Source organism: Dendronephthya gigantea, unplaced genomic scaffold (assembly GCF_004324835.1).
Source record: "Dendronephthya gigantea isolate DGI-Jeju-01 unplaced genomic scaffold, DenGig_1.0 000068F, whole genome shotgun sequence".
Lineage (NCBI taxonomy): Eukaryota > Metazoa > Cnidaria > Anthozoa > Malacalcyonacea > Nephtheidae > Dendronephthya > Dendronephthya gigantea.
This window is the reverse complement of record NW_021163078.1, coordinates 630,780-746,503: the sequence shown is the minus strand read 5'-3', so window position 1 is coordinate 746,503 and position 115,724 is coordinate 630,780. Positions and strand designations below refer to the sequence as shown.

The 115,724-nt window shown below is 37.1% G+C and overlaps 13 protein-coding genes and 2 long non-coding RNA genes across 24 annotated transcripts; 8 read left to right on the top strand and 7 right to left on the bottom strand.

The window, feature by feature from the left end:
* The first annotated feature begins 29,680 nt into the window (after nt 1-29,680).
* On the top strand, nt 29,681-33,396 carry LOC114531146. Its single transcript, XM_028552798.1, has 2 exons — nt 29,681-29,841; nt 31,454-33,396. The coding sequence occupies exon 2, from the start codon at nt 31,455-31,457 to the stop codon at nt 33,093-33,095; it is 1,641 nt and encodes a 546-aa protein (XP_028408599.1). The 5' UTR covers nt 29,681-29,841; nt 31,454; the 3' UTR covers nt 33,096-33,396.
* Nucleotides 33,397-34,324: 928 nt separating this feature from the next.
* LOC114531160 lies at nt 34,325-47,084 on the top strand. Its single transcript, XR_003687826.1, has 3 exons — nt 34,325-34,743; nt 46,435-46,543; nt 46,950-47,084. It is a non-coding gene; the product is annotated as an uncharacterized LOC114531160 (long non-coding RNA).
* On the top strand, nt 35,848-37,316 carry LOC114531158. Its single transcript, XM_028552816.1, has 3 exons — nt 35,848-36,302; nt 36,383-36,631; nt 36,789-37,316. Exons 1-3 carry the CDS (start codon nt 36,094-36,096, stop codon nt 36,949-36,951), a joined length of 621 nt encoding a protein of 206 aa, XP_028408617.1. The 5' UTR covers nt 35,848-36,093; the 3' UTR covers nt 36,952-37,316.
* LOC114531147 lies at nt 39,908-43,888 on the bottom strand. Of its 4 annotated transcripts, XM_028552800.1 has the most exons (3): nt 42,766-43,888; nt 40,778-41,096; nt 39,908-40,611 (listed from the first exon to the last, which is right to left on the bottom strand). In XM_028552800.1, exons 1-3 carry the CDS (start codon nt 43,872-43,874, stop codon nt 40,549-40,551), a joined length of 1,491 nt encoding a protein of 496 aa, XP_028408601.1. In that variant the 5' UTR covers nt 43,875-43,888; the 3' UTR covers nt 39,908-40,548. The 4 variants fall into 4 exon arrangements, 3 of the variants coding, with proteins under 3 accessions (XP_028408601.1, XP_028408600.1, XP_028408602.1); XM_028552799.1 differs by having other exon boundaries at nt 39,908-41,096; XM_028552801.1 differs by lacking the exon at nt 39,908-40,611 and having other exon boundaries at nt 41,008-41,785.
* Nucleotides 46,538-51,244, bottom strand: LOC114531155. The gene is made up of 2 exons (XM_028552814.1): nt 49,887-51,244; nt 46,538-47,207 (listed from the first exon to the last, which is right to left on the bottom strand). The coding sequence occupies exons 1-2, from the start codon at nt 50,239-50,241 to the stop codon at nt 46,852-46,854; spliced, it is 711 nt and encodes a 236-aa protein (XP_028408615.1). The 5' UTR covers nt 50,242-51,244; the 3' UTR covers nt 46,538-46,851.
* LOC114531159 lies at nt 47,114-63,581 on the top strand. Its single transcript, XR_003687825.1, has 3 exons — nt 47,114-47,344; nt 48,021-48,243; nt 63,494-63,581. It is a non-coding gene; the product is annotated as an uncharacterized LOC114531159 (long non-coding RNA).
* On the bottom strand, nt 55,426-56,711 carry LOC114531157. Its single transcript, XM_028552815.1, has 2 exons — nt 56,299-56,711; nt 55,426-55,925 (listed from the first exon to the last, which is right to left on the bottom strand). The coding sequence occupies exons 1-2, from the start codon at nt 56,642-56,644 to the stop codon at nt 55,561-55,563; spliced, it is 711 nt and encodes a 236-aa protein (XP_028408616.1). The 5' UTR covers nt 56,645-56,711; the 3' UTR covers nt 55,426-55,560.
* LOC114531151 (keratin-associated protein 9-1-like) lies at nt 60,533-62,171 on the bottom strand. Its single transcript, XM_028552805.1, has one exon. It carries the CDS (start codon nt 62,067-62,069, stop codon nt 60,753-60,755), a length of 1,317 nt encoding a protein of 438 aa, XP_028408606.1. The 5' UTR covers nt 62,070-62,171; the 3' UTR covers nt 60,533-60,752.
* A 39-nt stretch (nt 63,582-63,620) lies between the features above and the next one.
* On the top strand, nt 63,621-69,940 carry LOC114531154 (sushi, von Willebrand factor type A, EGF and pentraxin domain-containing protein 1-like). Of its 5 annotated transcripts, none has more exons than XM_028552809.1 (10): nt 63,621-63,771; nt 64,064-64,164; nt 64,401-64,486; nt 65,925-66,002; nt 66,560-66,739; nt 66,910-67,092; nt 67,624-67,908; nt 68,559-68,807; nt 69,216-69,425; nt 69,828-69,940. In XM_028552809.1, exons 4-9 carry the CDS (start codon nt 65,945-65,947, stop codon nt 69,398-69,400), a joined length of 1,140 nt encoding a protein of 379 aa, XP_028408610.1. In that variant the 5' UTR covers nt 63,621-63,771; nt 64,064-64,164; nt 64,401-64,486; nt 65,925-65,944; the 3' UTR covers nt 69,401-69,425; nt 69,828-69,940. The 5 variants fall into 5 exon arrangements, with proteins under 5 accessions (XP_028408610.1, XP_028408611.1, XP_028408612.1 ...); XM_028552810.1 differs by having other exon boundaries at nt 64,064-64,173; XM_028552811.1 differs by lacking the exon at nt 64,401-64,486.
* Nucleotides 69,941-70,041: 101 nt separating this feature from the next.
* Nucleotides 70,042-82,398, top strand: LOC114531149 (sushi, von Willebrand factor type A, EGF and pentraxin domain-containing protein 1-like). 2 transcript variants are annotated; one of them, XR_003687824.1, is made up of 12 exons: nt 70,042-71,384; nt 72,066-72,245; nt 72,572-72,751; nt 73,390-73,572; nt 74,180-74,467; nt 75,230-75,478; nt 76,078-76,301; nt 76,786-76,849; nt 80,207-80,320; nt 80,718-80,897; nt 81,398-81,580; nt 82,182-82,398. XR_003687824.1 is itself a non-coding variant. In XM_028552803.1 (8 exons), the coding sequence occupies exons 1-7, from the start codon at nt 71,327-71,329 to the stop codon at nt 76,275-76,277; spliced, it is 1,338 nt and encodes a 445-aa protein (XP_028408604.1). In that variant the 5' UTR covers nt 70,042-71,326; the 3' UTR covers nt 76,278-76,301; nt 76,786-76,891. The 2 variants fall into 2 exon arrangements, 1 of the variants encoding a protein (XP_028408604.1); XM_028552803.1 differs by lacking the exons at nt 80,207-80,320; nt 80,718-80,897; nt 81,398-81,580; nt 82,182-82,398 and having other exon boundaries at nt 76,786-76,891.
* Nucleotides 80,720-84,586, top strand: LOC114531059 (sushi, von Willebrand factor type A, EGF and pentraxin domain-containing protein 1-like). The gene is made up of 5 exons (XM_028552702.1): nt 80,720-80,897; nt 82,298-82,471; nt 82,917-83,156; nt 83,836-84,046; nt 84,510-84,586. The coding sequence occupies exons 1-4, from the start codon at nt 80,720-80,722 to the stop codon at nt 84,021-84,023; spliced, it is 780 nt and encodes a 259-aa protein (XP_028408503.1). The 3' UTR covers nt 84,024-84,046; nt 84,510-84,586.
* Nucleotides 84,587-84,897: 311 nt separating this feature from the next.
* LOC114531152 (solute carrier family 17 member 9-like) lies at nt 84,898-91,123 on the top strand. The gene is made up of 8 exons (XM_028552807.1): nt 84,898-85,250; nt 86,351-86,670; nt 86,878-87,105; nt 87,700-87,796; nt 88,064-88,151; nt 88,586-88,620; nt 88,779-88,980; nt 90,017-91,123. Exons 1-8 carry the CDS (start codon nt 85,065-85,067, stop codon nt 90,154-90,156), a joined length of 1,296 nt encoding a protein of 431 aa, XP_028408608.1. The 5' UTR covers nt 84,898-85,064; the 3' UTR covers nt 90,157-91,123.
* A 21-nt stretch (nt 91,124-91,144) lies between these two features.
* On the bottom strand, nt 91,145-94,440 carry LOC114531153. Its single transcript, XM_028552808.1, has 3 exons — nt 93,935-94,440; nt 93,094-93,373; nt 91,145-92,980 (listed from the first exon to the last, which is right to left on the bottom strand). The coding sequence occupies exons 1-3, from the start codon at nt 94,391-94,393 to the stop codon at nt 92,505-92,507; spliced, it is 1,215 nt and encodes a 404-aa protein (XP_028408609.1). The 5' UTR covers nt 94,394-94,440; the 3' UTR covers nt 91,145-92,504.
* Nucleotides 94,441-100,180: 5,740 nt separating this feature from the next.
* Nucleotides 100,181-115,370, bottom strand: LOC114531040 (aquaporin-3-like). Of its 2 annotated transcripts, none has more exons than XM_028552682.1 (8): nt 111,614-112,941; nt 108,712-108,805; nt 107,748-107,874; nt 102,439-102,576; nt 102,164-102,282; nt 101,637-101,857; nt 101,312-101,480; nt 100,181-100,554 (listed from the first exon to the last, which is right to left on the bottom strand). In XM_028552682.1, exons 1-8 carry the CDS (start codon nt 111,679-111,681, stop codon nt 100,549-100,551), a joined length of 942 nt encoding a protein of 313 aa, XP_028408483.1. In that variant the 5' UTR covers nt 111,682-112,941; the 3' UTR covers nt 100,181-100,548. The 2 variants fall into 2 exon arrangements, with proteins under 2 accessions (XP_028408483.1, XP_028408484.1); XM_028552683.1 differs by lacking the exon at nt 111,614-112,941 and adding an exon at nt 115,104-115,370 and having other exon boundaries at nt 100,183-100,554.
* Nucleotides 102,585-107,569, bottom strand: LOC114531039. Its single transcript, XM_028552681.1, has 3 exons — nt 105,134-107,569; nt 103,915-104,194; nt 102,585-103,394 (listed from the first exon to the last, which is right to left on the bottom strand). The coding sequence occupies exons 1-3, from the start codon at nt 105,581-105,583 to the stop codon at nt 103,036-103,038; spliced, it is 1,089 nt and encodes a 362-aa protein (XP_028408482.1). The 5' UTR covers nt 105,584-107,569; the 3' UTR covers nt 102,585-103,035.
* Nucleotides 115,371-115,724: the final 354 nt, after the last annotated feature.

The window sequence follows — 115,724 nt, the reverse complement described above, 5'->3', positions numbered from 1 at the left end:
CACGACACTTACGATTAAGGCTGTGTGCTCACTGTAACGTTTTCACGTTCGTTTTCCTACCAAAACGGTTTCAAACACCGTCAATTTACAATAGGAATTGAAGCTAATTTAACATATACTAAGTATATTTTTCCTTCGATCATGTGGTCAGAGCGTCTAAACAATATACTAGGAAACAGGCAAAAACGATTTTGAAAACGACGCTCGTGTGCACATAGCCTAATGAATGTAAACCAGGCATTATTTGCTGCTCTGAATTTAGTGTAATGATTGTTATTTATATTAAAAGTTTGAAACTGGGTTAATCACCTATTGGCCTAAGTGGGCAAATCACCTTTTAAATTACATTAAAGTACTTTTTAAGTGTGTGCAGCATGTGAAGAAATTGAATATTTTCGTAGAGCTGCATTCCTCTGAAGAATCGAGCGGGGGTTAGCTGTATAAAAGTGTATATGTTTACTGCAGACGAGAGATTAATTTTAGATGAATTAGTAGAAAGAGCAATTGCATGAGTGCCACTAGTACGAAAACACACAACAAAATTCAAGCTGCCATTGTGGAGTATTTTGATAATTTTTGCACTGCTGGTTCGATCGTTACGCATGGGTTAGGGCTGTTTCCACTTTCGCGTTTTTAATACGCACGTAAGTCTAAATCCTTATACATGTTACCTTTGAAAAAAACTAAGTGAATAAATCGAAGGAACTGAGTTTTCTGCATATTTAAGTAGGCATTAAGGCCGATCTACACGATGCGATTAGTCGTATACGATTCTTATCCTGACGTATGAAAAAGATTGGTAACGTCACTCTGTCTGTTCATCAGTTTATAACGAAATTTAAAATGTGACATCTTTACACGCATTTATTCGAATACATACGCCAGCATACGAATCGTATACGACTAATCGCATCGTGTAGATCGGCCTTTAGTTGACCTAGATGTTAAATAAATAAAGATTTAAAAGCATTTAAAATTTTCCGAACGTGTACGTGCGTATAATAAACGAGATCTATAGATATTTACTTTAATAAACTGAACCTACTAGAATAAATGTAGTACAACTTCATTCCAACTACGGGGTATTTTCCAAGACATCCGCCAAAAATAGGCAACAACAAATCAACAATTTGTGTAGCATCAACTGTTATTCCTCATTTCCTATAGGTTTTGGTAATATTTACGTAGCTACGTCAGTGGAAAGCAGTCTTTACTGTAAGGGCCTGGGTTATACGTTACTAACTACGCCTCTGGGATTTTAAAATTCGTTTTTGTCATTAGTCGTTGAGCAGACAATTGCTCGTATATTCGGCAGGTTCAAGCACAATGATTCTTAAAACCTAGGATTAAAAGTTGATGCTACACAAATTGTTGTTGCTTATTTTGGGCGGATGTCTTCGAAAACACCCTGTAATTGGAATGAAGGGTTGTACTATATTTATTCTGGTAGGTTTCAGTTTATTAAAGCAAATGAGAGTAAATATCCATAGATCTCGTTTAAGTTGTTCTGTTTATTGATATTTCATCATTAGACATTAATCGCAAACAATTATAACAGGCGTGTTGTACATGTTTGACGGGATTCGTAAAAGGGAAGAGTTTCTTTAAGGAAAACAACGCTTTCCTTCAAGATGGATTCATCGACAAATACAATAAGTATAGAACAAGAAGAAAAACAGGTAAAGTACCTTTAAATTACGTCCCTCAGAACTCACAACGGTTTAACAGCTGATATACACTTCACTACCGTGCATGATATTGCTTTTTATTATATACACAAGCGCCAGATATGAGGTATGCTGCAATTTCATTGGTTGGCTACTAGACAGATATTAGCTCATATCTGTCTAGTAGAGAAAATAAACAAAATGGTGGAAAGATTTGGGGAGTAGAGTGAAAGAGAAATCCAAGCCTAGTTGATGATAGCACACCAAAATGCACCGAAAGGGCGACAAAGTTTGTGTATATTACGCCCCTCGTCAGCTATCAGCTCATATACGACTCGAGTTCGCAGAATAACTGTTAATAATAAGTACCACCAGTTGTTTGTTGACTGCCCGTTCGGAGGGTCCATGCAAAGCTAAACAAACAACAGCGACTTTCGCGCCGCCGAGTTGCAGAGGCCTGCAATCATTTGTAATTTACAATTTGTGTAACCTGCACTCAGGCGGTCCCTAAAATTACGATTTGCGAGAATGTCTGAGAGAGTGAACTATGGATTTCGTATATTTTTGTTCAACGTAAATATTGCTTAAACGGCGCTTCAAAACTTAGGTTTGCTGATTGCTACAATATACTCTATAATATACTCTATACTCTATACTCTATAGCCTATACTATACGGTTGACCTAAATTAGTTCGGAGGGGGCGGCAACGGCGACAAAAAATGCAAACATACATCCGGGGAAGCAAAACGAGAGAAAAATGATGACGAATTGGAAAATAAAATAACTATAAGCAGTGTGAAAAGTATTATAAATGTATATATTGGGAAGGCGGTTCTTTCATTTAGAAATCTGCCATGATGCTTCTCCTGAACCTCCAATATTCTCCTGTTTTAATGCCGTTGGAAAATGCACAACCTCCGTTCCTTTATTGGGAATCTTATGGGAAGATCTCTGTCCTAAAACTTGCAATATATGCGGTTAAACTGCGTGTTGCGCTGGTATTTGTTTCAATTGTCATAACAATCAAGGTTTACTGAATAAATGTCGATAACTGTTGATAACCATGAAGCAGAAATGAATCACATTGCCTGTTAATCTACAGTGTGTCCAAAAAAAGTGACACTTTATAATTAGAAGTTATCCTATTGTTTTAATTTGTATATCTGAGCCTTACGCTAAATCAACAGATACATAAACATCAGCTTCTTGAATTTTAAATAACTCCTATTACAATAAAAGTCCACTTACAATGAAATCATGACTCAAATGACAAAACAGAGTCTTTGTAGTATAACACAGTATAATTTTATTAAATTCGGTTTCTCTTGTGCGTAATCATGTGATAATTTCTATAGTGTCACTTTTTTGGGGACACACTGTATATCAAAACACTCTTCCTTTAATTCTGCTTTAAAATGCCGACCAAGTTATCGTTTAGCTTTAATAAGGAAAACGATTACAGAGTCTATACAGACCGCTTTCGATGATCTAGACTTTTCAAGGAAAAATATCGTCAGCTGTTGCCATGCAACCATGATGTTCGCGTATGCGAGCGTTGCGAATACCGAATGCGATTCTCCACCATATGTTTTGCTCAAATACGATATTAAGATAGCATCACCGGGCACAACTCTTTTGAAATAATTTGATTATTACAATTCGTAACGAATGATTGTAACCTTAATAATATACCTAATAATAACCTTAATAATAATAACCTAATAACCTTAATAATAACTTTACACAAGTTCAAGCAAACATAAATAAAAGATAAGACAAATACTGTTACGTTGCGGTAATAGAGTACCAAATCGCTTGCTTATTTTCTTGAAAAACTCTTAACTTCCGGTTCATGGACAAGGAACGTATTCAAATCTGATTGGTCAATGAAATGCCCCAAAAGATTGCTCAATAATAAAGGGGATAAGTTGATCATGATTGGTTGGTAAAAATACCGTTACAGGAAGTAAGGTAAAGGTTGTTTTTCAAGGGGTTTTTTGATATATTTGATGAACTATGTACGTAACCAACTGATAAACTTGAGCAAATGAATTTGCTCGAAATTTTTCGGAATGTTTCTAATTTCGCGACTGGAAGTTCTCTAAATTTGCATTACATACTAGGGTACTTCTGAATACTTTCTGGCTAGTCGTGTTCAAAATAGGCTGTTTCCAAAAATCTGGAGGATTAGCATTTGAAAATGTTTTAACTCCGAACCAACTTCCTACACCTATGCATTGAAAGATGAAATTATGTCACTAGAACCTAATGCTCATGCAAATTGGATTAGGCCAAAAACCTTAGTATACCCATAAAATGCACATCACCCAATCCAGACTCGTGTATCCCAACCCCTCTCGTTTTAGCGTATATAAAAAATATTAAGGCAGGTTGTTTATCTGCTTTATTTAAAACTGCATTTATATGAAGCATCTACGATAATACAACATGTGGCAATTTTTGTTAAATTCTAAGCTAAAGTCTACAGTTCTCAAGCAACTAATGGATAAAGTAAGGTCAACATGCAGTTTGTCCGATCAACAATTATGATAGTGTGTAGGAACAAAATTCGATTTTTATCCCACTTCCAAATGATTTTTTACCGTCGGGAAATACACGAACACGTTCGTCTACGTTCCGACTGTCTTCAGTGTCCCACTGCAAGTATCCAGAATGAGGTCCAAGATAACGGCGTTGAGCTTTGGGACATTTTCCTTTGTATCGCATTAGAATAATTTCAGAGACTTTTGGTAGACCAGACAGCCGGTTTGATGTCCAAAACCCTTGCACACTACGACAGCAAAAGTATATCTTGGTGTTTCGACCGTAATCCCCATCTGGAAGGACCCCACTGCGACTGTTCTTATTCCGCGTATCTTCGTCATCCCAGAAAATATATCCTTCATTTATATAAACGGTGACAAAATAATTGTACGATAAAGTTGAGAGATCTACAGGGCGGTTGAACCAAATTTATTTAGTTTAACAGTGGATAAACCAAATGTGAACGATTGCATCTAAATCTGATATGCTTGCATTTATGCCAAGCCTACCTTTAGGCTAAACAGGCCTCATATTATACAACAGACCCCTATAGCCAAGTGGCTCCCAAACACGGAACGGACAGCTTACCAGAGGCAAAATTTTTAGGACATACGCGACCATATCTAAAAATACAATATGATCCGGAAGGCCACTGTTTTCCGGTGCGAGGAGAATTCTCTTGGGTTTTGCAACAAAATCCCCAGCCAAGATTTCTGCATAAGGCATAGTTGTAGGGAACCCATCCATGGCGTTTTACACTACAATATTTATTGCCTTCGCGATCTTCCATGTCGTGTTTTCTGTAGCCTTTTGACCATCCTGAGGGACATTGCTTGTTTGAAGGCATTGGTAGGCAATACTTGCCATCTGGCTAAGATGCTTGACTGAGAGCAAGCGCAAAGAAGAACGGTATCAATGCGATTACGGTGGTCATTTTGAATTAACGCAACGAACTATTTGAACTGTTGTGCTCTGGCCGAAGGTTGGAAGACGTTTGGAGCAGCTCTTTCATTCTCTCGATTATAAGTTTTGATGAGTTATTCTCAGTCTACACTGTACATCATCCGTTTCAGCAGTCTGATTCAGAGAACTACGGAACTCTGTTATTCTTCAAATTTCACAAAATATTAAAATTAATGAATACACAGACGTAAATGAATAGCCAAGCAGACTGACTTCACGTTGGTTGCTGTCTTACGTTAATAGCACCCTGTACAATGTTAATGTTTATGTCGTCATATTTAGAATTTTGCATTAATGGTTATAGTGATAATTTTAATCAATTTGTATAAAAGTTCCAATATAACCAGGGAGCAGCGTGGCAGCGTCTTCAAACAACTTAGCATCAAATGTGGTATAACAACTGGCAAAACACTTCTTGACGTTCGACTTGAGGGCCTTCGTCATGAGAGTTAGTATGACTAACTCTCTTGAGTTAGTATGACTAACTTTCTAACATACTAACTCTCCTGACAAAGGCCCTCAGATTGTTATACCACATTTGATGCTAAGCAATTTGTATAAAATATAATAAAATGGAATGCCCGCTGTAAGACTGTGCAGTGAAAATTGCGACCAACGTTTATAAAAATGAAAATAGAACTGAATCATAACATGTCGATCAAACTTTGAATGTTATGTTAGCTTCAACCATGTGTACATTTAAACGAAATGGTTTATTCAAAGGAATTATTGACGTGTTTGAGAGAGTCAATTTCTTTGTTGTATTGAATAAGGAGTTCTGACATTTTTTGTATTGTTGTATTGTGTGCTTCGTGTGAAGTATGGTCTTTCTTCAGCGCGCACTTATGATCTAGTAGCAAAACTAAATAAAGATCTTGAAAATATAGTCAAATGGCTTTCACAGAAGTAAATTGCAACTTCATACCGATAAAACAAAATTGATGTTTATTGGATCAACCTACAATTTAAACAGTAAAATTGGCAACGACCAGGTCACCAAGTTATGATAAATAATAAACCGGTTAAACGAAATTCTCATTTCGATGTTTAGGAGTGGAACTTGATTAAAAGTTAAAATGGGAAAACCATATAGATTTATTGATATATAAAAAGGTTGGTTCCGGTATCGGCATTATGAAAAAAGTTAGACCATTTGTGACTTATGAAACTCTACAATTCTCTCGTGTTCCCATACTTTGATTATTGTTCACCACTATGGGACAACTCTGGAAGTTTATTAAAAGAGAAATTGCAAAAATTGCAAAATAGGGCTGCATGCATGCAAGGGTTATGACAGGCGCCAGTTACGCGATATCGATCAGGTCGTCAGATTTGATGTCGTGGGAAAATCTGAATGACAGATTCAAAACAAATAAGGCAGTCTTGGTTAAATAAAATACTAAACGGCCACTCGGCTCCAAACTTGATGGATAAATATTTTAGAAGGGAAGCAGAACTATAAATACTCATAATCGTATAGAAATGCCCATACTGATCTCTCATTTCCTACGCGCCTAATACTGCATATAGTACTTAAAAAAAAGTTTTCGGTATAGTAGGGTTATGCTTGCAGGGAATAACAATGGAAGCAAAGCTGTCAGAGTCCATATGTATGTTTAAAAATTTGATGTAAATATATATAGCAACTGAGTCAGACATTGATCTATACTTGTTATTTTTGCTTTTTGAATGTGTGTACATGCATAATTAAGATTTTATATTGTATTATTTCTTGTAACTTGCATGACGCCCCTAATGAAAAGCATCTTCTGATGATGAGGGATGCGTTTTTAAATAAAGTTTTGCTACTAGTACTACTACTATTACCCTGTACCCCAGAGCAACAAGCTTTGGACGGGCGCTTTTATGAGATAGATTTTCCGGATAAAGTTCTCAAACGGTAAAAGATCCATACTATATATTATAGTCACTTATTCATGTATCTGTAGATCAGTGACAGTGTGGACGAATCATTGTTTGCGTAAAATATTAGAGACGCGAGATTTTGAAAATGCTACTATTTTTATGTTTAAAAGACCTACGGTATTCTGTCCAGAAATAACCTAACACTGCGGTTGCGGTTAGAATGAGGTCGACAGATAGAAACCGCAGACGACCACAAGGGATTACATCTCAAGAAAGGCTGTCAGACTGAATTCGACCAAGATTCAACATCAGTCCTAGATTAACCGCCGTTTTTGTAAGGTTATTTTCTGGACTACTGTACATGCGGATAAGGAAAAAACCGCCTCGATAGCGACGAGTTACGAACATAATTAATATATATATATATATATATATATATATATATATTATATAATATATATATATATATATATATATAGTGATTTGTAGCAGATTTAAACGACTAGAGTGCTCAATAGGGCCAGCCTAGAGCGTTAATAGAATAAAAGTAAACCAAGACAGTAAAAATTTCAAAACATATAGATTACTGTACAGTGTCGTACGTGAAGCTATGCTTACACGCACTCTTCAGATCTCTGAATATATATATATATATATATATATATATATATATATATATATATATATATATATATATATATAAATATATACTAAACTAGAGAAATATTCATGCAGTGATGACTCATGCATGGCGAGCGAGGAACACAACAGAAATACATAGCAATGTAAAACCAGTTTTCACTACACTAAATTTATTGGCACGGCACGGCTAAAATGGGTACCCGTACTCAATTTTATTAGCGTTCAGGTTACCAAAACAGGTTACCGTTTTTTAGGCTCCTTTGGCGGATTTTTAAGGAAAAACGGAGCTTTTTGGAACTTGTTTTACTACTGTCGGAGACTGACAGGATAGATAAGTACATTATTATAAGCAAAGTTACAATTATTACCATTTAAGGCCATATTATTCAAGGATCGTGCATGACGTAAGTAATTAGAGATATAATTGCAATCATTTATTAGATAGGGTGTAACGAGAACGAGGTAGAGCGAGAGTGATCGAGTGATCGTGAGTGAGACAACGTTGAGAACTGTGATTTTGTATAATTTCTTTTATGATTAAATATTATTAACTGTGACTTGTCGAGAACTACTGTTTCGGAGGCGACATTCTCGATAACTACCTTAGACATCCAGAAATAATATTTTACGGAAAAAACCCTTAAAACTTTGCCCCCATTACGCGTTCTAATCTCTATGCCCCTGCGCGCTCGCTTTTTTTCAACTGACCTCTATACAATACCTGAATGCAACGTTATATATTTCCCATTAAAGCGCCTACAGTCTCTATGCAAATTTAAAGCTAACTGTGTGTCAGCTGATTATTGCAGACAGAAGATATAATCGTATCTTTTTCGTTGTTGTTAACGTTTCTCACTACAATCAAACAACTCTTGTTATTAGATTATGACGTAAATGGCGTCACTATGACGTAATCGTTTACTAAAATTGTCCGCAAGAGTATTTATTAAGGTAACTAGCGAGTTAGCATTTATTTTTGTAAGTAAGTAAACTTTATTAACAAGGGTCATACGCATATTCCGGAAGATCACTGTTTAACTTCGTCATTATCGGTTAAATTTATAACACATATTTCACAACGCATGCCGCGTGAAAAACATTGTGTAACTAATGCGGCAATCCGATATTGCGAAACAAACACAGGAAACAAAGAGGCAGGTTCCGAAGGAAACGTCTATTTACATGAGGTTCTTATATCAGGACAAAGGTGTAAGGGGAAAGGAGCTTCTTAGCGCATTTCCGAAGTACAGTAAAGCGACCATATATCGTCATGCCAAATTACCGTTTGACGAAAACGATTCTTTCGACAAACGCAAGCTGAACAAAGGACGTCCAAGTAAATTATCTGTTCGCGACGAACGTGTAACCTTGTAAGGCATTTGCGCATATGTAGAGAAGTCACGGGTTCGTTTGGTGCATCCACTCTTCGAACAGCAGCTGGAATTAGTCGTGAAGTATCACTGTGGACCATCCGAAGAGCACTTCGAAAGCACGGCTACTTATACTTACAATCGCGCAAAAAAGGACTTATGACAAGGAAAGATTTGACGCAAAGATATCGCTTCGCGCGTAAGGTTAGAAGGCTGCTACCGGAAAACATCTGGGAAAATGGAATCAGCTTCTATTTTGATGGAACCTCGTTTGTGCACAAAACAAACCCCCTTGAGCAGGCACGAGCTACAAAATGAATGGCTTGGAGAAAGCGTGGAGAAGGGCTTGCTCTAAATTGCACAAGCAAAGGAAAGAAGGCCGGAGTAGAGGGGAAAACAGCTCACTTCTTTGTTTCCGTTGCTTATGGGAAGGGTGTTATTTCTTGCGACCAATATTTTCATCGTTTGACTGGAGGGACATTTGCTGAATATGTTCGCCCTCATTTCCCACGGATATTTGAAAATAGTGCAAATCCAACCGCCAAACGTTTTGTGCAGGATAGTGACCCATCGCAAAACAGCGCAGTCGCAAGGCGAGCTTTAAACCAAGTGGGAGCTTTAAAGTTTTCTACATATCCACCCCGAAGTCCGGACTTAAACCCCATTGGAAATTTGTTCCACTTGGTTTCCAAGAAACTAGAGAAAGATGCTCTTGACACGAAGATAACACGTGAAAGCTTTGCCCAGTTTTCAGACAGGGTAAAGAAGACAATGCTAAATTTTCCTACAGACATTATACTGACAACATCATAAGTCAATGAACAAACATCTTACAATGACGGTCAAGAAACGGGGAGAAAGATTGAAGTACTGAATGAATTCAGCATCAGTTTTTCTTGAAAAGTTTGTCGTAACAAAATATCAATTTTTCTGTTCTTACAAACACCATATACTATATTTAGCACATATTAGTTATAAAAAGAGTACTACAAATAAATATGCACGTCTCAGGTGATTGATGCAGATAATCCTGCATAAAATACACAACAATAGTAACTCCGAATAAAGTAAGCATTTTGATTCAACGTTTCGACTTTATTTTAGTCTCATCAGGAATGATAATTTACATGTGCATGCCTTGTATATACTATATGTAATTTGATATTGTTCAAGAGAAAACCGATGGTTCTTTGGATGCCTTTGTGCCATGATTAAGCTCCGGTTTTTGTCGACGGATAGCGAGTGCTTCTTTGAACAGTAGATTTGACCAATGCTTAGCCCTATCTATGATGTGACAGTTGTTCAATAGGAAGAGTGTCACATTAAATTTTTCAGTGCTGGGTTCGTCTATGTTAAGTTGTAATAGATTTGTCAGGTGGTTAAATTGTTCACAAGTGTTTGTATTTATAGTGATGTGTTTATAAATTTCTGATTGATTGTCTGTCGTTGCATGTTCGTTGAGTCTTGTATAGAGGCATCTGTCTGTCTTTCCTATGTATGCTTTGGAGCACCCTTGGCATGAAAATTTGTAAACAACCGAACTTTGAAACTATTATTTAATCTACTTTTATTTAATCGAATGAGAGCGATCGGTCGATATAATTACGAACCTTAAAATATATTTGCGAATATCTGGCGTTTACAATTACTTTTAACAGAGACTCCGCGTTTTCCACCGAGCCCCCCGGCACGGTGGAAAATGCGGAGTCTAGTGCAGACTCCGTAATAAGACTCCGTACTCCCACTCCGTACTTTCCACCATCCCATACGTAACATCGCATCTTTGAGCCAAGTACAAGACTTCTCACGCGATAAAGGTTGTCCGTCTGAAAGGGCGAATAAAGGTCCTGGACTATTGCCCCAAATATGAAGATAATTCATCAGGGCTTGCACAGCGCAGATTTTCGCCCAGGACGCACCAATACGCACAACGCGACCCTTACGAAACTGCTCCGTTTTGGACACTTTAAATTAATATTGATTAATACCACCGTATGGTTAATTAATGCGCTTATAAACTTGGATGTCGACATGTCGTTCAAGGACAAATTGAGATTAGTATCAAACCACGGAAAGCCAAAAAAGCCTGTCAAACAAGCAGCCCAAGCGTCGAAGAGTGATGGGACGACGTAGCGACTGAAAGGCAGCGCTCCAGTTGATGTTGGTCCCCGTGGCAGCTGGGGTAGAAGACTCTAGGAAAGACGCATCAGCCATGTGATCACGCGTGGTTTCCTCGCTATTAACTTTGGTTATTGAATAACCTTATTTATCGCGTTCTCTTTTTCAACTGATGTTTTCGATACCAATGCCTCCCCTACTCTAGTGTTATAATATTTATAATTTCTATGTGCAGGAATGTACACCGCGCTCTCGCGTTTTTCAGTCAGCTGACCTCTATACAATAACTGAATGCAACATTATTTTTTTCACTATTAAAGTACCTGGGTACGAGGCTGCATTATTGTTCTACAGTAGTACGCCACTGGACTTATGTTAAAGGCCGGCACACACCGGACGCGATCTGCCAACGCAACGCGATTTTTACGCATTTTTCAAAAGCCGCTAATTTTGACAATGCTATGATATGAAAAATAGACCCTTTGCATGTTAGACTACTTTTTGATCTGTGCAAAATAATCCAATCAAATCACCACAGCTGAAAAGAGCGTATCAAAATTAGTAAAAATGCAAAGTTTGGTTGTGAAATGTCGTAAAATACGGAAAATATAACCTTGCAAAGTTTGCAAATTTGTATACTTTAGTTTAACGCACGCAAAAAGTTACCATTTGAATGGATTATTTTGCACCGACCAAAATTAAGTAGTTTAACATGCAAAGGGTCTATTCGCGTCGCGTTAGCGAATAGCCTCCAGTGTGTGTGGGCCTTAAAAGCTATACTTCTTACGTAATCTCCGATTTCTTTCTTTAGCGTGCTGTAAATTAAGTGATTTTATCTACATAATAATACTCAATTTATAGAGGGAACTCAAGATTTGCATAGAAAAAGACGGTTGGATCCTATGAAATTCAGTAATCATGGTAGGCCAAAAATAAGCGTGCGCTATGAATGTTTACCATCCTATAAGCGCAATAACTAAGCTTCCATTCAACTTGGAAGGCAAAACGCGGTCAATTAACTAGTCTAACTACCTGTCTTGTACTCAGATATGATGAAAACAATCACGACTGTTGAAATATTTGCTCTCCAAAAATTTCAGTAGCGTATCTAGAACGGGGGGGGGTTGATTATTCATATATCCAGTGCAATAGCTTACAAAAGAATTCCGTCGGGTAGAACTGAATACATGAATATTCACCCCCTGGGTCTATAGAAAAGATCTGCGCGAAAGTTGGAACTTGGGGCTGGAATTGCAGGTATGATACGTATAATTCTCTGGTGCAACACGTAGTTTGATTACTGTTCCCTCTTTGGAATACTTCATAACATTAAACGGCCAGCCTTATACTAACAGCATCAGGGGCGGATCTAGGATTTTTCGTACCTTAGTCAAAAAGTTTCAGTCAAGAAATTCGGGGGGGGGGACGTCGCATTTGTCAGGGGGGGTACAGATGTAATGTGACTGTTTCGCCAAATATCAGGGCTCATCAGCATGCCTAGGAAACACATGACACTACAAAAATATTGTTTGACATTCTTCCTCATTCATTTTGATATTCTGACATGGAAGGAATTTTCACATAAGAGCACATGCAGATTTTTTTGTTGCACCAGCAGCGGCCCAGCACCCGCCTTTGCGCTGGTGTAGACATTAGTGAATGTAGTAGCAAATGATGCTTTAAATATTGGAAGTAACCATACTTGATTAAATTTACATAAGTAAAGTGCAAACACAAATATGCTAATTCGATTGAATATTTTGGTGTTTCTCACATGTATAACAAAACAAGATATTAAGATCATCCAAACCTTCCCTTGGAGTTAAGTGTGGTTGAATCATGCAATTAAATAACAATTTACTTCTTTGTTCCCCACAATCAGGATCATAGGCGATAGTATTCCTATTTAAAACTGAAGCAAATAAGACCCATTATACAGAGAAAGGATGACCATTTCTTCTCACTGCAATTAAGTATAGCTTCCTGTCTAACCAAGTCATATTTCATACAACCAGTATCTAAACATCCCTTAGAAACAAACATTGATATAAGGTTATTGATACTTTGGGGGTCAAAATTCTCAAAAGCTCCAGTAGGCTATTGTTACTCACTTCTACAAAGCACACATAGCTATACAAGCAGTTTCCAGTAGTGTCAGATCTAAGAGAGACTAAGACATGAATGAAACTTGGTTTTATTACTGTCTTAGTAAATTTTAGTCAGTCACTTAGGTAAAGATGAATAAATATTAACCTAGTAATTGATAAACCTGATAGCAAAAACATCATGTTCCACTTTCATGAACCATTAAGTGTGAATAATTGGCAATGTAATTATAGAATTGTTATATAATAAACTAGTGTTCATCGTTTAAAATGTAATCATGCAGGAAATATGGCCCCTTTTATGCTTTACTGAAATGCGTTTTGAATAATTATTTTTGAAATTAAAACACAGTTCAGTGCTCTAAGCTTTGCCTTAATACATCGGGTTGTACATATCACAGAAGGTGTTACAAAGTTCACATAATACATTATTACACTGCTCGATTCTTTTTGATGCGTATGCATACGCCGCAGTTATATGCAAATTAAAGCGAAATCCTATGTAAATTTCAACGTGCAACGTGTAAATTTCAACTTTATAGCTTGTGCAGCTTGACAGTTCTAACACAAATTACACAATAACCAATAAACAAATGCACGAAATCTTTGTAAAATGTTGTTATGTTTACCTTAGGGCCGTACAAAACTTCTTTGTTGTCTTCCGAACAGACATCGGGATGTACGATTCCGCAGCAAAATTTCTCGCGATCGAGGCAGAAGCTGGTGTTGCTCAGTTCGTTTAAAAATTGCTCAGTTGAACGCTTTGCTGTGGCGTCTATTCGCTTCTTCAGATCAGCCTCGATAGTTTTAAGATATAGCCGATCGTCTTTCTCCAAAGCACATCTCACGGCGTTGTAAATTAATAAATAGTTTTGATAATAAATTTTTTCTTTCGAGTTTAATAATCGTTCGAGTTTTCGTTGCTGTCAAAACTACGATGACGTCAATCAGAAAGGCCAAGGAACCTTGCTGTTTGCACGCTCTCAGGTCAAGGTCAGATCACACTGATCGATCAGAAAAATACAACCAATGAGAATTCAGATAGATTTTGAATTAGCCTATTGAAAAGCCCGATTCGAGCCCCTGATCACTTCACCGATCAAAACCCCCCACAGATCGCGCAAAAAGAGGGGCAGCCAATCAGATGACTGGGATTTGATGACGAAGCGAGCAAAATTCATGCATAAGACCGCTTTTCTGCCCGCTCGTGCTTGAAGGCCTGGTAACGGAACTCTTTTAACAACTGGACTGCCAATCACCACCCAGTGAGTGACATCAGCCCAATACACTGCACGTGTTTAGCAACTGGACTGCTATTTTATTGAAACACTTTTCTTAGCAATTTTTATAATTAGGTTTGTAAAAACTCCTGCAATCTTAATAATTCCCAGGGGCCTACAATCTTTTGTTATTGAATAGAAGTGAACATGTATGGCTTTTGGTTGCAGTTTTTTTGATACACCCTGTATACAAGCTGACAAATTCAACCATAAAATGGCAGACACACTTTTGTTAAAATTTTAATTTCACTAGCTATTACTGGATTGCCTAATGGCTAATATGATACAACATCACTATTAAACTTGTAGTAGATTCTGCCGACTGAAGTAGTAACAGAACAAGCAGACTTAACAAGCAACATCCAATTTATATATACCATCCGTTATTATATACTGTGACTAGTATTATCAGTAATTCATATTGCATAATATTAATTTAAATTAAAGGTTATTATCATTACAATTAAAGGTTATTATCATTACAGCTAAAAGTTAATATCAATCAGATATATCTTAATAAACAATAATCAATATGTTATAACGTATACTAAGAATGGTGACTTTCAATTATTAAAGCATTTAGGAAGGAACAAGAGTTGGCTTTTATGTCTTAATTACCACACCCACAAATAAAAGTTTTACAATACCCTATTTCTGAAATCATTTTTTCTTAGAAGCACTTGCCTGGCTTATATAGATCCGGAATTATAAATTCATGGAGGCTTAACCACTTTGTGCTTTTTCATATCTAAAGCTACATGTTTAAAGCAAAAATAGAATGTCTATGATTTTTTACCATACCCTTAACACACTGGGCGCAAGGTAAAAAGTTGGTCCCTTTCAATTTTGCCAAACTCCTCTATGCTTTTAATAAATAAAAACCTTGAAATATCTTTCATGATAGCATGATTGGTGGGAAATTCAAAAGGAAATCAGTCATACCTATACCAGTCACTGAAGTCACAACTTGCACCACAACTTATCCATTAAGTCACCCACATGCTATGTGGGCACCTCACTATTCAAAAATATAATACCTACTATGTGTGAAAGACTTCCGATTTCTTCCGCCAATTCTTCATTTCTGATACAAATTTGCATCACATTCTCCCATTTGTTCTTACTCTTGCTATCTCTTCCATCTCTGCTTACTGGACCAAAAATACAATAGGAATTCTTCATTTCCTGATAAAGTTTCTGATCAAGTCCATGCCTTCGTGGTTCACCGGCTTGGAAATAATCCCTCACAGATTTCAAGTCTTTGCGCCTCTCAGGACAAGATAAATCAAGACATTTCTTTCGACAACTATCACCGAGGTTGAACATTATTACAGCTGCAAAATTGCTTTTCATCGCGTGTTCCTCTAGAGCGTACTTAAAATCATCTGCAAGATAAAATCCAAATCCGTTGGAAAAATCACATTGTTTCCCGTTTCCCAGCCTGATGCCACATTTAAGGATATTTTCGACACTCTTATGATCAGTGCCATGGAAAAAAAGCTGTTCGTTTGGGTTACTTTCCTTCAATTTGGCCTCTGCGACTCTGGTAGCTTCTTCCTTCTCAGTAGTGTTGATTACGAAAACTTGAGGTTCATCTGGACCATCCTGACTTTTACAATTCATTTCTACATTCCACGAAAACCATTTATTCAAACACCGTTCCTCGAATGGAAATTTGCGAACTTGATCATTTAAAAAAATATCGTATTTGAACAAGTTTTCGATGTAAATTTGAGCCCAAGCTAAAAGAGACCGGTGTTCAGGAAAAGATTTTTCAGCAATCCATTTAGCTATAACACAAGATCGATTTTCAATAAAGCCCATTTGCTGCAAACCACGCTGCACTGCTCTATATATCATGCAGGTTTACGTCACGAGACTCGAATTCTCCCAAGAAATATTTCAAATAGTACATGTCACTTTTGTGCTGTCTCATTCCCTCACTCAAACTTTGAAGTCTCTTGGCAAAATCATCATTCAAGCCAAGTACAGAGCACAGAACATCTTCCTCGGTTACCATGCTTGGAGGAATCACACTTTCGAACAGGTTTGACTTTAACTGCTTTATAACGTCATGAATCTTTTTGGTTGTGCGTTTGATGTCTTTAATCAAAGTAGATGATAGTTTGTTGTCAAAACCAGAATAATGCAATAGCACACGGTCAAGGAAATTGTTCAAATTTTGAAGATTATCTTTTAATTCTCGAATCTTCTTCACTTCTTCATTAGTATCTGCATCATTTCCGTTTTTCGAGTCAAGAATGTGCTGAACTTGCTTTAATAAAATATTACTGCGAAACCAACCTTGATGAAGAATTCCGAGAGCATCGAATACACAATGAAGATCTCTGCGGGCCTTCCTGATGGCAACCCCACTTCAATTCTTCGATACCTCTATCAGTTTGAATGGTGACAGAGAATTGCATAGCGCAATGATTGATTTCGGGGAATAACTCTAAAGGCTTCCATAAAGCACGCACAACCTTTCTCAAGTCATCATCGACCTTTTGCTTTCTATAGACGTCCAATGCAGTCGATTCATCAAACTGAAGGGGTTTATAATTTGAAGGTTCTTGACGAAAGAGATACTGGGAAGGCCTCTACTTATCGGATATGGTTTTTGACAGTAACTGGGTGGCATTCTAAAAATGAAAAAATCATATTCATTTGCAAGCATATAGTTATTAAATAAGTGAATAAGGGTTGGCCTATTAATCATACTTTGCTCGAGCACACAGCAAAATACAGACACTTCGTTTCAAGCTTAGTAGTTGAATATTGAGGTGAGATGTTTTAATGTTTGATATTTATCTATCATTGCATTACATTCTAAAACTTTGACTCTTGGTGGTTATAATATTAACGCAATGATCTCTTTATGGTAGTTCAATCACACAAAACATTTGCAAAACACTATGGTAGTTCAATCACAAGAAAACATTTGCAAAACACTATGGTAGTTCAATCACACAAAACATTGTAACTTAGCTACTCTGTCTCTCTGTAATGACATGTTTATACAAAAATGTCTGAATTTTCAACATTCCCAAAATGCACATTTCTCACCCACATAACTTAGTTTACAAAGGAAATTTTCAAATATAATTTTCAAATATAATTTGGTCATGGCAAATGCAGTTGGAAAATAATCTAATGAAAATGTTTTTAAAATTGAACACAAAAGAAAAAACAAAAACATCACTGCTATAGTGAGATAGACCTTAAAAATTTATATTCATAGCTTGCCAAACTTTTATTATTGCAGCAACTTTAATTGTTCTAGCTAGCTGCAAGGCAAAAAATTATTTAAAGCTAAATAAAAGCAATTCCACTGCCTATAAATTACTGGGCTTAGAATTAAAGGTTTTGAAAGGACAACCCTTGAATTCTCTGTACACATGCCTTGCCCTTGTCTTTTCTCACAAAACTTAAATTCAAAAAGTTCAATTGACAATTTGAAATTATAAAAACGATGTGTGCGATGTGTTGCATACTGGTACTCAATCTACGGCAGTGTTATGAAATAAAACACCGTGATGTTAAAAATAACACAAGTATATTGCGAAAGTCTAAGGCTTTGTCATCTCTTTCTTCAGTGTACAATAAGAGCAGAGGGCTATATATATAATATTGATAGCAGACCTATAAAAGGCCATATCCCTTCAGTAATTCTCACCTAGAACAAGTGCGTATTTAGTGAAATACGTGCGACAAGGGAACCATAATTAATAAATTATTCAAGCAAGGCTTTCTTTCGATCGGTCCTTGGTTTCCAAGTATAAAAGAAACTATAAACGAGCCACAATTTAGGAGTAATTACAAGATGAAATCGTAACTATTATCGTTGTCTGTTGATATATATTTTATTATTTTGGTAAATGCAGCTCGTGACGACGAACCAATATTTCGACAAGGAACTAATTGTCTTCGCCATTGAACATAGTCGCTTGAATAAAAGCGAATTTCTCGCCTAGCTACCAAAATCATGGACTAAACAAAGCTAACTTACACATATTTCTTGGCCAATTCTTGTCCATGTATATGTAAATTAACAATATTTCAGCCTTGTAACATAACTTTGGCAACAAATTATGACTAAAAGTTGGCAATTTATTAACAAAATTTGCTACTTTCGTTTCTCAGTACAAATTATACAACGCCTTTATTCATCTTATGTTGAAATGACTTGCTTTAATAGCCTTAGTTAATCTAAAAAAATCGGTAGAACTATCATGTATTAAAAACTAAACTTACATGTTGTCCCTCTTCTTTAGGTGAATGACAGACAAATCCTGTATATTCTTCGCAGGCAGAAATCGATCGTAAAAAGTAAACTAAAGCGACGTGGCGACAGTGGCAAACTAGCGAGCTTAAGATGCGATCATAGGTAGCCCAACACTCGTGTTCCGCGCGCGTAGACGCTACTCAGTGATTAGCATATATATGCTAATCACTGAGTAGTGATTAGCATATATATGCTAATCACTGAGTAGCGTGTACGCGCGCGGAACACGAGTGTTGGGCTACCTATGATCTACGAGGTTGTGATCTGCTATGATGCGACAACGCGCGCTGACGACGTGGCCGACCGGAAGTAAATTTTCCAATATTTGCTGACTGCGCATAAATATCCCGCAAAACAAGCGCGTCGTCACCTTGTTGACGACGTACTTTTACAGATTTCACGGCGTCGTAAATTTTTATCTGGATTCTGTATTTTTTGTTGATATGGCTGAACTTATACCTTCAACAAGCAAGAAGTAAGTAAATAATTATTCACTTATATGTATTCTGAAAAACTACTCGTTAATTTAAAAAACGGAAGTGGAGAGCTAGTAAGGTGAACCGGAAGTTTGTGATCTGTATCTGATCAGTATTCAATAAACATTGTTTATATTTGTTTTGCTCTTATATCGATAAACTTGCGGGCTGCGGCAGTTTTTTACTTCCTTATTTATAAATTTTCTTGTCGTTAAAGCACAGACGGAACTTAGCCCGGAAAATGAGATATTATTATAAAAGGCCTTTATCTCTTTATGTTTTCTTTTTATGTGTATTGCTAAAAAGCGTTTTAAATACATCTACATAGTCAGCATTTTCTGATCACATTTTGTCCTTGTATATTGTATAGGGTTGCGAAACCTCCGATTATGTCATGGACATCGGATAGAGATTTAATCTTCTGCCGAGAAATACTCGTGTGAAACCTTTTCAGCCCAAGAGAATCATCCACTGAAAGAGGCAAAGTTTGGGAGTCGATTGCTGATAAATTATGTGTCATATCAACTTTTCGTGTCGACCAGAGCTCTGTGAGGGACCACTACAAGAAGCTTGTGGGAAAGTATAAGAGAAAAGTTAGAGAAGAGTTAAATGCCAGCGGTATCAGTCCGGAACAGAGTGAGCTTGATGTGATGCTGGAAGAAATAGTGGAAAGAGAAGATCTTGCAGAGCCGGATGAAAAGGAAAATTATGATAACTTCGAAAGGAGGAAAGCAGTAGATAGGATGGCAGCAGATGATGTAAGGAGGCAGGCAATGGAGACCCTATCAGAAACCCAGAAAAGAAAAGCAGGAGAGGGAGAAGAAATTATGAAAAAGAAAAGACGTTTGCGGGAGTCGGGCATACGTGGTTTAGGAGTCCGGAAGTACGGAAAGCAAGGAAGAAAAGAAGCGTCTGAAAACAATAGATACCTTTGCCTCAAAATCGTTGAAGCAAAAGTGAGAACCATCGAACACTTGCTTTTTAAAATTATATAAAACTTACCAAAGGCTCGCGACTTTCCATATAATTTTTCATAAACAAGACGCCTGTTCTGGCGTTAACTCCGGCGCACGTGCCAGTCTTCAATATAGAGCTTCTGAACATAAACAATACAGTTCATATTCGCATTTAGATGCCTTGCGAACCTAAATGTTCGATCGCGAAATTCAGAAGCACATCGTACTTTAAAAAGTATAGAAGTTAAATCGTTCAAGAATATATAATACATATATAATTATACAAACGATGAAACGATCACAAGCACTGACAAGGTTAGTTTGTAAACAGTTAAATTTGTTGATTTGGTCTTTTTCATAAACCTACAAAGTGGAGCTTTGCGCGTTGCTATCTACCGTTTAATATCTACATTGCTATTGAAATTGAATAATGTTTGGTTGGAAATGAAAACTTTTTGGATCCAAATTTGAATTTCCAAATTTTCATATGAATTGCATACTGCAATGATATAAAATATGCAAGAACAACTTCATTAAATACACAATATATTTAAAAGGCTATCTTTAAAACCAGGAACGGGGAATCAAGGAAGGAAACGGGGAAGGGAACGGGGAATAATAAAACCAGGAATGGGAAAAACCGGAATCTTTAAAACCAGGAATGGGAAAAGCCGGAATCTTTAAAACCAGGAATGGGAAAAGCCGGAATCTTTAAAACAAGGAATGAGAAAAGCCGGAATCTTTAAAACAAGGAATGGGAAAAGCCGGAATCTTTAAAACAAGGAATGAGAAAAGCCGGAATCTTTAAAACCAGGAATGAGAAAAGCCGGAATCTTTAAAACCAGGAATGGGAAAAGCCGGAATCTTTAAAACAAGGAATGAGAAAAGCCGGAATCTTTAAAACAAGGAATGGGAAAAGCCGGAATCTTTAAAACAAGGAATGAGAATTTCCGCGCGTAATACAAAATATGCTAATTTGACATGGCTATATTTTCGTTAGTTAAAAAGCGGTCAGGGGAACTACGTTTTTGTGTAGATTATCGGAAATTAAACGAAGTAACACTCAACGACTCGCATCCAATTCCAAACATTGCGGACATACTAGATTCTTTGGGCGACGCAACATATTTTTCAACATTAGATCTACGCAGCGGGTACTGGCAAATTAACGTTGACCCCCGTGATCGGCCAAAAACGGCTTTCGTGACAAGCTCGGGTCTGTTTGAGTTTAACCGCATGAGTTTTGGCTTAAAAACGGCTCCGGCAACTTTTCAGCGTGCTATGGAAATAGTCTTAGCAGGTCTCACGTTCGAAATATGTTTATGTTATCTTGATGATGTTATTTGCTTTGGGCGCAACCTTGGCGAACACAATGGCAGATTGAGAGCAGTCCTTGACAGGTTTCGGCAGCACAACTTGCGCGTTAAGTTGGAAAAATGTCGGTTTGCGGAAACTAGGGTTGCATTCTTAGGTCATGTCATTTCTAAAGACGGCATCAGCCCTGACCCACAGAAAGTCGAGGCAGTACAGAACATCAGTGCGCCAACATGTATAACAGAGTTGCGTAGTTTTTTAGGACTCGCCAGTTACTATCGCCGCTTTATTGCGAATTTTGCAACAGTCGCCGCGCCTCTAACTAAACTTACAACAAAAGAAGCCGCCAGAACACCTTTTGATTGGTCGAACGAGTGCGAAATATCTTTTAAGGAAATTAAACGTCAGCTCTGTTCCGCACCCTTATTAGCTTACCCAAAATTCGATCGCGAGTTTACTCTTTACACGGACGCATCAGATGTTGGTTTAGGTATTGTACTTGCCCAGCACGATGACAATGGTATAGAAAGAGTCATCGCATACGGCTCTCGCAGTCTGACGCAACGGGAACGCAATTATGCGACCACTGAAAAAGAAGCGTTGGCAATTCATTACGGCACCCAACACTTTCGTCTATACCTCTTAGGGCGCAAATTCAGAATAATTACTGATCATAATGCACTTCGTTGGCTAAATTCCATCGAGCCGAAAGGGCGTTTAGCCAGATGGCTAATGGATTTGCAAGAGTTCGAATTTGTGGTTCAACATCGACCGGGTAAATCGCATTTGAATGCAGATGTCTTATCACGCCTAGTAGCTAAGAAATGCGAGGAAACATGTCAAACTTCCGCTATCCACACGATTCCTTCAATGCTAACTGAATGGAAAGCGACGGCAAAGCGTCTCATAACAGCGCCTGTTATCTATGTGCTTGGGCTCCTTTTCATGCTTTGGGCTAGTTGTGCACGCGCTATCGATTTTATCACATTGCCGCAAAAATGCACTACAAACAAATTACTCAACCCACACGCGCGCGCTTTCCAACCGCAAACACAAGCAACTGAGAATACACCTGTCTTTAGGCATGAAAAAATTAACTCAATTACTGTAAGCCCAACTATAAACCTACATGAAGCACAACGGCAGGACAGCAATATCTCGAAAGTTTTGGAATTTAAGATGCACAAGAAACCACGCCCAGATTTCAAGGAGTGGAGCATTGACCCAGTTCTGAAAAATTTTTGGCATAATTACGATCGCTTATTTATACATAATGGTTTACTAGTACGATCTCGCCACAACCAGTACACATATCCTGATCACGCCATTGTGATTCCACAATCCATAGTGCCTAAGATACTCGACGGTATGCATGATAGTCCGTCGTGCGGTCATCTCGGCTCAGCACGAACCGAACAGCGTATTCGCGAAAGATTTTATTGGGCAAATCTGCGTGCCTCTGTGCAAGCCCATATCCAACATTGCGTATCTTGCCAGCGCCGCAAATCACCTTCGAATCCAGATAAAGCGCCTATGAAAACGATCAGTGTTAGTGAGCCTTTTACATTTTGGGCATTAGATTACATGGGCCCCATATCGGAGACCGCGAGGGGGAATAAATATATACTCGTTATCATGGACCATTTTACCAAATGGTGCGAGGCGTTCCCTACGAAAGATCAAAAGGCCTCAACCGTGGCCGACTGTTTAATATCCAAAGTATTCTCGCGTTTTGGACCGCCGCTCGTGCTGCACTCAGACCAAGGGTCAAACTTTGAAAGTATCTTAATGCACGAAATTTGTAACATTATGGGGATAACGAAAACACGAACCACAGCATACCACCCTTCCGGGGATGGCCAAGTGGAGCGACAGAATCGCACGCTACAAGATATGCTTGCGCATTATGTGTCTAACAATGCTGACGATTGGGATGTTTGGCTAGATCCCGTTCTCTTTGCCTATAATACAAGCAAACATGAATCTACTGGGCTCTCCCCGTACGAACTCGTATTCGGAAAAACACCTCGCATGCCTCTGGAATTAGAATTCGGTGTAACGACTGGGAATCCAAGCACTCAACCAGAGTACGCACAGAAAGTCCGCAATAACCTTAAGAATGTTAGGCAGCTAGCTAGAGAGCACTTAGATAAGGTAAGGTCAACCAGGTGTTCAAATCACGACAATAAGAACTGGAAGCCGCATGCAGTAGGTCAGACCGTTTGGGTGAAACGCCCAAAGAAAGGTAAGTTCGGTAGGAAGTGGATAGGGCCGTATAAGGTAGTGAAGAGAATGGGGACGACCTATCGAGTTAGCTCGAATGATGGAAAAGTTATGGTAGTTCACCACGACAACCTTAAGACAGGCTATATACCACTGGATAGCGGCCGAATCGTTGCTCCTGGTCGTGAGTCGGGTGATTTCGCAGTGGTTCACGCATTGCCCGAGCACCCCGTGTTACAACCACCTCCCCGTAGGCCTAGAGGTGACCCCCAACGTTATCAACTTCGGCAAAACATACGTCCTCCCGAACGTTATGCTTACGATTAGCTAAATCGTCGACTATGTAAAAATATGTTGTTTTCGGGGACGAAAACTTAAGTGAGGGGAAAATGTAACAGTGCACCTATTGTGATGAGATAATGTGACAGTGCACTATTGTAATTAGATAAAGTAACAGTGCACTATTGTAATTAGAAATATGAGAGTCTTGAGCACATGTATATAGGGAGCACGAGGATGAAATAAAAGACACTTAGAAACTGGATCGAACGTGTGTGTGTCTCAGACAGCTCGGCCCGTTACAATTCTTTTGTGTGGGAAGGAATATGTAATACATATATAATTATACAAACGATGAAACGAACACAAGGACTGACAAGGTTAGTTTGTAAACAGTTAAATTTGTTGATTTGGTCTCATTCATAAACCTATAAAGTGGAGCTTTGCGCGTAGCTATCTACCGTTTAATATCTAAATTGCTATTGAAATTGAATAATGTTTGGTTGGAAATGAAAACTTTTTGGATCCAAATTTGAATTTCCAAATTTTCATATGAATTGCACACTGCATGATGTAAAATATGCAAGAACAACTTCATTAAATACACAATATATTTTATCTTTTCTATATTCAGTTCATTGTATTTAAAGCTACTTAATATATCAGTATAAATCTATGCGAACAACAATTTTGCTCCATTTAATACATACATATTAAGCTTATTTTGCAATATATATTTGTCATAGTTCATGGTAACAGCTTATCATTATTGAATCAGATTACCCCTGAACAATGCACTACACTTTTGTTGTCCTAAATATAATATAATTTTGCTTGTAAGTAAAATTGTATAGAAAAGGAAAATATTTTAGTGCATTTTGTACCTTAATTAACTCAGATTATAATTAAACAGTTACCATTCTCACCAAAGGTTTTAATGACTGGAGGCTGATTAAAAATATACAATAATAATCTGTAAGTAACTAACAGTTGAAATCAATTAAAATCTTGGCTCTTTGAGAACAACTTCGTGTTGGGATGGAATTTTGGAATATACCCTAGGTCTTGTTTGGAAAAGTAATTTCCAACCAGCATTTACTTTTACAAATAATTTATTCAAATAAAAATGCTTTAGAAATTGTGTAGGGAAAACCTAGCTGTGGTTTTCTAGGCTAGCATGATTCAATATGAAAAGCTTTTACTATGAACTATGACTATATAGTGCAAAATGTTGTATTAAGTGCAGCAAAATTGTTGTTTGCATAATCATATATGTATTATATATTCCTTCAATCCTTCCTCCACAAAATAATTCAGTTTTTGTTCCATATACCAGATAAAAGAATTGAGATTGTGTTGGTAAATTTTGGAATATTACCAATACATTGTATTTGCTGTTACTTAATATAAATCTACTCTATGTAAACAACAATAGGGTATATTCCAAAATTCCATCCCAACACGAAGTTGTTCTCAAAGAGCCAAGATTTTAATTGATTTCAACTGTTAGTTACTTACAGACTATTATTGTATATTTTTAATCAGCCTCCAGTCATTAAAACCTTTGGTGAGAATGGTAACTGTTTAATTATAATCTGAGTTAATTAAGGTACAAAATGCACTAAAATATTTTCCTTTTCTATACAATTTTACTTACAAGCAAAATTATATTATATTTAGGACAACAAAAGTGTAGTGCATTGTTCAGGGGTAATCTGATTCAATAATGATAAGCTGTTACCATGAACTATGACAAATATATATTGCAAAATAAGCTTAATATGTATGTATTAAATGGAGCAAAATTGTTGTTCGCATAGATTTATACTGATATATTAAGTAGCTTTAAATACAATGAACTGAATATAGAAAAGATAAAATATATTGTGTATTTTATTATTTATAATGAAGTTGTTCTTGCATATTTTACATCATGCAGTACGTGTGCAATTCATATGAAAATTTGGAAATTCAAATTTGGATCCAAAAAGTTTTCATTTCCAACCAAACATTATTCAATTTCAATAGCAATGTAGATATTAAACGGTAGATAGCAACGCCCAAAGCTCCACTTTATAGGTTTATGAATGAGACCAAATCAACAAATTTAACTGTTTACAAACTAACCTTGTCAGTCCTTGTGTTCGTTTCATCGTTTGTATAATTATATATGTATTACATATTCCTTCCTCCACAAAATAATTCAGTTTATGTTCCATATAACAGATAAAAGAATTGAGCGTACTTGAATTAGTGGAAATGCTAAGTTTGGCTGCGAAATTTGGTAAAATACGGAAAATATAGCCATGTCAAATTAGCATATTTTGTATTACGCGCGGAAATTCTCATTCCTTGTTTTAAAGATTCCGGCTTTTCCCATTCCTTGTTTTAAAGATTCCGGCTTTTCTCATTCCTTGTTTTAAAGATTCCGGCTTTTCCCATTCCTGGTTTTAAAGATTCCGGCTTTTCTCATTCCTGGTTTTAAAGATTCCGGCTTTTCTCATTCCTTGTTTTAAAGATTCCGGCTTTTCCCATTCCTTGTTTTAAAGATTCCGGCTTTTCTCATTCCTTGTTTTAAAGATTCCGGCTTTTCCCATTCCTGGTTTTAAAGATTCCGGCTTTTCCCATTCCTGGTTTTAAAGATTCCGGCTTTTCCCATTCCTGGTTTTATTATTCCCCGTTCCCTTCCCCGTTCCCTTCCTTGATTCCCCGTTCCTGGTTTTAAAGATAGCCTTTTAAATATATTGTGTATTTAATGAAGTTGTTCTTGCATATTTTATATCATTGCAGTATGCAATTCATATGAAAATTTGGAAATTCAAATTTGGATCCAAAAAGTTTTCATTTCCAACCAAACATTATTCAATTTCAATAGCAATGTAGATATTAAACGGTAGATAGCAACGCGCAAAGCTCCACTTTGTAGGTTTATGAAAAAGACCAAATCAACAAATTTAACTGTTTACAAACTAACCTTGTCAGTGCTTGTGATCGTTTCATCGTTTGTATAATTATATATGTATTATATATTCCTTCCCCCACAAAAGAATGCAGTTTATGTTCCATATAACAGATAAAAGAATTAAGCGTACTTGAATTAGTGGAAATGCTAAGTTTGGCTGCGAAATTTGGTAAAATACGGAAAATATAGCCATGTCAAATTAGCATATTTTGTATTACGCGCGAAATTGTAACTAATTTAGTTACAAACTTTCCCATTTCTTGTTTTACAGATTCCGGCTTTTCCCATTCCTGGTTTTACAGATTCCGGCTTTTCTCATTTGTTGTTTTACAGATTCCGGCTTTTCTCATTCCTGGTTTTACAGATTCCGGCTTTTCCCATTCCTGGTTTTACAGATTCCGGCTTTTCTCATTCCTGGTTTTACAGATTCCGGCTTTTCTCAATCCTTGTTTTACAGATTCCGGCTTTTCTCATTCCTGGTTTTACAGATTCCGGCTTTTCCCATTCCTGGTTTTACAGATTCCGGCTTTTCCCATTCTTGGTTTTACCGTTCCCCGTTCCTTTCCTCATTCCTTTCCCCGATTCCCCGTTCCTTGTTTTACAGATAGCCAAATTCGCCTCGGTTTTGTTTTGTTTTTGTTTTTTTTTTTATTTTTTATTTTTTATTATTTTTCGTCGTCGCAAGTGTGTAATGGCGCGAAACATTCCAGTATTTAAAATGTGTATGTGATTGGATTTATCTATGTCCCAGTCTTGTCTCCCAAGAGTTGTGGTGCACAGCTTTGGCTAATTTTCCGATGCGCGATTCGATTTCGCTCGCATGATACGGCAATTCCTCCAAGAGGAACAAATAAACCGTTCTTTTCATGCTTTTCGATTATATTTAATACGTGTAGATTCTGGTCCTATTTTAGTAATATTGCTGCTATTTCGCCGTTTAACAAGATGATGTGGTCGTGTATGGGCGCTTTGACTCGTCGTAGTTTGCACAGGATTGAAGATTTAATATAACTATATAAGCGCGAATTCCAAAGGCAAAGTGTAAGACAAAGCGAATGTATCATACCGTTTATTTACATTCTTGAACGATTTAACTTCTATACTTTTTAAAGTACGATGTGCTTCTGAATTTCGCGATCGAACATTTAGGTTCGCAAGGCATCTAAATGCGAATATGAACTGTATTGTTTATGTTCAGAAGCTCTATATTGAAGACTGGCACGTGCGCCGGAGTTAACGCCAGAACAGGCGTCTTGTTTATGAAAAATTATATGGAAAGTCGCGAGCCTTTGGTAAGTTTTATATAATTTTAAAAAGCAAGTGTTCGATGGTTCTCACTTTTGCTTCAACGATTTTGAGGCAAAGGTATCTATTGTTTTCAGACGCTTCTTTTCTTCCTTGCTTTCCGTACTTCCGGACTCCTAAACCACGTATGCCCGACTCCCGCAAACGTCTTTTCTTTTTCATAATTTCTTCTCCCTCTCCTGCTTTTCTTTTCTGGGTTTCTGATAGGGTCTCCATTGCCTGCCTCCTTACATCATCTGCTGCCATCCTATCTACTGCTTTCCTCCTTTCGAAGTTATCATAATTTTCCTTTTCATCCGGCTCTGCAAGATCTTCTCTTTCCACTATTTCTTCCAGCATCACATCAAGCTCACTCTGTTCCGGACTGATACCGCTGGCATTTAACTCTTCTCTAACTTTTCTCTTATACTTTCCCACAAGCTTCTTGTAGTGGTCCCTCACAGAGCTCTGGTCGACACGAAAAGTTGATATGACACATAATTTATCAGCAATCGACTCCCAAACTTTGCCTCTTTCAGTGGATGATTCTCTTGGGCTGAAAAGGTTTCACACGAGTATTTCTCGGCAGAAGATTAAATCTCTATCCGATGTCCATGACATAATCGGAGGTTTCGCAACCCTATACAAATATACAAGGACAAAATGTGATCAGAAAATGCTGACTATGTAGATGTATTTAAAACGCTTTTTAGCAATACACATAAAAAGAAAACATAAAGAGATAAAGGCCTTTTATAATAATATCTCATTTTCCGGGCTAAGTTCCGTCTGTGCTTTAACGACAAGAAAATTTATAAATAAGGAAGTAAAAAACTGCCGCAGCCCGCAAGTTTATCGATATAAGAGCAAACCAAATATAAACAATGTTTATTGAATACTGATCAGATACAGATCACAAACTTCCGGTTCACCTTACTAGCTCTCCACTTCCGTTTTTTAAATTAACGAGTAGTTTTTCAGAATACATATAAGTGAATAATTATTTACTTACTTCTTGCTTGTTGAAGGTATAAGTTCAGCCATATCAACAAAAAATACAGAATCCAGATAAAAATTTACGACGCCGTGAAATCTGTAAAAGTACGTCGTCAACAAGGTGACGACGCGCTTGTTTTGCGGGATATTTATGCGCAGTCAGCAAATATTGGAAAATTTACTTCCGGTCGGCCACGTCGTCAGCGCGCGTTGTCGCATCATAGCAGATCACAACCTCGTAGATCATAGGTAGCCCAACACTCGTGTTCCGCGCGCGTACACGCTACTCAGTGATTAGCATATATATGCTAATCACTGAGTAGTGATGCTAATCACTGAGTAGCGTCTACGCGCGCGGAACACGAGTGTTGGGCTACCTATGATCGCATCTTAAGCTCGCTAGTTTGCCACTGTCGCCACGTCGCTTTAGTTTACTTTTTACGATCGATTTCTGCCTGCGAAGAATATACAGGATTTGTCTGTCATTCACCTAAAGAAGAGGGACAACATGTAAGTTTAGTTTTTAATACATGATAGTTCTACCGATTTTTTTAGATTAACTAAGGCTATTAAAGCAAGTCATTTCAACATAAGATGAATAAAGGCGTTGTATAATTTGTACTGAGAAACGAAAGTAGCAAATTTTGTTAATAAATTGCCAACTTTTAGTCATAATTTGTTGCCAAAGTTATGTTACAAGGCTGAAATATTGTTAATTTACATATACATGGACAAGAATTGGCCAAGAAATATGTGTAAGTTAGCTTTGTTTAGTCCATGATTTTGGTAGCTAGGCGAGAAATTCGCTTTTATTCAAGCGACTATGTTCAATGGCGAAGACAATTAGTTCCTTGTCGAAATATTGGTTCGTCGTCACGAGCTGCATTTACCAAAATAATAAAATATATATCAACAGACAACGATAATAGTTACGATTTCATCTTGTAATTACTCCTAAATTGTGGCTCGTTTATAGTTTCTTTTATACTTGGAAACCAAGGCCGATCGAAAGAAAGCCTTGCTTGAATAATTTATTAATTATGGTTCCCTTGTCGCACGTATTTCACTAAATACGCACTTGTTCTAGGTGAGAATTACTGAAGGGATATGGCCTTTTATAGGTCTGCTATCAATATTATATATATAGCCCTCTGCTCTTATTGTACACTGAAGAAAGAGATGACAAAGCCTTAGACTTTCGCAATATACTTGTGTTATTTTTAACATCACGGTGTTTTATTTCATAACACTGCCGTAGATTGAGTACCAGTATGCAACACATCGCACACATCGTTTTTATAATTTCAAATTGTCAATTGAACTTTTTGAATTTAAGTTTTGTGAGAAAAGACAAGGGCAAGGCATGTGTACAGAGAATTCAAGGGTTGTCCTTTCAAAACCTTTAATTCTAAGCCCAGTAATTTATAGGCAGTGGAATTGCTTTTATTTAGCTTTAAATAATTTTTTGCCTTGCAGCTAGACTAGAACAATTAAAGTTGCTGCAATAATAAAAGTTTGGCAAGCTATGAATATAAATTTTTAAGGTCTATCTCACTATAGCAGTGATGTTTTTGTTTTTTCTTTTGTGTTCAATTTTAAAAACATTTTCATTAGATTATTTTCCAACTGCATTTGCCATGACCAAATTATATTTGAAAATTATATTTGAAAATTTCCTTTGTAAACTAAGTTATGTGGGTGAGAAATGTGCATTTTGGGAATGTTGAAAATTCAGACATTTTTGTATAAACATGTCATTACAGAGAGACAGAGTAGCTAAGTTACAATGTTTTGTGTGATTGAACTACCATAGTGTTTTGCAAATGTTTTCTTGTGATTGAACTACCATAGTGTTTTGCAAATGTTTTGTGTGATTGAACTACCATAAAGAGATCATTGCGTTAATATTATAACCACCAAGAGTCAAAGTTTTAGAATGTAATGCAATGATAGATAAATATCAAACATTAAAACATCTCACCTCAATATTCAACTACTAAGCTTGAAACGAAGTGTCTGTATTTTGCTGTGTGCTCGAGCAAAGTATGATTAATAGGCCAACCCTTATTCACTTATTTAATAACTATATGCTTGCAAATGAATATGATTTTTTCATTTTTAGAATGCCACCCAGTTACTGTCAAAAACCATATCCGATAAGTAGAGGCCTTTCCCAGTATCTCTTTCGTCAAGAACCTTCAAATTATAAACCCCTTCAGTTTGATGAATCGACTGCATTGGACGTCTATAGAAAGCAAAAGGTCGATGATGACTTGAGAAAGGTTGTGCGTGCTTTATGGAAGCCTTTAGAGTTATTCCCCGAAATCAATCATTGCGCTATGCAATTCTCTGTCACCATTCAAACTGATAGAGGTATCGAAGAATTGAAGTGGGAGGTTGCCATCAGGAAGGCCCGCAGAGATCTTCATTGTGTATTCGATGCTCTCGGAATTCTTCATCAAGGTTGGTTTCGCAGTAATATTTTATTAAAGCAAGTTCAGCACATTCTTGACTCGAAAAACGGAAATGATGCAGATACTAATGAAGAAGTGAAGAAGATTCGAGAATTAAAAGATAATCTTCAAAATTTGAACAATTTCCTTGACCGTGTGCTATTGCATTATTCTGGTTTTGACAACAAACTATCATCTACTTTGATTAAAGACATCAAACGCACAACCAAAAAGATTCATGACGTTATAAAGCAGTTAAAGTCAAACCTGTTCGAAAGTGTGATTCCTCCAAGCATGGTAACCGAGGAAGATGTTCTGTGCTCTGTACTTGGCTTGAATGATGATTTTGCCAAGAGACTTCAAAGTTTGAGTGAGGGAATGAGACAGCACAAAAGTGACATGTACTATTTGAAATATTTCTTGGGAGAATTCGAGTCTCGTGACGTAAACCTGCATGATATAGAGGCAGTGCAGCGTGGTTTGCAGCAAATGGGCTTTATTGAAAATCGATCTTGTGTTATAGCTAAATGGATTGCTGAAAAATCTTTTCCTGAACACCGGTCTCTTTTAGCTTGGGCTCAAATTTACATCGAAAACTTGTTCAAATACGATATTTTTTTAAATGATCAAGTTCGCAAATTTCCATTCGAGGAACGGTGTTTGAATAAATGGTTTTCGTGGAATGTAGAAATGAATTGTAAAAGTCAGGATGGTCCAGATGAACCTCAAGTTTTCGTAATCAACACTACTGAGAAGGAAGAAGCTACCAGAGTCGCAGAGGCCAAATTGAAGGAAAGTAACCCAAACGAACAGCTTTTTTTCCATGGCACTGATCATAAGAGTGTCGAAAATATCCTTAAATGTGGCATCAGGCTGGGAAACGGGAAACAATGTGATTTTTCCAACGGATTTGGATTTTATCTTGCAGATGATTTTAAGTACGCTCTAGAGGAACACGCGATGAAAAGCAATTTTGCAGCTGTAATAATGTTCAACCTCGGTGATAGTTGTCGAAAGAAATGTCTTGATTTATCTTGTCCTGAGAGGCGCAAAGACTTGAAATCTGTGAGGGATTATTTCCAAGCCGGTGAACCACGAAGGCATGGACTTGATCAGAAACTTTATCAGGAAATGAAGAATTCCTATTGTATTTTTGGTCCAGTAAGCAGAGATGGAAGAGATAGCAAGAGTAAGAACAAATGGGAGAATGTGATGCAAATTTGTATCAGAAATAAAGAATTGGCGGAAGAAATCGGAAGTCTTTCACACATAGTAGGTATTATATTTTTGAATAGTGAGGTGCCCACATAGCATGTGGGTGACTTAATGGATAAGTTGTGGTGCAAGTTGTGACTTCAGTGACTGGTATAGGTATGACTGATTTCCTTTTGAATTTCCCACCAATCATGCTATCATGAAAGATATTTCAAGGTTTTTATTTATTAAAAGCATAGAGGAGTTTGGCAAAATTGAAAGGGACCAACTTTTTACCTTGCGCCCAGTGTGTTAAGGGTATGGTAAAAAATCATAGACATTCTATTTTTGCTTTAAACATGTAGCTTTAGATATGAAAAAGCACAAAGTGGTTAAGCCTCCATGAATTTATAATTCCGGATCTATAAGCCAGGCAAGTGCTTCTAAGAAAAAATGATTTCAGAAATAGGGTATTGTAAAACTTTTATTTGTGGGTGTGGTAATTAAGACATAAAAGCCAACTCTTGTTCCTTCCTAAATGCTTTAATAATTGAAAGTCACCATTCTTAGTATACGTTATAACATATTGATTATTGTTTATTAAGATATATCTGATTGATATTAACTTTTAGCTGTAATGATAACCTTTAATTGTAATGATAATAACCTTTAATTTAAATTAATATTATGCAATATGAATTACTGATAATACTAGTCACAGTATATAATAACGGATGGTATATATAAATTGGATGTTGCTTGTTAAGTCTGCTTGTTCTGTTACTACTTCAGTCGGCAGAATCTACTACAAGTTTAATAGTGATGTTGTATCATATTAGCCATTAGGCAATCCAGTAATAGCTAGTGAAATTAAAATTTTAACAAAAGTGTGTCTGCCATTTTATGGTTGAATTTGTCAGCTTGTATACAGGGTGTATCAAAAAAACTGCAACCAAAAGCCATACATGTTCACTTCTATTCAATAACAAAAGATTGTAGGCCCCTGGGAATTATTAAGATTGCAGGAGTTTTTACAAACCTAATTATAAAAATTGCTAAGAAAAGTGTTTCAATAAAATAGCAGTCCAGTTGCTAAACACGTGCAGTGTATTGGGCTGATGTCACTCACTGGGTGGTGATTGGCAGTCCAGTTGTTAAAAGAGTTCCGTTACCAGGCCTTCAAGCACGAGCGGGCAGAAAAGCGGTCTTATGCATGAATTTTGCTCGCTTCGTCATCAAATCCCAGTCATCTGATTGGCTGCCCCTCTTTTTGCGCGATCTGTGGGGGGTTTTGATCGGTGAAGTGATCAGGGGCTCGAATCGGGCTTTTCAATAGGCTAATTCAAAATCTATCTGAATTCTCATTGGTTGTATTTTTCTGATCGATCAGTGTGATCTGACCTTGACCTGAGAGCGTGCAAACAGCAAGGTTCCTTGGCCTTTCTGATTGACGTCATCGTAGTTTTGACAGCAACGAAAACTCGAACGATTATTAAACTCGAAAGAAAAAATTTATTATCAAAACTATTTATTAATTTACAACGCCGTGAGATGTGCTTTGGAGAAAGACGATCGGCTATATCTTAAAACTATCGAGGCTGATCTGAAGAAGCGAATAGACGCCACAGCAAAGCGTTCAACTGAGCAATTTTTAAACGAACTGAGCAACACCAGCTTCTGCCTCGATCGCGAGAAATTTTGCTGCGGAATCGTACATCCCGATGTCTGTTCGGAAGACAACAAAGAAGTTTTGTACGGCCCTAAGGTAAACATAACAACATTTTACAAAGATTTCGTGCATTTGTTTATTGGTTATTGTGTAATTTGTGTTAGAACTGTCAAGCTGCACAAGCTATAAAGTTGAAATTTACACGTTGCACGTTGAAATTTACATAGGATTTCGCTTTAATTTGCATATAACTGCGGCGTATGCATACGCATCAAAAAGAATCGAGCAGTGTAATAATGTATTATGTGAACTTTGTAACACCTTCTGTGATATGTACAACCCGATGTATTAAGGCAAAGCTTAGAGCACTGAACTGTGTTTTAATTTCAAAAATAATTATTCAAAACGCATTTCAGTAAAGCATAAAAGGGGCCATATTTCCTGCATGATTACATTTTAAACGATGAACACTAGTTTATTATATAACAATTCTATAATTACATTGCCAATTATTCACACTTAATGGTTCATGAAAGTGGAACATGATGTTTTTGCTATCAGGTTTATCAATTACTAGGTTAATATTTATTCATCTTTACCTAAGTGACTGACTAAAATTTACTAAGACAGTAATAAAACCAAGTTTCATTCATGTCTTAGTCTCTCTTAGATCTGACACTACTGGAAACTGCTTGTATAGCTATGTGTGCTTTGTAGAAGTGAGTAACAATAGCCTACTGGAGCTTTTGAGAATTTTGACCCCCAAAGTATCAATAACCTTATATCAATGTTTGTTTCTAAGGGATGTTTAGATACTGGTTGTATGAAATATGACTTGGTTAGACAGGAAGCTATACTTAATTGCAGTGAGAAGAAATGGTCATCCTTTCTCTGTATAATGGGTCTTATTTGCTTCAGTTTTAAATAGGAATACTATCGCCTATGATCCTGATTGTGGGGAACAAAGAAGTAAATTGTTATTTAATTGCATGATTCAACCACACTTAACTCCAAGGGAAGGTTTGGATGATCTTAATATCTTGTTTTGTTATACATGTGAGAAACACCAAAATATTCAATCGAATTAGCATATTTGTGTTTGCACTTTACTTATGTAAATTTAATCAAGTATGGTTACTTCCAATATTTATTAAAGTGTATATGAAATGAAAATTTCGATATCGGGTTTTTTGCATTTTCTAAAAATTTCGTCTTTTCCGATCATAAATATACCAACTTTGTCGAAAAATTCGAACTAGAAGTTTGTGAAATTTACGATTAAAGTTCGATTTTGAGACTATTTACTGGCGAAAGACTGGTATCTAGAATTTTGGCCCTTGTGACGTATGCAGTGTGACCAAGTGTGACACGTCGACGTGTTTTAGTATAGCAAAATAACAAAGATCACGCAATCACGCAAAGCTTTTTTAATATTGTGCGTAAAAAATGTCTGATAACGAAAGTTTCGAGTCACAGACGGAGACAGAAGGGTCATCAGATAATGAGGACATCGCTGAGCAATCGTCTGTTGTTCAGCCTTACCAATTTGAGCCACTGGCAGATAGCGAATATGAGGAAGACGAAACGGACGAAGACGGTATTCTGCGCGAAACGTTTGAATCGAGATTTAAGGGAGATTTACCTGTTAACTCATGGTAAGTAATTTCATGAAACTAATATTATTTTAGGCTGTTTAACCACAACCTTTTCCTCTTATTCGTCTGTATATTTTAAGGTGCACATGCGGACATTGTAGAGTAGAGTTGTTACAGGACGCCAGAGAATATCGTTGTTGCAAAGAAATTCTCGAGTGCATGGGCAAGTTTACGAATGAGGGCAAGGACGCAGCATGCATAACACAACATTGGGACTATGCTGTGGTCACACACCGGACAGTGTTAGAGACTGCAGGAGCTTTTCTCTCCGACAAGTCGGGGAAAAAATATCATAAGCCAACAAGCAGGACACAAGATCGGCAAAATGAGTATGTACATATTTGTACAACATTGCTATTTATGTTCTCATGTGTACAAATTAGTACTAATAGGTCGAAATACAGAGTCTTTTATCGATTTCGGCTATACACAACAAAAGTATGTAACGCACGCGTGAAATTAACGACTCATTTCTTGATTATTTAGGTATTTACGAGCGGTGGCATATAGATGGGTGGTGAGATGGATATTTGGCATGCTGGGGTGGGACAATTCTAGACCGCTTCCAGCCTGCCTGTATCATGAAATAAGGAAAAGATTTTCATCTTCAAGTACCACCGGATACAAAGAATCGACGCAGAGAACTTAATGTAAACGCAGAGAACTTGATGTTTTGAAAGGGAGAAATAATTGTCTGCACTTTGAGTTTCCTAAATGTGATATTAGTAAACTCCCATAATAGATACACGGGCACACATTAAAAGGAAAAATACAGTGAATTTATTACTTTAATTTCTCATAATCAGGTATGTTATATTATACAATATGCCAATATGAATGTATATATTCTTTATTTACTAACTATTTTGTTGTTGACCAGCTGTATTTGATTCACATATGCTTTTTTGATGCCCTTTCATTGGTTGTCCACATTTTCTGCAACAAGGTGCCTTGCGGTTTTGCTTGCTAGCAGATTTTGACATTTCTTTCTGTTGGTCTTGGTGTTGAATATCACCTAAACAAATAAAAAATACAGGATACTATAAAGTACAAGATACTATAAAGCTTACATGTACACAATTATGTGATAAAAGCAAACCAATTAAGTACTAACCTGAAGGAAACAACTCAGTTAGTTTTTCTCAGTGTCGCTGGTAATTCTTCGAGAACAACCGAATCTTTTGTTGGTACAGACCCTTCTAATAGATATCTGGCCTTTGGTTTCAGCTCGTCCGGGACGTCAATGTGATATCGTGTTCCGAAGCAAGATTTCTCAAAGTGTGCTGAGCATATTACTGAAGAACTCGTAGGAGTAAAATTCGGCCGATGTTTTCGCACGAATTTTACCCACATTTTCTTCTGTTCTTCATTTGCGGGAAACTTATGCATCGATATCCCCTCAACGTGATATGTATTCATGCAACTGCGCAATCCAGGAGCTCCGCAGACGCAAAATTTCCCCCTCTTTGCTCTCTTCGTGCTGGAAGCCATGCTTGTTGAATTCAAAATGCTTAGTAAATCATAACGCACTCCTTTTATAGGGCAAGATTGTACCGATTGCGTGCGAGTGCAGGTTTGAATTTTGTGACGTGAGGGAAATGCGGTAGCCAAGCCTAGATGCACTGTGTCACTGTGTCTGTCGCGCAAAGCAAGCACGCAATTCTAGCTGATGTTTTCTAAGTAGAGGTGAGAAAATACTAATCAAATTCCGGTTTATTTTAAGTGCAAAAACACGCAATGTGAGCATCACGAGTGATTGTGAGTGAACGCAAATAATATGATAAGTATATCGCGTTTGAAGCAGCTACAAATTCCATAACATTAATTGTCGTATACCATGCACGCTTATGCGGTGTAATGTCAATATGGTATGATGTCAGTAATATGTAGATAGATAGCCTATATATTCAGTCCTAATGTAGATATTTCGTATTAATTGTAGGAATGCAATTTTCTAGTATTAGTTACTACTCTACATTGTTGACAATAGTTGATATCACTTTTACATAATATGCGGTATGTATGCGGTACGTCTGAAACCTCAAGATGCGGTATATAGGCAATATAGCTAGTCTTTCGCGCATAAAAAGTGTATTTTAGGCTGCTACGATTCTTCGTGTTGTTATTATATTCTGTCAATAAATCAAAATTCGTGACTACAAAAAGCAGATTCGTCAAAATCGCTCCGGAATCCCAATTCTACATAGACGCAACTATATAACATCGTAGTAATACATATCAAAAGATCGAGCTGTGTCACACTGCCTACGTCATTGGCCGCGCGATGGAATGTTAGGAATTTCGCCAGTAAATAGTCTCAAAATCGAACTTTAATCGTAAATTTCACAAACTTCTAGTTCGAATTTTTCGACAAAGTTGGTATATTTATGATCGGAAAAGATGAAATTTTAAGAAAATGCAAAAAACCCGATATCGAAATTTTCATTTCATATACACTTTAAAGCATCATTTGCTACTACATTCACTAATGTCTACACCAGCGCAAAGGCGGGTGCTGGGCCGCTGCTGGTGCAACAAAAAAATCTGCATGTGCTCTTATGTGAAAATTCCTTCCATGTCAGAATATCAAAATGAATGAGGAAGAATGTCAAACAATATTTTTGTAGTGTCATGTGTTTCCTAGGCATGCTGATGAGCCCTGATATTTGGCGAAACAGTCACATTACATCTGTACCCCCCCTGACAAATGCGACGTCCCCCCCCCGAATTTCTTGACTGAAACTTTTTGACTAAGGTACGAAAAATCCTAGATCCGCCCCTGATGCTGTTAGTATAAGGCTGGCCGTTTAATGTTATGAAGTATTCCAAAGAGGGAACAGTAATCAAACTACGTGTTGCACCAGAGAATTATACGTATCATACCTGCAATTCCAGCCCCAAGTTCCAACTTTCGCGCAGATCTTTTCTATAGACCCAGGGGGTGAATATTCATGTATTCAGTTCCACCCGCCGGAATTCTTTTGTAAGCTATTGCACTGGGTTTATGAATAATCCTTCCCCCCTCCCCGCTCTAGATACGCCACTGAAATTTTTGGAGGGCAAATATTTCAAATAAATCACTTAATTAATCGGAAATTAAACGAGACTTACCTGGAAGTCGATGTTTGATTGGGATTCTGCCAAGTCATCAGGAGCACAAGAAGTCACATGAGATAGCACTATCCACCCGAGCACTCAGTCTTGGAAGCAATGAGTGTGCAATCAGAAGAATTATAGTGATGTTCCTCTGACCTGTCGTTCTGGCTGGACCTAACATCAGGTAAGCTGGTCCCTAACATTCTAAATGTGCTTAATAGAGTAACATGATATGTAAGAAGATGAGTTGAATCCATGCAAAACAAGTCAAACCAGCATGGGCGGGCCGCCCTACGGCTACTGTAAGGAGAGTAATGGGGATGGGCGTGACTTCTTGTGCTCCTGATGACTTGGTAGAATCCCAATCAAACATCGACTTCCAGGTAAGTCTCGTTTAATTTCCGATTCTGCCACGTCATCATACACACTGCGAAGTCACATGAGATGTTCAAAGGAACTGATTGCATACGAAGTTCACATAAAGGATATTGATTTAATGATAACTCATATCTATTTTAACACACTAATGGATAAAGGTTCCACACTTTCGATAGGCTTGTCATAGAACTTCGCAAATGTTGTCGCTGACTTCCATCCCGCAGCCTGCATAATGTCTGCAACACACGCATTGTTAAGTTTAGCTTTCGAAGTCGCTGCCGATCGCACACTATGTGGCTTGAACACGGACACATCTATTCCCGCATTGTTCATGATCTGTTGAATCCATCGTCTTATTGTATCTCTGCTGGCTTTCTTATGAGGCTTTTGATGAGTAATAAATAGTTGAGTTTCATCCCTCCGTAACATCTTGGTTTTCTCTAAGTATACTAAGCATGTGTGGACAACACAAAGTTTCTCATTAGGAGGGTAAGCTGTCAACTTTATTTTCAATTCTGACGACGACCGCCCTGGTTTTGTCTGTTTGATAGGACTAGCAAGCATAAAGGTGAGGGAATCTGTTTCCTTCACCATACCAGCTATATCCATAAGTTGTAACGACTGTCCCCGTTGGGCTGTGGTTAACGCTACCAGGATTGCAAGCTTAAGAGTAAGTTCCTTAAGCGTAAGTGCCTGCGAGCCTTTCAGGGATAATAAATATTGAAGCATTGTTTGAACGTCCCAAGTCTTGTTATAGCGCGGTAGTAAAGGTCTACATTGAAATATACCCTTCATAAACCGTTTCACGTCCGCATGGTTGCCAAATGTACAATTGCTGCAATTCGAAATATTCAAAATCGCCGATAAAGCACACCTGGCTGAATTTATGCTGCTGTAACTGAGTCCCCGCTCGTAAAGCTCGGTTAAAAAATCTACTGCTGTATGGACAGGGGAACAAATGGGATGAATCTCCCTTTTAGAACAGAATAAGAGCCACCTACCAAGGTATGTTCCGTATTGTTTATGCGAGGATTCTCGCCAGGAGCTGAGGATGATGTCTGTTGCCTTTGGAAAAAACCCTCTGTCTTTGTAGACTCTCCGCATAAGCAACATGCTAACAGACTCAGTTTCTTTCGAAGAGGATGTAGCTTTAGCGTCACCGGCATTTTCAGTAAGTTGTTCATCGGTGGTATTACCGCTGGGTAGTCCACTAGAAGTCTGAGTAGCTTGGGATACCAACTTTGACTTGGCCAGAATGGTACAATCATGATTCCTTCGGCATTGTTCTGTTGTATTTTCTCTAAACAGCGTCCAATCAAACTAAATGGAGGACATGCATAGAAGAAAAATTTACTCCAGCTGATCGAAAACGCATTGACAAATTGGGCATCTGGATCAGGCCGCCATGATGCAAAAGCTGAGCATTGTGTATTTAAACGCGAAGCAAACAAGTCGACGTCTGGCTGTCCAAATTTCCCCGTTATGAGTTTGAACACTTCAGGATCGAGCATCCATTCAGTTCGGTCGTTGAACAGACGTGATTCCAAATCTGCCTCTATGTTTGGGCATCCGGGGATGTGTGTGGCACTTAACCATGTATTATGTTCTATGCAATACTTCCAGATTTGCTTAGTAACGGGGTTACACTCTTTGGACTTTGTTCCCCCCATATTATTTATGTAGCAAACTGCTGTTGTGTTATCACACTGTACCTGGATGTGTGAGTGTTGGCAATCTGCGCATAATGCTTTCAAAGTGAAAAGAATTGCTAATAATTCTAAATAGTTAATATGATAGTTAAGCTCAGCTGGGGTCCACCGTCCCCCCGTCCTCAAATCATGGCGAACACCTCCCCATCCATGCGATGATGCATCAGTTTGGATAACAACTGCAGGGTCGCCATGCGAGATGGTCTTGACGGAGGACTCAACATTTTGAAGCCACCAAGTCAAATCCGATAGAGACTCGGAAGACAAGGTCATTCGCGCATCATATTTCCCTTGGTTCTTCTGTAAAGCAATAGTTTTATCAAGTTCGAGATTTCTATAGTATAGAGGCCCGTACTCGACCCCCGGGAAACTAGAGACCAAGTACCCTATTACCTCTGCAAGACTGTGAATGATAATGTGCTTCTCGTTAATTAAAACTCGCACTTTTGCTTAATTTTCAGAGCTCGTTGCTGTGTAAGCGTGACAGTCATATCAACTGAATTCAATTCAAAGCCCAAATAGGTCATATTTTGTGTTGGGATAAGTACTGATTTCTCTTCATGAGGGAAAAACCCCAAATGTTTTAGATGACAGTTAGTAAAATCTACATTTTCCTTGCATTCATCGTATGTGTCTCCCTGCAGGTAACAGGCATCAATATATGACGATGACAGATACCCTCTTTCCCTCAAGGGCTGAAAAGCAGGTTTCATGATTTTCGTAAAGATTCTAGGGGGTGATGATAGGCCCATAGGCAAGCAAGTATATTGATACAATTTATCTCTCCAGAGGAACTTTATATACTTCTGATGCTCTAATGCAATTGGTATACTATAATAAGCATCCCTTATATCTATTGAGGCCATATAACAATTTGGAGTCATCATATTAATGACTGATTGAAGTGTATCCATTTTGAAATGTTCGTATACAACAAAGCTATTAAGCTCTTTTAGATTGATAATCATTCTGTAATCAACACCATTTTTCTTCAGTCGTAAAAAAATAGGTGATATAAACTCTCCTTCTTCATGTTGAGAGTGTACGATGACTCCTTTGCCAAGGAGCTTCTCAATTTCTTTATCTATGATAATTGACTCTTTATCATTAAAGTGAATGCCCGGTCGACGGTTTGTCTGAACGGGTAACACATGATTAATAAATTTGATGTGACAGTGTGCAACCCAATCTAAAATATCTGAATCATTTGATATTTCACGCCACGCGTCAAGACAATTTCTTAAATTACCTGCCTGAAACCCAGAGGTATTGATACTAACCTCATTTGAAGGATTATTAGGTTGTTTTGGCTCTTCCCCTCGACTCTTTCGCGTGAGTATGGGAGGCCGGGCCGTTTCCAGTTTAAATGTTTATTGGCTTGGTTTGAGCTGTGAGGTCCGTTCCTGTATCCAAGCCCATAAGCTCTCTTTTGTCCTGGTTTGTAGTTTCTCTGCCGGTTGAACTCGGGTTTATAGCCGCGTCTTGCAATCTTTTTGCTGACCTTGGTTGCTTCAGTGAGATCCTTGAGTTGTTTGGACAACTCCCCATCGTTACCAAACAAAAACTCCGTGAACGGAACTGTGGGAGAGCATAGGTGTTTATAATCATCGTGCTTGATGTTGTCTCGCCTTCGCATATTCAGCTCAAAATTGGCGGCACCAAGCAAAGCGATAGCATCCGTGCCAGCTCTCAAAAGGTCCTCGACATTTAATGTTTCTTGAGGAATTTTCTCGCGTGCATTAATGACCGCTTGAATTACATTGACAACGGGTATTACACCCTTGACAATGTGGGCTTGAACACGTTGTAGTTTTATATTGCCTGAGCGAGTGTCAGGTTTCAGTTTGTCCCAGATAAGATGGTTGACTTTCGTTGTGGCCAAACTATCACAGTTCTCCGGAATAAGATGGCGTTTCTGTGTCTGAGCCAACACGTCATCGTCAAGTTTTTCCCGCATCAAGCTTTGCACTATTTTAGCTAGTTGCTCATTAACTGCTGGACTCTTCTGTTGTTCGAGTTTTAGATCATTAGCAATGCCTGAGAGGACATGCAAATCATCGTTGTTGGTATTGATCTGTGTTTCTTTCCCACTAACCTGAGAGTTCTGATTTATCAGAACGTCGATATCGTTCTCAGTTGGTTCAGTGGTCCCAGATTGTTGGGGCAATTCCACTGCATCGACTCTGGCACGTTTAGACGACGGCTCGCCAGTGTCAAACTTCTCGATATCCAAGAGCTCGCCGCCGTCGTCGACACCCATTTGCCCCAAAGTATTCTGCATTTCGGCAAATGAATTTGTCATAGTTGTTTTCAACGACGATAACGAAGCTGCTAAAAGGTCACTCATTGAGCTTATTGCCGTTACGATGGCTGTATTGTTGGTTTGCATAACTGACGGATCATTGACATCTTGGTTTTGCTTGTCAGTCATTTTTGTAACACAAAATTAATGAATCCGCACACTCCGAGCAAGGAGAAGCGCACTGAGTGCTCGGGCGGATAGTGCTATCTCATGTGACTTCGCAGTGTGTATGATGACGTGGCAGAATTTACAACACGCTAAAGAAAGAAATTGGAGATTACGAAAGAAGTATAGCTTTTTAAAGCCCACACACACTGGAGGCTATTCGCTAACGCGACGCGAATTTTTCATATAGCATTGTCAAAATTAGCGGCTTTTGAAAACTAAAAAATGCGTAAAAATCGTGTTGCGTTGGCAGATCGCGTCCGGTGTGTGTCGGCCTTTAAGATGAGTCCAGTGGCGTAACTACGGTAGAACAATAATGCAGCCTCGTACCCAGGTACTTTAATAGTGAAAAAAATAATGTTGCATTCAGTTATTGTATAGAGGTCAGCTGAAAAAAAAACGCGAACGCGCGGTGTACACCCCTGCGCATAGAGATTATAAATATTATAACACTAGAGTAGAAAGGGCATTTGTATCGAAAACATCAGTTGAAAAAGGGAGCGCGATAAATGAGGTTATTCAATAACCAAAGTTAATAGCGAGGAAACCACGCGTGATCCGGAAGTCACCTTCCTGTCGAGGTGCGCTGCGTCAGCCCAAGTGCTATATTACGTGCTCGCTCCCTTTGTGGTCATTAGTTGCTCGGCACGCAAAGTGTAACAAGCTTAACAAAAAGTTTAAATAGTTATATCGAAAGAACCGAAACTTCGTCTTAATGGATTCACACACGGCTGATGCGTCTTTGGTAGAATCTTCTACCCCAGCTGCCATGGGGACCAACATCGACTGGAGCGCTGCCTTTCAGTCGCCCGAGTTCCTGTCAGGGCTTCAGAACGCCATGGCTAACCTTGCATCCACGTCGTCCCATTTCTCTACGACGCTTGGGCCGCTTGTTTGACAGGCTTTTTTGGCTTTCCCCGGTTTGATACTAATCTCAATTTGTCCTTGAACGACATGAACAAACAGAACAAAATTTTGCAAATTATCATTGGATTATCACCTAATTGCGCCATATTGCCTGTATTAGCAAGATTCAGATTTGACTACTACTACGTTTTGACTACCTCTGCTATTAACGCTACCTTCGTCTCCGACTAAAAATCGTCTCCGAATACCTTAACCGAAGACAATACCTTGGCGTTTTGAGGGGCTACTTGAATGCAGATTTTGGCGAGAGAATGATATTGACATTGAAATTCATTGTGATAATGCACGAGCCGGATCGTCCATGTTCTCTTTCATGGACTGTAGCATGGTGTTTTTGGACATACGCATGCGCGCAATTTGAACGAGAATAAACTGGTAATCAGCATTTCGCAAACTATATGATAAAAACTAAAAACATTTTACAAGATAAAGATGGTAAAGTGATTATGGCGCTTGCAGATTTTTTTATACACACTGCAGTTCTGGGTTTTTGGTTTCACTCAGGCATTCTGCTGGCAACGCATGGTCGTTATAATTGTTCATGTGTACAGCCGGAAACAAAATACAATTTTTTAATACAATTATGAATTTATCTAGTTAGCTTTCATATAGCATTGAGTTATCTTGCTGGGGGTCAAAGTACTAGAAAACGATTTAAACCGAGTAGCTCAGCGAGCTAGATTCCGACGAATCATTGTCTTAAGTAGTTTAAGTAAGCATCAACAATTGGACATAAAGAAGAACATAGAGTTGCGGGAATGACGTAGCAATTCACTTGCCTATTTTTACTTTTCCTTGAAAAACTCTTAACTCCCTTTTCATGGACCAACAATGATAAAAGCAAAAATTGATTGGTTAGCGAAAATAACGTTACAGGAAGTAAGTTAAAGAGTTTTTCAAGGAATTTTATAAAATATTTGATGAACTATGTAAGCCAACTGATAAATTTGAGCAAACGAATTGTTCGATATTTTTCGGAATGTTTCTAATTCCGCGACTGCATGTAAGTTCGTTAAATTGGCATTGCAATACTAAGGTATTTCTGAATATTTAAGGCTAGTCCTGTTTAAAATAGACTGCTCCTATACACTATGTCACTAGAACCTAATATTTATGCAATTTACATCCAATCCAGACTCGCTTCCAGACCTGGGTTTTGATTTTTAAAGTACCTATATATATCATGGTTGCGGATTTTGAATATATCAAAAGTTTAAGGTATTTTAAAAACTTTGCAATACATTTTGTTACTCGGAAAAAATTGTCTTTTATTTATTGGACTTTAAAGTTACCGGACACGACGTCAAATCGGGAATTTCGTGCAAAAAAGTGTATGGTGTATTGTAATATTAATTTTAGAATTATTATAGAATTACGTATACTTGTTGCCATGTTGACAATATTAAACTATGTGATACCAGAACCATGATCTCTGAATCACGTTCTTTTCCATTATTTTGCAAAAAAAAATTGCTGATAGCGTTTGTTTGTTTTGGATTTCTTTTTACTTTGACGAATAGGGGGACACACACAGAAACTCCCTTTCCGCTTATAGGTAGTGTGACGTCATCGGCCCATATCAGGACATTCCGCACCAATGCGGACCAAGCGAATACCCTGGAAACGATGTTGATTGTCAGAAATTAGACATTTTGAGACAAGAGGTAATTTTATTTATGGAAACCACATGTATAGGAAGCAACTATGATTCCAAGATAATACAGCGTGTGTCAGTTACTGCTAAAGTCCACTGTTCTCAAACAAATGGTAAATTTAAATCAACGTGCAGTTACGACGATTAACAAGTATCATACGATGTGTGATACAAGCGATACAAATTGATGCGCAAAATATTGAGGCAAGACTATGATACTAGAATATGTGTCATTTCTTCCTACACTTTAAGCTAAAGTCCACAGTTCCTAAACAACTATAATGGATAAAGTCAGCACGTCGTTAGGACGATCAACAATTATAATTGTGTGTAGGAACAAAATTCGATTTTTATCCCACTTTCAAAAGTTTTTCCACCGTCGGGAAATACTCCAGCACGTTTGTCTTCGTTTCCAGTGTTCTCGGTGTCCCACTGCAAGTATCCAGTATGAGGTCCAAGATGACCGCTTTGAGCTTTGGGACATGTTCCTTTGTATCGCATTAGAATCATTTCAGAGAATTGGGGTAGACCTGACAGCTGGTTTGATGAAGAGTACCCTTGCACATTACGACAGCAAAAGTATATCTTGGTGTTTGAACCGTAAACCCCATCCGGAAGAACCCCACTGCGCCTGTTCTCATTCTGCGAATCTTCGTCATCCCAGTAAATATATCCTGTGTATCAAGGAGGAAAAACATTTCAAACGTGTTGCTATTAATACCACGATAAAGTTCGGATATATTTGGGGCGGTTCAGCCAAGTTCATTTAGGTGAGGATAAATCTATTTGGATCTTTGGCACTTCACTCGATGTAAGTAAACTTTAGTTGTTGAAAGGGTCTTAATTTCGAGTGGAATTATACACACTTCAAATTCAAGCCAGGAACAGTGAGTCAAAATGAGTCAACTATTGGTCCTCCGGCAGGAATCGAAGCAACGCTTTTGCGATGCAGTGGCAAGAGCATTGCACCAGCATCGCAAAAGCGTTGGCGTTCGATTCCTGCCCGGCGGAGGACCGATAGTTGCCTCATTTTTCCATCAACTGTTCCTGGCTTGAATTTGAAGTGCATATAATTCCACTCGAAATTAAGACCCTTTAAACCCTACAGTGGTCAGTGGACAAGCCAAGAATAAACACCACTTTTATATAAGTTAGTGTGAACTATTGAACGTAAATCTAATACGCCGTAAACACTATTGATTCACTACCATTGCGGTTGGGTGTTTTTGGATACAAATCATTCCGTCAAAGCAAACCGCCAAACCGCCCTATGTTAATATTTCGCATAATTATTATATCCATAATTACGTATATTTATCACTGATATTTATGCTGAATTATCGTAGCTAATGTAAATTAAAGATGGCGGACAAAAACCTACTGATCAGAAATAATTCAGAATGCTGATCAGTGACCACAGTGAACTCTATATATTGCCACTTCTCTTGGAAGATTTTAACTTCAGTGATTTTAAATTTTATTTGAAGCCTTCAGGAATGACGGAGTCTGATAGCTGTTCCTAGACTTCGATCAATCTTGTTCAGTCAAGCGTGCATAAGTCATAATACGGAAAAATGGAATCCTGCTTCGCTGTCGACATAATAACGCAGTATTTATTGTGTGAAAAATGAAAATTACCTACACAAAGACAAGCCATAACTTTTAGAGTGTGGAGTACATAATTAACACTTGATCTCCTCTGGTACCAAGGTACGCCGAATGATGTTTTTGATTGTATTAAATTCGTTTTATGTGTTCTTATTTATTCACAAAATGCACGAGAAGCGAAATAAAATATAGTCATAGTCATTTCTCTTACCACGGCTTTAACTACTTACGCAGAAATTACTCGCTTTTATGTAGAAACCTGTTAAAAATCTATACAGAGTGATATGTTTTTCGTAGATAGGCGAAAAGGTTTTTAACCATTTATGTTGCATCAAAGCAAGGTCATGGGAGAAATAATCAATTTCAAGCCAAATAACAATTTATGTAAACAAACGGTTGTAAAAAACGCGAAAATCCATTGGCGGCCAGAACTGATCTCGCTGACCTCGCGCGACGCTCATGTTGTCTGAACAGTCTTATATTATGACAAGGTAGGCAACTCTCACGCCAAATAAGCTAAAAACGCACGCCGGTTAACTCGAACACCTTCACAAAACCGCAAATATTTCATAGAAATATGGCGAATAAGAAAAAAAGTACAACACATTAAACTTGAATAATTTTACTATATTTATACTATATTTTTAGCATTCAAATATATTCCTACGCATGTATGAAACGTGAATGTTTTTTAGGTTTGTGGCAAATATATTTCAAAATTCATGCTGGGGACACCTAGCCTATACCTTCGTCATATTTTTTGAATTGAAAATAGAAAGCTGATTGGCTGTCGTTTTTTCAGTTGGAAAAAGAGCCAATAGACCTTTCTTAAAATGACGTCAAACGCGGAAGGTCTGATGTACGCAAAATTTGAGTGGCTCCTCAAAACTATCGAGCCAATCAAACTTTGTGTAACATGAGACAATCCGCGTTTGACGTCATTATGAAAAAGGTCGATTGTTACAACAATTCATCAATTTATTAATGCGTTATATTTTTACACTACGACCCCAGGTGTAGGCCTCACTTTGGATTCTTTTACGGTTAACACAACTCAGCGTGGCCTGGTCCAGGAAATCTGGACCACCTTTTCTGATTGGCTTACATTTTTTAGCCTACACTCTGCTGAGCTACAAAAATCTAGTCCAAAGCTGGGCCTTGTAGCGTAAACATGTCTTTTGACAAAAACATCCATACACAGGGAATGCACTATTACTAATAGTACACTCACTGTGTAGAAACTAGAAATAGACCAGCTATTTTGCAGTTATTCCGCAAAGTCAGGTTTACATAAGAAGAAACTTATCCTAAACATCCTATACCTTCACCTGACTGCCAGAGCCAAACTCAATTGTTTCCTGGTTGAAAAGTTTGTTCTTTAAGCCCCGTTTACACTACACTGAATTTATCGGCACGGCACGGCTAAAATGGGCACCCGTACCAAATTTTATTAGTGTTCAGGCTACCAAAACAAAGGCCGAGTACAGATGAAATGGGTACGGGTGCCCATTTTAGCCTTGCCGTGCCAATAAATTGAGTATAGTGTAAACGGGCTTTATAAACAAGAAACCTCCATAAAACGCAGTCAAAAGCTGGTTTATTGGCACCGGAATTTGAAATAGTCTCATCATGTTTATGCTCTCACAGTATGTGCTTACTTTAATTATTATTCAATTACTCGACACATGCCACTCTCCAAAAATGAAAGAGCGGTTTGCTAGATGGAAAACAGTGCTAACCCTTACCTGAAGCAAAATTTCTAGGACACGTGCCACCATATCTGAAGATGCAATACGATCCAGAAGGCCACTGTTTTCCTGTTCGAGGATAATTTTCTTGAGTTTTGCAGCAAAATCCCCAGCGAGGATTATTGCATAAGTCATAGTTGTACGGAACCCATCCATGGCGTTTTACATCACAATATTTATTGCCTTCGAAATCTTCCGTGTCATGTCTTCTGTAGCCTTCTGACCATCCTGGTGGACATTGCCTGTTTAAAGGCATTGGTAGGCAATACTTGCCATCTGGCCACTGATATGCCTGGCTAAGGGCAAACAGGAAGAAGAAAGGTATCAATGCGATTACGGTGGTCATTTTCATTTAACGTAACGAACTATTCGAATTACTGTGCTCTGCCCGAATGTTGGAAGACTTCTGGAGCAACTCTTCTTTACTCTCTTGTGATGGTTCTGTTAATTATGCTCAGTCGATCCAATGTACATCCGCTCCAGCAATCTGAATCAAGAGACTACGCGGGATGTACGTAGCGCTGTTGTTCTTCCAATTTAGCAGAATGAATACACGGCAGACTCTTTGGCGAAGACCGACTGTACGCGTAGTTCCCGTCCTACAAAAACAGCGCCCGGTACAATATCGATATTTCTTTCATCACAGTTGGAATTCTGCATTGCAAATTGATAACTAGTCATAATATAATAATCTTAACCAACATGACTGGAAATTACATACAACATGGTACGAGTCATAAAAGGCCCGTTTTGTTCATACAGTCAAATCGCGAGAAACATCTTGGAAAACACGACTCACCTTTTCATCTGCCTTCGATATTTTCTCACCAAATTTGTACATACAGTGCATCACATCTTGATCAAAAGGGACTTATTTATACGTAAATATCTCACAAGATTTTAGTTGTTTTGTCTATCCGAAGTGAAAATGGGATAAAATAAGATTGAGGGCCTCCGTCAGGAGAGTTAGTATGGCCCTCAAGTCGAAACGTCGAGAAGGGTTTTGTCTGTTTTAGGCAGTTGTTATACCACAGTTGACGCTAAGTTGTTTGAAGACGCTGCAACGCTGCTCCCTGGTTATATTGGAAAAAAAGTGTACAAGTCTCAGTTTTTATAAGTCTTATACTATTGCCATTATTCCTTCAGCTCACACTTGAATCCCTGTAACCTAGCAGTTCCCTTCTTAATCGCATATTACCGCCTTTTCCTTTTTCATAAGTCTTATTGATCAGAACACATGATCTACCCGATTTGTATCCAAAAACACCCAACTGCCATGTAATTTAAAATGGTTCCAAATGCCATTAAAACATATTTTTCTCGCAGTCAGTCTAAAGACCAACTCCAAGTTAGGCTAATATTTTTGTAGTTTATGAGTTCACGGCAACCAGGTATATAATCCATCGTAATTATCGCTACTCTGGTTTTAGTAAATGAAAGTAATCACCACACAAAGATTAACTTTCACGACCCAACGTTTCGAGACTCCGGTCTAGTGTCTTCACCCCTGATGAAGACACTAGACCGGAGTGTCGAAACGTTGGGTCGTGAAAGTTAATCTTTGTGTGGTGATTACTTTCATTTACTAAAACCAGAGTAGCGATAATTACGATGGATAATATTTTTGTGTTGATTCACTGCAAAAACAATCAATTACTAAAGAAATCAACGCTCATCAAAATCACATTAACAAATTTATACAAGAACCGCTGATCGAATGTATCAAATTTCTGGCCATTGATTTGTGTAACAAATATTGGGGGAGGGGATAGCCCGGTGCAAGTAAGTAAATAGGTGAAAATTGCGATTAACTTCAATGAAAATGAAATATTCTGAAAAGGAATCCATAGTTAAAAGTCCAAACATGGAATGTATGTTTAGTGTTTACTATGATATCGCTTTGGTAATAATGAAATACAACCCACGCAGCAAAAAAAAAAGTGTGTATATCTACATATATTAAAGAAATTGTTTGAAAAGCGGTTAGGCAAATGACGTGCTTTGAAGTAAATTTCTTTGTTTCATTAATAAATTTTTCCCAGAATTGAATTGTGTGTTTCATATGAAGTATGGTCTTCCTTCAGCTCACACTAAAGAGTCCTTGTTGTAACCTAGCAACAAGCGTAAGTTTAATACCTAAAAATATCGTCATATTAAAGCTATTTTCCTGCCAACAAGTCTTATTGGTCATAACACATGATGGCCAGAAATTTAATACAGTCAGCGTTTGCTGTATAAAAGATCACACTTGTTATAGTTTCCGTTCAGTCATTAGCTGTCGTCACATTTCTTTCCATGTCTTTGGAATAATCGTGAAAGACCGATAACGAATTATGGAAAGAATCATGTCGTTTCCTGTCTTTTTATGCCGTTGAGATAGGATTCGTTTCATCCGAGCGATACTGTCGTTTTCTGTTTCTCTCAGTCGTTATCGGTCTTTCACAATTTTTCCAAAGACACGGAAAGACATGTAACGACAGCTAACGACTGAATGGAAACTAGGCATAAGCGTTTCTGCAACGATCTAATTTTGACAAGTAATGCAAATTTGAAGTTATTATGATTATTCATTTTTAGAAATTGATTGTTTTCGCAGTGAATCAACACTAACATATTAGCATAACCAAGAATTGGTCTTTAGACTACTGAATACGAGAATACTGTTTTTTTAATGACTTTTGAAAACGTTTTGAATTACAGAACAGTCGAGTGTTTTTGGTTTATCATGCATGTGTTCTGCCCAATACGACTCCTGGATATAAAAACTGCATTGTGTATGTTTCGTATGAACTATGAAGTATGGTCTTCCTTCAGCTCACACTTACGAATCCCTGTAACCTAGCAACAAACGCAAGTTTAATAAGTATCGTCATATTTAAGTATCATCATTTTAAAACCGTTTTCTTGTCCACAAATCTTATTGGCATAACACATGATCGCCAGAGATATGAGTTATACAGTCAGCGATCGCTGTATAAAATGTCATACTTGTTAGGAGTTTCCGCGTTTAGCAGCCATACGATCTAATTTTGACAACTTAGTAATGCAAATTTGTAAGTTATCATAATTATTCGTTTCTTTAGAAATTGATTGTTTTCGCAGTGAATCAACACCAACATGAGATTATTAGCATAACAAGCGATTGCTCTTTCGGCAGACTGCAAGAGGTCTGAGTGAGAAAATATCAAATACGTATATTATTTGTATAAGACATTTTTTTCTAGTATTCTGATCTATCTATCTAAATAAATCGTCAATCAGCTTTTGTATGTTGGTACCGTTCTTTCATTTAGAAATCTGCCATGATGCTTCTCCTGAAACTCCAATATTCTCCTGTTTTAATGCCGTTGGCAAATGCGCAACCTCCGTTCCTTTATGGGAATCTTATGCATGGGACGATCTCTGTCCTAAAACTTGCAATACCTGCGGTAAAAGTGTGTGTTGCGCTGGTATATTTTCTTTCAAATGTCATACCAATCAAAGTTTAATGAATAAATGTTTATGAATGATGATTGTAGATAAACATTCAGCAGAAATAAATCACACTGTCTGTTGATCTCTATAAATCGAGAACGCCTGTTTTGTGAGTCAAATGAGTCTATGAGTTGTGAGTCAATGAGTTGTGAGGTTTACGAATTTACGTTGTTATTTTCATATTTTCATTTGGTTAGTACGTGACTGGTACGGTGTTGCAAACCACCCTTAAGATTTATATTATATTACAGATTTGTGAACTTTTTATTGTCTGTATGAACTTTATTTGCATTGGTCTGGTTAGAAATATTCTTCAATAATTATCCAGTATTAATACAATAGTACTTCAAGGGTTCATATGTACATGCAAGGTAGGACAATGCAGTCACCGCAGTAAGTCGCTTTTGGACATTTGCGACTGATTCCGATATTTTTTTACAGTTTCCATGAACTTATTGTGAACATTTGAAATTGGTTTATATGAATATTTACAACTTTGATCTTGAATCCTGACGTGATAGCTGTGTTTAAAACCCGCCCGAACTTGTAGATCAGTAATAAATTGAACGTTAGTGAAGACCTGCTTATCCCATGCATCACATTTTTATTTTGATCCCCGAATTTCATAATGCCATAAATGCCCTCCTAAATTAATAACTGCTTAATAAGTACCATATGTAACATGAACGGCCGTGTTGTATCAGTAGATATACAAACCCGAGCCGGAGGCGAGTGTTTTTATCTCTGAAACAACACGGCACGAATGATGTATAGTTCTTATCAAACGAATACAGGGACCGCGGAGCAGGGTGGCTCGCTGGGCTTTTGCCCCACCAATAATTTTTCAGTAATTAGTCTTTAATTTCGAATATTTTTTAGTTCGCTCAAATTTACAAGCAATACAAGCGCCAAAATGCTGGAAACTTTACATAGGGGAGGCATTTGACCATTAAAACAGCGTGGTTATCCATTTCAAAAATATTTGACATGATAACCAAAGCATGGCTATATTGTTTAATGTTTGTTATGAGCGCCAAACATGCTGGAAACTTTACATACTATCTATTATTTTCCATTAATCCTTAAATTGAGAGGCATTTGCGGCGATTTCAGAGACTTATATTTCAAAATTTTCCCGGACTCTCCTAGCAGGCGCGCGGTTCCGAGCCCCAGCAATACGAAAAATGCTCCGCGGTCCCTGGAATAGAGATATCTAAGAGTTATGTTGGCCATATTGTAAAATGTAGTCGAGAAATTCGAAGGTAAATTTTATGCAAATCAGGCGAAATCTTTATCCGCAGTTACAAAACTGTGGTTAGGAAAATGCAGCAAAATTTTTTGACTCATAACTCATTGACTCATAACTCATTGACTCATTAGACTCATTTCAACATTAATCTCCTATAAATCACTGTCCTTAATTCTGCTTTAAAAATGACCCTCTCCACTGCATGCTCTGCTCTAGATCTAATACGATGTTTAGATGGTATCACCGGGCACAACTCTTTCTAAATCTGGATGAGTTGTTGAGTAAGCTATAGATCCAGAAGAATCATTGTCTTAACCCTACACAAGTTGTTTAAGTAACCATCAACAAAAGGATAGCAACCAGAAGCAGCTGTAACAACATCATGAAATTCCCTGTGGATTTTCATAGTTCAAACAAAATTTGAATTTTCGGCTATTTTATTAAAGAATGATGCATGTAGAATTACGTATATATAGAGTTGTAATGTTGTTATGTTGACAATATCAAACTATACGTGAAACCAGAACCATCATGACACCAGATATCCGAACCACGTCCTTTTCCATTATTTTCTATGAACTGCCAAACGCGTTTGTTTGTTTAGGGTTTCTGTTTACTTTGATCTATCGAGCGCATTATTTACAGCGGGATGAAGTAACGACCGGGATTAAATAGTAAACGCCCCCCCTCCCTTCCTCTCAACTTATGCGTGACGTCATCGGACCACATCAGGACATTTAGGCCCAGTGTGGGCCGAGCGAATACCCTGGAGACGATGTTGATTATCAGAAATGAGACATTTTGAGACGAGAGGTAATTTTATTTATGGAAACCACATGTACAGGAAGCAACGATTGATATTATTCAACACTTACATTTTAAGCTAACGTCCACTGTTTTTAATTAAACAACTAATGGTAAATTTATATCAACGTGCGGTTACGACGATTAACAAGTATCATACGATGTGTAGGAACAAAATTCGATTTTTATCCCACTTCCAAACGTTTTTCTACCGTCGGGAAATACCCCAACACGTGCGTCTACGTTCCGACTGTCTTCAGTGTCCCACTGCAAGTATCCAGTATGAGGTCCAAGATAACCGCGTTGAGCTCCGGGACATCTTCCTTTGTATCGCATTAGAATCATTTCAGAGCATTTGGGTAGACCTGACAGCCGTTTTGATGTCCAGAGCCCTTGCACATCACGACAGCAAAAGTATATCTTGGTGTTTCGACCGTAATCCCCATCTGGAAGAACCCCACTGCGACCGTTGTTATTTCGCCGATCTTCGTCATCCCAGAAAATATATCCTGTGTATCAAGGAGGAAAAACATTTCAACGGGTGTTGCCATTAATAGCGCGATAAAGTTCGGAGATATTTGGCGCGGTTCAACCAAGTTCATTTAGTTTTTGTGTGGTCAGTAGACAAGCCAAGAATAAAAAACAGTGGTCAGTGGACAAGCCAAGAGTGGACACCACTTTTGACTTTTATACATGTCATTTTGAACGATTGAACGTAAATCTAATACGCCGTAAACGCTATAATGATAAACGCTATAATATTTTAGTTTTCTTTCTTTATAAATGTGCAGTCTCGGCTCTTGTTTTCGAGCCTATTTGCCTTAACAACTGGCTCTTTTTGCCATGTATGTGCCTCGATACACGCCGGTACATACGGCTTACCTGAAGCAAAATTTTTAGGACACGAACCACCATATCTGAAAATGCAATATGATCCGGAAGGCCACTGTTTTTCTGTGCGAGGAGAATTCTCTCGAGTTTTGCAGCAAAATCCCCAGCCAAGATTTCTGCATAAGTCATAGTTGTACGGAACCCATCCATGGCGTTTTACATCACAATATTTATGGTCATCGTGATCTTCCATGTCGTGTCTTCTGTAGCCTTTTGACCATCCTGATGGACATTGCTTGTTTGAAGGCATTGGTAGGCAATACCTGCCATCTGGCCATGATGCTTGACTGGAAGCAAGCGTGAAGAAGAAAGGTATCAATGCGATAATTGTGGTCATTTTATTTCAACGTAATGAACTACTTGTGTTCTGGTCGAAAGTTGGAAGGCGTCTGGATCAACCCATTCATTCCCTGGTTTTATAGTTGATAAAGTAACGCTCATTCTACACTGTACATCCGCTTCATCACTCAGCATGATAACAGGAACTACGCGGGATTTATACACGAGTACACATGTAGGCTCTTTGCCAAACTGACTTACTGCACGTTGGTTGCTGCCTTACGTAAATATAGCACTTGCCACTTAGCACAATATCGACGTTTCTGTCTTCAGAGTTAGAAATTTGCATTGATAAGTCATGATAATTTTGAGTAATTTAATTTATTATATCTAGCTTTTGTGAAAATGATATACAAGGTGCATAACGAAAAGTACCTGTAAGCTTCTGTTGGAATATAAATGATTGGTGTGTGAGTAGAATGGTAATTAAGGTAATTAAGTTGCACCATTCAAATTGAGCGTCTTGCTTACCTTCAGCATAATAATAAGGCATTCAAATTCTCAAAAAGCTTGATTTCAATAGGGGGTACTTTTTTATACACAATGTATGGGGTGTCCCAAAAAACCCCCAATTTCACCTATTATGAAAAAATAAATAACCTGTTCGCGAATGTTTGCCCGCGTGGGAATTGAAGGCAACTTATAAAACGCTATAAGTACAAAAATTTTAAATTTGCCAGAGAAGGGGGCGTGTCTAAGGTCATGGTGCTTGAGAAATTAATTTAAATTTGTTATCCATATTTGTAGATTGTAAATATTGTTAATAAAAATAATTTAGAAATAAATAGTTTACTGAGATAGAAACAAATTTTACTGTCCTCATACATAAAAATGCTTATGTCAAACATTTATACATTTGTGGGTTCTTATAGGCATTCAAAGCCTAACTATACATTTTCATGGATGATTTCAATATACAATGTGTATAAACCACTTAATATTCATGAATATCCAATATTTTTCAAAACAAAAGACAAGGCTGTCAAGCCATTGTAATCCTAGAGACCTAAAATCTGTTGAACATTATAAATTTTAGAATAGATGGTTGCCTTTTTTATACACCATGTAGTTCTGTAGTTCTGTAGAACCCACGACGACAGAAAAGATACACGAAATGTATAAAATATATATACACGAAATGTATAAAATAATTGTTTCAGAAAGCGATTAGGCGTGCTTTGAAGCAGTCAATTTCTTTGTCGTATTAAAATAAGAAATCCTAAAACCGGAACCAAGTACATTTATTATGCATGATCTCGCTTTGGTAATAATGATACTATGACAGATTGTTTGAGAAATCGATTAGACGTGCTTTGAAGCAGTCAATTTCCTTGTATTAAATAAGGACTTGCGTCATTTTTTGCAATATTGTTGTACTGTGTGTTAAGTATGGTCTTCCCTCAGTTCCCCTTTAAGTCTCTATATAGCAACAAGCGTTGGACGTGTGCTTTCATTTCCCCTTTAGATGCAGTGTATGAAAATATGTGTCAACTGTTAGCACGCGATGCAAAAACTGAAGTAGTACACAGCATATGTTGTACTAAATAACACATCCAGCCTGCATACTAAACACACCTTGAAGAATGATAACATTAGAATATTTGGGGATCTAAGGAATTTGAACTGTAAATACACAATTAGAATTATTCAGACATACCTTTACATTTAATAAATGTACATTATAATTGTACTATGATATTATATAGACTGACATAGAAATATTTGTAATACTTTATAATATAAAGTATAAAATGTCAGAATTATCTGACGGTGATATAAATGTTTAAAACCCAGCACTCGTTGTCGGATTAACGAAAAAGGTTTAATATTTAAGAAACATAGATATTGCACTTCTTATGTAACTTCTTGACGTTTCTAAATGGTGTATAGAAAAAATTGAACTAGACTAGTTCTTTGTTTTAAACAAAGAAATAAAAAATTATGATAATAATATTTCTCAAACACTATATCGTTTTGTATGAGAAATTATAAGAAAATCCGGGAAGTTTAATCCATCTCGCACAGGTAGTGCAAAGTAGACCCGCTTGATTTACATCGATTCGAAAAATCAAAGATCAAGTTAAACCAGATTAACTGTGACCGTGCATGTAGACGGACTTTAGTAGCAAAATGGACTTAGGTAGCAAAACGTATTTACCTGCATGATAGTACAAGAAGCGCATAATAACGCTTGGCCGGTCAATTCGGTTGCGTTATCGTTAAAGCTATGTTCTGCAGAAGAAAAGGTGCGCTATTCCTCTTTCACCAAACTGTGTGTTATGCAAAGGTGTGTTTTATTCATTGATGTGTTCTGAAAATGTCTTTAGACTCGTAAAAGATTGTGTTAGTGGGTAAGGTGTGCATTTATTGAAAAATCTGAGTCACTTGCATGTGTTATCTTAAAATCCCTGGTTTCCATTCAGTCGTGAGTGTCGTCAACATGACAAATTGAATACAGAAATAAATACATTTACATAAATTTACAGTCTGACTATATTTCTTGTCGGTGGAAATGACTTGTTCGGACGACAATTACGACTAAATGGACACCAGGCTAAATTCAAAAGGTGTCCAAAATTAGCACATCTTCGTTTAAAAAGCGTGTTGTCAGTATAGCTAACAAGTTGCATGGCAGCATGACCACTCTTATACCGGAAATAGTATAATTACCCGTTTAGCATTGGTATACATCGTTAGCGTATTCGAAAAACCGAAAATATAGATAGACTATAGCTACCAATCGTAAGGCAGCATTGTCAATTGCTATGCTTGCTATATATATATATATATATATATATATATATATATATATATATATATATATATATATATATATATATATATATATTAATATATATTATATATATATATATATATATATATATATATATATGTATACATATATATATATATATATATATATATATATATATATATTATATATATAATATATATATATATATATATATATATATAGTTCTTATCTCATGGGATTCTCAAAGGGGAACTAAGTGAAGACCATGCATACTTCACAATAGTTCTTATCTTATGGGATTCTCAAAGGGGAACTAAGTGAAGACCATGCATACTTCACACAAAGCATGAAACACAACAATATCGCGGAAAAAACCTCTTAATCAGCCCTTACTAATTACAACAAAGAAATTAACTGCTTCAAAGCACGTCATTTTGCCAACTAGCTGTCTCAAACAATTCCTTTAAATCAAGCTTTCCGTTGTACATAAACACATCTTTTTTGTTATCTTAGGAGGTATGGGATCCCGCGGTTTCAGTAGATCGCGATGTTCACTGATTTACTTCCACCGGCTATTATTATTCCAACCCAATATTTGTTATACAAATTGCTTATGAGTGCGAAATTCTAACTCTGATCACGGAGACGTATTGTACGGGGTGCTATATTTACGTAGGACAGGCTGCAACCAACGTGCAGTTAGTCAGTTGGCACAGAGTGTGCATGTACTCGTGTATACATCACGCGTAGTTCCTGTTATGCTGATTGATTAAACGAATGTACAGTGTAGACTGAGCAGAATTTTGTGAACTATAAAACAAGGGAAGGAATGAGTTGATCCAGACGTTTTCTTATCTTCGGCCAGAACGCAATTGCAACAGTTCATGTAGTTTATGACGTTAAATTGAAATGACGACCACAATCGCATTAAGAGGAGATTTTTTATTATGTCGCGTATTTTGGCGGGAAAACGCTCAAAACCTAAAATCTTTTCGGCGTACCACTCAAAATCCATTTATTTTACCATTATTCTTTAGATTATGTTGTGAACTAAGTTTTGAACTGTATTTGGTGAATGCAAAACACCAAACAAAGGAGTTATTACAAAATATAATGCGGCGGCTATCAACAATGTTATAATGTCAACGCCATTATACTGAAATGAATACAAAAGAAGCTTCGATTCAAGTGTCATTTTCTTTTCGGCGTATCCCGAGAAATCTTCGCAATTCCACGCTCAGCTGTAAATCGCAGTAACATGTATATAAATTATACTGTATATTTAGGTTTTTCATTCTCGTGGAAATGTTTAAATTAGACTTTCAAATTTTATGTTTACACCGTATTACGACTAACGATTCGGAAATAATGATTCATAAGACGGAGGAGGTGGCAAATTCAGGGTACTTGGATTCTCATAGAGCTCCATGGGAGGAGCGCTGGGCAATCCTATATCATTTTCATATATCCTATCGTCTGTATTCCTAACATTAAATTGTCCGTTGCCATTTTCTGTTTCTGTACTCCAGGATGGCGTCGCCTGGATCTCTTGCTGTGCAGTCGGTGATGGTTCAGTGGACCGTTGGAGGGTATTTCGAGGACGGCATACCTTGCAACGAACGTACCAACTAATTAGACCAATTAAAACCAAAACTCCTACTACTATAAATAAAATTGCCAACACGGGAAAGTCATTTGGAGTTTTTGGACAGTCGAGGCATCTTTTCTTTTTACTGTCACAGCATTCACCTGCACCACCGCAGTCGCTGTCATTGGTACAGATCTTATTGATGCAATTTGAATAACAGCTACGTCTGGAGAAGAACATCGTATCTCTGCAGCAATAATACCCGCTACCAAAACTGTTGCAGTCGTTATGCGAAAAGCATCCTTCGCGGCTGAAACATTTTCTTACGTCAGAACACTTTCTGGTGGAGGGATTCAAAACACAATCCCTATCTGGGTAGGTGCAGATTTCTGCAGGACTACAATCGTTCTCAAGTTTGCATTTCATGCCGGTACAATTCGGTCTACAATAACCTTGATTGCCTGACGATCGGCAACAGTGGAACCCATTTCTGCAATCATATTTGGACCTGCAGGTGCAATTCAGTGCAGTACACTCATGGTTAATGCAACATTCGCCCGGAGCGGAACAGGCTTTGTTAGAGCGACAGAATTTCCCCACGCAACTTTGACTGCATAAACCTTGTCCTTCTCCCTTGCAGCAGTATTTTCCTGCCGGACATTCCCAATTATCTCTACATCCGGACTTGGGACATTTGACGCACTTGTTTTCTATGCAACATTCATTGGGGCCGCCACAATCGCTACGTGAGTCGCAACTCTCACCTACACAACCCGACCGAAAACACCGGCTCGTCCTATGGGAACCACGATCACAACAATACCCGTCACTGCATTGTGAATTCGAAGAACATTCGAGGCTCGCGCAAGAAACGCACTTGTTGTCGTGGCAGCACTTCGAATATCTATCACAGTCACTATCAATCAAGCAGGCCGCATCAAAGCACCGGGTAGCACAGAAATTCCCTTCCTGAATTCCTTTATTTTTGCAGCAAGATTGTCCGTTATGACATTCATGATGGTTGCGACAACCTAAATATATTGATCGGAAATTATGATTCACATTTGCTTTTCGCTCCATATTGATTATAGATCAGTGTCGTACGGGAGACGATGATTGGGGGGGGGGCACATATTCGTGTATTCATGTTGTGCAACATTAATGACTTTTTAAATCCATTGTCTTTACATGTCTGTTAACATGAATATATGAATATGCCCCCCCCCACGCATTATCGTCTCCCGTACACCACTGTTGTAAGTCATATGTTGTATGTCATAAGTAATTCTCTCGTTCTTCAAAAATATATATGTTTTTTAGAACAGGTTACCCTCTTTATTTTATGTTTTAACCTTTTTAAAGATTCGTTTTCTGTGTAGGGGATGTATTGGATGACCGGCTGGCCCACTAAACCGACAAATAGCGATTCACAACGTCCTATATAGCTTACAACCGAAATTTTGATTAGTGGCTGAATGATAAAATCTCTAGATCTAGCAACACATGCAGAGATCATCTTCTGATTTCTGAACAAAACCTGAAATATCCGTGTTACATTCAGACCTCGCATTTTGGTCAAACGCAATTTGAACAGTAGATAATGAGATGTTAATGAAGCTTAATTAAAGTGCTTATAAACCCAAAATGGGTTTCTGGTGATTCAGATAGAGCATAAAAAGTTGGTTTGTAACTTCTGCTTTAGTTTTTGGATTAAAATTTTAATTTCGGAGTTACGATGGCTCAAACAATAGAATTTGACCATTTCTCAAAAAAACGTAGCGCGACGCAAATATCACCAAAGGGCCTGGATCCCAGGAACTCGTCTGCCATTTCGTATGGCATAATGGTAGCAGTATTGCTATTCACATTCGAAAATCAACTTAAACCCAGCCTATCAGGAACTTTTATTTAAAAATAGACGTGTTCCTGAGACCCAGTCCCCCATTTGGCGCTACCTTTTTTTTAAAATAGACTTGCCGCCCAATATCTTCGAAATTAAAATTTTAACGCAAAAACTAGTTTAGAAGTTACTAACCAACTTTTTATGCTCTATCTGAATCACGAAAACCCCATTTTGGGTTTATAAGCACTTTAATGAGGTTTATCATCCATTATCTATTGTTTGAATAGATAACTTTCACCGTAGAATGAGAACGAGCAAATATTATCAAATTGACAATATTCGTTCGTTATCGTTCTACGGCGAAAGTTATTCTTCATTAACATCTCATTATCTATTGTTTGAATTATATTCGACGCGACCAAAATACGATGTATATAACCCAGGCCACGTAAACTGAACTGAATGCGCGTATTTCTAAACATATTAAGCGTTTTTATGTCTATACATAATTAAAATTGAAGAAAATTTACAAAACCTGGCGTCGTGCAATTTACACACACGTTCGAACGACAGCATTCCTGTGAGCCACCACAACTCCATTTATTACTGCAATATTTCCCAAGACAATTCACCTCGCATCGTTTTTTTTTATTATTTTTAGTAAAGCAACAATATTTTCCCGAATCACAATCTCTGATGGACGAACACGTCGGGCACTGATTGGTGCACCTGTTCGACACGCAGCATTCCTCTTGCCCATTGCAGTCGCTGTTGGAAAAACAATATCGACCACGACACGAGCCTGAAACCCATCTACAAGATCGATCAGTGTACCATCTAAAACCTCGACAACAAGTATAGTGATTCCGGCAATCCTTGTTAGAACTACAACTATTTTGGGCTACTGAGAATCCAATTTCTTTTGAAAATACCACAATTGTAAGTATGGCGAATAGCAAAACGACACAATTGAACATTTTTGTGTCGTATTAAGCGCTTATTTACGATATACTGTTTAATATATTTATTTGAAGATATTTAAACTGTTCCGGAACTCTTTAAACCGGATAAGGGCTGTTTTCTATTACGTACGCTTTGCCCGCGTAGGCGAAGTTGCCTTTGAAAATCTGGGAGAGAGAATGTGATAGAAAAATGCTTTCGGGGGCTTGGAACTATGAAAATACCGTTTATTTTTCATCGCTTACTCTTTACTTTTTGTCGTCTATTTTAGGCAGTTGTTATGCCACATTTGATGGTTGATGCGATTACGCGAAATTGTTAGACGCTGCCAGGCTGCTCCTTGACAGAATCATTTACGTCTTTTAGTTTCCGGTAAATGACGTAAGAAGTCATATTCCTCTTTATTATTTGCTGCTTGAGTGGGCATAGTCGTGATAACCGGCTTAAATGGGAGTTATTAGTTATTACTCACAGCGCAAGTAAGCTTGATTAAAAGAAAAGATTTTATTCACGAGTGAAAAGTGCCCAGACCAGGTCAAGAGTTGTTATATAAGAAGCAATCACAGATGACATATTTCTTAGACATATATTCTACGTAACGTATACAGATATTTATGCAAAGTCAAGGAGTTGATTGCGTCACTCAGATTCCGGTACATGACGTTAGCAAGTTCATGATCGGTTTTGTCGTTAGGTAAGTAAGGTAACTTGAGTGGGCGATGTTGTGTTAGATTACCAGCTGAAATAAATAATATCTATTGCCTTTTATTGAATACCTTTTAGGCTCAAATTTGTGCAATTTATGAAGTCTGGGGCGATAACTGATGGTTATATGTCCGTCATTTTTGAAAACAACGCCGGGCGAGTCTGTTTCTTTTTACAATCAAGATGAAAGTAATAACAGTCGGAATAATTCGGCCATACGCGACTAAATTTTTAAGAAACAAGACGCCTACTCAGGCGATCACTCGGGCTACAGTTATCTCGTAGTAACATGGCATGTTCGTGACACCCGCGCGAGAAACGACCCTAGGACGATTTCGATTGGTTCGAAGACTTCGTGCCGCCCACGCGTGATTTTTGTAAACTCGCAACGCAAAAGAAAAAACCAAGCCAATTTTACAACTCGGTCTACCTACGGTAGCCCGAGTAATAAGCGGAGCCCGCATATGTGAAATCATATTTACATTGACTTTATTATTTTTCACTGTAGTATAAAACGTATCGACTGATAGCTATGCCTCTGGGAGTTCATATGTTTTGATATTTCAGATACATAGCTGTGTTAGGTTTCAAGCTACTGGAAAAAAAAAGAGTAATGTCGCAGCTCCTCGCAAGAATGATTTTCATTGGCTGAACTTTACAATACATTTCTGTTTCAACTAATAGCATAGCTTCGTTCTTTAGAAAGCATAGAAAAGCATTATCCAATTGGACGAAAGCTTCCGAGCACTCACGACATGTCCCAAAAATAATGACGTCAGTGTGAATATAATTTTAGCGAATACATTTATTTGGGTTCCGGTTTTACTGGGAAACCCTGTATATCTCGTTTCATTTCACGTTAAATTTTCCTTAATTTAAAAATTGGTTGCATTTCGAGTGCTGACGTGTTTCGAGACAGACCATGGCTGTAATGACCTACGATAGAAACTGTGCGAGTATAGGAGAGAATTTTCCTATATGTAGCAGGAAACTAACTCCTGTCTTAGAAAACCCTGGGTAGGAGGTTGGTCTAATTTCTATTTTGGGCTATAAGAACACTGAGGCATTCCCATGTACAAGTAGTCTGCATGGCAGGCGGTCCCTGAAATCGGGCAAGGCGAATTTAGGGACCATGCAGGCTAATGTACGAGTAATTCAAAACCCAAAATATGATAATTATAAATGTAGTTGCAATATTTGTCTTACTTAAACAAGCCTTAATTTTGTGTCAGTATAAAGAACTAATGAATTATTGTATTTAATATTTTTGGTCAAAACAATCATCCCCAGTTAAAATTAAATTTTTTCCTATCAAGATTTGATCATTACTAAAGTAAATATATTTGCAATTACACTGCTTTTTTAGGCAAGTATTAATTATTATTGATAATAGCGTGCGCTATACTTTCCAACTCTCTTCTCTTCAGGTCAAGGAAGAATTGAAGTCATGAATTGGTTAATCTGCGTTGGTGTTCTTTTTGCTGCCCTCTGCAGCCACTCTGAAGGTAAATACCAAAAATATACTTCGTAAGCGTAAATTGGTCACACTTCAGTCAAATTTAGATTATATAGGCCATAAGTCCTTTTTCCACTTGGAAGCGATATCTGAAATCCGGTGATCGGTGATTGGTTTGCAAAAAGATTCGCCGCGAAAAAGTAGAAACGCCTCCTATACTTTTTATCTGTTCGCGCGAATAAATTCGCCTAGTGGAAAACGAGTGCTATGAATCTTGTCTATACTACGTTCCCAAAAACATATTATGCTGACTTCGGTGCCAGGGAGTTAAAGGATTTCATTAATGCTGAATAGATTTTGTTATGGAAGAATCGGTTTTGGCCTACTACAATAGAATCCATATACCCGCAAAAAATAACATAATTGCAGTTAAATATGATCGAATCCTAACCGCACATGTACTGTGAAATATCAAAACTATGAAATCCATCAGAATTATTTCTTTGAAATCAAAACCGAAAGCTAACTGCAGATGACGTTTCCTATACAGTGCTATACCGTATTGCTCACAAAAAACCATTTTGTTTTCATTTTCGGCAACATTAGCAAGGGCTGGGTGCAAGTCTCCCGGAGCCCGAAAAAATGGTCATGTGCACGGGGATTGGGGAGACCTTCAGGACGGATCGACGCTAAGGCTTAAATGTAACAAGGGATACAAGTTTAAAGGAAAAGAACAGGTATTTTGCTACTCTGGACAGTGGAGTGCAACTCTTGGCACATGTGAAGGTTTGAAGATTTTTGTTTGTGAAGTAGAGCATCAATGCATGCAATATTGCATGTAGTTTAATAACCCATTGCAATTGGTGATTGTTGTTTACCAATTGTTAATTTCTAACAACTGCTCAACATAAAGGATAAATCACTGATGTTTTCATTGTTCCCTATTCGCTTCAAAGTTGTTACGTGCCAGCCTCCGAGGACAAGCTGCTTATCAATCTCAGATCCTCCAAGTTGTTTCACAGGACCATCTCCTTATGATACGCATTGCAAGCTATCGTGTCCCTCGGGATATCGCGACAGTGCGGAATTGCGTTGCAATCACGAAGGAAAATGGGAAGGACGTGATGTCGTTTGTGAAGGTACGCCACTCCAAAGTCAAATGTGCAGCATTCTCATCTCTAAATATATTGAAACATTTTACCATCCAAACTACCCCGTAACAACATACGACAACCAGCACAACGCATAATACCAGTATGCAACCTCCAATTTCACTCCAGTGGTTATTAATTACCGCTTTGGGGCTGGTAATCATCACTAATATTAACTGTGCTTTCATACAACCGGTTCCTGATCTATGCTGACCATGCATGCATGTATATCCATTTTGTCTTTGTATTATATCATACAGGAATTGGCATAAAAAACCTGTAACCTTCGAAAAATAAGAATATTGGATGACCAAGCAGGCATAATAATAAAAAATCATGTACAATCTTAATATAAGTAAATTAGCTTGTAGGTACACGAAGTAAATACATTACCATACTAAAGTGCAAGAGTATTATGTACAATCTTATTACCATGCGCGAACAAAACAGACATCTTCTACAAAGTTTCTTAACCACAAATCATTTGAATCAAAACATCTTTTGTATTTTCTTCCCTAGATTACGAGGCGCCCGATATTGAGTGTCCACAACAGGGTCGGGTGATTGTACAAAATACAGACCTAGGAAAAGCTATTGCAACAATTCGTCTGCCGACTCCGAAATACTCCGATAACTCGCAGCGACATGGTGGAAAATTGAATTTCAGTGCGACCTTAAATGGTAAACCTATTTCTGCCCATCGGAAGTTGAGGATGACACAAAATCTTAGTTATTCTGTGAGGTATCTTGTGAAAGATGAGGAAGGAAATCAGGCAAAATGCGATTTCTCTTATCGCGTAGTAGGTGAGAAAGACTTCAACATTTTAAGGGTTTTTGAGCTCAGACCGGTTTAAATTAATGATCAATTTTTTTAAACTCAGTCTGACTGGAACCATATAACCATTTCCCAAAATGCTCGACCGCATAATTATTTTCCACGTCGAGAGTTGAGTAAACTCCAACGAGATATATTTGTGTGGGGTTGGGCAAATATGAGAAATTAAAACACAGTATGTTTCGAAGACAAGTATTTTTCGACAGTCACTCGAGATAATGTGATTAAAACTTCCAACAAGCATGTGCCATTACGTTAGCTTATGTTTTTTGAGAAAACTCTGTGAGTAAATCACTTCGTTGCTATGGACTAGAATAGAATTTTTTTTCAAAATAAATGCAATGAAAATATCCCACGTTGGTTGCCACAAATTTTCTCCTTGTACAGAGGGCTCAGTTTCCATAAAGGGTCCTGAAGAAGGGGTCCCAAGGCCGATTTTACACTTTGAATTTTCACAAAATCTCAGACTCCGTTGAAATTTTTTTGGAAATCCCAGCCTGTGTTGGAAGCCTCGTAGAAATAGGGCAATCCCTGTTTTCATTTCACCCCTTCATGCCGGACTCTCTCCATAGTATATTCATAGCATCCATACTATGCCAACATCCTGATCCTATTTTAGACAAAGAGCCACCAAAGATCGAGAACTGTCCAGGAGACATCGTCAAGGCAAGGCCCAACGCCGCTGCTCGTATTCGAATCACTTGGAAAGAACCTCGAATCACGGATAATTCCGGACATGATGCTCTCCGCGTGCATTGTGACCGCCCGAACGGCAGTGAATTTCCTCTAGGTAGATATTTAGTCACATACACTGCCTCCGACAAGTCGGGAAACAAAGCCATTTGCAAGTTCCGTGTGATATTAAGAGGTAGGTTATCTAATGGATTCTCCATGCATTTTAATTCATTTTAAGACGTGCAAGAAATATTATCAAATACTCGAGTTCACTGATTGTTTTACAATATTTTGCAAACAAACCCGACAGTTTTCTCATGCTGAGATTCTCCTTCTAGCGTTAGATTTCGCTTTTCTTGCTATAAAATTCAGTTTAAAGCTCTAGAGCAGTTTAAAACTGAAATGGCAAATCATATGAAGACGCCACTTCGTATAATTTATTTTTAGCTTCATATATAACTCATTACTAATAAACCGTTTTTTCAATTATCTACCCTTAGGAAAATTTCACTTCAAATTTCATATATGAAATGAAGATTTTTTAAACACAAGCTGTAGCTTATTATACATTTGTAATTTATTTTCTGTAATTTATTCTAAGTATCTTGCAACGATCTTGGACACTTGCTCAGCTCCATACTTAATGGCGTAACCATTGCTAATCCCAGGACTCCATGCAGAACTCCTGCCACTGATCCTCAAAAGTGCAACAAGCCAGTTGCACCTGGACTGCCTGATCGTTTCCAGTGGAAGAGCTTTTGCCGAAAGACTTGCAAAGTTTGTTAGGGACATTACCGTACGAGGCTAGAAGGTATGAATATTTCAAGTCAAGACTGGCCAACTAAAATATACAAGAATACAACATATATTTGCGAAAATGTTTCCAATTTAAATTATTTGTCTTCTTCTGTTCATTTTCAATTCAATATTTCGGCAATTCGAGTTATTGAAATTATGAAACGTTGTAGAAAGGAACTTTTCGTTGCCAAAAAATACAATCTATCTGATAATTGATTCTTTGATATTTGCTCAATTTTTAAAGCTTTTCATTAGCAATGCATGACGACATTAATTTTGCTGTATGAAAAAATCTCAAGACCACCTCAATGTCTAAGTTACACAAAAACTGAATTTTTATAGAGATGCGTATATAGAAAACTATATAGCCATTGGTTGAGGACTAACTGTATTTTTTTTCTTTTTTGCTGTTTAGTTCCTGCCTGCGTAATAAATGTTTCCAGACGTCATTCGTTGTGGTTGTTCATTATGGCGATTATCATTATATTCATTGAAGTATCCTCACTAATAAAGAGCATTCAAAAATTATTTTTTACAATGTATTTTTCTCATATTTTCTTATCTATGGAATTAAGAAAAGCGGAGACCATCTGTGCATGTGAGTGAACTTGTTTGAAGTCAACTTTTTGAGGCAGATGCCGGTAAATGTTTATAATAACTGTAGTAAGACACGAAATCGCGCATCACTTTTTGTCGCCTAAATCAAAGACTGCATGGTCTATTATGCAAGTGGTCCATTGGTATTCCTACATCTTATATATAGGTCGGTACTCTCACAATCCAATTCTCCGTGCAGTAAGAAAATTTCTATTTTTTTTCTTAAATCTTCTCTAAATTTGTGTTCTATTGATGTTTTGTTTACATGTTTGGTGAAAATTACTAAAGGAATACTAAATGTTTTTCCGTGTAGGATAGCGTGATACTGCACGCGGGATATTGCCAGACCTTCGGAAAGCGTAAATTCAATATCATTTTTAAACATTTATGCATATGCATGAGGAGGACCAGCAATACAGCGCATGATGCCAGTCTGACCCAGTCATGCTGATGCAGATAAATTTTAGGAATTAAACTACAGAAGCTATATAATTATTCCATATATTTAAGAATGCGAAGATTGACATTTTTTATTGCCAAGGATAAACTCTATCTAAAATTTTAAAAAATGAAATTACAGTAAACATATCTTGAATAATCGAATAACCTGCATTTGTTCTAAACGTATAACAATTCAAGCCGAATAAAGCCCATTCTCCACTGGGCAAATTTATTAGCGCGACGCGAAGCGATATCTCAAATCCGGTGATGTGGCTGGGTTGCCAAAAAATTCGCCGCGAAAAATTGGAATCGGTTGCTTCCTACTTTTTATCTGTTCGCGCGAATAAATTTGCCTGGTGAAAAACGGGCTTGCTTTCTACCGTCAATTTACAGTAGATATTGAGACTAATTTAACGATATTGAGCATATTTTCCCTTGGATCGTGCGCAAGGAGTCAAAGCGAAACCAACTCGTGTCTTAGAAAACCCTAGGAATGAGGTTGGTCTAATTCCTATTTTAGGCTATCAGGATACTGCATGGGGCTTTCCGAATGTACAAGTAATTCAATATGATAATTATAAATGTAGTTCAAATATTTGTCTTGCTTAAGCAAGCCTTAATTTTTTGTAAGTATAAAGAACTAATGTAATTAATATTTTTGGAGCTAATTATTGCACTTAATATTTTTGGTCAAACAAGCATCCACAATTACATTAACTTTTTTGCAATCAAAATTTCATTATACTAAAGTAAATATTTGCACCTCTTTTTAGGCAAGTATTAATTATTATTGATAATAGCGTGCGCTATAACTTTCCAACTCTCTTCTCTTAGAACAGGTCCATTCAGTGGATTCGATCGGGAAGAACTGAAATCATGAATTGGTTAATCTGCGTTGCTGCTCTTGTTGCTGCCTTCTGCAGCCACTCAGAAGGTAAATACCAAAAATATCCTTCGTAAGCGTAAATTGGTCACACTTCAGTGAAATTTAAATTATCGGTAACGAGTCCGTTTTCCACTAGGCGAATTTATTCGCGCGACGCGAAGCGATATCTGAAACCGGCGATGTAATTGGTTTGCGAAAAAAATTCTCCGCGAAAAAGCCGATGCACTTCCTACTTTTTAACTGTTCGCGCTAATTAATTCGCCTAGTGCATGGAAAACGGACTTATGGCCTATGTATAAACTAGATGAGTGCTAAATATATTTAGAATGCTATGAACGTCTCCTATACCACTTTCGCAGAAATATAATCGGTTAGAATCCATATACCCGCAAAAGTGTAACCGCATATGTACTGTGAAATATCAAAAGTCCAAACTATAAAATCAACCATAATTTTTTTTTAATTTGAACCGAAAACTAAAGATGGTATAAAACCGTAGCCCGCTAAAGATACCGAGGCTACACTTGATGCAAAAAAATCGATCAAAATAACCAATTTAAAAGTCATCATCCTGACGTTGCCTTTATAGTGCTATACTGTACCTTAGAGATTCAAATTCTTCTCATTTCAAGGCAGTTAGCTACGTGCATGTGTAGCGGATAGTGTGAACTGGTCTTTACTTCTCACGAAAAAATTAACCCATTTCATTTTCATTTTCGCGAACATTAGCGAGGGCTAGGTGCACGCCTCCCATACCGCGAGAAAATGGCTACGTGCACGGGGATTGGGGAAACCTTCAGGAGGGATCGACGCTAGTGCTTAAGTGCAACAGGGGATACAAGTTGAAGGGAAAAGAACAGGTATTTTGCTACTCTGGACGTTGGAGTGGAACTCTTGGCACGTGTGAAGGTTTGAAGAATTTTTTTATGAAACATGAAGGCATACAATCATGCATTAACTAGCCTATTGCAATCAGTGATTGTTACTTTCCAAAGTAGAGTTGTTTCCCCTGTGTTGGTACGCGTGGTTCCCCTGTCTGCATATATAACTATATTCATTGTAAATCTCCAGATAATATTTTAAGATGTAAGTCTACCATATATTGTAAGCTGCCATAAATTGTTTTCGCTATATATAAAGCCAAATCCGCCACTGTTTCTAACAAAAGTGTAAATGAAGTCCAAGCCAACATGCAAGTAAGACCACTTTGTTTCATTTGTTTTGCATTGCACTAGCAAGAGCAAGGTGCAAGTTTCCCGAGCAACGAAAAAATGGACGCTTGCTTACGTATTCGGCGAGTCAGGAGGACGGATCGGGGATATGGCTTGAATGTGATGAAGGGCATAAAATGAAGGGCGCAGGACACGCAGTTTGCAGGGATGGAAAGTGGAGTGCAACGCTTGGCACTTGTGAAGGTTTATTATGGCTTTTGTGTTAAATGAAATGAAAGCAATGGCACGCAATAATCTTTACACCCTGAAAACTACGTTTATAAAGATTTTTTCCATGCACATAAATTGTGGCTGCGCATTGAGTTAATGCGAACACGGGCAGTAGCGTAGCCAGCCTGACAATTTGTCCCGCTATGCTAATATTTTGGTGTTTATTGACTGCGAAAACAATGAATTTCTAAAGATATGAATAATTATAATAACTCGAAATTTACATAGCGGGACGAAATCGTCAGGCTGGCTACGCCACTGAACACGGAACGGTCTTAGGTATGAAATTGCCATTAAGCCTATTAAGTTCTGGTTATCCTCCCCCCTTCCCCATTAAAACGGCCTCGCGCTGTCCTTGTATGGCTTAAAATTAGCGGGATCTTGCAGCCGAAAGCTGGACGGAACTATTCACCGGATATTAACTACCTCAACCGTTTTTAGTATGCTCGAAAAGCAATGAAATTAGAGATTTGGAGCTAACAGTGATAAAAGTTATTTTCTAAGATATAGATTCTTAGTATATTGAAAACTGTGAGAGCTGGCTTTATTTCTGTACCATCTTTATTTCTGAGACATCATTCATCACATCTTTTTAACCTAATCACTTCTAGTTGTGACGTGCCAACCTCCAAGAACAAGCTGCCTGGCGATCGCACACCCTCCCAACTGTTTCAGAGGACCATCCCCATACGACGCATATTGCAGGATACTTTGTCCCCCAGGATATCGTGGCGCGGGGGGATTGTATTGCTCTAAGGATGGCAAATGGATGGGGCGTAACGTCGAGTGTAAAGGTGGGCAATGCAAATATAGATAAGATAATTCTTATCTTTCGTATACGTTATTGAATGAATGTCTTCGTGATCGCCAATACTAATAGAGGGTTTGGCGATCTAGAATAGCAACTGCAACAGCAAATTATAATCTCTTATTGATGCCGTGCATGGAATTCAAGAAAAATACGAGTTAGTATAGACTTGATTTGCCTCTTAAATTTCCTTTTTCTCTCAAACATTTATAAATATTGTCGATCAGCAAAATTGCTTCACCACAACAAACTCTTAACCACATGTAACAATGACATTACCTGCATACCATAACTGCATGCTGCGTGCATCGCAAAATTGGTAGAAATCATCGCGCAGTTTCGACAACTACGACAGTGCATGTGCAACGTTGCTGAGTATACTTTGCTACAGCTGTTGCCGCTGCATTTCCCAAACTCATTAATTACGGCCCCGTCATGTTACAAAAAGCGTTTGCGCATGCATTATTCAAAATTTGTATATTCTAAAATCAAAATCAGTGATATTTTACAAATAGGGATGGCCTTATTATAAAATCTTCAACCCAATACATGCCAAAGAGTAAGGAGAGAATCGTTTATGTCCTCTTAACTAGATGTTGAGCCTCCCGTGATCGAGTGCCCGCAACCGTATAAGATTACTGAACTTAAGACAGACCCAGGAAAGGCTACTACAGAAATTCTTCTACCAACTCCAAGATATTCCGATAACTCGCAGGAACATGGTGGCAAATTACATTTCAGTGCAATTCTGGATGGTCAATCTATTTCTGTCGAGGAAGAACATAGGTTGGGCATAATTAGAAAAGAACATGAAGTGAACTATTTGGTGAAAGATGAGGCTGGTCACCAGGTCGTATGCCGTTTCTATTATCGCGTAGTAGGTGAGACAGTGTGTCTAATATTGCTAGCTAGCTTGGTATAAACTCAGTTCGAGAAGTGTTTGACCACGGTAACGACAACCTAAATCATCGCACTGCATGCATGCAACTCCACTCGCCCTATGTTTAGCGTGAGATTCTGGTAGTAAGTGCGTAATTTCTGGTTGTAAGTGCAGTGATTGAGAAACCTTAGCGGTTTTACTGCTATATTCGAATTTGATTATTCCTCTCAAGTCTCAACACTGATTATCCTAGAACCTCAATCTAAGAATAGACTTTACAATGACAATATCTGCTTCAAAGAACAAGGGGGAATTTCGTTTTAGACCAATCAACGAGTTTTTTACATTTTCAATGTATTACCGGAAGTATTCAGAATTTATGCATTCTGACTCAGGCATAAATTCTGAATACTTCCAGTAATACATCAGTTACTATTTTACATGAAGTATAAAAAATTTAGGCATTCTGATTGGCTCTGCCTGAAAATTTGTAAAAAATATGCAGATTAGTTTAAAACGAAATTAAATCCGGTTGCTTCAAAGCAAATTCGGCGCACAAGCTGTATAGCTACTAATCGTTCGAGGTGCATCAAATCCCAAACCCATTTCCAAGCAGGCGTGCCTCGTTTCGAGACCAGTGCATGGTAAATAAATTACGCATATTTCTGATATTGTTGTATAATTGCTTGTTTGGATAACGAACGTTTTACCTGCGTTTACAGACACATTTTTTATCTTAATTTTTCACTTTTCTAATTTTTAGACGACGAGCCACCAAAGATTAAAAACTGCCCAGAAGACATCGTCATGACAACGCGCATGGGCGAAAATCGTGTGCGCGTATTTTGGAAAGAACCTCAGGTCACGGACAATGCTGGAGATGATTCTGTTGAGTTTTTTTGTAGCAGGCCAAATGGCGGCATATTTTTCACGGGAAAATCTTTTATTGTTTGTACTGCTACTGACCAGCGGCTGAACCAGGCCTTTTGCAAGTTCCGCGTGACCGTGAAAAGTAAGTCCACACATATTTGAAGCAATGAACTGAGAAACAAGCTTAAACAATTCTTAGGTTTCGTTAACATTTAGGATCAAGCCTTAATGTTATCTGCACGTCAAGCCACCGTTCAGGCTGACAAATTTTTTGAACGCGTTTAGTAAGATTTATTTGCCCACAACAACGAAAACTGGCATTAAATGAGCACAGACTACATGATTAACCGGCAAACAACTGATTAAGGAAGGAATTATTGACTATTGCTTTCCTTGTATCAACATGATGATCTTTACGCGTGTAGGCAAAGTCAATCAGAATGCCAAAATTCTTAATACTTCATGCAAAATGGTAAATAATGTACCTTCTCACCGGAGATGGTCAAAATTTATGCATTCTGATTGGGTTACTGAAAATGTAAACAATCTTGGTAAATGGTCTAAAACGAAATTCCCCCTTGTTGGCTTGTGCTGCACTGCACAGGCCTAAGTTGTTTGTAATTAATTGAAAGGGATTGAAATTAATTGTAATTAATATTAGGGCATAGATATAAAAGGGTATGGGTAAAATAAAGCTTGTATAGATATGTAATAATTTTTCTTTGTTTTTTATTTTTAAAGTACCATGCTTCGATCAGTCAAACTTCATAGCAGCACTACCTATGGCAGCATTACTTCCTGGCGTAACCATCCCTGATCCAAGTAACCCATGCAGTGTCTTTGCGGCTAATCCTCAAATGTGTAACCAAATAATTGCACCAGGAGTTCCAGATGATTTCGTGTGGAAAAACATTTGCAGGAAGACTTGCAAAGCTTGTTAAGCTTATCATACCACAACCTAGAAGGTATATTGTCACTTTAAGCCCATGTAATTTCTAAATTATTCATTCTCTGTACATCATTTGCAAAACAATCGATCAAGTCTTATAAGAATCTAGAAATCTTTTGTTAAAAACAGAATTCTAGTTCTTTCCGATGATTTTTTTGAGGTGGGGATTAAAGTGTGACGGTTGGAATAAATTACATGGCCTAATATACAATTCAAATACCTTAATAATAACGCTGTTGGTTATTCATTTGTAAAGAATATTTCTACATAAAAATCTACCAATATGCATGATTGGAAGTTTGAGTTCCAGTAATTTATTTTGACTTAACCTGAATCCACCACCAGTCCACCACTATTTTTTTGCTACAGAACAAAGTCTCCATACTGCCTGAATATGGTGTATATAATATTCATTAAATTGAGACCGAATTGTGTTGAAAATTGTCACTAGCTGTTTTGAGGACTACAGCAGTGTTTTTTCTTTCTTTCTTGCTGTTTAGTTTCTACTCTCATCGCGTATTTCCTGAGGCTATTCCGCGAATTCGTAGTTATTTGTTGATTAAGGTGATTATGTAATATGTTGAATGAAGTCCAGATAAGATTAAAGAATGCATTCAAATGTTTCATTGTTACAATGTATTGTTTATTCCTTGTGATCTATTAACTCAACTCCCGGAAAAGCAGACACATGTATGAATGAAACTTTCTAAGGTTTATTTTTTATAAAAGCTATTTCAAAACAGTGCTCTTATTTTGGAATTTTGGAATTCTTCAGGGAAGAGTTCGATCTCTTTGGAGACTCAATCTTTTTGGAGAATTCAAAAATTGGCAAATTTTTGTTGTCGGTACATAGTTTCTGAACTAACTTTCTGAGTCAAACACCAAAAACTGAAGAAAGTGTGTCTTGAAAACAGATTTGGGCAGTCGTGGAAGTAAAATATGCAGTAGTAAAATGAAATTGAATGTGCGTGATAAAATATATTTTAATGATTTATAATCAACCAAATGAGGCGAAAATCTGGCAAATACAAATCAAACTCGTTCCCAGGGTGTTCCCTCTGGTACAGGTTTGCAATTGGAATCTTTGAGGTGGGTTACAGTCTGTAATGTTACAATGTTTTACGCATTGTTTACGTTTTGAACAAGCATATTAATTTTAAATATATACCAAGAATACATAGTCAAATATTCACCACTATTTCGCAACGGTTATAAATGAATATGAGCGGAAGTTTATGTTCAGGAAAGTAAGAAGCATGGTAAATTTCAGCAATATTAAATCAAGTATAGCTTGAGCATTGTTATGACCAGAACCGATTCGCAGAAGCCAATTCAACCATATCTATATAAGATGCCCACCACACAAACGCTTGCCTGCATTATTGTCTCACAATTTCAAGAAAAATGTTTTAAGATTATCCACTCTCATCTAGTACAGTTCATTATCAATACAAAATTGCTGTTTATTTTAACGACGACTTTATCAGGATCTCATGCGAGCACTATTTGTGCTCTTGACGAAACAACATGTTGACTAATAATATTCTTGTATGTTTGCATGGTGACAGCCGCCTAAGTAATTTAGCTTGTATAGGTACACAACGTTAGTATATTTAATACTGCAAAGCTTTCAGTCCGTTAACCCGGGCCTTATTGCACCGATGAAGGCCCGGGTTAACGGACCGAAAGCTTTGCAGTATTAAATACTTACGTGCATGGTGTACCAACATTCTAAATGACTTAACATGCATGTTGAGTGTTGTTTAAAGATGAAGAATGCATCAGGTGCATGCACATACAGAAAAATTATACAAGTTACTGAAGTACGAAAAACAAAATTTTAAATACAACATTTCTTGGTAATTTAACTCTATGAATCGTAATGATTCATACAAACTATGAATCGTAATGATTCATACAAAAATGGTTGGTCTATAAGCTCCTCGCCTGAGATGCACAAAACTTTGAATTTGAGCAACATATTTATAAATTGACGGATTATTAGAAATGCTAGAGATTAAAAATTCGGTTACCAATGGCAAAGCGCTACAAGCTGTTGCTTATCACGAAGTCTCCGGTTGTGACGGTTTTATGTTTATATCTCTTCTCAATGTATTTTGAAGTAAAACTCAAAGGTCGTTATGTTGGCTGAAATAAAATGCAAATTAGTATAAAGAGACAGCCTTTTTCCACTCATTTTTGCACTCCATGGTAACAGCTACTGATTTGCGTTCTCTGTTTACTTTCTATATTTTCAATTATCTGCAAGATAAACACATTCATCACTTCACATTTCTTATTGAGAAATCATTGAATACTAAACAGATGTTAGATTCCGCATTCGGTTTGAACATCAATTAAGCACCCATGCACAGTGGCGTAGGAACGGGGGGGCACTGGAGGCACGTGCCCCCCCAAGATTTTTCAAGGGACCAAAAGTGCCCTTTTTGTGAAAAAAATGCCTTTTTGGAAGCGAAAAGAAACAAAAAAGTATCTACTATTTCCCAATAATCCTTAAATTGAGAGGGATTTGCAGCCATTTTAGAGGCTTATATCTCAAAATTTTCTCGGGGGAGCATGCCCCCGGACCCCCTAGCAGTACGAAGCCCAAGAAATACGAAAAACGCTCTGCGGTCGGCGGTCCCTGAATCAAACCGTCCCTATATTATATTTTTATTAACCATTTTAAGCGCCATTTTTATTAACCAAAAGTGCCCCTAGAAGCTGGTGCCCCCCCAACCTCTGGATGCTTCCTACGCCCTTGCCCATGCACAGGTTGGGTTTTGGGTGTATCGCGGTGCAAACAGAGAAATTTGCATGAAGATATTATTCATATTCTACATTATCGCAGAACGAACATTCAGCATCTCGTGGCATTATTGTTCTGAACATTAAAAAAGCATTGAACATAGTAATTGTCGAGTCTGTAGCGGAAATTTGCGTTATTCTCCAAAGTGGAAGGCATATGTTATATAATATATATTCTGATGATGCTTACTGTATACAGATGAAACAGACTGTAGTGGGCAACCATTGGTGATCAAAATTACATATTATATACACATGATGAATAAACACGTTTTATTTCTTTCGTATTTTGATTGTTATATTATTAATATCAATACTGCATGTTCGCGTTACAATATGGCTTACGAAATTTTCAAATTCAAGACTGGCTAAATTCCAAAAATTCTTTGTGTGACTGTAAAATTAACGCTGCACTGCAGTGCAATCATGTGAAAGATATTTATGTATTATTCTATATTTTAACATGACAGCCTTCTGATGACTATCCAAACCAAAGTTTGACGTTATACTCATTTTACTGCATGAGGAGAATGCTCTTTAAAATCTCGACTTTTTTCTTTTGACCTCGACGACAAGATATAGTCTATTGAACAAACCATTAATTCCTCCTTATTATAGGAGGAATCAAGAGGAGTTTTTAGAGGCGAATGCTGTGGAGAATAAGCGAGAACGACATATGGACATATATAACTAATTTTAAATTTTTAACCATGCATGCAAATTAAATGAATCTCTCATTGAAAATGAAACATAGCGATAAATTTATCACACACCAGTGCACATTTACATGTAAGCGATAAAGAATGAGCAATAAAAACTAATTTAATTTTTTGTGAAATTGTTTAATCAAATATTTTACGTATTTTACCACCCAAAAAGTGTTAATTATCAATGTTGTGTTGCAATGTTTGTCTACTAAGGCAAGCGTTAATAATTTTGTTTAAGAACCGTAGAATTGTATTTGTCCACTTTTCACAAAACAATTATTCACATCGAGTTTTTGAAATTAAATTCGTTCCCACCGAGACGTTTGAGTAAATATTTGCGGTCAAGTATTATTATTGACTGTTATATATAAAAGAATGCACCGTTATTTCTGCTCTCATTTTTTAGCACAGTTCTATTCAGACGCTTTGCTGGATTCGATCAGGAAAAAAAAGTGAGAAATCATGAATTGGTTATTCTGTCTTGGTGTTTTTGTTGCAACCCTTTTCAGCCATTCAGAAGGTAGGAAGTATGAATAATTTATACTCTTTAATTCTTGTCTAGTTACGCAAATCACACGCGATATACTGCCGCGATTGACGAAAATTATTAATGAATTATATACAGTAAGCCTATGCATAAAGATATAAAAGCCATTTTCGGAGATTATAGTAACTTATATTAGTTATATATACCTCGATTCGATCCATACCGATAAACCTGTCGCGTTCTGAATGCCGGTGTGGCTACAAGGACGTTTAATGCTTGATCTTGAATATAACTATCCAGTAATTTTAGTTTATAATGCATGTAAAACACAATTGATAATACTTAGGTATAACAAATCATAATATTTTTGTTTTTAATCTTAGACGGCCATCTTTACCCAATGTATATATCTTATTTTCACTAATATTAGCGATGGTCAGATGCAACTTTCCCGGACATCCAAAAAATGGCAACTTGGACGGAGATTGGGTGAATCGTCTGGAAGGAACGTCACTAAGGCTTGTATGTGATGAAGGATACGAGTTAAAGGGAGTGGGGGAGGTCGTGTGCAAAAATGGAAAGTGGAGTGCAACTCTTGGGACATGCGAAGGTTTGAAGAGTTACGAATCTATGTAAACTAGGACTTACTCTGTGAAAATAGGACTTACTCTTAGCCGATAATAATCGATGATGATACTTTCCAAATTACAGTAGTGGTATAGTTTTACACAAGTATATGTTGTAGCTTGACGTTGCAAGAAATAGTAAACTGAGTGGGATGGACTATGGTTTGAAGTTTTTAAATTTCAAAAGCACACTTTGAAATGAGGGCAATATTCTGTCCTGAATATGAACGGAACTGAATATATAAATAAACATACCCCCAATTATCGTTCCAGTTACGGCCTCTGTTGAAATGTATTTGATTATTCATTTGTTAGTTAGAAGACTTAGCGATAGGATATTTCTACAGTTTAGAGTTTAGACCGGCAAAAATATACGGATGACTTCATTTTCTGCACTACTAGTTTGCTATGTTCAACATTATAATATTTATTTCTAACAGTGAAGGCATGGTAATAAATTATCTTACTTTTATCACTTAAAAAGCTGTGATGTGCCAACCGCCAAAGACAAGCCGCCTATCAATTTCTGATCCACCAAGTTGTTTGACAGGACCAACCCCCTACGGTACACATTGTAAGATGTCTTGTCCCTCAGGATATCTTGACAGTGCGGTGTTGTATTGTAATAAAGAAGCGAAATGGGAGGGGCGTGATGTCGTGTGTAAAGGTAGGCTACTGATCTCAAATAACTTTATTGCACAACCTAATGTAATTTACTTGTATATCATAATGATATATGCATACATTTCACTATCCCTGTGTCCATTGTGTCTTCGTATTTTTTACTTTATTTGATGCAGAAAATTGGTAACATTCGTCTAATAAGGACATTAGGATAACCCTGTCATCACAATTTGGACAGAAAAAATACAATCGAATTAATAAACAACCATACTAACCCACAGCATGCCAAACAGATTCATCTTCAACAGATATTCTTCGTAAGAATAATCCGAATCATTTATCCGAGTGTTAATCCGAATATTTCGTATGAAGTTACCAAGCGATCTGAAATGGCGTGAACGGACTGGAACCAGCTGTAAAAAAGTCTATTTATCGGTTGAAACAACTTAATATCTCTTGAAATGTGCGTTATTTCGGTTTCAAATTTATGTCAAAGCAATATTTCTTACAACTAAAGTTTCTTATAACAAAATTTCGACCGGTTTCATAAAGAATAACAGAAGATATAAATTCATTAACTACGGTAGAGTGGATTTCTATTTCGAAAAACTTTCTGAGCGCACTTTCTCAATTTTCTTAACTAGATAATGAGGCACCTTTCATTGAATGCCCAAAACGAAGTGACGAGGTGACCGTACTGAAGACAGACCCAGGAATTTCCACCACAACAATTCGTCTGCCAACTTTAAAGTATAGCGATAACTCGCACAACACGGAGGAAGATTGGACTTCAGCGTGACCCTGAATGGTAAACCTATTACCGTCCCAAAAGAATTAAAACTGGGCATAACACGTTTCCCAATAGTTGTGAAGTATCTTGTGAGGGATGAAGCTGGGTACCACGCAGAATGTCGTTTGAATTATCGCGTAGTTGGTAAGATGAAGTGAAAATGTAAGGGTTTTTAGTAAAAGCCTCCGGACCATTTAATATTTCAGGAGATGGTTTTAAAAGCATTTTTTAGCAATAAGAATTTATATAAACACTCTTTGTCGGTTCTTAAGGCGCTGTTACACTATGCAATTTTCCTTGCGACTTGCAATGAAATTGAAATTTGAAGGATGTTATAATTAGTAAAGAGTTTTCGAAATGTTCTTTGCACGTTAGCAGATCGTAAGAAATGTTCGTACTTGAAAACTTTAGATGCCTCAGGAGTAGAATGTTGCAAGTTGCAAGAAAAGTTGAATAGCGTAACAGCGTCTTTAATGAGAAGGTTTTTTTTGTTTATTTTCGATAAAATCAACATCATGTAATTTTTTGTTCAGATAACAAACTGTTTGTCCGTTACTTTTGCTTTCATTAATATCCCACTCATTTCTAGACAAAGAGCCACCAAAATTCGAATACTGTCCAGACGACATCGTCAAGACAACGAGCAGCAATGATGCGCGGGTAATTTGGAAAGAACCACGAGCCACGGATAATTCGGGTGATGTTCGTGTGTTTTGTGACCGCCCGAATGGCGCCGTATTTTATGAAGGAAGTTCATCGGTCACTTGTACTGCTATCGACAACCAGGGTAACAAGGCCGAATCTTGCGTGTTCAAAGTGATCATAAAATGTAAGTAACAACATAGGCATGCAGTCCAGAAATATATTCGTTGTCGTGGCGCTCGTGTACGCGAGTCAACTCAGTCTATTATTATGACAACAACATTAGCACAGAATACCTATCAGAAGGACAACTCTATTGTTTTTTATAAGTGTGATTCGTCACTAAGCAAGTACCGTAAATAGAGGAAATCGCTCCCCTGCCAATATTATAAATGATGCCATTTTAGACAGCCAAAACTCGTTGCAAATTTCGTACTCGAAAGCCCAACGACTACGAGCAAAGAGGAAAGTATATTTACTCTTTGCTACGAGTTTTGGCTGACGCTGCTTAGCTAAGACCCCAATATATTCACGAGTGCTCGATTATTATTTACATTGTATCGCTTATAATGAATATTTTATTGCATAACCCACAAATGCAACGTTAAATATTTTACCATTGAAGCGCCTGGGTACGAGGCTGCCCCAGATTAACTAACTCTAAAACACTTGAATTATTTAACTGCCTTATATTATTCCTATTCAATTGTGGTTTTTTGACTTGTAATTGAACGGTTATTTCACCGATAGAGACGTTTAACGTGGATTCGGCTATGATCATAAAAGAGTCTAGATAAAAAGAGTGCATATTAAATGACTTTGTGTATTTTTTTTGGTTTGTTTTTTTTTTTTTTTTTATCTTTTAGTACGTTGCATCGATCATTCAAATTTCCCCATAGCACAACTACTTCCTGGCGTAACCATCCCTGATCCAAGTAGCCCATGCAGTGTCTTTGCAGCTAATCCTCAAAAGTGTAACGAAGTAGTTGCACAAGGACTTCCAGATGATTTCGTGTGGAAAAAAATTTGCAAGAAGACTTGCAAAGCTTGTTAAGCATTCGAAGAAAAAGCCTGAAGGTGTGACTATTTCAAGGCCAAACACGATAAACTCAGTCAATTTAAACTTACCACTTCATAGACACTTCCCGAATTTGTTCTCGGGCAATGAAAACCATCCCACAAACACTAGATTACGTTGCTCGCCTCGTTTATTGTTTTGTGTCCACTCAAGCAAATTCGGGAAGAGTCTATTGTTACGTATTACTTTCTTAATACACTATTGCTACAATTCGAGTAAGGCAAAACTGATCGATCAAACCCTGATCAAACCGAGCTTTCGTCGAAAATAATATTCTAGTTTTCATAGATGTCTTCACGTTTGCTGAGAATTTTACTATAACTGAAGAAGTCTCAAGTTAAAAAATAATGCATGTGGCAGATAAATCATATCAAAAAATGAAATTCTACAGAAATACGTAAAATGTTTGTTACTGATTGTCAGTGATCGAGGACTAACAGTGTTTCCTTTTTTTTCTTTCAGCTCTTATGCGTATTTCCCGTGGTTAATCGTAGTTAGTTGTTGACAATATACTCAATGAAGTCACATTAAAAAGCATTAAAAAATAATTATTGTAAGTTTGTTACCTTACGTTTCTTTATGTCCGTGTGTTGTTTTTTTTTCTTGGAGTGGTGTCTGGGGTCTCTAGAAACCAACCTCCGGCAATTTGGAGGGGAGCAATAAGTGCAATTTGTGCTTGTGGATCGGGTAATTTTCGCCTGCGCCGTCTCAATTTTTATGCCCGCATCACGCCTGCTGTAAATTTAAGCAGTTGCTTGCTACATAACGTATCTCATGCCTTCAAGAAAGTTACCGCTAACCATGCTGCTCGAAGGCTCATCTTGATGTAAACAATTTTTTTAAAGAACAACGTGTCAGAAAATGGCATTAAAACATGTCTTAGAGGAATTCATAAAAAGTCTTTATTCTTGACAATGTTTGTGGCCAATTACTTTGCCCACGACGAAAACATCATTCCAGATATGTCACCAAATCGATTTACAAAATTTGGTAAATGATATTAACCTAAACACCGAAATGGTGCGAATCGCGGTACCCGAGAAGACTGCGAATGTAAATGGTGAATTTTGGTCATCGAGGGAAAGAAAGTATTGGACTATAGCATTGTTTTTTGGTCTAATGTTGCTATTTATGTCGAGGACGGTTGGCCCGGTAACTATGGTGGCGCTGGCTAAAGAATTTCAATGGAATAAAGAAGTTCAGGTACAGTATAAGCTAATTTAGGGAATGAAATTTGGTGTACTTTGAACCTCACACAACTCGAGAGTTCTGGACAGTGAAAAAATCTTGTCTAGACTATTTTTACACACACTTCGAAATAAACTATCCTCTAACCCTGAACTCTTTCAATCAAAAGAAAAACTAAATAAATAAATATATGGTAGCATTTTCTATAAACAAGTTTTTGGAAAAAGAAAATTTATTTTGCCAGTAAGGAGAAGTTTATTCATGTGCAAATATTCACAAATTGCAAAGATAGTTTGATTCCAATATATAACCACATCTGAAAGAATAATTATAGAATACCCTGCCATGCACTAAAATAACATGTTCCAGTATAAATAAAACCACACAGTAAACTTTAATAAAATCAACACATATATATATATATATATATATATATATATATATATATATATATATATATATATATATATATACGCAAATTTTGATCTGTGCGTACTGAATATATATTAATATATATATATATATATATATATATAATTATATATATAAGAATGATACAGAATGCTTAAAAGAAAATATAGTAAGACAAAGCTGACCCACAGCCACAAATAAAAAGTTCTTGTAGGGGATGAAGAAGTTTATGCTTAAATTGAGAGTTAACTTTGTGTCCAGGGTATATTCTATAGTTGCGCTCCTTGACAATGTATTTTTTTGTCAAGTTTATTTCTTTGTGTGGAGAACATTTTTTCTGATCAGCCATTCACATGACCAGTTTACCTGGTTCAAATTCTTGGCATTACCTGCTTTTGAACCAGGTTGCTTGTCAATGAAAACTCAACATTTTACAAGTCAGGAAACACAAGTAAAACTGCTTGTCTGTATCAGGCTTTACATTAAACAATTATCAAATTAATCCCTAAAATAAATTTTCAAAAACAGTGCAAGGGGGGAGGTGCCTCCTGTTTTCAGAAGTGTTTTTTTATTGTTTTTTAATTTAGCTCAAATTGAGTAACACTTGGGGGATAGAGTAAAAGTTATAAAGTTTATTCCAGACCTTCCTAGAAATTTCCCCTTTAAAACAAATCTCCTAACGCAATATGTATTTTAAATTACAGGGTTCTGTACTTTCTACATTTTTCTGGGGTGCAGCAATGAGTCATTTTCCCAGTGGCTGGTTAAGTGACATTTATGGTGGAGATAATGTTCTATTCTGGACTTGCACATCCTGGATAACCGTAACATTTGTTACGCCATTCGTGCTTCGCTCGCCATATCTATTGGTGTCATCGTCAACAATGTATTTATTTTTGAGGTTTTTCATGGGATTCTTCCAGGGGGCATTCTCTGGTTCAATGGCAAGTTTATTAGGGAAAAAACTTGAGACATCCCATAAGTCATCCACAAATGGGATTATCAATTCTGGTGCTTGTATTGGGTAAGCTAAAATCATTTTGGCAATTCATTGCTGTATAGAAAATAGAGAAGTCATTTGAAGTCATCTGAAAAAGAACAGCCTAGCTTGAAAAAATATTTTACTTTTAATTTTTTTCTCTTCCCCTCCTTTCATTTCTGTGGTCCTTAGAAGTTAGAAGATTTGATCAGTAATATTTAGTTTTTAAGTATTGTCTACCCTTTGTGCCAGTTCTGTAGTTATTGGTGTTGCTGGTTCACTGTTATTGGACAATGTTGATTGGGGCAGTGCTTTCTACTGTGTTGGTATTGCTGGAATAACATGGTTAATCATCTGGAGGTTCACATTGTTCAATAGAGGTGACTTGAAACAACCAAATGATGAGCAGGGGCAGCAGTCAAGTGGTAGTAAATTCCTGTCAGTTCCATGGCTGTCATTTTTATCACACTGTCCATTATGGTAGGTTGACAAAGTATTTAAAGTTATATTAATTAGTGCATTAATGTTAGTGTTCACCTGGTGACAGTCACTGAAACTCTAGTGTGGACATGTGGCAATTATCCCTAGATGTTCATCCATTGAGACCCAAGGGGCCAGGAAGGTTTTCTGTGTATTTGCATTGCGAAGATTTGTATCTACTGAGTTTAGTGAGATATGAGCAAGGGATAAAGACTACTGAAGGAAGTATAAGGTAGAAGTAGATAGAGATAGTTATATAAGGTAGAAGTAGTTAGAGAAAGTATAAGGTAGAAGTAGTTAGAGGAAGTAGAAGGCCATTTCAAGTGATCTACATTCTTTAAATTTAAAAGTTGTTTCATTTGAAATAATTTGAACACCCATGGTTAATTCCTTCCTTGAGAGCGTAAACTATCCCACAACAGTTGCAATACAACTCTACGACCATTGTAGATATTTGTTGTTCCCAAATGAGTTTCCCTTCTCTACTTGCATGTTGCTAGAGTTTTTTCCCAATATACTGTGGTGAGGAGTTCGACAACAAAAAACTTGCGTACCATATTTAAACCCACTGTTAACACTGTTACATTGTTTTAGGGCAATGATTTTTGCAGATATATCGATTTCAATCTGTTTTCATGGTTTATCAACATGGCTTCCTAGTTATTTTCATGATACATTTCCACAGAGCAAAGTAAGCATCCAAAGTTCTCAAATACGAACATTTCTTACGATCTACTAATGTTTTCTTAGCATTTCGAACTCTCTGTACAAATTAACATCTCTCAAAATCATAATTGCATTAAGCTTAAGACGTGCAAAGTTTGACAGCAGTGTTGGAGGAGAGGTGCTAACCATCCAACACTTTAAATAAGGGAAACGGTTTCGTAGCTGAACTGTGAATACCCCGAAAATTATAGCTGTCAAGCCGTTGTTATACATACTGTTATTTCATCTTCAGGGTTGGATATTTAATGTAATTCCTTGGCTTATTAATTCACCTTGTGCGTTTATTTCTGGTATTTGGGCTGATTATTTGCTTCACAAAGGTAAATGATACGTACATACATGTACACTTTGCTAGGTTTTGAAAACATTCAATGTATATACATGTACACTTTATTAGGTTTTGAAAACATGTAATGTACATAGCTATAGCTACATGTACACTTTATTAGGTTTTGAAAACATGTAATGTACATAGCTACACATGTTCACTTTATTAGGTTTTGAAAACGCATTCAATATACATACATGTACACTTTATTAGGTTTTGAAAACACGTAATGTACATACATGTACACTTTATTAGGTTTTGAAAACATGTAATGTACATACATGTACACTTTATTAAGTTTTGAAATAATCATGAAAAATACGATGTCTAAATGCTATGATCACTGAATCCGAATCACTGTTGCTTTCCTAAACATTTTCCCCCCTCCCCCAATTTTTGTATTAACTGCATTGTGCATATCTACAGGTTATTCTCTTACATGCGTTAGAAAATTCTTCAATGTAAGTTTTCTCTTGTTTGTTTTTTGCATGCTAGTTTAGATATTTCACCAGAAAGATATGTATATATAGCTCTTTTATTTGTGGCAAGTCCAACAGTGTTGATCTAAATGCATATTTGCACATTTCTCTTCCATTATCGCGATGTTTTTTGCTTGTAGATACTGGCTCAACTTGGTGCAGCTTTTTCCTTGATATTACTCAGTCATTGCGAATCATTTCCACTTGCCTTGATGTTTATGACCCTCGCAATAGGCATGACTGGGTTTCACAATGCTGGTGGTATGGTCTTGCCTCAGGATATGGCTCCGGAATACGCGGGTTCCGTGGCCGGATTCTCAAATACCGTATCGACCTTTTCTGGTACGTTTCTTGGATATACATGAATAAAGCCCCGTTTACACTGTGCTCACTTTATTGGCACAGTACGGCTAAAATGGGCACCAGCGCTCATTTTATCCGTCTCCGGCCTTTGTATATTGTTATCCTGGGCAGTAATAATAATGGGCACGGGTACCCATTTTAGCCGTGTCGTGCCAATAAAACGACTGTAGTGTGAACGGGTCTTGGAACGGCTAATGGGACGTATGACAACGGTTGAGGCTCTCTCCGGCTGTAAATCTTAATTTATTACCAGCTTTCGGCTGTGAGTCTCATATATTAGTATAAAATAGCACACTGTGTTTAACTTAATGCTTGGTTAAAGTCAATATTAAACGCATCAGACCTCATATATTTTAACCTATACAGTTGTGTATACCGTATTTTCCAACATCCTTCAATTTTGTGGGCGATTTTTTTCTCTAATTTTTAATGTATAAACGAGCGAATGGTCATCACTGCTTTTAATGTGTATAAAAGATCTTATCTGAGCGTCAATAATGCCTGGTTTCCATTTTTAGTCGTGTGTGTCGTGAACGTGTCGAGGTGACTGACGTTATAGAATAACTCTAGTGTGTGCAGGCAACAAACACGACAACTGCGACTAAATGGAGACCAGGCTTAAGTCGTAACGTAACCCGCAAAATCACTGAAAGTGTAAATGCTTGAAACCGTCCATCAATGTAACATGTCTTCCACCCTTTATCCATCATTGCATAACATGTCTTCCACCCTCGATCCATCAATGTAACATGTCTTCCAAGCCTTTATCCATCAATGTGACTTGTCTTCCACCATTTATCCATCAATGTAACATGTCTTCCAAGCCTTTATCCATCAATGTTGCTTGTCTTCTACCCTTTATCCATCATTGTATAACATGTCTTCCACCCTCGATCCATCAATGTAACATGTCTTCCAAGCCTTTATCCATCAACGTAACATGTTGGATTGAGAACCCCTTGAACATATATTTTTTCTTTCTACTAACAATAATGTGTCTATTTTCTCTCCATAGTATTCGGTGCTATATACTTTTCTGGTCACGTCCTAACTGCCTCTCAGAGCTGGCCTCTATATTTCAATGTAGTAGCTGGAGTATGCATCCTGGGCTGCGCTATCTTTACGATATTCGCCTCCGCTAAAAGGATTCAATGACCGATGATAATGTGAAGCTCAAATATCTGCATGTAAGTTTATCCTCGTTGAGTAGAAACATGCATGATAATGGGCTATTCGGTTTTAATCGGTACCGGAAGAGTGTCTGTGTATTTTAACCTGGGGAAATGCTGCCTCACCTGCGCTATATTCTACCGCAGTTCGAGAGGTTTTTATGCATTTGAAATGATTGGCGGAAAAGGCGGAAAAATGTCGAGTCAATCATCAAATATTTAGACTCTTGTTTTAGAAATTAGAATTCCTCGATAATAATAATTGTTTCGTTTAAAACGGGAATCTACAGAATGAGTTTCCAGGATTAAATTACCTTTTTTCTTGGTTGCTTTTCTGTTCAAGACTTTAGAAAATAAAATCTCTATATGTAAAGATTTCTGAGAAAGAGAGAAGATTTCTAGGCTTAAAATTTTCAATTTTATATTTTATAACAGTAGATAGATAATTTATCTTAATTATTTCAGGTCAGGTTTTTGTGTCAGTAACAAAACCTTATGTATGCATTTACAGTATACGTATATAGTCATAGCTATTGATATACAATTATCATAAGAGTGTTAAATATATGATTAAGCATTTACCATGCATCTGGTAACTTGTTACATAACCATAAATCAAGAACAGCAAAGGAAAGTCGCTATAAAATGTCCTCCGTAAATTAAGTTGTTAAAAAATAAGGAAAGAATGTTCAGTGAAAGAATTTGCATGAAGTAATCTAAAATTCTAAATTTCCGTCGAACCTTGACGATTTAGTGATGTTGGTTATATATTTGACACCAAAGAAGTGCATGTATATTTTTAATCTATTATTTTGTTCTTTACTATTCACTTACATGTAGTTGTTCCAGAATCCCTTTCAAGCTGATAATTTCAGCAAATATAAAACAAAGGTTATTCCGAAAACACTCATTGTTGAAAATAAGATATCTTCCAAAATTTATGATTTACACAATGAGTATTTTTGGAATAACCTTTGTTTTATACATGTAGTTTGCCTGACAAATAACAATCACCGTATACATGCACCATTGCAAGGGTGGAAGCTCGAATAATTATATCGAGTTGCACAACATTAATGAATAAATATAAATGTATAGAAATATAAATATTTATTTAATAATGCCATTTTGCAATAAATATACGGACATAACGCAATGCATGCAATATCGTCTATCTTTGGTTATAAGGTAATACGTCACACATTCCCCAATCATGCAGTGGTTTGATAATAGAAAGTTTTAGTTTGACTTTTACGGCAAACCGCTGTTTCGCGTTAGTGGTTCGACCTTACCGTTTTTACTACTTTAATTCGCATTAAGTTCGGTGTCAAAATTGGCATTATATAAAGAATTTCGCTGTTAAATTGCTTTCAGTTGTTTCAAACGCTTGATAATTTTTTTGATCAAAGATCGTTACATAAGGGTTGCATGACAAACCGCCGTATTTCCAAACGTATTAGAGAGTTTTAGACGTTTAGAGCAAACCGCGGATTCACGGTAGCAGTTGACGTTGCCGTTGTTGCAAATTTGACATTTAGTTAGCAGTCACTTACCTATACCTGATGTTACAGCGATTCAAAATTGGTATTTAGTATTCCGTAGTACTATCTATGTCTAGTGCTCCATTTTTTTAAATCAAATGTCGTTTAAACTTGGGTCACAGAATACCTATCAAAAGGACAACTCTATTGTCACTCTTTGCATTTTGCTAATGTTTTCGTGTCCGAAATTTTTCAGAAGTGCCCACGTCATTCTACGCAATTCTTCGTTACGGTACTTGCTGAGTGACGAATCATGACGAGTCCTTCCGATAGGTATTCTGTGCCTGGGTTGAAAAGAACCTCTATTAATTAAGCGACTATCGAACTAAGATATCATGGTAAACCGCCATATTTCCAGCTGTGTTATTGAAGAAAAATCTTCAAGAAAATCGGTAAAATCATTGAAAACAGGATAGAAAATTACCATAGAAAAATTGCATATCCAATTGGTCTACTATAGAAGTGTTTAAACGTGAAACGGGCACTAATGCAATGTGCAAAACGAGGTAAATAACCTGCGTGAGGTAAATAACCTACGTGAAAATAGACCCCTAGCGGTTGAAACCGTGAACCACAAAATTTCAACGTCAAGCCGCGTGCATACACCTTGAAAACAAGCTAGAGAATTACCACAAAACACGTGACACAACTGCAATGAAAAATTGCTGAGGTAAATGAGGTACGTTAAATACACTTATACAGCGTTAAAAACCGTAAACTGCAAACGGCAAAATCTGAACGCCAAGCCGCGGTTCAGCGATGTAGGAAAACACGTCAAGCTACAACTTTCTACTTAAGAGGGAGAATTAATTAAATTACCCTGATCTCTGTTTTTCTCTCCTAGTCTGAATACACATGCATGTGCAGTCCATTCATGCAAATCATGAAATGCGTCTGAAGAAGTTAATTCGTTGTCCCTATTTGTTTTATCTTCGCTATCATTCATGCAAATGCAGGAAGCGATAGTCTCTGAAATGATTTTTGAGAATCCCTTTCCGACAAGATGTCCAGCGAAGGTGCCAATCAACTCTCCGAAGTAACTTCCAACAAAGGGAATAGGGATGAGGGGACCAATTAATGTTCCCCCAATGCTGAAGCCCGAGCGAATTAAGGCCAACACCACAGCTTCTATGACTGCTTTAATATATTCTGCTCTGGAGGTTATCAATACTCCATTTTCCCACTTTTCTCTTGCGTCATAAATGCTTTTTGCAGCATTAATGCTTTCGGCAAGTACAGACAAAACTATTCCAAAGATTGGATCATTTTCTAAATGTAGTAAAATCGCCAACTTGGGTTTTATATTGAGGTAAAACAGTTGGGTTGGGTAAAACAGTGGAAGCGAAACAATGCGAAACATACTTTTTAAAAGCAGAAAGTACCTTTTGAAAAAGCCTGCCTCCATGCCTCGGTTAAAGAATTCGTTTTCCAAAACGTGGTGTTGACGAGACAAAATTTTATGATTTTCTGAAGAACTTGCTGCAATCCTTTAAAGAACGTACTTGTAATGCCAGATACAAATTCGACAAGAGCGCTGATGAATGATGTCGCTTGCAGACTGATGTTGCAATCACATATACACCACATCACAAAGGACTCGCAATTATTGTTTATCAAATCATACAAAGTCTCATCTTTTCTTTTTCTTGCTCGTTTAATGACCTAAAAGTAGAGGCGAATTTACAATTGCTGAAATGAGTGATCTCACTATGATAGTTTCGCGCAAATTTTTGAAAACAATTGTGCAAATGTCTCATTTAGATATGACAGCCCGGCAAGCCGAGCTGGCGCGTTTGCATGTCTAATCGAAACGTTAAAATTATACATAGGAAACGGGCCAGCACGATAAACCGGGCTAGCCTCCATGTAATCGGCCTCTTAGTTTGTTTATATCAATGTCTGATGCCACACACACATGCATAGTCATCGGCTTTATTTGGTAAACACATGCGTACGCATAGGCTTTATTTGCTGAAAATTGATCCTTGGTCATTTCATATAATTCAAAACCAACTAGAACATAAATATTTTCTTAAAACATCAGTTAAGTTATTTATAAAATTTTAATTGTTTTTATGAGTTCTTTAACCTTACTTCTGAGACAAGATTTGGATGGCATACTAAGCAATATGCAACTATTATTTCAGATATTCACGACGATACATGCACCTGCTTGAAAAATAATATGGGACTAAACTTATTAAAGTGGGACTAAAGTATTACCTCTTCAACAGGATAACGTTTTAATTCATCTGGCCAAACAACCCTTTCGACTTCGCCGCCTTTCTCTTGTAACTCACATTCGCTTTTGATGAAATCTTCATGCGGCAATGAATATTCCTGAACACTAGCAATTTGCCCTTTAGCGGACCCTGAACCGAAGGATAATGTTGTAAATATCTGCTTTATTGCATTAGCTGGAGTGTTATAGTAGTGAGTTATAATTGGCTTTCCTTCGCTATCGCGTCCAGTGCAAAGGAAATGATGGTAATACAATGCGTTTTTCGTAAATGGACTAGGCGCTTTTTTCACCAAATGATCGCCAATTTTAATGTCTGAAAATTTGTTGATCGGCTCCCTTGCTTGTAAATGCCATTTCAGAAATTTCTTTTGATTTTTTTCACTACGCCTCTTGATATCTTTCCAAATTTCGTCATTAAAAGTGATCTCATTCTGTGTCATTCTGCAACATGTACAATATACATGTACATGTACAGTCCCTGCAATAATAAAACCAATTAACCAATATTCTTTTCGTCTGCCTTATATATAAAAAAATATAAGGAAAGGGATTTCCCTGAACACACAAGGGGGTTTCCCTGAAAAGAGAAATCCGGCCCTTTAACCCCTATAATTTCATTTGTTGATTGCGTCAAAATTGGACTGCATGGGTGAATTACACACCGGGTGTACTAACTTCATAATTCGCAAAATTTTTCAAAGCTTTCAGCATCCTGCGTATGGTTTTGGCCACTGGTAGACATGCAAACTTCTGTGGGGTTTCCCCAATATAAATATTGCATGCGGACTGCCAGCTGGTGAGGTTAAGATAGTAGTGTTATACAACACTACTTAAGATTCAAAAGTAAATTAATTCTGTGCGCTTTTCTTGGAATTCAGAATATTCCTAACTGATTTTTCCAGTATTGATTTCTCCGGTAATAAATTATGTATAGTATATAAAATTGTTTCCTTGCTTTTCTCAACGGTTGATCGCCAACTTTAAAGTGGAAGTCAAGTCCGTATGTTTACAAACGGTTTGTTTACATTTTGAACTTCCTAACTTCTTGAAACACGTTTTGCTGTCTGAATATCTAACAACATTTAGGTTCGCTATGCCTTTAAATAAATTGTGAACTATAGTTGTTTTGATGAGAAAAAATTTAAAAACATTCGAAATTTGGGCAAAATATTGATGCTTGGAATATTGAAACAGGGTAGACATCTTGTTCTGTTATAATGTTGTGTACACTGCACATTTTCCAACATCCTGCAATCTTCGTCTTTTATTTTTAATATGTTCAAACAAGCGAACGGTTGTCACTGCTTTGCTGTAATGTCTAGCAGACTTTATCTGAACGTCCTTAATGCCTGTTCAGAGTCGCGAGGGTGGTGACCATGTCAAGTGGCTGATGCTATAGAAAAGTGCTGGTCATATCTACAATTATATATAGATAATAAATAAAACAACAAATTTCAAGTACGATTTATCTCGCAATAATACAAGTGCTTGTCATATCTACAATTATATTTACTTAACTATAAATAATAAATAAAATAATTTATCTCGCAATTAAGACCCGATATTAACCCGAGATGCGTAACAAAGTTTAGATGTGGTTAAACTACTCCCACCATGCAAACACATGCAATGATAATAATAGACCTTATGCATAAAGACGTAACAAGCTGTGACACCTGTAGGGAATTCTGGTCTTAGTAGTCACGGCAGGAAATTTTGAAGTTTGAATTTTTCCCCGTGACTACTAAAACCAGAATTCCCTGCAGGCATGATGGCTTGATACGTCATTATAATGCAAAAGGTCTATTACCAGGTGAACAAGCGCTAGAAAATACTGTTTTCAAACTAGGTCAACTTAATTTATCTTAATTTCTCTACACTTTATGTTGGTTTCAAATTAAGTTAGCACTGTTGACGTTCTTGTAACTAAACATAAACAAAATTTTACTTTAGTATCATATAGTTTCAAAAAGAAGGTTTGAAGGGTCCTAATTTCGAGTGGAATTACACACTGAATCCAAGTCCAATCCAAGTGGAATCAGAGCATAACTGTTTTTTATTATAACTTTAATGAAAAGAAAAAAGTATATTAACGTTAGCCGTTCAACACAAGATCTAGTAGTCTTGTGGCGAAGACAGTGTATTCCCAAGTGGTAGGTTGATGGTTCGAATCCAAGCATAACTGTTTTCATTATAACTTTAATAAATAGAGTAAAGTAAATCAAAAAATCACAGCCGCTCAGCCCATGATCTCGAAGTCTAATGGTGAAGACAATGGTCTCCCAAGTGGTGAATCGCTGGTTCGAATCTTACCATAACCGTTTTTTCATTATGAACTTCGTGAAAAAGATGAAGTAAATTAAATAATCATAGCGTTCAGCACATGATCTCGTAGTCTAGTAGTGAAGACAATGGTCTCCCAAGTGGCAAGTCGATGTTTCGAATCTTACCATAACCGTTTTTTCATTATGAACTTCGTGAAAAGGTTAATGTAAATAAAATAATCATACCGTTCAGCACATGATCTCGTCTAGTCTAGTGGTGAAGACAATGGTCTCCCAAGGGGTAAATCGATTGTTCGAATCCTACCATAGCCGATTTTCACTATGAACTTCGTGAAAAGGATAAAGTAAATTAAGTAACCGCAATCGTTCAGCAAAAGATCTTGTAGTCTAGTGGTCAAGATGTTAGTCTCATGAGTGGACAGTCGAAGGTTCGAATCTCGTTTTAGATCGAAATTTTCGTTATTAATATTACATGATACGGTTATGGTGAATAAGTTGGTGTAGGCTTCCAACAATCACAGTTAGCCTTGTGGTAAAGTCGTGGACTATCAGGTACAAGATCGAGGTATCAAGAACAGGATGGTATGTTTCTCATGGCGGTAAAAGAAACCTCTCTCGGGGGAGGTTTATACTCGGTTAATCTTTGAAAATCAAATTAATCTTTAGGGAAATCAGGGGATGTGTAGGGTGAATGAGGGGTATATGAGTACAAAAAGACTTAGTATTAGGGCGGCCACGGCTCCCGGGGGCAGGAAGGGCAGTCACAGCTCCCGGGGGCAGGGAGGAGGGTATAGGTGAGAAAACACTATATAAAAAGTTTAAGTCTTTTTGTACTCATTTAAACCTCTTTACCCCTATTTATCCTCCTATTTACTCCTATCTATCCCAACTTTTTCTTATCCTCATATATCCCTAACTATCCCCTAACACAATTAAATGTTTGAAGAAAGCTTGCTTTGAAAGTCAGGAAAGCCGGGGGAAAGAGAACCCCCCTCAGTCTACTCCTCGCCCAAGGCGAGGGCATATTCGCCCTCTCGCTCTACTCCTCTCACACTCACAAATTCTCACTTTATTACCTTGATCTTTTTCGGTTTAACCAGGACTTGAACCATCGACTGTATACTTGGCAGATCATCGTCTTCACCACTACACCACCAGATCCTGTGGTGGAAACCTACATTTTTTTATTTTACTTAATCCTTTTTTGAAAGGATCTTTGAAATAATAGAAGAGAAAAAGATTCCCGTCGGGGACTCGAACCACCGCCTTTAATTCGGGAAGCGATGTCTTCACCAATAGACCACACGAAACTGCGGTGAAAAGCTACACTTTTTATTTCACTTAATACTTTTTTGGTAGGATCCTAACAATTTCAACGAGTTCATATTAATTTTAATTATTTATCTTCTCGTCTAAAACACACACAACTGTATCTTATATTCGTCGCGTTTAGTTAATATATCAACCATTTCTGTCGACGCTTAAAAATATCACATACATGTATGCAGTCCCTTGCGCAAAGTAGCACTATCTTACTATAAGCTTCGTTATATGTGACCTAGGTGAAGCTAACGGTTACGGTGCCATTGTTTTGCATTTTCAATGAAGTCAACTTTAAAAAAAGTATAAGAATTCAATAACAATGTATTTCAAAATAAGTTTGAAAGAAAAAATTCAAATAATTAATAATGTATCTTAATGTATATGTATGATGTATCTTAATCTTAATGTACATGCACCTCGTACTCTAGTAGATGACATTCGAAATCGCCAATGAAGCAAATATCCAGTTAAGCAGACATTGACAATTTATTTCAAGACATTTTTGTATAAAGAGTCGAAATACTAGCTGGTCTAGCTGGTTCGCAGAATATTAAATACTATAAGCTAATACTTGAACCTTTATAATTGAATTTAAGAGATCAACGTCTTAACCACTACTATAGACGACCATATCAATTGTCGATAAGCGGCTATTGTTCTTTATTTTACCTAATCCTTTCTTCGAAGAATTTTTAAATAAAATAATGGGCGCTTCTCTATAAACAGGAAAAACGGCCACACCGGTCCTTGTTCAATTTCAGTACAGACAGATTACTGGTATTTTTTACTGTTTCAAGAACTCTGCATATAAGGATATCGTTATCTGACTAGCACGGGATATGCAGTTTTACCGCTTTATTTTGAACGAAATACTTTTGGTATTTCAATTCAAAATATGACTGGTTTGACCATTTTGACCGCTTAAAGGAAAGCGCCCAATAATTCGATGGGAATTAATCATATAATTATTATTAGAAAATCGAGTAAACGAAAAACAGTCTGTTTGTTACCGGTTTAGCTGAAATCGGGCCTTTAAAGTTTAAACTAAACTTCGTTTTTCTTATACGTATTAAATATTCGACGAACCAGCTAGACGAGCTAGTATTTCCAATCTTTAAGGTAATATAAAATGAAACAACTTTCAAAATCAACTCGCAACACAACGTTTTGAAAAAGGTTTATGCGTCGAATATGATATAATTATATGATCTAGTTTCTAACACACGGAAATTGTTTTGAGTATGATATGAAATTTGAAAGTTGATACGAAATTAATATGAAAGTTGAAAGTTTATGAACTGTTTTTATTCCACACAACATTGTTGTTGCTGATTGTAGCGTTGCAAGTTGATGTTGAAAATTGTTCCGTGCAACATATACAGGGTGAGTAAAAAAAAATGACACTTTGAAATTCAAATTAGCTGCAATGTGTCTGTAATCGGCTGTAATGAGACGGAAGTTGCCTAAAATATCTTATGGGTATACGAAGCATATCAAACAAGTGAACCCATTAATTAACCTTGAACATAAATTTTGTTCCCTTTGGGAGTTAAAATGCATTCTAAGCTCTGTAATAAAAAAGAACGTTGAATTAGTTCAATTGGTTTAAACACTTTCGCATTAATTAACCACGTCTTGTTGATTGTACACAATGGGAATCATCAAATTCCAGCCATAAGTTCGCGGCTTATTTGAATTTCAAAGGTGTCAGTTTTTTTTTACTCACCCTGTATTATACCTTTATACAACAATGTCCTGAAATAAATTGTCAATGTCTGTTTAAGGTAGATATTTTCGTAACCTTTACGTTCGACCTAATTTAAAGCAAAAAGAGGGGCAATGGGATCAATTCAAGACATTTTGGAAGCTTTCAGCTAGCTATACATACACAATTAGACGTTTTACGTACTGCACTTTTTCGTCGCATTTTACAACCAAACGACAATATATTTTTTTCCTTCGGAAATTTATCATTGATAGAGGTATAACATATCAAAATTTGAAAGGAGGTTGCCAAGGCAGTTTCCAAGTGGAAGCAGATGGGTCGAATCCCAGCATGTCTGTTTTCATTATGGACGGCGTGAAAAGGATAAAGTAGCCTAAATTAAATACCGGCCATAGCCGTTCAGTGCAAGATCTAGTGGTCCAGTGGTCAAGATGAAAGTCTCATACGTCGGCAGTCGATTTTAATGTTCTCATGCAATGACTTCCCTTTAATGTTTATGATTTATTTTAGAATATAGAATTTTAAATGAAATATTAAAATGGGAAAAATCGAATCTCGATTAAAGGCCCTGTTACACGGTGCAATGTTTCTTGCAACTTGCAATGCTATTCTTCTTTTGAGAGATGTAAATTTGGCAACTATCGAAATTTTGTCGTTACTACACTCCATGGCGTTTCACTATCATTTTGAAGCCTCTTCACTAATTTACAACTCTCAAAAGTAGAATTGCATTGCAAGTTGCAAGAGAGATTGCACCGTGTAACATGGCATGGGCCTAAGTCCCGGCAATGAAAAAAAATAGTCGAAGTTTGAGAATTCAGTGCATTTGAGTACTTTATTAAAAAATCCCCTGGGAAAATTGGAAAGGAAAAATATTTAAAAAATGCAACACAACAAAAGTCAAATAATGTATAAATGCAAATAGTATATATCACATCATTAAGAATAGCGAGGTGATTTTACATAATATGTTGTATTTTGATATGACACATGATTATAATTTTGAATAATTTTAATGCCCGAAATTACTAAAACATATAACATATAAATTAGCATTAGATTCTTCACGTAAATGAGTTGAAATCAACAATAGATCACCATTAGATTTATATAATTGACGCAATTATCGTAGGCTTGTGATTCGTTTATGAAAATACACGATATCAAAGTTAACACTAACTATAATTTACAAAGCTTGAAATAAATGTATATCCATTCCTCTTGTCTACAATACAATATGTGCATGTCTGAGGAGGAGTTCTCAGTTCTAGAAAATGAAAAATGGTACCAGCAAAGTTATTATTTCGTATAAATATCACTAAAGAAGTCTTCCTACCTATTTGGATTAGATCGCTCTATCGCGAGTATACCGGTTTACAGATTTTCGATCATATTTAGGGTAGGAAACGTTTAGCCACATTCAGAGCAAATCTCTATTTTTGACCCTACTCCCTAAGCTTTTTAACGCTAAATCAATTTGGCAAAATCAAAGATATTCCATGCAATGCCTTACAATTTCATTTTAACACAATAGATAAGATCATTTACAAAATATTATTCCCTGGTCAGTGGCATATGTGGCCACTTATTTGTCAAGCGATCCGGAGTATTACGCGATAATCACGCAAGTGGTATTTTTCAAAATCAAAGGACATGCAGATGTATAAACTACACTGTTCCTTAAAGCACCCCAAAAGCGACATAATCTGGCTGCGAATAATTTCGTGAAGAAAAATTACTTTCAGAATTTTGATTAACTTCATTTTGCATAGAGTATCATTACAAATTGCACGAATGTTTAGCCATCAGGCAGTAGCAAAATGATTTTCAACAAATTGTTTTTGTTGATGCTGTAGCAAAATGTCTATTTTCTTCAACAGATTGTTAACGCGGTAACAAAATCAATATTTTCTACAATAAATTGTTTCTTCGCCAAAGAAAAATGAATTTGCATTATGTTTAAAGAAAGTACATTTTTGTTAACTTATTTGTCGAATATCGCATTCATCCTATTAAAAATATACCTGATTGGCTTCCATAGCAATCCTTTCGTTTTTCGTATCTGCATGATCGTCAGTAATTTCCACCTCTGGCTTCCGATGAATTTCCACAGTGAAAATATAAAGATAGGCTCCAACAATTCCTCCCAGACTGCACGCTATTGGTGGAATCCACGCCCAATGATTATGTGCCCTGTAAAAGAGTTTACGTATTTAACATTTTATTGGCTCATGAGAACGAGGCTCTGAGGCCCAATGGCGTAATCACCAAGAGGGCGTAGTTATGTCTGTGTTCACACTCAATTTTGGAATAATTATGATTAATATCAGAAAGAAAGCGTTCTCTTACGTGAATACTTCACTTCCCCATCCAGCCATAGCAGTGAATATCCTAGGTCCCAGATCCCTGGCCGGGTTAATTGCGTAACCACAGTTAAATCCAAATGTCATTCCGATCAAAAATACGATAAAACCGATAATGAGTGGAGCCAGACCTGAGTTCGGTTTACTGCCATTCTTTTTGTCGATTAATGCAAATAGTAGCGCCACTAGCATTGCAGTACTGAAGAACTGTTAACAAAAATATGATGTAAATTGCTTAACGTTAACCAATTGGACTTTTCTTACAAATTATTGGTAGAGTGTGCATTGTGGTTTTATCAGTAAGTCAGTAACCACAGATATAACCTTGCGAGACAACTTTTTTGCGTTGTCCAGTGCAAGGACGTAATGATAGCAATAGTCATGTGTGAATTTTTCGTAGCACCAATTTCGTTTGAGAAACACTTTCGAAAGCAAACGAGTACACTGATATGCTAGAACTGCCAAATTGCCAAACTTATAATTGCAACCGGTTAAAATTCGTCATCCAATTACCTGGTCCCAAAAGCCAGTCATGTTGGTGACAAAATCTTTCGGATACGTTGCAAAAATTCCCGCTGTTCCTTTACTTCCAAGAACTTGTCGAGTCCCACCATCAAAATGTTCAATTGCATCTATATAATGACGTAATGATAAGGGTCATTAGCAGTCTAGTCCCCTAAATTCTAAAGTCCTCAAATGTTCAAGTGCCTTAACTCCTGTTTTCAATTTCGTAAACTCATACCCAAAGTAACAGAAGACATTGAAATACACGTATGTGCCACACATACCAAAGTATATAGCGTAGACAAACGCGGCAGATATAATTCCTCCCAGCATCTGTGATATTATGTAGATCGGAACTTTCCAGAGAGGAAACCTTTGAACGGAGGCAAACGCTAAGGTCACCGCAGGATTGATATGAGCACCTAAAATTGGAATATGAACCAATTAGCTGTTACATGCCATGCATTGGACAACCTTTTTTAAGGCAAATAATTAATCTCACAACTGCGTTTTTGTTATTTTATTCCATATTCATCCCCGTTTTTAAAGTTTATTACAATGTCAGACAAATCATATATACTTTTATTTACAAGGGTAATAAACCTTATTAAATATCAATTCAAGAATTGTACATCTACCATAGTGATAGTGCAAAATTTACCATTCATGCTATTCAAGCTATGTGCACACGAGCGTCGTTTTTGAGCGTTTTCAAACTCGTTTTCGCCTATAGTTTATCGTTTTTATGCCCTTCCACACGATCCGATGAAAAAAAATCCTCATGCGATATGTTGAATTAGCTTTAACTTCTGGCGGTGTTTGAAACCATTTTTGATACAGAAACGAAGGTAAAAACGCTCAAAAAGTCGCCGTGTTCCAAATTAATCCAGTTTTTTAGTCCCTCCCGTATGATTATCAACAGCAGATGCGAGATACTTTGTACAGGTCTCGGCGAGTCCCTTTCCAGCAAAATGCCCAAAGAGGTTTCCAATCAACAGGCCAATGAAACTGCCGACAAATGGTATTGGGATGATACACTGCCCAAGAAACATCCCTACAATACTTGAACCCGAGCGAGATGAAGCTAACAAGACTGTATCTATGACTTCCTTGATAAAGTCCTCTCTAGTTTTGATCAAATTGCCTTCATTCCACTTCTGTTTGGCTTCATAAATGCTATAGACTGCATTACCGATTTCAAAAACTAATGTGGAAGCCACGCCGAAGATTGAGCCAAGCCCTGAAAGTGAAGATTTGTAGATTTAAATCCATGTAGAATACTGTAAAATTAGATTCATGTGTGGCTAGTAGGACCTACATACATGCAGTATCAGGCCCCTATATAATCAACTTACATGTATTTATTTTGAGAATGACAGATTCAGCTAGAAACTCATATATATACGACGCTGTATCTTTTAATGTTTTCCGGTAATGCCTTATTAAAGAGCTTATTCACCCATCTTGCCAACGACGCCATCTTGAATTTTTAACTCCATTTCAGGTGATCGAGGGTGATTGAGCCCTTTTGGGCCTTAAATATGGTATCAATTTGAAGGCGAAATCACTTGTTTTTATAGTTTAACATAACAGGCAATGTTATTGAAACTAGAAGAACATAGTCAAGACGATAGGGGTGATATTTCTGAACTCAACCTAGTACTTTTCATATCTGTACGTCTTAAAGTGAGAGTGAATTGAATCATTCAAGATGGCGTCGCCATTGGTAAATAAGTGAATACGTGATTTATACTCCAAACCTGAAATGCCATCGGCTCCTTTTATGCCAATCCAATTCCCGAAGGCGGTGCGAGCAAGCTTTTTTTCCACACATTCCGTGACCACTTTCGGGACTTGTTGTAATCCTTGAAATCCTGTCCTGGCAAGCCCGCCTGCAATCTCCACGAGGGAAAGAACCATTGTGGTGGATTGAAGACTGATATTCCAATCACATAAACACCACATCACAAAGGACTCGCAATTATTTTTTGCTAAATTATAGTACTTTTCATCCTTTCTTTCTCTAGCCCGTTCAATGACCTTTTCGAAAAAAGAAAAAAATCATTAAATCAAATATTTGGATTAATTACATATACCGGAAAGTTGTATCTATAATATACCACTATTGCCAAGTAGGCAGTAGCTACGTTGTAATTTTACTTTCGTACTTTTCAGGTAATTTGAACGGTGCAATACTCAAAGATATACCGGCTTTAAGGACAAAGCAATTGTGTTTAATAAGCGTACATGCCACATTTTACATGATAAACATGTGCCCATCACAAAGTCATGCATCGGCATCAAAATTCATTTTTTTATAACGACCCTGCAACCCATCATCCTTTTTCGGGCTTAGAGTTTTTATGTTTTGCAAAGACAACCTTTACTGAAGAGGAATTCAAAGTCACAAACTTTGTTTACACACAGGCACAGACCGCACAGTACATGTTTACGCCTCTTACATATGACAAGTTTTAATTGGCGATTGCACGTGTGTATATGCACAGCAAAATTTCTATGACAAGTTTTTTCTTTGATAAGTTTTACTTGCTCGTGTGAACGAGCCAACAAGTTTACTTTGACAATTTAGTTTGCAGCCAGTGATGTAATCCTACAGCGGACAACGTAAGCGCCATTGCAAAATACTATAGTCCGCTGGCCTACCGCATACAAGTGCTCACATTATGTGCATGACAAGTTTTCTTTGTTGCCTCATACATGCAGACGAGCAAAATTTGTACTTTGACAATTTTTTCTATGACAAGTACACTTGTCACATAAAAACTTGTCATAGAAAACCTGCTCGTCTGTAAGAGGCTTTAGAAATTAATGGCTGATCGGGTAAATCCCGATTTTTTCAGAAGACGTATAATTGCATGTTTATTATTCATATGCACATTTTTTTATTCATTACATACACAGGTTTACTTTACTAAACAGCTATATGATATACAATTGAGGAGTACAAAAAGTATTTACCTCTTTCGAAGGAAAGCGTCTCAGTTCCTCAGGCCAGACAACTCTTTCGACTTCTGCTCCTTTCTCTATAAGCTCACTTTCGCTTTCGATAAAATCTTTATGCGGTAATGTAATTTCTTGAACAATGCCTAATTGTCCAAGAGCAGACCCAGAACCGAAAGAAAACGTACTAAAAGCCTGTCGAAACGCGTTGTTTGCAGTGTTAGAGTAGTGAATGATTGTTGGCCGGCTTTCTCCTTCCGATCCAGTGCAGAGAAAATGGTGGTAATACAACACCTTTCCGGAGACGGATTTTTTCTTGATCAAATGATCACCAGCGTGCATGTCTGCGAATTTGCAGATCGGTTGTCTGGCTTGTAAATGCCATTTTAGTAATTCTCTTTGCTTCTTGTCATTGAGTTCCGAGATATCTTTCCAAATGTCATCATTTAAACTGTTTCTCAGAGACATCACGAAGAACTGCGTCGATACAAAACGTCGAACCAAACTGAGAGGCCCACTGGCGGGATTTTATTCATATGTGAGCAGCGAGAGGGGTTTTCCCTTTCGTTTTAGTCCACACATTATTTTCACCGACTGAATTGTCAGTCACTATTTATATGGAGCCTGCTGAGGCATGCATGTTAGTCCATACCAAAGGAAGTGGTGTAATCGCATGTTGTTGAAAGACTGCCAAGGCCAAGGTAGATAATAATGCCAATATACCTACTGCCCGTACTGGGCTTTCCCCTGACGAGGACGTGGCAATATATTATTTATATACGTGTATGTGCACTAAAAATAGTCACGGTACTTTCGATTAAACAGTGATGAATTCTGGCAATTCTTTTTACGACAATGCACATATAGTTTATTCAAAGCAATAAATAACCTTGCTTTTTTTATTTGAGACGATACATAGCTCTAGCCTATAGATAGTTTCTCTTCATGATTTTTGATCGAAAAGCAAAGATGAATATTTTGCTCTTTACCAACTCGTTGAGAGTTCCCTGCTCAGTTATACTGCATTATGAATGGTTACTGTATTCAACTGAGCATGCAACCTTTATTCTTAAAGTTGTTTGCGTGTGTTTCTAGAAAACTAAAGGGTACTGCATTGCTTTCTTCCACGACATGACTAACCAACCAACAAATATCTCAAAGTATCTTGTTTCATTACCTTAGCCCTAGTTACCCCCATGCTGCTTTGTTGAACAAGCCATCTAATTGCAATTTTGGATTTTTCTCCAATGAATCAGATGACAAAAAACGAGGGTTCGCGTGAAGATAAGAAAGCATACTAGCAAAGATTACGGTGTATTTTGTCAACTAAATTAAGAGTTTGCCAGACTTTGCCGGGATAGAATGGAATTTCAGCTTATAAGTTTAAGTGTATTTTAAGCCCAATTCGAAATAAACTTCCAGCTGCTTGTTAGTTTCGTTTCAAAAACCACTTAAAAACCAATCATTGTTATTTTAATACACTTAATGTTTTGTGTGGGCATTACTTTGTTTTTTTTTTCTCTTCAAAGTTCATTTCAAATAGCCCTTAGTGAGGCAAAAATATTCGTGCCTATACGAACATCCAAGTTTTTTATTACAATCTATTTCAAACATTACATTGACTGCTTCCTGTAAACGAAGGCTTTGCCTTTGACAAAGCTTTTATTCACTTACTCTGCTGGTTTCATTGTTGATTTTTAACAAGGCAACTTGTTCAAACAATACCTTTTTTAATGATTTAAATAAATATTACATGCTGAGGCATGAGGCATGAATTTGTTTTTTTAACCCCTCTAGGCTCAATTCAAATACGTCTTTGAGTCAGGCAAAAAATGGTTAAACGACTATTTTAAAACGAATACGACTCCTGTCTTTTATTTACTTGGTCCTAGCATAGTTATTATGTCCTAGATACCTGTGCTTCTTTGAAGGGCGAATTTACTGCATTTTTTTCTCTCTTATATAGATATATTCACATATAAATAATGCTGATTGTAAAGATACGGATAGCGCTTTTTTCAACCGCTTTTAACCCAATGAAGTATATTTACTTGCAACGAAGTAGTTCTTTTGTATTGTACCTTTCACTTGTAACGAAATAATTTATATTTTACAGCTGGACATATGTGAATCGTTATTTTGAAAATGCTGAATGTGGACTCATTATAGTGCGCTTAGAGTGACATATACGTAAACAAAAAAATTTCCCTCTTTCTTTTGCTTCTATAGCTTACGTTATGCAAGTCCACATAATAAACAGAACATTATACACAGCTGTGGAAGGATATGGATTGTATGTTCTTGTGGCAAGAATGATATCTCGATCTTATCAATAAAATCAATAATAAAATAAAATATCAAATGAATAAAAAAGCCATATCTTTGACTTTGTGCAACCATTGATGTAATAACTTAGCATCAAATGTGGTATAACAACTGCCTAAATAGACAAAACACTTCTCGATGTTTCGACCTGAGGGCCTTCGTCAGGAGAGTTAAGGCCCACGTCGAGAAGTGTTTTGTCTATTTAGGCAGCTGTTATACCACATTTGATGCTAAGTTGTTTGAAGACGCTGCCACGCTGCTCCTTGGTTATATTGGAACTCATTTATGTAATAAGTTAATTACTGACCTGATATTGATCCGGCCCAGTAGACGCCCATCGTCACGGCCATTCCCCAAGAGAAATTGACTGATAGGAATTCACCAGCTTCACCTTCACTTAAAACAGATTGAGCCACTGAGGCATTGCCGTATACCTTAATAGAATGATGCAGTGGACAATATTTGAGTATGTTTATTTCTGCAGATACAAAAAAGTTAAAAATACAAGGCACCTAAGAAATAATTATCGGTCTAGAAAGAGAAAGACCGTGATTAAAGGAAATATTTTCACCAACGAATAGACATACGCACAGTTGGTTAGTTATGAAATTATTGCTAAGTTTAAATATACATATTCGACACACTCTTCATATAATTTAACTATTCAATATTTTTTCCGAGTTGAATGCGTTCGAATTACTTGCGGACCACTGCTAATACGGTTTTTAAACCGTTACATCGATTTTGTGTCCTAAATTATTGCAGTCTCAAATGTTACAAAAAAGAGCTACAGTTATCTCGCTTGAGCTTGTAACGCCTAATCTTTGGTGCTATGGCATGTCCGTGACGTCCGCGCGAGAAACGATCCCAGGACGATTTCGGTTTGTTCGAAGACTTCGTGCCGCCCACGCGTGATTTTCGTAAACTCGCGACAAAAAAAGGAAAAACCGAGCGCGTTTTTCAACTCGCTCTAACTACGGTAGCCCGAGGAAAAATGATGCTAAATTTGCTAAATTCGCGAAAAAAGCATGGGTACTAGTGAGCTAATAAGGCCCCATTTACACTATAGCGTTTCACTGTGCAATAAACCTTTCTTATAATGACGTCAAACGGGGAAAGTCTGACATTACACAAAATTTGATTGGCTCCACAAAACTATGAAGCCAAGCAAACTTCGTGTAACACGATACTTCCCGCGTTTGACGTCATTATAAGAAAGACCCATTATTTAACAACTGACATTTACGTATTGTAATCATGCAAAATCTCACCAAAAGTATGAAGGTTCCCATGAATTCAGCCAAAGCCTCTCGCACCCATTCTGGAGTATTTAGCCTCAATTTTCTCAGAACAATAGGCAAATCACTGAAAAAGAAAAGCAGTACCACATGAAATAGCTGAGGCGTATTTGACACTGTTTGATGCAGAAATGTTTTCCCTGAGTGGGAGATTTTCGATGTTTTAGAGCCTACCTTCAATCGCTCATTTTATTAAGAGAGTACGTTCTGACTGATCAGTAATTCAGTCAGATTTTAAGTTTCTATGTTACCTTAAATAAGTCTGAGTATGAGTAAGGCAGTAAGCTTATAGAATATACAGTCGTGATGGAATGACATACACAATTTTGCAAACGCGTTTTAAAACAAACCACTCGTACGGGCAAAATATCGAGCTTTCGGCATTTACTGCTTGTTATATTGGACATAAATATACAAGCCCAATATTGAACGCAATGATATGCGCAGTTCAAATTTATTTCACCTATAAATTTAGTACAATTGTTAGAACCCTCTTTCTAATTACTGGCTGCAATTACTTGTAATTGTTCCAATACATTTTAACAACTGCGTAAAAGCTAAGCATCAGAATTACAAAGGCGATGTTACATAATTCATTGCATCCTTTGAGGCTCACGTTGGTTTTGGAAATTATGTTCAATTACAGTTTTGACTTTTGAGAGCCCAAAGTTTTCGTAAAATGAGCATTTTACGAACTCCAAAATGTGTCGCCATTTATATTCGTACTTGATCTGTCAAAATTTCAGTAATAAACTAACTCTCGAGATACCTTTTTTTAAAAGAGTTGAAACCGCTCTGGATGTTTTATTCGGCGTAACGTAATAATGATTTTAAACACAATAACGTTATTTACAGACTAGATGCTGAATTTAACGACAGTTTTAAGGACGAAATTTCGATCGCGCAAAAAATATACCTACAGCAGAACGATGATAAGAAATCAGGCATTTATATAAGTGCACAGGAATGTCCTACATTCATGGCGCTCACATTGCATTGCCCCCGGAAAAATTTAAAAACTTTGATAACCCATGCATTTACTGCCTGGCTAAGTACGATCGATGGCAAAGGCCGTAGCAGATTTTCCACGTTTGACATCATTATAAGAAAGGTCTATTGTATCTCTTATGTGGGCACAACAAACCACTCAGTTATGGTTTGCAACTCGGCGATGACATTTCAGAACCACATTATTCATTAATCTTATTTTTTTGCCGCTGGGCACATTAAAAAAGTTGCAGCAAAAATATGCGGTCATTTGATATCTCCTCATAACACGTATAATCTGATCATTCTCATTTGCTCATCTTTTTTTTCTTTCAATAGCGATTCTTTCGTATAAGGATATTAATTAAATCATGGATTCCAAATCGTACGGATATATGACAGATTGGACAAATCCTCTTTACACTTTAGGCTTAAGTCAATATTCGCAGCGCAGAACCATCGAGCATATTGGAAATTCGCAATAATAGACCTTTATTACACAAATATTTGGATTTAATAAAGTGCAAAGCCCATATACCGTTTTTGCATATGTCAAAATATTTTGTTAGCATGCCTATATGATGTCTACAAGAATACAATAATAATATTTTATGACATATTTAAACCGTTTCAAAGCAGCATTCATATTACAACTATAGAATTACAATACGTCCATGATCTTTATGCATTATATCAGTTGAGGCAGTGTTGCACTCCGCCTAGATAAAATCGATATGCATAATATAGTTATTAAAATAATATATTACGCAGACAGCTTATATCATAACTTTTAGTTCAAGAACGATTTATATATCAGTTATTCATTTTATGAAAAGCCGATTTAATGGTGTTTTAATAAAAACTACAATGAATAAACCGTTTGTGTTTTGCTATAATGACTTGCATGTTGAACTCTTCGCTGCTGGAGCAAAAACATGCACCATGCAGGCATAGCACAAATATTTCATGCGTACGGTGCGTATAATAAACTATTCTAAGTGTAAGTATGGTACGAACTTTATTTCCAAACATGGAAAATTCTTCCGCTGATGTTTATTATATAATCTTAACACTTATCTGTCGTCAGGTTGGTTCATAGCAGGTCATTTAACGTTACAAATTAGTACGCACCTTTTAACATCATAGCCACAGTATGATACGAGACTGAGTACTGACAGCATCTGCATAAGCAACTATATGACCAGATAGCTGTAGCTTAAGTCTTTTTGTTCCCATTAGCTTCAACGCGTAAAATTTCAGCTTTTCTAATATGCGTATTGCGTATTAACTATCTACAGGAAATATCACCGGTATATGTATACCGATTAACGACTGATACTATATAGTGGCAGTAGTGCTGTTACTGCTGTAGTAAGACCGGGTTCCGGTTTACACTGTCATATTTTCTGTGATCAGGTTGGAATTTTCAAACAACAAATCCTAAGTTTGTTGAAAATACTGGAGGGAACTGTAACACTAATTAACATTAAGTTAGTTCATCCTAATACTCAGTACACATTTAACAATGCAAAATTGCAACTATGATCACAGAGACTTTGACAGTGTAAACCGAGCCTAAGGTAAACCTTGACAGAAAATGGCCTAGCAAGGCTCGAACACGCTGTTTTAAAAGCTTCAACACCCATGAGCAGTTATGCGGCTACGCATTCCTCGTCATCGCTTGCACTTAACCGAGGGTTCAATTCAAAACAACGCGCAACCCTGTGAATTTAGGACACTGTGTGTTTCAAATAGACCCTGAAGTACAAGTGTACGCCTGACTGGAGCCTTTTTGAAAAGGAATGCTTCGAGTAAATGAAATGTTCTGTGTACTTTTACTATCCATATATTATACCATTTATAGAACTGGCATGCATCTGTCTCTTACTTTTGCCTTTTCCTTGCGACTTGAGCTGATGGTCGAAGCAACGCCGGCATTTCGGAATTTTCCGCCATTTTTCAGCCGTGTTTATTTACACTGGCTTTGCAAGGAATTTGCTGATAATTTATATAACCCTCTATCAATTTCAGGCAGTTCTCGGCACCCCGCGCGTGCAACACAATGTATACAGTGTCATATGATATGTTAACACAATATCATGACAAGAAGAGGTGAAATATTTAGAATGAACTATCGGAGTATTAAATATTAATGGCGGGCTCAGATCAGGGGATAAGAGCTTGCTTCCGTACCGTGCAACCTCGTGTCCCTTCGAAACATTTTTGCCATTTGAAGACTTCTAAGCAGGCATCGGCCATGGACATGCATAAAGAAACAGCTTTATATGAGAAAGTGTTGCCTTCTTGAGCGGTTGGCCATGTTTTGTACGAGCTGGTTGGTCGTGTGGAAACGACTTCATAGTCCACCATAGTGAAAATGTACAGGGTGACTCAGAAAAAACGAGAACTACTGTAATAGAGTTTGAATGCCTAAGCACCATGTTGGGACTCACAGTGTTTTTATTAATAATAGTATACAATTATGGATAACAATATTTAAATTCATGTCTCATGGCCCTCTTGGGCATGCCCCTTACTCTAACAAATTTAAAATTTTTCATATTTAGCATCTTGAAAGTTGCCTTAAATCCCCACGGACAAAAATTCGCGAACAGGGCATTCATTCAAATCTTAACAATGACTGGTTTTATTGGTTTCCAGAGGCACCCTGCATGTAGGCCACCTGCAATTAGGCCACCAAATTATCAGTACGCCTCCTCTGTGAGTGTCAGATATAGCAGGTAATTGGATATAGCTGAGTTACTGAGAAAAAGTTCTTAATCTCCTCGGCGATACAAAAAAATAAATCGTAAAAAAATTTTATAATCAACGTAATCACATATTTATAACACAACGTTTCCTTCTTAACATTGCTTGAAATCCCTAGAGGAAGGTCGAATACTTGCAATTTCGAGTATTCAGTATTCAGCTGCGATAATCATTCCAGTTATAAGAATATGTTTCAGAAACATTTCTAATTTTCATCTAATGCTTTCTCCTAATTTATAAGGGAAAAGTTGTAAAATTCTCTTGAGGTAAAATAACTTGAAAAGAACTTTAAAATCAGGAGATTTCTCTCTTTAAATTGATTACTGTTTTTTCAGTTTACTGATGAAGTCTGGAAGCTTCGCAGTAATAAAATTACGTGGTCTATACGTAGAAACTAATAATTATATATAATTTTATTATGTATGTACTTTGTTTTCATACTTAAATTCATTCACCTCAGAGAACCTTATCCTGTTTTCGCTCTAACATTTATTCATTTTCATTAGCAATATAATTAATTCATTTAAGAGTCCACGTAGTATACCCGTAATACTCGAAAGTTAACCTTACCTCGGAGTGGGGTCAACTAATAAAGGTATATTGACTTTGTCATGATCTTGACTACATTCGAGCATTGCGGAAGTACCTTCCAAGCGTTGCAGTGAGTCCATTTCAGCGACAAGTCATAAATGATTCTAAAAAATATCCCTTCAGCAGGACCCAAGTCTAATATTACAGTTTGTGTTTTCCCTTGGGCTTGAACACAGACTAGCATTCGCGGTCAGGATATAAGCGATTGTGTGCAGCCAGTTGGCTCATAAATGATAGTGATGTTAATAATCAATGAATGATGGTAGAACGAACTACTAGTTATTCGCTCTCTCGTCTGGCTAGCTCGAAGAATCAGAATTACCAATTTTTATTATACAAATCTTGTTATTTATCTGCGTCTTGAATGCCCCAGCTTCCGTATACAGGAACTTTAGTATTGGAAAGCATAAAAGTTGCATTCAGTTCCGCGCGCTCTCAAACCACTGATCTCTATAATGTTGCTGAATGCAACTTCATGCTCTTCACAAAATGCGCTTGGATACATGCAGCATGGCTGGTCGTATTTGCATTCTTTCCCCGAAATAACGCGGTAAAATTTCTAACAAACCCTGCATTAACCCCTAGAATAACTATCAAACCATCTCAAGCGAAATGATTTGTCACTTTGATACCAACGACTTTAGCAACAGCCTTATAGAATTACCATACACCGTGCAGTCCGTGCTTTATGCCACTAAATAAACTAAAAAGGCTTAAGGCGCGTTATGAATTCACCATGAAAACTTTAAGGAATGTATCATCGGCTATTTACGCTTTGCAGATTTTAATTGTGGGGGATTACTGTGAAACAAAGGCAGGGCTAATATAAAACTTTGAGTTTATATTTGTTTTAGGTGGAACCTGTCACTTGGTCGTACTCGTACGATTGGTTTTGAAAGCATTCGTATCCAGCGTAAAACATTAGAGACTTAGAGTGTCCTATATACACTCAAACGAACATACACGCGAGTCTCCAATTCAGCTCATATTTCAATACAGAACTCAATATACAGAAGCGCTGCGCGATTAAAATGTTTAGTGCCTCCCATAATTTGCTATGTTCAAGTATCCTTTATTTCGTTTTATTTAGGTAATACTTGCTTGTGTTTAGTGTCTGAGCAAACATCAAACATGCACAAACTTTTCACGGAGATGCGATCCAAATAGATTTCACTGAAAAACAAATTGTTTCGTGTATCAATATTGAAGCCTTGAGGTTCCGATTTCGAACTTGATTAAAATGAAATGAACTCTTATACACCTGCATGCCGACGAAGCTGGTATACACGGTGGTTTGTAGTAATATGTTAGTTCAGTTGATGTGTATGCTGTCCGCCTAGTAAAACAATGAATAAGCCTTCCCGCTGGGTGGCATGGGTTGTGACAGCTAACGGCTGCATGAAAGCAAATGAGATGCTCCCAATTAGCTGGATATCAAATCCTCATGGCGCGCTAGTTTGCCAGAGTTTGGATAATTGGATAGTATAACTTTTACTACAGATTGATTACAACACGACCTTTCATTGTTAAAGCATGATACAAGACTTTGTAGTTAATGAGAATCGTGAAATTTAAGAACCACTTGGATAACAACACATCGTATATAGAAATCATAGAATACAATTTGAGATAACGAAGAAATCTGTAGGTAAACTAATAAAATATCAGCTTCTTGAACTGAAATGATCCTGTAACTCACTCGATTATCTTTTAGCGTGTTCACAATCAAGTACCCGATTGCATGTTGCGCTTTGGGAGGCATAAGACAAAATAAAGCCAGCTTTTTTTAATCTAATTTGTTTTCTGTATACACAGTGGGCCGTGGCTACTTGACTTTGTGCGACAAGTGCATGATTATCGGCAAAAAAACAGAATTCGCAATTTTATTAACTGGTGCGTGGTGTAGGTTTTGAGGTGAAACCTATTATTTGGAGACACACGGCGAAATTACAACGCAGTGGATCAAAGAATAAATATCGATGGTTTCTAGATTTCAATAACAAGGAATATATTCCTACCTCATTTCGACTGCCTTTCTGTGATGAAACTCCTGTGAACGTTTTCCCAGCAAATCAATTAATTCAAATTACGGGCAACCTTGACTTGTCGGAGTGATGTCAAGTCTGCGCAAGATGTCATCTGTTATCGAATTAATAACTTCTGTTGACAATCTGCGCATTGTGATAACATCCCAGTTAAGACAAGATCTCAACAATTCGCAATACATGGTAAAAAACAATGGTATCAAATTACTCAAATTTACGAAAACACTTTGGCATTTCCCGGGAAAACTTTAATAAAATTGCCGATGTGGTGCCAAATTTGACCAACCGAACATCACCGGGGAATGTCAAATGTAAGAAGAATGACATTTTTGCGCCTAGTTATGCGTAAATAACATTCAGAATCCCACTACAAGGCAGGTGTATTCCTTCATTATACTGTCAATATATTGTCGTAATATAATCGTCGAACATAAAGTGTTTGTCATGCAGTAATCGGAAAAAGTGTCATTTCTTTACGTACTGCGGTAAATGCTGGATTGCTCGCAGTTCAAGACGACGATTTCAAAAGAAAGCGAACGAGGAAAAATGATCGCGCGACACATTTTGCACTTGAACGATTAACTTTTTTTATCA

Bases quoted from the DNA above. Each gene is read 5' to 3' on its own strand.
- LOC114531154 (XM_028552811.1), top strand. From the start codon at position 65,945: ATGAATTGGTTAATCTGCGTTGGTGTTCTTTTTGCTGCCCTCTGCAGC. The intron at 67,093-67,623 runs GTACGCCACTCC...TTTCTTCCCTAG, and splicing joins ACGTGATGTCGTTTGTGAAG to ATTACGAGGCGCCCGATATT. The intron at 68,808-69,215 runs GTAGGTTATCTA...ATTTATTCTAAG, and splicing joins GTTCCGTGTGATATTAAGAG to TATCTTGCAACGATCTTGGA.
- LOC114531151 (XM_028552805.1), bottom strand. From the start codon at position 62,069: ATGGAGCGAAAAGCAAATGTGAATCATAATTTCCGATCAATATATTTA.
- LOC114531059 (XM_028552702.1), top strand. From the start codon at position 80,720: ATGGTCAGATGCAACTTTCCCGGACATCCAAAAAATGGCAACTTGGAC. The intron at 80,898-82,297 runs GTTTGAAGAGTT...AAGTATAGCGAT, and splicing joins AACTCTTGGGACATGCGAAG to AACTCGCACAACACGGAGGA. The intron at 82,472-82,916 runs GTAAGATGAAGT...ACTCATTTCTAG, and splicing joins TTTGAATTATCGCGTAGTTG to ACAAAGAGCCACCAAAATTC.
- LOC114531157 (XM_028552815.1), bottom strand. From the start codon at position 56,644: ATGACCACAATTATCGCATTGATACCTTTCTTCTTCACGCTTGCTTCC. The intron at 55,926-56,298 runs GTAAGCCGTATG...CTTGATACACAG, and splicing joins TCCTAAAAATTTTGCTTCAG to GATATATTTTCTGGGATGAC.
- LOC114531158 (XM_028552816.1), top strand. From the start codon at position 36,094: ATGTCTGATAACGAAAGTTTCGAGTCACAGACGGAGACAGAAGGGTCA. The intron at 36,303-36,382 runs GTAAGTAATTTC...GTATATTTTAAG, and splicing joins GATTTACCTGTTAACTCATG to GTGCACATGCGGACATTGTA. The intron at 36,632-36,788 runs GTATGTACATAT...TTGATTATTTAG, and splicing joins ACACAAGATCGGCAAAATGA to GTATTTACGAGCGGTGGCAT.
- LOC114531146 (XM_028552798.1), top strand. From the start codon at position 31,455: ATGCCACCCAGTTACTGTCAAAAACCATATCCGATAAGTAGAGGCCTT.
- LOC114531040 (XM_028552682.1), bottom strand. From the start codon at position 111,681: ATGGCGGAAAATTCCGAAATGCCGGCGTTGCTTCGACCATCAGCTCAA. The intron at 108,806-111,613 runs GTAAGAGACAGA...TTTCTTTTTCAG, and splicing joins GTCGCAAGGAAAAGGCAAAA to TGATTTGCCTATTGTTCTGA. The intron at 107,875-108,711 runs GTGAGATTTTGC...CATTCTATTAAG, and splicing joins TGGGAACCTTCATACTTTTG to GTATACGGCAATGCCTCAGT.
- LOC114531147 (XM_028552799.1), bottom strand. From the start codon at position 43,874: ATGCAAACCAACAATACAGCCATCGTAACGGCAATAAGCTCAATGAGT. The intron at 41,097-42,765 runs GTTAGTATCAAT...TCCTCCATTTAG, and splicing joins CTAATAATCCTTCAAATGAG to TTTGATTGGACGCTGTTTAG.
- LOC114531155 (XM_028552814.1), bottom strand. From the start codon at position 50,241: ATGAAAATGACCACCGTAATCGCATTGATACCTTTCTTCTTCCTGTTT. The intron at 47,208-49,886 runs GTAAGGGTTAGC...CTTGATACACAG, and splicing joins TCCTAGAAATTTTGCTTCAG to GATATATTTACTGGGATGAC.
- LOC114531153 (XM_028552808.1), bottom strand. From the start codon at position 94,393: ATGACACAGAATGAGATCACTTTTAATGACGAAATTTGGAAAGATATC. The intron at 93,374-93,934 runs GTAATACTTTAG...CTCTACTTTTAG, and splicing joins AACGTTATCCTGTTGAAGAG to GTCATTAAACGAGCAAGAAA. The intron at 92,981-93,093 runs GTACTTTCTGCT...TACTACATTTAG, and splicing joins GAGGCAGGCTTTTTCAAAAG to AAAATGATCCAATCTTTGGA.
- LOC114531152 (XM_028552807.1), top strand. From the start codon at position 85,065: ATGGTGCGAATCGCGGTACCCGAGAAGACTGCGAATGTAAATGGTGAA. The intron at 85,251-86,350 runs GTACAGTATAAG...TTTAAATTACAG, and splicing joins AATGGAATAAAGAAGTTCAG to GGTTCTGTACTTTCTACATT. The intron at 88,621-88,778 runs GTAAGTTTTCTC...TTTTGCTTGTAG, and splicing joins GCGTTAGAAAATTCTTCAAT to ATACTGGCTCAACTTGGTGC.
- LOC114531149 (XM_028552803.1), top strand. From the start codon at position 71,327: ATGAATTGGTTAATCTGCGTTGCTGCTCTTGTTGCTGCCTTCTGCAGC. The intron at 71,385-72,065 runs GTAAATACCAAA...CGCGAACATTAG, and splicing joins CTTCTGCAGCCACTCAGAAG to CGAGGGCTAGGTGCACGCCT. The intron at 73,573-74,179 runs GTGGGCAATGCA...CCTCTTAACTAG, and splicing joins GCGTAACGTCGAGTGTAAAG to ATGTTGAGCCTCCCGTGATC.
- LOC114531039 (XM_028552681.1), bottom strand. From the start codon at position 105,583: ATGTCTCTGAGAAACAGTTTAAATGATGACATTTGGAAAGATATCTCG. The intron at 104,195-105,133 runs GTAAATACTTTT...TTTTTCGAAAAG, and splicing joins GACGCTTTCCTTCGAAAGAG to GTCATTGAACGGGCTAGAGA. The intron at 103,395-103,914 runs GTTTGGAGTATA...CTTCACTTTCAG, and splicing joins AGGAGCCGATGGCATTTCAG to GGCTTGGCTCAATCTTCGGC.